Genomic DNA, 144,179 nt, shown 5'->3' with positions numbered 1-144,179 from the left:
TAAAAAAAAATGTTGGATGTGATAGGCATACATGCATTGATGAGCTATGTGATGCTGTGCATATTCTTATATGCACAGAATATAAAAGTTCCTTGGCTTTGTTTAACCCATAATAAATGTTGTTCAAACTTCTAATACATTCTAGTATAGATACTTCGCAATGAAAGCAGCCTTTGCAATTCCTTTGCTCAAGGATGATATTAGTGGCAGAATGTCCTGAGCAGTTTTGATAAATCTTTGCTCAAGATTTCCAGTTTAAGTCCATATAATAAAGATGACACCTGTATATGCCAGTTAAAAGAAAAAGTAGGAGCTGAGGAAGTGATGTTATGACTATAAAGATAGTGTGAAGACACTGCCATATTTTGATGGCATTTATAATCTAATAGAACTCCAATATCTGGAGCCAAAAATTGTTGGTAAGTCTCATGTAATGAATTTGATAAGATTTGATATTAGGAATGAAGGTTAATAAAATTGGATCAAGAAGAAATACTGGATATTGTTTCTGAGTTATTTTATAATATGTTCCATAGATACAACCAAATGACAGACACTTACTTCCTCTCAATTATTCTTATCTAAAATAACACCAATGTTACATTTAATGAAGAGAGAAAATAGAGACAAACATCTTACAATGATGAAACCTGCATCAATTGATCAAAAATTCAATGTGAGTTGATTGTGGCTGTTCAATTATCACTTATCTACCACAATCAGAAATATCCCCAGAACCTAATAAATGAGAATAAATATAAAATAAATCTCTATTTTCCCACCTACCTCCTCTTAAGGGCTGTGAGTATATCATGCATTTTGTTCTAATTGACATTAAACTTCTTTATGTCGATGCACTACTAGTTTCGATCCAACGTTTAAAGGCCATGAAGAAAAGTCATTAAAACACTTGGGTGTCCCTGTGAATTCAACTTTTGAATTCAAAATTGTGTAAAAGAAATCTTTAAGGAGATATAATATCTTTAAGCTAACATTTTATAATACTAAGGACACTGCCTGGAAGAATAAAGAAATAAAATATTACATGCCTTAAAATATGGTGTAGGGTGTGGTGTATGGTTTCCTGCCTAAATAGGGGGTTGGACTAGAAGACCTCCAAGGTCCCTTCCAACTCTGTTATTCTACTCTATTCTGTTCTGTTCTGTTCTGTTCTGTTCTGTTCTGTTCTGTTCTAGGAACTTTCTTTCTCTAAAATACTGAAAGAACCACTTTCAGGGGAAACATATTTTTGTATAGTTATTTCAGTGACATATTGGACTGTGTAGGAAATCCAGGATGTTTTATGAAAAACAGTCCAAAGAGACTGCTTTATTGAACAGCATTTATCTGTGGATAAATGTTTGTATACCTTGAATTTTTCATGACAGATAGTGAGCAGAACAGCATCCATGCTGAAATAGTTAATACTCTTCTATGTAATTTCTTTTTAATTACCTGATATTTTCACTGACAAAGTAGTAAGTTAGGTTTAGGTACTTTTGAGCATGCAAGACATTTTGGGAAAGCCAGTTTGGTCTAATGATCAAGTTACCAGGCTAGAAACTGAGAGATTGTGAGTTCTAGTTCTACCTTAGGAGTGAAACCAGCTGAGCTACCCACTCTCTTTCAGTCCTGGGAAAAAGATAGGAATAAACCATATCCATATTGCCAAGAATACTACAGGGATTTATCCAAGCAGCTCCCAGGAGCCAAGAGTGACTTGAAGAAATAAGAAAAAAAAAAACATTTTGGACTTCAACTCTCATGGGACTCAATCAGCCTGGTTGATATTAAGGAGCTGTGGGAGAGGCAGTCTAAAATAACAGGAAAATGTCAGAATGCCTCTTTCTGTTGGAGCTTTTTAAATGCATTTGTACCAAATGTTTAATTTGCACTTCAGATTTCTGAAAGTTATAGATCTAAGGGATTAATGTATATATAGTTATGAAAAGTGAGTCCTGAACGTTGTTGATATTTCCAAGTTCTCACTACCTTTTCTCATATAGTAAGGGTGTCAAACTCGCATCATCACGGTGGCGTCATGTGATGTATCGGGACTTTTTTCTCCTTTGCTAAACTGTGTGGGCATGGCCAGCGCATGATGTATCCAGCCCGCAGGCCACGGGTTTGACAGCCCTGTCATATAGACTGCGCTAAAAGGTTTATATTTGTTTCCTATGACTGCAAGCTTGAACAGGCATAACAATGTAGTCATGGTTTAAACAAAAGTGTAATTCTGCCTGAGATTCTTTCAGAATTCAGAAGACAGACTAGATGAAATTCCACTACTGACATATAAAGCTAAAGGTATTTCTGCATGCAGCTTTAGGAGCTGAGCTGTCTGTAAATAACCTGGGAAAGATTTCAGGACTATGATGGATAGTTCAATGAAGATACTGACTTACTGTGCTGTGTTCTGTCCCCGTCTCACACATGCACACCAGCAGTTGACCAAGAGTTAAAATAAACCAGCAGACAAGAATTTCCTTTGATAACAGAATTGGCAGCAACTCAGTGGCTGCTTGCCAATAGTTTTTACTTACAAAGGGAGGTTTATCTCCTCTGACCGAAAACATCAAAGTCCACAAAAGCCAAAGAATAGTCAAGTCCAGTCCAAAAAATCAGTCCAAGCAGAGCATATAACAAAGTTCCAGAAATGCAGAATGACTTGCTAGCTTTCAGTTTTGTCCGTCACAAAGCCTGAATGGCCACCACACCCCCTTTTATCCCCTGTGGGGTGTGGTCCAGTGACTCAGCTTAATCTCTGGCATGCCTCCTTCTCTGCTGTGTGAGCTTGTCTTTCCGACGCTGTCGGGGACCCAGCCAAAACTTATCTCCGTCACTGTCTAACTGCGGCTGCTCGAAAATGCCTGGCTCCTGGCCTATCTCTTCTCCTTTGGAAGATACCTGAGGCATTGCCAGAGAGGAGGGTCCTGGAGAAGGAGGCCTTGCCAACTCCTCTCCTTCACTTTCGGAGTCTTCTCCCTCCAATAAGACGGGCTTGGGGGTCAGAGTCACAACATGCTGGAAGCATTTTAAAAAGACAAATTTCATGCTAGGAAGCATTAGGACAGAAAGTAAAACTCCTGATGTTGTAAAGCCCTTATGCAAATGTACATCCACATCTGGAAAAACTCTGTATCATTCTAGTCACCAAATTTGAAAAAGGATATTACAGAATGGAAAAACACACAGGAGCAGGCAACCAAATACCTTTCTTACAAGAGAAGGCTAAAACATTTGGGACTCTTTAGCCTAGGAAAAAAAAAAGATGACTGAATGAAGACAGGATTGCAGTGTATAGAAATCAGACGATTGAGCAAGGCTACGATTGTAACATATAAAAATCACTCTCAGCATGGAGGAAGTGGGCAGAGAGAAGCTTTTCTCTTTTGCTTAAAATGCAAAGGGCCAGGGTCATCCATGAAAGCTGTTTGGAAGGAGATAAGCATGCTGTATATGATTAATAATAGAAATTCATTATCCGAAGTGAGTTGGGTGAAGACCACTAAAGAGCCAGTTTAACATAATGGTTAAGGCATCAGGCTAGAAACTGGGAGACTGCGAGTTCTAGTCCTGTAATATGAAGCCTAAGCTAGGTGACTTTGGGCCAATAACTCACTTTCTCACCCCTACGAAGGAGACAGTGGCAAACTACTTCTGAAATCTGAAAACAAAAACTCGCAAGGGACTCTTCCAGGCGGTCACCAGAAGTCAGTACTGATTGACTTGTAAGTGCAAAAACAAAGAAACAAAACTTGAATGACTTTAAAAGAGGGTTGGATAGATTCCTGGTGGGTTAAGGGCTATTTATTTTAAGAACACTTCTGAGATGGGGCCAGATATCATGTTTGGAAATAATAAGAGAAAGGGAGTAACAGTAATTTGAAAAACTCCTGCTTGTTTCTGATTGGCCATTGTGAGAAACCAAATTTTGGACTAAGAATTTGGCCTAATCGAGCAGAGCTATGCTTACGGAGCTCATGGAGAAGAACATTAGTGATTTAGAGCCTTTCAAAAAATCAAATTATAAGTTATAAGCCAAAGTTAGTCTAAAAGGGTGTGGATGGACTCACTCTAATTTTTGGCTACCATAGCCTCTCCTCCTACAATATCTGATTTGGGCCATCCACTACCTGTCAGCCAAATTACAAACCTCACAAGCTTTTTATGACAGTGAAGTGGAGATCTTCCTGCAGATCTCAAAGGATCAGTGAATGGCAAATAGTATTAATGAAACTGAAGAAGGGCTATTCCTAAAGTTGCAGGATCCAATCTGAATCAGTCACCGGAATCAGAGTCCTAAAGGTGCTTTTTCAGGAGGCAACTGGACTTCCTTGGTTTTCTCTTTGAAGAAAAGAGAAGCTTTTCAGAAGCTTTCCAAGAAGCTTCTTCAGCTCTGGCAGGATAGTGGATAGACAGGATAGATCCCATCAGAGCTGAAGAAGCTTCTTGGATGAGAAGTGAAATGTCTTCAAAGAAAAAAACAAGAAAGTCTAGTTGCCTCCTGGGACAACCATGACCTGGATGACTGAGAATCTCTACAGACTGGGACCAGAGATTTTGTCTTCTGAGCTTTCCAACTCATGCTGGAGCCCATCTTCGGGAAACTTCTCTCTAGCAGAATAGGTGTTGTTCTGTGTGTGGTATTTATATAGTGCCTGTTGTGTGTAGCTTTTTAGATGTAGGTTGGGGAGTTGATGGCTAGCTATTAGGTTGTTGGTGGGCTGGACTACATGATCTCCAAAGTCCCTTCCAGCTCTATTATGATTGTTTCCTTGTGCTGCCAAGCTCTCGCCTCCTAAGTAATTGATAAACTGGGGGTAAATTCCTAAAGTCGCCTAAGTAGACCTACATAGAGCCAGCATAGTCGTACTGCACTCAGTATCAAGGATGCAGCTGTAGAGGTGGACAACAGTACAAAGTATCTGGGGGGTGCAGATAACTAACAATCTGAACTGGTCCCTCCACACGTCATCTTTAGTGAAGCGTGCAAACCAGAATCTGCATTTCCTGTGTCAGATGAGGGGAGCACATCTTTCTCCTTCTGACCTGGCTACTTTCTACAGAGGAACAATTGAGAACATTTTAATAAACTGCATCGCTGTTTGGTTTGGTGGCTGCAGTGCCTCAGAGAGAAAGTCCATTCAGAGAGCGGTAAGAACAGCCTAGAATATTATAGGTAGCTTGCTTCCTGCCAATCAGGATACTGCTTATAAGTGCTATGTGCTTAGAGCTCAAAGCATTGTTAGAGACCCCACACACCCACTTCACGACCTGTTTCTGTCGCTCCCCTCTGGGAGGAGGTTTCGAAGTATATCTAGCAGGACTACCAGTTTCTGTAACCGCTTTGTTCCCTATGTCATCTGTCTGGTAAACTCACAAGATTTGTTTTTCTCACCATGTACAGGTATACATCCGAACTAGACTGTGTTGTTTCTTTGTGTCATATAATATATGTGGGTAGATGCATTGTTTATTTATTTATTTATTTATTTATTTATTTATTTATTTATTTATTTATTTATTTATTTAATTAATTTTATTTTATTTATTCATTCTTCTTTCTTTCTTTCTTTCTTTCTTTCTTTCTTTCTTTCTTTCTTTCTTTCTTTCTTTCTTTCTTTCTTTCTTTCTTTCTTTCTTTCTTTCTTTCTTTCTGCCATGGTTGTGTAATGCATATTGGAGGTTGGTGACCCTTTGAAAGCTCCATGCAACGAAAATTCATTTTTAATATATGCCAAATTAGTGTACATTCAAAGTGTACAATAAAGTTGGTCAAAGTTTTCCCCTCCGAGATTAGTTGCTTTCCAACTAGGAAGCAGCAACTCAGCCCCATAAAACATGCAGAAGACAATCCCACGAATCCAAATGCCCTTCCCATGAGCGCAAGTGCCGTTCTCGACTACTTGAGTAGCTTTTACTCAACTCCGACCGCCAAGCCGCTGAAGAAGAAGAAGAAGAAGCCCGGTCCCAGGAGGCTGCTCAAGCAGCCGCAGCCGCCGAGCTCGGGGCAGGCAAGACTCGGGAACGGAGCCAGCCAGTGGCCGCCTGGAGCCCTGCCGGGAGAACGTGAGGCGGTGGCCACCGCGCGGCAAGTTGTGGCGGGGGGGGAAGGCGGCTGCTGTTTCCCGCCCCCCCCCTCCCCCAGCGCTCGAAATGGAGCGCAACTTGAGCGTGGGGCTTGGCAACGAGTCTTCTCGGGCAGCAGCGGGGGGGACCAGCGGGGAAGCGGCGGCGACTTGGGTTTTCGGCGCGGTCCTCTCCGTCATGTGTGTGGCTGGCGTGACGGGCAACGTGTACACCTTGGCGCTGCTCTGGCGCTCGGGCCGGGGCGCCCGGAGCGCGCCTTTATCCGGCTCCATTGCCAGCCTGGCTCTGGCCGACCTGCTCTACCTGTGCTCCATCCCGTTCATCGTGGGCACGTCGCTGGCCCAAGACTGGTACTTCGGCGAGCTGGGCTGCCGCTTCCTGCTCAGCCTGGATCTGCTCACCATGCACGCCAGCATCTTCACCCTGACCGTCATGTGCACCGAGCGCTACCTGGCCGTCACCCGGCCGCTGGCCGTGAGGTACCGGGCGCCGCGCTTCCGCAGGATCACCGCCGGCGCCGTCTGGGGGATCTCGCTGCTGCTGACCCTGCCTATGATGCTGATGGTCACCCTGAGCCAGAGCGGCGACGGCAAGCATATCTGCGCCCCGACCTGGAGCCCCGCCGCCTTTCGGCTCTACCTGACGGTTCTTTTCAGCACCAGCATCCTGGCCCCCGGACTGCTCATTGGCTGCCTCTACGCCCGCCTGGCCGCCACTTACTTGGAGTCTCAGAAGAACCCGCCGCGCAAAACAGGGCCCAAGCGCTCTCCCCGCCAGAAAGTTCTCATCCTGGTCTTCACCATCGTGCTGGTCTTCTGGGCCTGCTTCTTGCCCTTCTGGATCTGGCAGCTGGTGTCCCTCTACCACGGCCCCCTGGGCCTGCCGCTCCACATCCAGAAGTATATCAACTACCTGGTCACCTGCCTGACCTACAGCAATAGTTGCATCAACCCTTTCCTTTATATCTTGCTGACCAGGAACTACCGCGAGTATCTTCGGAACCAGCATAGGAAGTTCTACCGCTTCACCTCTTCCTTTCGCAAGAAGGGCTCCAACTTGCACTGTTCTTGGAGGCGGTCATCCTCTTCGGGCACCCAGTATGAGTCTGGGACAGAAGGCCTGGGGATGGCTGCCCTAAAGGACTGCAAGTGAACGTCGTCTCCCTTCCCTTGTTGGGAACGGTTTCTAAAGACCATCCAGGTGGGGCCCCCGAGCAAGGTGAGATTGGCCATGTGGGTGGTCTGTTTGGAAATTTGCCCAGGGTGAACCAAAAGAGCAATTTTATTTTCTCAATAGCAAACTTCTTTCAAGTGAAACTTACTTCCGTGTTAAGCATACACAGAATTGTGTTTTATTCAAAATCAGAAGTACATGTTAACCTTAAAAGTGACACAAATTTACTCCAAGTCTTTGGAGTAAATTTAAGCAATATAAATCAAGAAAATTTTATTTTATTCATTAAGATAATTCTTAGTAAGTCTTACCCTGTGTAGTAAGCTCTGGGATTGTAGAAAATTGGAGAGAACAGCTGTTATAATACCTTAATTCAGGCAGAGGTGTTTTTTAAAAAACTTTGGAGTTATATGAAAAGGCACAAATCTTTGCAAATAGATATATAAATATTACTCTTATCTATTCACAGATGTTATTAAGGTTATATCCCATAAGTATTGATTTTGTTGTTTTCTTATACATGAATGTTTTAATATAGTAGCTGATTTTAAGGGTCATAAGTTAATAATAAATATCCACAATTTAAATTGCAACATTATAGTTACTTGGGATTAAGTACTTTGAATTCAGTGCAGTTTACTCCTAAGTATGTATCATTCAGTTTTATGGCAGGGCTTAATATTTTACATGTTTGTTGATTTGTTCTATAATGTTTCTGAATGTTATTTTTTTTTACTTTTTTTGTCAATATATTGAAACTAATAGCTATATTAACTTTAATGATGCAGTGATAATGGGCTAGGCAAAGGTTATTGCAGGGTAAATTATTTTGCTAATCTTTTAAAAGAGTAATATTTCAAGAACTCAATATCTTTGATAAACATTCTACCAAGATACACATGTTTCACTTTGTTCTGGTTTTACACCATTTATATATCTTGCAACAGTTCTATTCTCCTGTAAAAAACAAATCCTTTGGCCTTGGATGCATTAATTTTCAGATCCATACTCCTTGTTTCATACAATTTAGCTAACATTTATTCCAATCATTTTGGTTCTCAGCCAGCTGAATATCAGCTGAATATGAAAATATATGCATATTCATGTCCCCAAACAACAAAAAATGACATTAGAGTGTCATTGCAGGCAATATTAGTAGTATTGTCCTAAACCAGTTCATTGCAAGATGAATCCCTTCTCAGTTGACCGTACTAGAACAAATCACATAATTTAATAGTTTAAGAGGCATGGCTACCCTTCTGCAGAGAGGAAGGTAGGCAAGAGCAGCTCCAACTGAATGGCCCAGTTTCATGAACAGGACCTGTCATCTGGCTCTATCTGACAACATCCCTAAGAGTCACCAAAGACTACCAGATAAACTACAGCCACATACCCATTCCTACCCTGAAATCACTATTGGTGCCACACCTGAAATCTGGAAAGGTACATCTTCAAGAGGGGGAGGGGGTCCCCACCCAGCCAGATTTCAGTAAAGCATGTCAGGTTGACCCTTTCATTCACAGTCAAGCTATGGATGAGATAAGCTTTATTATACAAACTGACATAGCATTCATTGAGCTATGATGGTGAAACAAAGATTATCTCAAAAAAAGGGCTCAACTTTTTAAAAAGTTAAGGCCTATCTTTGTTCTTTAAGCAGCCTGCAAGGGCTAAATTTGATTTTTAATTACATCTGGAACAAATATAATTAAAAGGTAAAGTGTCCCCCAAGCTGAGCTCTCCTCTTTGGTGATTTCATGGATAGATCCATATAGTTCCTTGGCAACAGTACAGAGCTGGCTTGCCTCCTGTCTCATAAGTTTTTCCCCCCTGCAGTTTTAACTCATAGACTTGGTATTTTTTAATCCCTTCCATCCATCCAGGACCAACCTACTTAGCTCCCCAGCCTAGACAAGATTAAGCAAGTGCTGCCATGTGCTGAGGTTAATGCTGTTTTTCTCCTCACACTTACTTTTCTGTTACATTAATAATTACAGCCTGGTGGCAGCTTTTAAAAGATTGTTTATAGCTGTGTCCAAGGCTTTTAGACTGTATCTGGCCCTGCTGATTCTAAGCTTGTCCATCCTCACCTTAAAGGAACAGAAAGCTAACAATCCTTTCACTCCTTTGCTGCCTGGCTAAGGTGTCCAAGCCTTGCCTGTTACATCTTTTCTCCCTCTCACCCAACTTCATCTTTTTCATTCTCAGCTAACCCTTCCCTCCCCAGTTTTTTAATCTTTTTCCTACTTCTGAAATTTTGCATGCTGAATTTTTTTCCTGCCATACCCCTGTGACTTGTAACATGTTCATAGACCTTTTCCCCCCATTGCAATTCTCTCTGCATTTTTCTATCCTGCTTTTATTCAGCCCCAAGGCCTCTGAATTATTTATTTCCCTACTTCCCAAGTTTCCTTCATAGTAAATCCAAAGTTGTCCCCATTACCAATAAAGATCTTTTGAACTTTTAACAACAAATCTCTTTGTTCTGATTAAAAGATGGTAGTTCATCTTTTAAATATTAGTCATCATTCATTTTCACTGATTCTCCTAAATCAAATTTTAAATCTTCACAGATTTCAGGAACACTTGAACTATTAAGAAAGTGTTGCTGGCTTCTCCTTATTCATTATTCTCTGCTTTGCTCTTCTTCTTTGGACCTGTTCCTTATAGAACAATCACAGGAGAAAGTCCCAATAAAATCAAATACTGTAGGTGAAGGTCTCATTCCTTGTTACCAAGTCCCTATGGCTTCTACTGTCCATCATCAACCAAGAGACCGCCAGGTTGAAGGGCCCATCTGGATCCTTCATACATATTCTTGGACATGACACCCATTTTCCTGTTTCCTTCTATTCTTATCCTGCCACTGCTCTGTCTGTCACACTACTTTTTTTCCCCCTCCAGTACCCTTATCAGTTAAGATTGCTGATAACTTTTCTTCTTTGTTGAGTTATACTTTCAGAATCAGAATCAGAATAGAGCTGGAAGGGACCTTGGACCTTCTAGCCCAGTCCCCTGCTCAAGAAGGAGATCCTATACCATTTCAGACAATTGACAGTCCAGTCTAGTCTTAAAAATCTCCCATGATGAAGCACTCACAACGTCTGAAGGCAAGCTGTTCCATTGGTTAATTGTCTTGACTGTTAGGAAGTTTCTCCTCAATTCCAGGTTGCTTCTATCCTTGAGTAGTTTCCATCCATTGTTTCTTGTCCTGCCTTCTGGTGCTTTGGAAAATAAATTGACCCCCCTCTTCTTTGTGGCAGCCTCATGTCCTTTAATGGTTTGTGTTCTGTGCAGTTATAGATGTGCTACATAGCTTGTTTTTTTCTGGAGACTCTACAACACTGAGAGGATCAAAGACAATAAAAAGGAAGAAAGTTAGTAAAATACAGATTTTAGGAAAGAGGGAAATTGATAAGTGACTGATATCAAGTTCCTGAAATTAGACATAATGATGCAAATTGGTTTCTGACATAGCAGTTCCGAATAATTTTAAATCACTGAGTCATAGCAGTATTTCTTTTAAAGCCTGCTTAGTACTAACTTATTTCACAAATAAATTCTGGAGAGTTATATTTATAAGTCTTTGGACATGTTCTTATGTGTTTATCTTTAATAATCCATCATGTGTTTGTTTTTATTATTTTAATTATGTAATGATCCGTTTGGAAAGGGTATAAATTTTCATCTATTCCCTTCCCCTTTTTTTGCCACCAGCCAGCAGCTGTCCAGTGACTTAAGCTGGCCATTTCCAACTTGCCCCATGCTGCTAAGCTTCTCTCTTACTGGAAATCAAGAAGAAGCAATTTAGATTTTTCCTTCCTGATGGAAGACCACAGCAGTCAAATGCCTGATCACCTGCTGATCTTCTTATACTGAAATATAGAGCTGCATGGAGCTAGATGGGAAGTGGCAAAGCTGGCTGTGATGATATGTGTTGTTTACTCTGGAGTCTACATAGAGACAATTTTAAAGATAATTTTGTCTGTCTGTGATAACATTGACCTTTGTGGTGAGCAGTTTTCAAAGTGTCTTACCAAGAAGAATCATGTCAAAACAATCCTTGTGAAAGGGTGTATCCCTGTAGAGTGCTGACTGTAGGGTGACACCATAACATAAAGCTGCTATATTATATTTTCCAGGTGATGGCGACGTCTTTGAGGTTGTGCTGACGAACTGTGACATAGTCAAGTATTTGATAGATCACAGGCTGGTCTGGTCAATCCTCAACCTGCATGTAGCCCTTTACACAGTATGCCACGAAGGACTGGCAGTACATCATCAACTTCAGACTGCAGGACCCAGGTCAAGACCAATGTTTTCAAGATGTATTTAATAATAATAATAATAATAAAAACTCTCTGACAATTTATCACCTGTAGGAACCTGCTACAACCTGAAAAGTGGATGCAGTTTAAAAATGTCATCACTCAGACTGCAACAATGGTAGTTGTACTGAATACCTGGGTGCACCAAGATTGCTTTTGATGAAATCCATGAGACCATTTCAGCAGCCCTCCGGGCCAAAACAAAAGCTATGCAAGCTGGCATTTATCATCTATCTCAAAGATACACAGTTTAAAATATCTGCAGTCCAAAGTACAGGAGAAACTGCAAGAAATGCAGGCTGAGCGGTAGCTGAGAAAGCCTGCTAAGCAGGCTGAGCAGATGGAATGCTATGCAGATATGCATGCCACCGGAGAGTTCTTCAGCACCATAAAAACCATTTATGGTGCTTCTAAATTGGGATGTTCCCACTTGCTGTCATCTCCTGGAGTTGAACTAGATCAACTGACCAGGAAGAACTGAGAACTATTGGGCTGAGCACTTTTCCAAATTACTGAATAGTTGATCCTGATGTCTTACAACAGAAATCCTGACATTCCTCTGCTGCCAGTCTTGGGTGCCTAGGTCTGCCTCCTTCTACTGATGAGATCAGGAAAGTGATTTACCAAAGGTGGGTTTCAGCAAGTTCTGACCAGTTCTGGAGAACTGGTAGCAGAAATTTTGAGTAGGTAGGAGAACCGGTAAATACCACCTCTGACTGGCCCCGTCCCCATCTATTCTCTGCCTCCCGAGTCCCAGCTGATTGGGAGGAAATGGGGATTTTGCAATATCCTTCTCCTGGAGTGGGATGGGAATGGAGATTTTACAGTATCCTTCCCCTGGAGTAGGGAGCGAATGGAGATTTTACAGTATCCTTCCCCTTGAGTGAGGTAGGAATGGAGATTTTACAGTATTCTTCCCCTGCCATGCCCACCATGCCATGCCCACCAAGCCACACCCACAGAACTGGTAGTAAAATCCACTGGATTTTACATATGAACTCAAATAGAGCAACAGGGCAGGGTAGCATTCTACTGCTGAGATCTACAAAGCCCTCAAACTCTTTACAGATATTCCAGTACATCTTGGCAGATACTTGGCTCATAGAAGAGATGCCTGAAGATTCTGTGATGCCTTCATTGTGGCTTTCTATAAAACTAAGAGAAGAAAATCAGACTATGAAAAGTACAGGGTATCTCACTGCTGTCCATCACAGACAAGATTTTTGCCTGCATTCTCTCTTCAAACTTGTCACTTCTTGGAAAGGAACCTCTCAGGGACACAGTGATGGGCTAGAACAAAGTACAGCAGATGTAATATTTACCATGAAACAAATCCATCAAAAATGCATTGAACAAACAAACTTCTTGACTGTCTTTATTGACCTGACAAAGGCATTTGACACTGTAAACAGGAAGTCTCTTTGACTTTACTTCTTGAACCCACAAATGAAGTGCCTCCATACAGTCATTCAAGAAACCCTTTTTGCTGATGAATGTGCTCCTAGTGCACAAAGACAGTGGCTGGCAGTTGATACTGAACAAATTATCAGATACTGCTATGCTCTTTGGCCTGACTTATCTGCCTGAAAAAGAGATGGTAGTTCTATTAACCTGTGCCAAATACCAACCACATTGGTATTTGATCCCAAAATCACTGTTGATGATACCCAGCTGACAAAGGTAAGAAGTTTCAAATACTTGGGAAGCAAGTGATGGGTCTTTGGAAGAAGAAATTGACTCCAAAGGCCAACCAGACTCTGTACTAAGGTTCTCAATCAACACAATACCCTTATCTCCCCAAATCTGAAAGTCTACAGAGCTGTGGTTATCCATGTTCTCTTATAGGGATATGAATCCAGGATTCTGCATTGATGACAGATCAAACATCTGGAGAAATTTGTTGGAAGGCATGTCTCCAGCCTGGAGGTTTTGGATCACGGAATCCACCAGCATTGACTCGATATGGTAGGTGAGATATGTCATCAGAATAGACATCTGCTATATATCCTGCTAGTTGCTCTCTAGTGTACTGGAGACCGGAAAGAAACCTCAGGGTCATTACACATATGCTACGAAGATGCTGTGTGAAAGAAACCCTATACCGCTGTCACATCCAGCTAAGGCAACTAGAAGTTATGGCTGCTGACACAACTTGCTGGCGAGCTCTGTGTTATGAAGCCTCCACTGGGTTTGAATAGACAACCATTAGTAGCATCAAAGAATAATATTCATAGCTATTATAATGGACTTACAATGCCCCTTTTATGCTATATTCTGTGCTGCCAGACTGCAGAGCAATCTCTAAGTTCACAGATGAACTGCACAACAGTATGTCTTTTTCGACTCTGAAGATCTCTCTCTTTCCATCCCTCCATCATCTATCTATCTATCTATCTATCTATCTATCTATCTATCTATCTATCATCATCATCTATCTAATTTACCCATCTTCCAAGTCACTTTCATGATACTCTGAAGCAGTCTTTCGTAAATGATATAATTGGTTTGCTTATAAGCGCCAATGTATGTGACAGTTCACCAAACTATGTTAAAATGGTATTGGAAAGAAAATGGGAACATCTGTGTTTGCTGTCAGGCATGAAGATTGTGGAATATGACTTGGAATCAATTGCTTCAGGGATATGACTTGGGATCCATTGATGACTAAACATAATTTGTTTTGCAGATTTATAAAGTATAAAGATACATATCTTTCAGCACAACTTGTCAGTCCAGCTGCCACATTTTGCACCAATAACAGTTTCTGGAAATGTTTCAAGAGTAGCTTCATATCAAACATATTGCAATCACCAAGGAGAGGCTGATCCTAGGTGTTAAAAAAAAAACACCTCTTGCCAAATTTAACAGCTCCAGAAGGGTTGCAGCTGGTCTATCTGAGGTACTTCTGCAAAAGTGCTTCTTGACATACAGCACTGCCTGCAAATCCACTCACAGCTTAGACTCAAGGAGTTCTCCCAGGTTGCACTGGGTCATTCAGGAGAAGTGGTCTCAATCCCCAAGTCCTCCAGTGGTGGAGCGAGGGAGTTGTGATATCTGTATGCCTGCAATCATTTTATTCATCCGTATTTGTGCATGCAGGCGAAACATAATGAATTCCTTATTTCTTAGGTGTGAAGTAATAACTAGCTATAGGAATATCTGCTTCATTTTTAAAAATAAATGATTTGGGTAGGCTTTTTGAATATTCACTCCATTTCTTCCTGTATGATTCTTTGTTGGTTGAAACTTCTTCTTCATTACCAACTCCACTGATTTGTCCCCTGTTCCATCTGAAAAGAGAACACAACATGTTTAAAGTACATGTTGATCTGCAAAGGAGCACCTTTTAATTTACTGCATTTCTCCTGATACTTTAACAAAAAAAAAAAAGAAAAATAGGGAGGTACTTTGAATTCTCTTTCCTGCTTATTTAACGTAAAATATTTTATCCATAACTGATTATAGAAAGAATGCATTTTTTAAAAAATTTTATTAACATAGACAAACGTAAAACACAAATACATGTAAACACTTATACATTAACAAAAAGTCAATCGACTAACTTCTAGAAAACCTTCGCATCGGTGATTAATGTCCATTTAACCAATTTTCCTTAATCATACTATTTACAAATTTACTTGCTTATACCTTAATACATTCATAAAAGTTCAGCAGTATCTTTCTACAATCATATTAACCATTTATTTATACAATCCTACGGCTCATCTCATGTATCTATTTCTGCAATTCTTGAGTTATGTTCTCCTAGTGTCCTATGTTGTTGGCCCTATCCTTCCTTCTAACCATGTGTACCATTTTTGCCAAACTAAATAAAAGTCAGTGTTCTCTTTATCTTGGAGCTCTTTTGTGAGCCTATCCATCTCTGCGCATTCATTTATTTTTGTTATTATTTTTTCTTCTGTTGGTATTATCTCGGATTTCCAATTCTGAGCGTACACTATACGTGCCGCTGTCAATATGTGGATGGTAAGATATTTTATCTCCTTGGTACACTGTGTTGTAGTCATTCCAAATAGAAAGAATTCTGGTTTCATTTCTACACTTTGCCTCGTTGTTTCTTCAATTATTCTCTTAATCTCTTGCCAGTAGTGTTGTGCCTTCCTCAAAACCACCAGAGATGGTAATATGTCCCAATTTGTGTCTTGCACTTCCAACACATTGGTGATGTGTTTGGAAACATTTTAGCCAAACATGCCGGAGGAAGGTGCCATCTATAAAATATCTTGTATAAATTTTCTTTGTATGGAATTGACAGTGTCATCTTATAATTTTCTGCCCATAGCTTGTCCCATCTGTCCAACTCTATATTGTGACCTATATTTCTTGCCCAGCTTACCATGTTTTCTTTCACTGTTTCCTCCTCTAATTTATACCTTATTAAATATCCATAAATTTTAGATATTATTTTCTCATCTGTGCCTTTTAAAATTTTATCTAGTTCACTTGGTTGGCTTTGAAAATCATAATGTCTCCGGTCTCCTGTATATTTTGACTCAATTTGAAGGTATGGCCACCAATCAATCAATGCCGTCTTTCTAGTTCTTGTCTTGTAAGTAGGTCTCCCTCACTACTCAACAATTCTTGATATTTCTGCATCAGAAAGAATGCATTTTCAATGATTGCATGATATTTTAGAATGTATTGATTGAATGTATATGGTTGCCCATCTCACCAGAAGAGACTTTTGAAATGTAGAAAGTTAGCACCCACCCCTCTCCTAGAAGAATGAAATATTTTAGGAAATATTAAAAAGGCAGAATATTTTATTTCCCTAAAGAGAGAAATGGAGAAACATGATCTTGGAAAGCAGCACCCACCTCTCTTAATAGCCCTCAGCAGATGTCAGCACTTAAGAGATAAAGAGATAGATAGCTCTATTCATAAGCAAATTCTGTGCAGCAAGATCTGAACAAAGATAGGATTAGCCCTCAGCCATAATAGGAATTACCCAACAAGCCTCTTCATTGCATCATCCCTAACAAACTTAGCTCAGACAAATTTCTAGAATTTGTACATGGCATCATGGGAGTCTGACAACAGCCAATAGAATACATGTTCCTGCACAGGAACAGGAAGTTCAAGTGCAAAACCCAAGAGAAGCCCCCACTCTCAACTCCATGTGGTCAGCTGCACCAGAACCACAACCCATGTGGTCCTGTTCATCAATAAATTGACCTCCTTTCCAGTCAGCCTCCAGCCTCCATTTTGTCTCCAGTGCCTTTCTCACAGCTTGGAACTGAACCAGATGGATATTTCTTCCCACAGAAAGAAAGCATTATGTTCATGAAGTTCTCTTGATCTGCTTGAGCCAGCTGTGGCCCAGATAAAACAACCCTTCCTTATGATTTCCTATTCTGTGTTTAACCAAAATAAACCTCCAAACAGTTGGTGGGGGGGTGGGTGTTTTGGATAGGGATCTGCAAGATTCAAGCCTGCTGGAAAACAAAACTCTGGATGCCCACTAGATGGCAGCAGAGAAACACCCCAAACTCTAACATCTTGTGTCCAAAACTGTGTTATCAGTTTTGGCCTGTTTTAATACCTGCAGGCCAAAACTGATAACCCTATCCTTAAGATTTCCTTGAAAAGTGAATGAATGAAACAAAAATATGGGCGTAAATCCTAAAATAGAGTGAATATAATTTACAAAAAAGAAGGGAAAAAATAACTTGTACCCAACCAAAGCAAAAAAACCACAACATTTTTTCATACATTTTGCGTCATCAACCCAGCTGCTCCATTAATATTTTTAATCTAGCTTTGTAAATGAAACTAAAAAATTATAGGAACACCAGTGTTTATGGTAATCCACTCAATAAGAGTGAGCGGCCATGTTTATAATTAATAGCACATGAACCATCTGGTAAAGACATTTTCTGAGTTTACCATTGCTTCTCTGTTAGCTCTCCCTGTAGTCTTTGTTTTCCTGCCTTGCATATTAATTGCTCCTCTCCTCCCTTTTAAATGCTCATTGTTAATTTGATATTTGAAATTCCTCAAGACTGCAGCTGTGTAATTTTCCAACAAAATATATTCTGTTCCATTGTCTTTATTATTTATTCATATATTTATTTGAAATATGTATATGCTGTTTTTTAATGATGTAAGTTCTACAAAAGAATTTTAGGAGAATTTCAGCAAGAATGAAAACAAAGACAAAAATATTTGGAGAAAAACATTTGAAAAATCTCCAAAAATTTAACCTCCCAGGACAGTCAGTAGCAATGGCTTTTGGAGGGTAGAGAAGTGTCTAAGTAAACAGGCTTCTATTTGGTTGTTTGGTTATTGGTTGTTTTTTGCTTGGATTATACCCACAATAAATAGAGTGAATGGAGCCCCAGATAGTGGTTTCCTTATTGTACTTACATTGGCATCCTTCAGTCTCAAGAGACTATGGTATCGTGCTCTGAAAAGAGGTCCTAAAACAGCATCTAGTGTGACTAAAAAGGCCAATTCGAGAGTGGCAATCCCTTCCACACTGAGGGCAGGAGTCACACCTTACGCACGGCAGGAAAGAAAGTTGAACACCTTTCATATGCACTGTCTCCGACGAATTCTTGGCATCACCTGGCAGGACAAAGTTCCAAATAGCACAGTCTTGGAACGTGCTGGAATTTCTAGCATGTATACACTATTGAAACAGCGACATCTACATTGACAGGGGCATGTCGTGAGAATGGCTGATGTTCGGATTCCGAAAGATCTCCTGTATGGAGAATTAGTGCAGGGAAAGTGCCTCAGAGGGAGACCACAGCTGCGATATAAGGATATCTACAAGAGGGACCTAAAGGCCCTGGGAATGGACATCAACAATTGGGAAACCTTGACCTCCGATCGTTCAGCTTGGAGGCTAAAGATGCAGCATGGCCTTCTCCAATTCAAAGAGACACTTGTTCGACAGGCTGAGGCAAAGAGGCAGTTCCGGAACCAGTGAAATCTGGGGGCTGGGCAGGGGACAGAATGTATCTGCCCTTATTGTACTGCTGTACGGAAAAATAGGAGGGATGCTGCCTAAAGTTCACAAATAAAAGATGGGTTATAAATCCAATATATAAATAAAGCAGAAAACTATAAAGCTTTCTAGTACAATCCAGTCAACATGAAATCCCACTGACTTTAGCAAAATTTATTTTCCGATAACTGTATGCCAGATTTCACTTTTATTTAACACACAGCAGAATTTTCCCACTGCTGTTATCTTGAATCTACCTCAGATTTACATGGAAATGTCCAATAAGAGCTTTACTTTCATAGCTGCAAACCCAAGCATTAAAATTCATAAAGCAAAAACTATCTTCTGGAATTATTGTTCATTAATACATGAAGCAGGATGTTCTAAGGAACAGGTGTTTAATCTTTACTTCCATCAGGACATGAACAATAAAGAGAAGCAGAGTTAGGATGAGATTTATTTCCAGTGTTTCTCAATTTTAGCCATTTTCAAATGTGTGGACTTCAACCCCCAGAAATCTCCAGCCAGCCTTGTTGGTTGGGAAAAATTCTGGGAATTGAGGTCCACACACCGAAAAGTGGCCAAGCTGAGAAATACTAATATTCTTGCACACAATACGTTACAAGGTATGTTTTTTATCTGAAGCCATTTTACTTGCATTCTTAAATTGGAAGTCTGAGAATTCTTATGGTTTAACACTTAATAGAAGAACTAGGCAGTGTGAGGTCAGGATGACAACATTGAATGGCTGAAAGCCTTTCTATCTTGCAGCAGTCAAGACAGTGCCATCCCAAGGCGTGATTTTTCTGTGGTTTGGGAAGATACTTGATTTTTCATCCTTAAATAAAGCCTTCACTTTTTACATTTTTTTGCTCAAAATAATGGAAAATTGAATTCTGATGCCATTAGCCTTTGAAATGGATACATTAGGGGAAGAGGAGGATGGAAGGAGAAGGAAGGGGACAGGGAAGGATGAGGAGGAGGAGGAGGGGGAAGGGGGAGTTGTTGAGAGCCATTTACAGTTTGCTAGTCTCAAGATAGCCACACTTTCATTTAATAACTATATTGTCATTGTACGTATATACACAGTATACCCATACAACGAAATTCACTTAACACCCAAAGATCAGGTCCAATACACATAACAATCCCCCAAACCCCCCCCCCCCACCTACCACAAATTCCCCACCCCTAAACCACCCAAACATCCACACAACAGACCAAGTAATGCTGTCCAACAGATTACTAATGGTGGCCCTTTAGTTCATTGTTGAGTGCAGATATAGCTCTGTGGTCCGAGTTTTAATTGTTCCGTATCTTCTGCCAGAAGGCAACAATCCAAAAAGATTCTAAGCAGGATGGGAAGAGTCTCTGAGAATGTTATACAACTTTCTCAAACAGCGAGATTTGAAGATGTTGTCCAGGGCTGGTAGCTGGAGCTGGATGATATTCCGGGCAGTTTTAATGATTCTCTGTAGAGCTTTTTTGTCCGCTACAGAGCTGCTCCTATACCATGCAAGAATGCCATATGTCAGGACACTCTAAATGGTCCTGCAAGAGTAGGACAGAAGTAGATGCTGAGATAGATTTATCTTTCTGAGGATTCTCAGGAAGTACAGCCACTTCTGTGCCTTCTTCACAAGCATGTTAGCATTCATAGTCCATGAGAGGTCCTTCGAGATATAAATGGCCAGAAATTTAAAACTACCAACCCTCTCCACTTCCACATAATTAAGGATAAACAAAACGTTTTCACCTTAAGAAATTTTGTCTTGTGCTAATGTCCAGCACTTTCAGTACCAAACCAACAAAGTATTACAAAAGCAGTTTAGCCTTGCCTGAAAAGAAATAGCTTAGCATAAGAACCAAAACTAACACTGACTGTTTTAAAAGGGAAAATAAAAAGAATAGAACAGATCCATTGATTAGTCCATTGTGGCATTTATATTTGTGCTGGATTCTCACCATATTGTAATCTGCTAGGAGCATTATATTTTCTTTTTCTTTTGGAGGTATTTTGGATATTTAAAATGTAAAAAGCTCCAGTGCAGGATGACTCCTGCTGAATTGTTAGATACCATTTTTTCAGCCCCTACAAGGATAGCAGCATCAACTTCTCTGGCAAGCTGCTGTAGTTACACATTGAAAAAGGCTGCAGGGTTTGGTTCAGGACAATATGAAACTGAAGCCATATTGATTGATAAATTGGTTTCTCTTGCTGGGTTTCTCTCTCTCTCTCTCCTTCCCTCCTTCCCCCCCCCTTCCTCTCCTCTCTCCTCTCTCTCTCTCTCTCTCTCTCTCTCTCTCTCTCTCTCTCTCTCTCTCTCTCTCTCTCTCTCTCTCTCTCTCTCCTGCATTAATGGCATAGCAAATGGGAAAAATGTTACCATTTGTTGAAAAAAATACAACAGTGTCCTCTTTCTCTCTGTAGATTAAATTCAGAGATTTATGCTTGTTAATTTTCTGGCCAGGAAATGTCTTGTTTTGGTTCCTATGCATACATAGACAGAATTCTTTGGTTTTGGTTTAGATAAGTTGCCAATATTTTTTTTTAACTTTTGTGGTGTGAAATTGACTGTAGCGTGGTTCATGTCTGCCAAGATAATATCAAAATAACAAATTGGACAAATGCTGCATAGCTGCTCCAGTTTCGCTGCCTGGTAAATAAGGATGAGATATGTGGTGTCTTCTCAAGCAGCTGGTTGCCTCTAAAATAACGGACAACCATATGGAAAGGAAATGCATTCCAGTGACTGCCATACCTAGAAGCAGCATGAAGAAGGCGTGTGAAATGGATAGGACAGCCAATCTGGACAGAAGTGTACTTGCAACGCCACATCTCTGATTTGGAAATCTTGTGGTTTGCCCAATGTCCAGAAAGAATGAGCTTCTTTATGCTGAGAGACTTGATATACTAAGCAAGAAAAGGGGTACTGCTCAAAGGAAGTCCTAATTTATAACTCTGTAAAGATAATGGTGGTATGTTGGTTAAAATACAGTATTGCAGGCAAACTCTGCCCACAGCCAGGAGTTTGATCATGACTGGCTCAAAGTTGATCCTCCTTCCATCCTTCTGGTTGGTAAAATGAGGACTCAGATTGATGGGGGCAATGTGCAAATAATGGTTCTACATTGTAAACAGACCAGAGAGTGCTGTAAAGTCCTGTGGGATAATATAGAAGCCTAAATGCTATTGGTATAATGAAAAATAATGCACACTTCAATATAATGTAAGTATTTTCGGCAATATAAATGTGTGGCCTTGTAGCATAGATGTGTGCTACTAGAGGTTTCAGCCTTTATTTCTGCCCTAAAGAAGATAAACCAGATCAAAAAATTTTTTAAAAAAATAAACTATAAAAAAACCTTTTAAAATTTAAATATCCAAAATACCTATATTCAAAGCAAAAAGAAAATATAACACTCCAAGCAGATTACAGTAAGGTGCTAGTCTGTTAAAACACAACTTTTTGTAGCAGAACCTTTTGTTGCAGGATTTCAGTTTGCTACAAATCACCATAACATTATGATGACAAACAATATCCTCAGGTTCATCCTGAAAAATAGCTAAAGGTTGAAATTATACAGAATTAATTAGCTTCTACAGAGAATTTTTTTTTAAAAAACTGACCTAGTACCATGGTAAAACATAAAACAATCTAAATGCCAATCCTCTTCAGAACATTGTTCTGCAGAAAACTCATTTTTCTTAAAGGAAAAACTCTTTGATTCCTTTTAACTATTCTTCCCCTTTTTCCTGAAAATTCAGAACTTTCTGAATTCCTAGTTCAGAACTGAAAACAGTAGAGGAAGCTGTGCTTTTCCCACCTTCCATTTAGAGTATCAAGATTTAAAGCAACCAAACTTTTTCTATTGTCTCCCAGAGGGATGATGGCGGTGAGGACATTTGGGTAGTGTATAAACAAAGGATATATCTGGTTCTTGTGAATGTATATTGAAGATTTGAGCCTGTCCAGCAAACAGGCAACCTTCATTCACAATAGGTACCCTTGCCTTCAGTCTTTTCATGTTTGAAGCTCTTGGATTTGAATTTTCCCCATTTCTTAGAGAGAAAAGTGGATTGCTGTACAGAGTCTTTTGATAAGGAACTTTGCCAAGGAGCTGTCTGTTTAGAAAAAACCCAAATTTCAGTGCTTAGCTTGTGCAAGCTTTCCCCCCACTTCCTTTTAGTCTTGTTACCGGACAGGTAGGTTAACTTGCTCCTGTGACACATACCAAGGCCCTGAGTGCAGATTCTGCCTCTTAGGTACCAAGAAGGATAAAGACTGTATTCTAATTATCTGGGAAAAGACCCAGTAGAAACCATGGCTAAGTATGGTAACCTCCTACAAATAAAGCTAGAATTAAAATGTTTATTATACTATTAGTTTTGGCTCAACGCAAAACATTTTCAAGCTTTCGGAATGCATCAAAACATTGTGAGGGACGCAGAAAGTTCCTTCTTCCTTATCTTTTCCACTTGTTTTGGCTATTATTGACACTGAGACATTGCACTGTCGGCTTACATCCAAATGAAATTCTGAACTGATTAGACTCTGTGCCAAAGGGTTATGCCAGAATCAACAAGTGATTATACTAAAATAGCAAAGAAAATTTACATGATTAGCTTGAGTGGCATTAGAGTTTCGCTGTTATTGTGCTGATCAAAAAGACACAATTCACTCTATTAAGTCTTTTAATACTTAAAATTGTAATTATAAAAGGGTCCTATTTGACCCCATTAAAGAGAGATTATACTAATAGGTGATTATTACTTTTCTACCATTTCAAATGGATTATATGCCGAATGAGGTTTAAAATAACCTTGAGATGTTTTTTGTATGGACCTAGATGTAAAAACCATGTGTCTATTTTATCACAGTTACACAGATAAAATAGGCCTGATCTTAGGTAGCGTGACAGGAGAGATATATGGCATTTCTGAGAGCATGAACAAATAAAAAAAAACAAACATCCAAAATGGGTTGTGTAATTTGAACTATCTTGTTAACGTTTTCATAGTGACGTAAATCAGCATTAGGTATTTAAGCAGCAAATTATCAGTGGGTACCAAATTGCTACAGGGAATAGAATGCCTTAACTTTAATTTCCTCTGGGTTGTAATGAGCATGGTCAAATAAAGAGCTTCAGTATGGTTCCATCATAAAACACACAAACCACCCTCTTTTTTCATATGTTTTGGTAATTGCCTGATAATACGGCTTTTTATATAAAGAGATGCATAGCTCATCTGTGAGTAGGAGGCTAATTTTGATCTGTGCAACTGATTCTAGTTTTAACTCAAACCATCAAATTAGAACCCTACCTTTAATACAATACACATTATTCTTCCCAACCACAAAACAGAAAGGGTGCTCATCGACTGAGGTCTGGTTTTCCACAGGAGAGTGACCTTCTCCATGAGCTTTAAAAATGAACATACTTTCAACCTTGCAAATATCTAGTGTGGTAACCCCTGTATTTTTATTCTGCTTGTTCTTGGGGATGTGTGCTGGGGAACAGTGGGCATATACCACTGTTTCCTTGAAAACAAAACCGGGTCTTATATTAATTTGTGCTCCAAAAGTTGCATTAGGGCAGTGATGGTTAACCTTTTCAGTACTGCATGCCGAAACTGCAGTATGCGCATGCCCTGGAGCCCAGAAGAGAGCAGCTGGCCAGTGCGAATGCGTGCGGCAGCTAGCTGCTCTTCCGGGTTCTGTTGCACGCATGCACACCGGCCAGCTGGTCTGTGCGCAAAGACCAGTTGGGTGGTGCACATGCACACACCAGAACCTGTAAGAGAACAAGCAGCTGGCTGGAGCACATGTGCCCCGGACCAGCTGTCCAGCGCACATGCGACCGACGCTCTGCTTGCCACTTCTAGCACACGTGTCATAGGTTTGCCATCATGGCAGTAGGCCTTATTTTCCGGTTAGGTCTTATTTTGGGGAAAATACAAATCTTAATTGGGGCTTATTTTGGAGGTAGGGCTTATATTACGAGCATCCTGAAAAATCATGCTAGGGCTTATTTTCTTGTTGGGTCTTATTTTCAGGGAAACAGGTATGAACAGTTGATATGTTAGGGTAAGATCTAACTGATAATGCAGCCTTTCCAAACAGTTGGACTAAGCTTGTAGATTTCCCCACCACCATGCCTCTTCTTTTTGCAATAATTTTGTTAAATATTATGTTATACAAATAAAAGTAATACACTCTACGTAGAGTTAAAATATATTTTAAAAGAAGAAAAAATATAAAGGTCCATTAAAAGAAGAATCCTCCTTCCTCCCCTGCAAGTATGATCAATTTTAACATCTTATTATAATCTCTTATTAAAAAAATAATCTTCTCCAACCTACTGTAAATAGCAAGAGTCCATTAAGAAATAACAACATACTATAAAAGTTACATTAATAAACCCACTTTGAATCCTTCATTTTAAGTTTATGTCTCATTTTCTATTTAAACAAATCCGCCATCTCATTTTAAAATAAACAAAATTATTAAAGTATCACATCCAATCATTAACAACCACCTTCATGACAATTAAAACATCATCCTTGTATTAATCAGTTAAAATCCATTAAACGTCACTGAAACTAGCAGTTCACTTATATTAATCCTGACCAAATAAACCAATGTTGAATTCTTTTTTTTTCTTCCTTTAACTCCCTCAAAGTCAAAACATTTAATTTTTCATACTCTCTGTATCTTTTCTCTCAGAAGTGTTGGCATCCTTTTCATGATTCTTTTGTGATTCCAATGAACAAAAATTATCCTTGTCACTCTTCATGTTCTGTCACTTCTCACAAAATCTTTGACAGTTCCAACTAGTCCTTTTTGTAAAACCATTATAGAGAAGTCATCCACATCACTCTTCTGGTTTGATATTTGTTAAGTCTTTTGTAATTATAATAAATTAGCATCCAGTTCCATTTGTAAATCCATTATTTCATCTCTTTGTTATCAGCTATCATTTAAAAATCCCATATTCAAATCCATTTGGGTTTTATTCTATGGAATGTTCTCATCAGTATCATCTTCCAATTTGATAACAGATAGCTTTATAATTACAGCTTTAGACCATTCATCAAAAATTTCCTTTACAAGGCCATTGATACATTTAATTTCCTTCTAGTGCCCTCTAGTGTGCCTTCAAAGTCATCTTATGAGCGGTTTAAAAAAATTCCCATGAGAAAGGATTATTTTAATTAACTTCAAAATCTTTCTTTAATTCAGATCCATCTGAATCCTTAATCTGTTTAAAACTTTCTAAGATTGGCACTCTAATCATTCTTCTGCTGTATATTCTGGAAAAAAATTCTTACAAAACTTTAAACTCATAATTTTCTTTTACCTAGCAAATACAATCCAACTTGCAGTTCTGAAGGTTTTCAGTCTTAATAAGCAGTTTTTTTTAAAAAAAAAAAGAATAAATGTTAAAGAATTTTCAATTTTAACAAGCAGTAAAGGGTGAGGAAGGGGGGGGGGAAGGAAATGCAAAAGTAATTTAAAAAGTGAGGTTTGATCAAACCTTGACTCCGTATAAGGCTACATTTATGGCTCTGAGCTTAATAGAGTCCCAGTTGTTTGCAAGAGACTGCAAAAACATCCGTTTCTGTCCTCTGTTCACAAAACAACCCCATCTGTCTGGAGTACTTATGGGTGATTTCAAATACATCTCCCCTTCCTCCAGAGAAAATTTGGCAGTCTGGATGCAGCATCCAACTGCCTGTGGGCTGTAAGGCAGGGGTGAAATCTAGCAGGTTCTGACAGGTTTTGGAGAACCCATAGTGGAAATTTTGAGCAGTTTGGAGAACTGGCAAATACCACCTCTGGCTGGCCCCAGAGTGGGGTGGGAATGGAGATTCTGCAATATCCTTCCCCCAGGAGTGGGGAGGGAATGGGGATTTTGCAGTATCCTTTCCCTGGAGTGGGGTGGGAATAGAGATTTTGCAATATCCTTCCCGTCACGCCCACCAAGCCACGCCCACAGAACTGGTGAGTAAAAAAATCTGGATTTCACCACAGCTGTAAGGTCTCCTCGTGTTCAGTGGGGAGTCAATTTGCCATTCCTCACTGGAAGCTTCTCTCCTCTTGTATTAAGGACAGTAGGTTGGAGAACATAACTTCACATAAATGCCAGCATGAACAGGAAAAGGACCTGCAGATATCCCAGAGCCAAAGTAGACATGAACAGGGCAGTCAGTTTTGGGAGTACGGCCTGTCACATAAAATTAATGCTCTCACTTTCACAGTGTTTTGGCATAGCAGAAGAAAGACAGTAACAGATAAAAGAAACAGAGTGGAAAATGCAGAGTGGAAGATGCAGAGCCAATAGTATGTATGAAGAGGAAGACAAGGCAACTGATAAAGGGGGCAGTTTTTCTCCCTACTGATTAAAAGTGACTGGAGTGGAAGGCAGTGGTGGGATTCAAGTAATTTAACAACCGGTTCTCTGCCCTAATGATTTCTTCTAAAAACCAGTTTGCCAAACTGCTCAGAAAATTAGCAACTGGTTCTCACGAAGTGGTGCGAACTGGCTGAATCCCACCACTGGTGGAAGGGCTTCTCCCCTAGGTAGGTAGTACCATCTCTGTCCATCTGGTTTCCAATGCAAGGAAAGAGAGATTGCTTCATTATCATTACTCACTCTAGCATTTGACTCAAGCCATTAACATATACTCGTATTCTGCATATGTATCAATGACATTGTCAGACCTCACAATAGAATTGCAGAAGACTGAGCAAATCACCCAATTGAGTGTACTTTCAAATATCAACATTTTACCATTAAAAGAATTGTAGCATGTGAAAATAAAACCCTTCAAGTCAGCAACATGCATTTTGTATTTATTTATATCACACCTTATTTTTACGAATAACTTGAAGGGGTGAGAACATATCCAACACATCTTCCTCTTCTTATTTTCCCCCACAATAACCATCCTGTGAGGAGAATTGGGCTGAGAGACTGACCCAAAATCACTCAACTGGCTTTCATGGCTAAGTGGGATTTGAACTCACAGTCTCCCACTTTCTAGCCTAGTGTCTTAACCACTAGACCAAACTGGCTCCCAAACTGGATGGTGAATGAAAATAAACATTTTTGCTTTCTTTACTAAATGTATTCTCTAGATGCATTCAATTAAATAGTATGAGAATCACCTAAATTATACATAGATCTTCGAATAAGTTCATGGTGGTTTGCATATGCCAAAGGAATTTATGTCAATCAGACATGGATGCTTGTAATGATAATTATGAGACAATTTAATTCTTCTCTGGAAAGCAAATTAAATTCTGTTTAGAAAACAATTTTCTCATTAAGTGCTTGAGTGGAAGATCTGTAGTGAAATACAAAGCCCTAATCTTGTCAGAAAATGAGAGAGCATTCAGAATATATAATCTAGATTTGATATTTGGATGCTTTGCTGCAGGCAGAAAAAAACTGGACAAGGCAATAAAAGCTGTGAAAAACAAAGTGGGAAGAAAATCTTAAGTGCCAGTATTTTTTTTCCTCAATTGCTTTTTGACAAGATCTTTATCAAAGGATTCTGCATTTGCTGACTGAAACGTGTTGATTAGAAATCATTGTCCCCAACAATTACAAATTTTGTTTGAAGGAGGCAACTATAAGCCTATTCTCAAGCAGCTGCAAGGTGAAAGTACTTTTCTCCTGAATTCTCATTGACTAAAACTGTTGAAAGGTTGAACTGATCTAGCAAATGTGAAGGTATTTCTTGAATAATCTGAATACAGATAGTCCTTGATGCATGACCACAGTTGGGATGGAACTTCTGCCATTAAGCAATATGGTCATTAAATAAATCACACCTGATTTTACAACCTTTTATTGCCACAGTCATTAAGGAAAGAACTGCCATTATTAAAGTCAATCCAGCTTCCCTCATTGACTCTTGGGAACATTGTAAATAATGATCACGTGACCCTGGAATGCTGCAACCACAGTAAATAGATGGTTGCCAGTTGTCGGGATTCTGGTCATGTGACTGTAGGGATGCCACAATGGTTCTAAGGACAAGGACTAGTCAGCATTGTTCTAATTTTGAACAAACACAAATGAATGGATATAAGTAATTTAACTTTGAATCTTGACCTAAAAACTAGAAGCCTGTGAGTTCTAATCCCATTTTAGGTATGAAAGCCAGCTGGATGACTTGGGATAACAACTTTCTTTCAGCCCAACCAATCCACCTCATAGAGTTGTTTTTATAGAAAAAATAGGAGAAAGAATATTAGGTATGTTTTGCCACCTGGAATTACTTATAAAGTAACCAAGGTGGGATAAAAATCTAATAAAAATAATAAACTTAGTCAGAGATGGGATAGAGAGAGAATAAAATAGCTAATATTGAAAATAAACAAATAAAAACTCTTAGAATCTACTTTCAAAGGAAGACAGCTTTCTTGTAGCCAATGGAAATCAAATCAGGCAGCTTTTGCTATAATAAAAATGTTAGTTGGTGGGCTAGATAGAGTTTGTTAAAAAGGCACATTGTGTGTTTGGCTTTCTCATAGAATGTATGTACTAGAGATGATTTTACAGATTGTCTAATGCAACTCCTGTTGTTCATTCAGAAATTCACCAAACCATTCTTGGCAGAGACCATCCAGAATTCTTTGGATCAGATCATGCCATATTCATTAAATTTTAAAACTGATGAGTATTCAAACATCTAATATTTAAGAACTGTTGTGTAAAAGATATCTCAAAGGAGTAGGTAAACGTTGTAAATACAAAAAAAGTTAAAATATCACTCATAAATATGACAGAATGCAAAGTAATAATTTTAACTCACAGTACTTTCCTATATAACAGGGGTGTAAAACTCGATTTCATTGAGGGCCGCATCAAAGTTGTGTTTGACCTCGGGGAGCTAGGGTGGGTGTGGGCAGCTCAACATCACTTGTGTCAGGGGTGCCTGTGGTGGTCCGAGTGCTTTGCCAGCGAAAATGGGCTCCATTTCCGGTTGTGACAGCCTCCTGCAACCCTCTGCCAGTTAAAACGGAGCTCTGGAGGACCGCATACACCTGTTTTCACCAGCAGAGGCACTGCGGGCTGGTCCTTTGCTGTTTCCAAGGTAGCCCCGAGGGCCTGATCTAAGCACCTTGTGGGCCGAGTCTGGCCTGTGGGCCTTGAGTTTGATACTCTTGCTATGTAACTTGCTTGGAAAAATTTTTTCCCACAATTAAAGAATATACAGTTAAAGCAGGTTCTTCTTAAATTTTCCTTTGGTAGAAGAATGCCACTGAAGAATTTATTCTAATAATCGCAGTGGAATTTGCATGAATCAAACCTATTGTTTCCATTTCTAATACATTTTATGTTCTGTCAATTTTACTTAAAGGACTTTGAAGTTATTTTACACTTACTCAACAATTGAATAAGTGAGGCAGCCAAGATCAAGTTTATTCCAAAGCAAACTTTGATGGATTTGCAAATCACTTGAATATTTATAATCTAAGATTGTAAGATTAAACAAGCTAATGAATCTGTTTCCCCTAACAAATAGAGAAACTGAACCGCTATCAAACACATTATTTAGTAGTTTTATTTTATTCTAAGAAGCTTCCTCTTAGCTGATTATATGAAATCATGGCTGAGATCATATACAACTGGTTTCTACAGAGAAAATTCAATCATCATAACTCATGTCTTCTTCCAAGGAAGAACATATTGAAATAAGGATATAAAACAAAAACCTGATACACTTGTGTAAAATTGCAAATGATTAAAGCCATATATCAGTTGGCTCACAAGTGTTCCAGGTTTTTATTTTCCAAAATATAAACAACTCTATGGGGTCTGGAACAAGGTACGATGAAACTCCTTCCTTGCAATATATTCCAGAGTCCATGAACATATTTCATGGGACATCACTAATTATAATTTTGAGAACAACTGATGAAAAGGAATATTTGAAGAGATTACATGATGGAATGATGCTGTTTCACAGGCCTATTGTGCAGTACCCAAAAGAGCTGAAAAAGAAAAGCCAAACCATTTTAATTACTATCTTATAAAAGCAATGTTATAAGAAACTTAGAAATATGGACCTTAAGGCACTGTTTTTGCAACACTTAGAAGGAAACAAAGTAAAAAAAAAACTACACACACACAATTTACTTTAGATAAAATTCAGTGGAATTTATATGGTAATTTAAAAGTTTTTTTCCTCCTCTCCCATACAGAGTTTCTCTTGCCAATCCATCTGGCTGCCGCCTGTCATGTTAAAACAGGATCCCTGATACCATGGTCAGGATTGCAGGTAAAGGAAATGGTGATGGCATAGCGTGTGCCCCAGTCGACCTTCTCAACATGATGGAGGTTTTCCGAGCCAGATGTGAAAAACGAAACCCGTCCTGCAAAACAAGAATCTACAGTCAGGAGCAGAGCAAAATACACATCATTTACCTGATTGCTGATACCTAGGATTCTGTAATTAGCTCCTCAGCTTCAATCATCCAAGATTTGATTGTTATCTAATGGTAAAGATAACCTGTTCCCAGATCAAAATATCATTATGCAATTAACAAGATTTGAGAAAGCCTGGTTTTTTTAAAAAATATGTACATTCTTAGTTCCAGAATTATTAAAAGAAAGGCTTCAGCAGGGGAGCAAAGAAGAAAGAAAGAAAATCTTTGAACATAATCAATCTTAAGTGAAGAAGGCTTCTGATTGTTTTGAAGAGGAAAAAGTAACCCCTATCAACAACTCCTTAAACCAAGTAAAGTCTTATCCTGGGATCAACCACTATAGATGGTGATTCTGGAAAAACACCAAACTCTTTTAAAAAGGTGCAAATTAGTGGTAAACAGAACATCCCAAGCATTTTTTTTTCATATGAATGAAGGCAAATATATGTGTCCCAGGATAATGTTGCAGGATCCAATTTGGGCCAGTCACCAGGACCAGAGGTTTTATCTTACAAGCTTTCAGACTCATCCTGGAGCCCATCTTCAGGTAACTTCTCTCTAGCAGAGTGTGTGCTGTTCTGTAGGTGGTATTTACAGTGCTTGTTGTAAGTGGCTTTTTAGATGTTAATTGGGGTGTGTTGATGGCTGTCTTTTAAGTCATTAGCTGTCATCTGTTTGTGCTGCCCAGCCCTCGCCTTCTAAGTACCTGATAGGCTGGTGGTAAATCAGTACTCCTGTTGGCTGACAAGCGGCCTGTTTCTGAGGCTTCCCTGGCTGTTTTTGTGCCTGCCAACAATCTTAGTAGCTGCAAAATTGAATGTGTGTCCTTGGTAATTGCAGTGTGAGGCTACCAATAAGTTCAGGTCTCCTTGTCTGACTGCTTGTTTGTATTCTTGCAATCTCGTGGTTAGTTTCTTCCACCAGATGGGTTCCAGCAGGACTCTGAAAGCTCGGAAGACAAACCTCTGATCCAGGTGACTGACCCAAATTGGATCCTGCATTTTTTTTTCATGTACAATCTGAAGAGCTGCATAACTTTCCCTTGATTAAGTTGTGTGCTTTTTCTAGAATAAAACCATCTGGAAGAGATTTGGTTTATCTATTTTCTTACATTCTGCACTAAAACTACCCAATAGCTACTTTAGCATATAAAGAAGATTTTAACATCTCATATTAAAATGGATTACTAGACTATTTGTGTGGGCTATGTGACATGCTTGGATTGCTTACTTATGTATTGAGTACTACACTGGTACAATCAAACAATTCAGGTGTGTCCAGTCTTTAGTAGTTTTGTGAGAGTGCAAGCATACAAGAGAGACAACAATGATAAAAAGACTACTGCACCAACTGTAAACAGACGGGCCAGTACCGGTAGATAGATAAATGGTGTATCACTTTGTGAAGATAAATAGAAGCTTGCTTTGTATACATGATTAGGAATAAGCACTAAAGTGTTTAGACAAAGAGACACAAACCATATTGTCATAGTACAGTTTTCCTAAATAAAATATACTGTAAGGAATGAATTTCCTATAAAAAGCATGAGGTTATATGACAAACAACTTGGGTACTGTACATGGTTCAACAGGGTAGTCTCTCATTATTCAACATATAACTTAATTGTAATAAACATTTTTCCCACTTGCTAAAAAATATTCAGCAAGCACAAAATAAAATTAAATATTTAAAATAAATATTTAAATTTTGTATGTTATTTTAGCTCATAATATTAATCACATTAAACAAATTGGCTGTAATATACAACAATGTGTGTAAAACATTTTGGGGTAGGAAAATGCTAGCAACGACAGCTCTGTCTTTCTGGCCACCACCCTTTTAACTCCCAACCATCTCCTACTCTTATAAAATCATCACATTATGAAAAGGAAATGCAATTTCAGTTACCAGAATAGAAATCAGAATTCCAATCACTTAAATTTCTGATGGTGCAACTTCTCAATGATTGGAGTGAATGTGATACTGAAAAGCAGTTTTACACCGCAATATTGAATTGGACTTACAGGTAAACATTATATTCTGCTTTAGTTGCCCAACTGTCACAAGTAGTCTTTCCAGAATAGAAGAAACAGTGATTATTTGCAAGGTTCAATGAATGGCTTTCAAGAAACCATACAGATTTACAATGCAAAAGAAAAAAGAAAAAAGGCAGAGGCATTGTAAGTGAGCCTCCTCAATGAAGATGTACAACTTCTGCCAGCTCAAAGGTTGCACTTCAAAAGTGATGGGGTCACTTTTATTTATTGTATCATTGTGGGAAGACTTATAACAACAAAACTATAACCACAGTAATGTGGTTATATTCATGGTTTTTATTCATGAAAAGCCTGCTTTAAAAAAAAAAATAAAGAGGGAGAAATAAGATAATTCTGCCTGGTTTTTTTCCCCCATTTCCATTAGCAAAAAAAGAAGTCTCCATATCATAGTTCTCCCTACTAAAGAACTTATAGCTATCTTTTCTTTAGGAAGACAGTGTAGGGAAGTTGGATTGGAAGGGTTGGGAAGGATGGACAGAGGTAGGCAAAGCATGTGAGGAAGGCTAGAAAAGAAGCAGAAAGGTAATAAGTAGATGAAATGGCTGGGAAAACAGGGGAAGGAACAGCTACATACGGACTGAGATGGCTGGGAGGAACAGAAGTGCAATCCTCCTCCTCATCATCTTCATCAACATCATTAAAGGATTTTTATTGCTTTAAATTAACAACTACTTAAACTGATGAACAATTGAAGGAATTAGGTGTGTCTAATGAAGAGAAGGACTAGGGGTGACATGATAGCAATCTTCCAATATTTGAGGGGCTGACACAGAGAAGAGGAGGGTCAACTTATTCTCCAAAGCACCTGAGAAAAAGACAAGAAGTAATGGATGGCAACCTTTCAAAGAAAGATCCAACCTAGCATTAAGAAGAAATTTCCTTTTAGAGAGAACTAATTAATCAGTGGAATGGCTTCCTTCCAGAAGTTGTGGGTGCTCCATCACTGGAGGTTTTCAGGAACAGACTGGACAGCCATTTGTCTGGAATGGTACAAGGTCTCTTGAGCAGGGGACTAGACGACCTCCAAGGTTCTTCTAACCCTACTGTTCTATGTTCTAAATTAACTACCTGTGAGAAGTAACACCCCTGCAGTGCAAAATTTTTCAGATGTTGCCATCTCTAAAAGTATAGTTTCCTAAAACGACAAACTACAGACAGAACCAAGAAGGGATCTTATTTTCTGATTTGCTGAGAAAATGTCACTAGTATGAGAACTCCTTGGAAAAGAGGTATGTATTAACAAAGCCTCTTCTGAAAATCACCTGTCCATTATGATTTCACTCGTAGGGGGTTTCAAGGATTGGATATACAGGTAGTCCTTGATTTACGACCACAATGGAGCCCAATTTTGTTGTTGCTCTAAGAAAGACATTTCTTAAGTGAACTTTGCCCCATTTTACAACCTTTCTTGCCACAGATGTTAAGTGAATCACTGCAGTTGTTAAGTTAATAACACAGTTGTTAGTTGAATCTGGCTCTCCAATTGCCTTTGCTTGTCAGAAGGTTACAAAAGGTGAGCACATGATTCCGGGACACTGCAACCGTCATAAATATGAGTCAATTGCCAAGCATCCACATTTTGATCACATGAGCATGAAGATGCAGCAACGGTCGTAAGTGTGAAAAAACACCACAAGTCACTTTTTTCAGTGCCGTTGTAACTTCAAATGGTCACTAAATGAGCTGTTGTAATTCGAGGAGCCCCTGTACTGAGAGTCTGGAATGAGCCTAAAAGGCAAAGAGGCATCCTGTCTCTTGATGAGAAAAGCTCACTCTCTTGATACAAAGGTCTGGAGAAGAAAAACCTATTAAATAATGAAGATTACTTTGCCAGATCTGCTATCACCAACTCCCCTTCCAACTTAATTACACATAATCTTTCTAGGTAACTTAAGGCACACCTCTTCTACCCTGTTTGAACTATTTGTTGGTTCTCCAAAAGGAGTTCCTTTACAATGGTGGAATTATTTCCTGTTGCTACAGAACCAAGCTAGTAGTAAAAAAATAATTTGGAAGCAAGTGCCTAACAAGACTGAGGAAGCTATATCTTTGCCTATAATATTGCACCAGTAAGTTAGTAATGAATATACTGCTATCTCAGCACTGTTTGTCTTTTCTTGTCATCTAAGCAGAAAAGCTGAGTATGGGAATTGCTAAAATATGAATATTAGTGCCTACAAATTCTAGTCCATCAAGGTCATTTTCGTTTTTTTCTACAGGGACTGCATTTTGAGCAATTTAATATAACATGATGATTAGTAGGATTAAGAATCAAGTCCAGGAACTGTCACACTTATGCATCTAAATACATCAATACATCAAGTTGAGAATTTTGCTAAAATTGTTGTCTTGATGAATGATCACTAGTAGAAGGTATAGGCAGGAGTTTGTGCTATGATACATACATTTGCCAGTGATGGGAAGAACATTGAGAAAACTGGTGAGAAATTTCAGAGGCGCCACTTGGTAGGAATGAGCAGCCACGGTTGAGGGCTTTTAATCTTACCTGATTCTAGTATCTGAATCTGTAAACTATTTTTAATGTATCTCTTCTTCTAAAACAGTTTAAGATATATTAAAATGAGTTTTAAAAAATACAAATGCTTTTATGTAACTGATGCCCATAAAGAAACAAAACTGCTCTTATTGTGCAAAACTACTAATTAAAATTACTGAATAGTTCATTTCTTGCCAACTTTGTAATTAGTATAAGCTTTTAAATATATATTATTAACTTTCTAATAATCTACCCCAGTTGGAAGACAAAGAACAAGATTTTTCCTAAGCCGAAGCTGAGTAGATGAAACCAGAAAGTCCCTTTCTATGCATGCCACCCCAGTGGTGGAATTCAAATTTTTTTACTACTGGTTCTGTGGGAGTGGCTTGGTAGGCATGGTATGGCTTGGTGGGTGTAGCTTGGTGGGCATGGCAGGGGAAGGATACTGGAAAATCTACATTCCCACCCCACTCTGGGGCCAGCCAGAGGTGATATTTGCCGGTTCTCCGAACTACTCAAAATTTCCGCTAATGGTTCTCCAGAACCTGTTGAATTTCACCTATGCCCCCCAAATAAGATGCAGCCTTCTTTCTCTTCCACCACCCAGAAAGCTGTAAAAACTTTGGATTTGTGATGGATAAACTGTGAATACTAATTTTTTAAAAATGCCAGTGTAATACATGCCTTATACCTACGAAGGGTTCCCCAATAATTTAAACAATGTAGTTATTTGGCTCTCTATATATGTTCCTTTAGCATTTATAGCATACAGATATGAACAGATTCTCATCTCAACCCAACATGAGAAATATACAGCAGTAAAGTTATTAATTGTTAACCTATGCAGAAAGTTTAAATATAGAGATTAGTGATGGTGGAGGTCTGCTTTATCAGGTCTGCTCCTAAATATAATATAGATCCATTCAATTTTCTGGAGTTCAACAGAAGGCCGAGTCATTTAATTATGTAAAAACTCTCTTTTATTTCAAAGTACACATACTATGTGTTGAGACTTCACTAATAAAAACAGTTTCAAATTGCCGCATTACTAAGATGTAAATGTACTGTAGATATGACAGAATACGTCAGGCTTTTCTCCAAAAATGGATAACTTTAAATAATACTTTTTCTACTCAGTTGGCAGTAAAAAAAATAAAGTTTCAAGAGCTATGAAAAGAAAGCATATGATTAGATATGACATTTGATGTTAGGTCACGTCTGACTTGTATTTGCTTGGAAGGATATGTTAAAATTCTAGCTTATCAAAGAATGAACATCATAGCATTCACTTGTCAGTAAGAATGGCTATCAAACCTAGCCAGTTCTGGGTATGGTTCATTGCCCCATCAAAACCAAGAACATTAGTTCCACTTAGAGTAAGCAAGAGCAAAACCCGGACTTCTGACTCTCATTCCAAAGTCCCTAGTTTATATAACAAGTAACCCAGAAATAAAAATGCCCGAATCCCTTAGCCAGATCTTGCAACTGGGAATAATAGGAGAGCATGTGCTAGCCTATAGCTCCTTCTCTGGGAAGACAGAAGGCTGAGGAAATCTAAATGCCCCAGAATTAGAAAGCAACTATAAATTCCAATGATAAGATACAAGCCTATGCTACAAACCTATTATTCAGGTCACATGGGGGGAGGGTAAGGGGAGAACCCCAACATTGTAAGTCACTCCTCAAAAAAAACACATTATTTCAAATGAGTTTGACTAATGCTTGTTCAAATGCAAAAAGTTTCAGAATCTGAAATGAGAACTTTGCACCATAAGAGCATTGTATTTTCTATGTACTTCTATAAGGGTATTTAAAAACCTTATTTTTTAAAAAAAAAGATCTAGGCATCTCACAAAAACAAGCTACAGTAACAGTACTTTACCTATAAATCTGAGGAAATCTGATGGATTTGACCTGGACATAAGTTTTGGGAGTTCAACTGTGCTGACTGGAAATGGAAATTCACTTTGAAGTGGTCCACAACCGACCTCCGGGTTTATATGCTGCTCTGAAGGCTGCCCTTGGAGAACTACTCTTGCAGAATGAGTCAATCTCATGCCTAAGACTCTACTTTAAAGGCAGAGGACTTTGTTCCCTTAGTCTTATTTTCTTTCAAAACAAATGCCCAAACAAAATAAAGAAGAAAGGGCTCTGCTTTGAAGGGATACCCCTGGGAAATGTCACAAAATCAGACTGGTGTAGAAGTAAGCCAAGCTATTTCCTATTCTTTGGCACTTTAGGTAATTTTTGCCTCAAGACAGTATTTATTAAGCAATACAGAGATCTATGATGTTAAATATGTGGAGTTTCTCCCCTGACTGAGAATCACTTAATGAGTAAAAACCTGTGGTAAAAAGTTCATTACATCCTCCCTAAGATCACTGGATGTTTTATCATTAATCTTGGGTAAGAAAAAACGGCAACAAAATACATCTTTGTCATCGAAGACTTATAGCAGAGATTTTTAAGAAAAGTTTAAGAGGGATGAAATGAGTTTGGCAGAAAAGTAAGACCTTCTACCTGAGTGCCTCCAATTCAAGCAAAGTGGCCCTTTCCTCTTGGATAAGACCTTTTCAGAATCCGATATTGTCTATGGTGATTGCTTGAGCCAAAATGGTAATAGTTTACAAGGTTTCCCAGGCTCTCTGTTTCATGTGATTCAATGAAAAATAAGTATTTGTTTGCATTTATTCCTTCTTTATGAAGTATAAGCAATAATATAACCATGAACATATGCTTTAAAAGTACCTCAAATAACAAAGTCATGCATTGATACATAAATATCTTCCAATTTTTGTTGAATTATAGTTTCATCCCTCTTAAATTTTTTTTTATTTTAAAATAAACTTTATTAAATTATCAATTATAAAAACAATTAAAACCATAATAAGATATTCATATACATAGATCATATCATATATTTGACATTTCATTTCTATTGTTTTACATATCTATATATATTTTTCTTCTCTACACATTATATATTTCATAACTTAGTCCCATATTCATTCTCCTGATGGTGAAGTCATTGTTGGTATTTATATGAAATAAGCATGGAAACACACTCTCAATTATCAGTTCTTAGTTTAAAATTCACTATTAAAGAAAGGTAAAATTTAGTACTCATCAAGATTATCTATATGCTTTACTACACATATCCTTATCCACTTTCTTTTCGCTTAATCCAATCATACCACTTATCCCATACCTTAAAATACTTTGAGCTTTCCTTATCCTTTAATTTCAGTGTTAGTTGATCTGATTCCACACATGCATATATTTTTTGTATTATCTGCTGGTCAGTTGGCAAATGATCCGTCTTCCAAACTTGTGCAATTGCTATTCTGGCCATCCCTCTTAAATTTTACAGGATTTAATTTAGTTGCATTTTTGGAATGCAAAAAAGATAATGATTGTTCTAGTCTTGCCTTCACAAATAGTTCAGAAACATGAACTATTCAGCAAACTTTTGTTGTTGTTGAACTAAAATAAAAATATATATTTCTCCAGCTAATTTTTGTTGTTGTTCTTTATTCCTGCATAGTCACAGAAATGGAGCATAACTTGATTCCTAAAGGTACATCCAAAGGGCATTTGTTGAAGGGTTAACCTCTTTAAAATTTCACTTAAGCTTAGTGTGCTCATCTTCAAAATAAAAAGTAATAATAAAATATATTTAATCAAGCTTTAAATAAAAGGACATGCCAATTAATAGTTTCCAACATGGGTTATAATAGAGAGATTATGAACTTCTTCCAGGTATCACCTGAGAAAGAAGATCCCTTGCTGAGTCTGAGTCTTCCTAAGGACTTGTTTTAAAGTGACAGAATAAGCAGCTTCAGATCATTAGGAAGGGGCCCCTAGGCCTGACCTCTCAAGTGTAATGTTCTGTATGTCATCCCTTCAGCACAAAACTCTTTCCCATGAAATCTCAGAAAGATTTTACTTTATTAAAATCATGTTCAAGGGGGAAAAAGGATCGGATTAATCAGAAACTTGTTCATAAAGAAAATGCATACATGGAGAAAAGCAATTATATCCAGCAAAAGACACAGTTTCCAGAGACCAAGCAATCAAATTATTAAAATTCCTTCTGTAGGAAAATTATGAAGTTATTTAACTGCACATTGTTAACACGGAACATGATTATGATGATTTAAGGATTTTACTCTCCACCTACTTCCTTCCCTGTGTCTTCCTTTTTTCTATTTCATTTCCCTCCAACAGTTATAAATAACATCATTTTTCTGGACAGAGTCTTCTGTTTAACCTACTACCAGTATGCCAATTTTTTAAAGTTATTAATGCTTTTAGGTATTGCCACAATACATTACACCTCCTTTTGTTTAAAAAAAATATTGTTAAAAGTTAACATTATAGAGCTAATTGAAATGGCAAAATATACACATTAGAATGACTGCTTGGGAAGTGTGATTGTGCTAAAAAGGCAACACATGAAGCTACACAAATGTCGACATAATTATAACACTGATGCCTCAGTGATTTAGATTCTCAAGAATCCCTTGGAAATTTTGGCCATAATTTACCACAAAATTAATCATACTTAAATTTAGATGTTCACAATTAAGAGCTAGAAGAACCCCAGGGGCTAAATGGGCTCCTAAGGGAAAGTTTGAAGACATTTTTGTTACATATATTCAAGAAAAAAAAAACAGTCCTTTTCTGGAACCTTCCTCAAAAAAGAGGCTGGTAGTAGGGAAAAAACTGGAACTCTTTAGAGAAAGATAATTATTTTTCTTGCTTGGTTTGGTTAAAATATATATATTGAAGAACAGCAGAACCGTTCCAGGTATTTCTTGGCATGTAATTAAAGAAACACATGCATTCCTATTCCTCCGTATTTAACTTTAAACATTTTGGGAATTTTTTCTCCCATGAAATGTTTTTCAAATAAACTGTATATTAAGCCCTAAGTAATGATGAAATGATGATGGAGAGGGGGTAATCATTTGATTCTTGGCAAAGACCTCAATTAGCCTCTGCAGTTTTCTTGGCAAGATTTCAGAAGTGGTTTGCCAATGCAAACCCTCTTAGGGATGAGAAAGCGTGACTGCTCCCAGGTCACCCAGAGGTGTGAAATAATTCAGATTATCTTTTTGTAACTCAAGATCTTTCAGATATCTTGGGACCACAACTGCCAAAATTCCAATCCAGCGTGGCCAATGGAATGTATCTAAAGGGCTCCAGGCTGGGGAAGGATAGACTAGGTGACTCTTTGTAGCATGACATTGTTATAAAGTTTCAATAGGATAGTGAAACCTCTATGTAGGCCATCCACTGAGTCATTTTGGCTGTCTCTTTGACTTGGTCATTCAGATTGTGAAGTCAAAATAGATAGAGGTTTATCTATCTGAACATTCAGACTAAATATTTCATTTGCAATAATCTAGATTATTAGCTGAGTATCACCCTTTATATTTTAGGCTCTTTTTTTACCATCAACAAAATACTTTGAAAATTAACAATTCACAAATTGTGCTTATATTTTTTTTAAAAAATAATGTTTTCAAAACCATGTTTCCTCATATAACATCATCAAGTTACAATACATATTTACCTCTCATTTATCCTTTAATAGAAGGGAGCTAGAAATCACAATTCTTACTTGTATAACATTTGAACGATGAAAGGTGTAATACTGCCAAAATCAATGTAAAATAAATGCAAATATTAGATAACTCTTAAGACAAACTCTTAAGTTTTATTTGCACTTATTTCGACTGACTTTCTAATTCATTTATTTCTATCCTGACATCATGGATACACAAATTAGAGAACTGTGTTCAAAGGAAGACATTAAAAACAGAGCATGAACTAGTAAGATTTGTAAAGCAAAGAAAGTTCTACCTGCTCGAGGTTCTACAGTCCTATTTGCACCTTCATCCATAAAGACAAACCGCCCGCCACCAAAGTCTTCTGCATAGTCTGATAGATAGAGCAGTGATGTGTAATCAAAGGAGCCATAGGTCACCTACAAAGGAAAGATAAAGTACTGAATATCAAAAGAAAGCTTGGGAATTGTATTGGGTCTGCAGATGCATAGGCCCTAAAAGAAGTTGGTTATCTGGATCCAGGGTGGATAAAAATCAATGATTTTTTTAAAAAAATTTAAAAAATCAGATTTTTTTGATTTAAATCAGATTTTTTTGATTTAAATCGGATTTTTTTGATTTTTATCGAATTTATTTTAATAAAAAACTTTTGGAGTAAAAATCTATCGTAAGATAGTTTTCTATTTAAGATACATAAATAATTTAGTTTATTCAGCATGAAATGGAGCTTAGTTATGTAGCACAAGGCTGTATATTCTGCAACACTGGGACTATTGGTGAGTCAACAGTGAGTCAAAGGAGTAGCAGAGATGACAGTTGCTCTTTAAAAAATATGATTTAAATCGAGTTGATTTAAATCAAGCCTTTTTACTAGTGATTTAAATCATGATTTAAATTGTGATTTAAATCAACTCGATTTGAATCAAATCCACCCTGTCTGGATCCCTTTCACTTGGGCTCCAAGTCCAAGTATGGCAATGAAATTTTATTGATTTCATTTGTATTTGACCTCTGGTGAGACAAGGAATGTATCCCTCCTGGTACTGAATGATATTTCAGTGGCTTTTGATACTATCAAACATAGTATCTTCCTGGACTACTCCCAAGAAAAGAGTGGGGCACATTGCTTTGCAGTGTTCTCCTCAATCTGAATTTGCTTCTTTTGCAGCCACATCACGCTACAGCTTCCATCTGCAATCATGTATTTGTCACATTTTATTCATAAACACTATTACTAAGCTAGGTATCTCTGTCCTATATCTCTGTATCTGATGTTTTTTTCACTTTATGAAACACTTGTATCTGTCTCTAATAAATTTCCTTCTGCAGCTTTTTTTTAAAAATGGGATCCTTGATCAAATGGTTTGCTGAAATCTAGATGGCTGCAGCATTTTCACAATCTAATGAAGTTACTGAACAAAAAAAAAGGTTATTCTAATAGGGCCTATCCTTACACATATATGCTTATGTTTACTAACTATTACATTCTTTTCAAGGTAATAGAAATCAGAGATATAATCACTGATTGGTGGATAGTTTCTTGGATGGTCTCTTTCTCCTTTTCAAAGATAGGAATCATATGACATTCCACCTGTTCTCCATGATTTCTTAAAAATAACACATAAAGGTTTGCCAAACCATCAGCTACGTCTTTCAGTATCCAAGGATGCAATTCCTCAGAGACTTAAGATTCATTTAAAGAAGTATCGTCACACCATGTTTTATTAAACTGTAGCTCTGTGCTTTCATCTTGGTCATCATAATTCCCTTAGACAGCACATAAATTCTTGTTGAAGAAGACCAAACCAAACAGCAGGTAAAAAAAAGGCTACTTCCTGTTTGCCTTCTCCCATTTTTGTTAAGCAGTTGGTATACCAATTTGTGTTTTTTTCCCTTTTATGTTGAACATATATAAATAATTTTTTCTTCTACTTGTTCCACTAACAGTAAATAGATTTTCTCCATTTGTTTCTTTTTTAAAAAGAATACAGTGTATACTACACTTATGTCATGTACAATCTCTAGTCAGAAACAAAATTGATAGGTGGTGCATGTTCCAAACAAAAATAATTTTCTTCCAAAAATTAATATCCTTCATCAGTTTAAGAATGAAAGAAAATGATGAGGCAGTAGCATATGCAAGAGAAAATATCTTTGCCGAGTTGATCAATTAGTTTGCATAATTTCCTAATCATTTACTGAAAGACCCAAGTGAGCCTTTTGCTATGTTTTTATACCAGATGCTGCCATCATAAATTAATTTGTGTAGTAAAGTGAATAGGACTGGCTTCGAATATGAGGTTTGAGATATCTGTCTTAAAAGTGTTTTATAAAAAAAGCTAAAATGATGTCAATAACTTGCAATATTTTCAGCACCACTTAACCTCTGCTGACAAGTGCAAATGTATTCCAACAATACAGGAAAAATCCATACAAATGTTTATGTCAGCAATCTACAATTTCCTCAATCAATAATATAGAGTGAAATATCCATATGGCGTTTCAAACCCATTTTTCCATAAGTTACTGAATAGTCAGTATTTCTAATCTTACAGCTTTGAGAAAAAAAAATATTTTCACTAGAATGAAAGCTTTGAAGGTCACAAATGTAATCTTTGTGGAACCTTTATGACTCAGAAAAGGTGGTTTTTCATCCCGTTTTCCTTATCTACCACAGTTCAGTTTTACAGATCAGTGTAATCTCAGTTGCAAAATGTGTTGCAGAATGCTGAGCTAAATATTTAAGTGCCACATTATCACTCACATTTGGTTGAGTGGAAAGTAATAAATTACTCTCTTCCAATCACCAGAAAGGTTCAGAAAAAAGATCTTGGCTAGATTAAGGACAGAACTGCCCAGTTTCCTCCTGATGAATATAACTTCAGGATCTCTGGGGAAGTCATGATAGACTGAGGACCACAGGATAAAAAACAGGCAAGTAGACTGGCTTTTTGATAATTCTTCTCCAGACAAGGAGTAGTCTTAAAATTACAAGTGCTCCAGGCAGCTGCCACTCATGAGATGACTGCAAGATAGCAGTCTCCAGCATGATTACAGCTCTGGGTGATGAGGAAACAGCCATCTTGTTCAAACTGCAGTCAGAGCCTTTGAAATTGTCATGGCCCAGGCTTAGGACTCACGTACTGAGTCTGAATCTGACACTGAACAACCTGCAGCTGTACCGGTGGTATGTCAAGAGGAATCACATGAGGCCGATCAAACACAGGCACCACCTGACTGAAAAATCAGAAAATGACATACGACCTCCCAGCCCGCACATATGACAAGTAGAGAGCAGAAGAGGTCTATAAGACTCCTTGCCAAGTAAAGAAGAAAACCTTTTAATTGGTGACAGCTGGCTGCAACTTATCAAAGAATCTACTTTGCCTGTTTTCTTTGCTGGAAATGTCTGCCATCTAGCTCATGTACAACATTTGTATGTGATTTTGGTTCTTGGGCCTTTAAACTTTGGACTGGCTGATAACCTTGACCTGACCTTGAAACACTGAACTGATTCTGGATGATTCTTTGGCATGCTCCAGTTTTCAAAACAAACCTTGCAGGCAAGCTTTGGCTTTGCTTACGTTCCTTGTTTCTCTGTAACTTTTTCAGCCTAGTAAACTGATAATCACCCAAGATAGTGTGCACACGTGTGTGGCTGAAGCCTGCAGCATGGCACAAAGGATACTAAGTTCACAAATTTCCTTTTCTAATCACTTTCAGAAATTACTTGCTAACTTCTTTTCAGCTACTATGAACCTTTAGCTTGACAAGTTTTACAGTACCTTCAATCCTTAGCCAAATAAGTTTTAACTAAAAGTTTAAAAATTTAAACACTTTTTTAAAAACAACAAAAGGGCAATTAAAAGTTTGATTTTAGAAGGTTACAAATGAACTAAGGGTTCAGATAAATATAAAATAAGATTTTGGAATTAATTATAAAGAATCCTTCCTGTGGGAAAATGCTTTTGTTTAATTTTTCTTTTCTTTCTTTCTTTAAGGTAACAAGACTTTAAAAATTAGGTACTAAAATGAACTAAACATTACAAATAAAAGTGATGCAAACTCATAATTACAGAATTAAGCAAAGTATTTTAACATTAGACAATAACTAAAGATATTTTTGAACAATGGATTCAGAAGTTCATTTTAAGAGTATCTGCCTCTATAGATAGACTATTTAAAAGATGTTATGGAAAAGGAACAAATTCTATCTGACAATATCAATACTAATTTGACAGTCGATGTAAAAATGATAGGATACAAAAACAACATGGAAAAAGATGTTACCCTAGTCATACAAAGGAAACAATTTTTAGAACCTAAAAATTAAACAGGAATCTCCATACAAGGGTTGGAAATCTATATTAAAGATTTGCAATTTTTCCTCAAAGGGAAAAAAACCCCACAATGACTTATTTTATCACAGTTTTAAGAGAATCATTAAGTTTAATCTGTTAAATGTGAAAGCATATTGATACAAAGAGGCACTGATAAAAAAAAAACCCCAACTATACATATCATTCTGAGTTCCTTCTAAAAGTAAGGAAGAGAATATAATGAAACAGACTACACTCCATGTGAAATCTCAAATGACGGGAAACCCTATCCATTTAAATTATTTTCATTCCTTTCATTTTTCCAGAGTGTGTGTATAATGCAAATTATTACTATTTATTACTGTACTAATAATTATTACTAATTACTAAATCCCTCAAAAACCGTTGTTTACTAAGATTAGTCTTAAAAGATGTTAATCTTTTATCTTTTTATTTTATGTTTTATTGATTTTATTGTAATGTCTTTGATTGTTGTGAAATGCCCAGAGTCGCTGAATGCTGGAAAATATACAAGTTTCAAAAATATGATTTGTTGCACAGCCAGCCAGACCTTTAGACTGGATTTAGCATTTTTATCCATCTATGCAATTATTCATTACAAGAGCTATGTTCAATTCAATAAAATAAGATGGATGAAATGCTTTTTTAAAAATAAGATGGATGAATTAAAAAAAAAACACTTTTGGAACTGCCAAGATAGCAACAAATCTGGAAGAGATTAGAAAAACAATTTGCTCAACTAAAATTAAGCAAGATAATATCTGAAAAAAATAAACATTTTTGTGGAACACTGTAATGCAACTTTTTATGAAATGATATGATTTACTGGAACAAATCATACTGAATCAAATCAAACTATTCCTATCATATTATTTGAAGAGGAATGACAATTTGCAAAGAAAAGCAGCAAAAAGTGTTACAGTGATTTTGTTTATTGTATGAATAGATGGAGGAAAATGTCGAAGGTACTCTCAATAGCCTCATTCAAACAGTAAAAAATAAATTGGAATGTTATAGTCTTTGAACTTACATTGGGTAAAACATTTCTACTACTAACTTCCTTAATACTTTTCTGAGCAGAAAAGCAGAATGTAAACTTTATAAATAATGGATTACATAGTACAAATATAAAAGGCAATAGAAAGCCAACATGATGAAAGAAAATTCTAAAAAATAAGAAACTAAAAATATCCCAAAATAAGATCCTCAAAGTCATACACTAAAAATATTTTAGCTTTAGCAAGATAAGAAAATCCTCCTAATGAACAAAGTTCTACACATGCTGATACTCTATTCCTACATTTTCATAAACATAATAGCAAAACATAATAAGAATCAACAGAATAGCCAGACTGATTATGTAACTTAATAGGAAACAACCTTAGGTTTTTAATTTCTAAATTTTGACTCATCAAAAAGGGGAGCACTACAAATTTAAAAGTCATTCTATATCCATTTACTCATTAATACGTTTCATTAAGCTCAGCAGGGGTTACTTCCGAGAAGGCACACATGGTACTTACATGCTAAAATTATATCAGAGCATCGTGACTCTTTAATTAGAGTGCTAGCACTTATACATGCAGGACACCAATGCCAAAGATAGATATTTGGAAGAATAGTAAGGAAAATATTATTTAAATATCTCATTACCTTGTCAATATGAGGATGCCAATATTCATCATGGGTTGTCTTTGCTTCTGAGTTATTTATTCTAGAGAAGAAAGTTGGTTTCGTCAAATACATGGAAGATGAGCTGATGCCAAAAGCAAGAGCTACTTTTTGTTGAATTCTTAGTCTTACATCACTACAAACAAGAAAAGAGCACCAGAACTGAGTAAAACTCTGCACAAAACATCAGATTTATTTTAAATATATTCTTTTACTTCACAATATCTAACATACACAGAATATTAAAAGAACTCCATGCATATTGTCTCAAGAATTCTACCACATATGTGTAGCACAATTAATTATAATACATCATGGATAGCAGCCTTAGTGATAACAGATTGCATTAATTTGTTCATAGTTCAGTTCAGTTCAGTTCAGTTCAGTTCTAAAGCTTCCAATGATACAAATACTGTATAGGACTTGCACTTTATACTCTACTACTATAACCTCCAATCTGAAAAAAAAAGTGTAATTTGTTATTTTTTCTTTCTAACTGTGCTCGGTTTCACACATCACATAAGTCATAAATCAGATTTATAAATCACAGCAGGTGAATTCAATCTTGCCATGGAAAAGCTTTTCACCCAACAAACACTTTTGTTAATGGAAGTGGAGGTCAAGAGAAATTCTGTCACTTTTGGGTGGAAGACCTGAAGCAGGCAGAGTAGGAACCGGTGACAGAACTATTACCTAAAAACCAGGCAGTTATTTCCCGCTTTCAAGGCTCAGAAGAGAATCGGCCAATATTCAAACAGGTGGAAAGAAAAGACTTAGAATTTAAGCAAATGCTGTAAAACTCTAAGTAGTCTTCGAGTTACTACTCTTGGTTCAGAAACCATTCAAAGTTACAGCCGCACTGAGAACGAATGGTACTTAAGTCCCATCACCAAATTTACAGCCAATGCAGCATCCCTGAAGTCATGTAATCAAAATGTGGGTGCTTGGCAACCACCTGCACTTAAAAACCACAGATGCATTTCACCTCCCCACAACATCTCGGCCCTTTTGGCCCCCTGTATTCTTTAGCCCTTGCTGTCCTGCAATGCTACTCCCCCCTCCCCCCCTCCCTTCACTGCCTTCTTACTCTCCCCGTTGAGCATAATACATTTGAATGTTTTTCCATATCCAGTGTCCATATTCTCAATTTTTATCAACACTGGAAGATTTAGAAGAAAAGAAATTCTCTATCTAACACTGTGCTTCCCAGCCTTTTTCTTCATAACTCAAAACTGCTTATCAGAAAGTCTTACTGAACTTTGAGTAGTAACTTTGAACGGTTGCTGAACCAAATGGTAATAATTCAAGGACTACTTGTGTTATAAAAACATTTTTATATCATCTCAACAATCATTTCAGTGTCAATTTTATTGATTTTCATCTTAACAGGGATACTTTGGGTGATTTCTGAATATATTTCAATAAACATGGCAATCTTTAAATCAATTTAAAAGCCCTTGTTATGATGGGTAATGGGTTTGTGTGTCATTACTCAAAGAAAAATCACTTTACCCAATTTTGGATAATTTACCCAGGTTTGGGAAGCACTGATCTAACAGCACAAACTTGCACATAACACAAATGCTGTATTCTTTCATTATCCGCACATTATCCATATTTCAGATCTATCTTTAAAAAAAAAGGTTTATTCAAAAAAGTTTATTCAGGAAACTTATTTTACCAAAGCAAATCAATTTGAAAGTCTTGTCTATTTTTTTCAGTAAACTTTGTCCATCATTTAAAAATCTTCCTCAATAACTAGTTTCTATTCACACAGTCTATTTAACAAAAATCAATTCAGGCACTCTAAGTAGACAATAAGGCTTTTCTTTAGCTATTCCCTTGATCTGCCACTCTGAAAGCTATCCACATGCTGAATTGTACTGAAAAATCCTTTAAGAATTTCTTCTGTGCTCTCTGACACAATAGCTGTGATTATATCGAAAAGACATCAGATGCTCTTTAATGCACAGCCATGCTCAGAGATGATAATCCAAAATGAAAGGTTATTTTTATATCAACCCACCATTTAGACTTGTGTTTATCTGTCTTTTCAGAATGAATCTTCTACCTATAACTAGCTATATTAGAGGCAGTATCCAGTAAAAGAAGCAGATACACAATGTAAACTGAATTGTGACCATAACATCTATACAGTTAGAATTCATTCATGAATCAGATTAATATAATTAAGACTATCTCATCTTTTTCTGGTTCAAAATACCACATCGCAATACAATTAATCATTCCCAAAACAATCAGACTGACAAAGATTCCCCTGACAATGACAGGTCCAGAATGCTCTCACTGAGCACCCCCCCTCCGAGTTTCTATTCAAATATCATCGCAGAGTCCTTTTCTAGACCTCTCCAATGGCAATGAACAACTGATGCCAACCAAGGCTAATGTGGTGTAGTGGTTAAAATGCTGGATCAGGAATAGGGACATACAGTTCTAGTCCATCGTCAGCCACAGAAGCCCACAGGTTGATTTTGAAACAATAACTCTCTCTAAAACAGGATGGCATCTTCATATCAACTTTACTAAACAAGTATTTCCAAACTTTAAAAAGAAAGCTGCACAAGAGACTCTCTCCTTTTGCCATTTAAGTAGTGGACTGTACCAAAATCAAATGGTGGGATTAAATAAAGTCTAGGATGCCTCAAGCTACATTTTACCAATTTCTTTCTGTACTCTACCCCTTCATTCTTTAGTGGTAAAACAACAATAATATCATGAAGATTCTTCCCTTCAAGCTATTAAAATGTTTCCTGAACTAATATTTCTACAATGCAAAATGTTTCATCTTTCTTTGCTACATAACAAGTTAAGACACAGACCAATTCAAAAAATATGCTGCAATAAAAATTTTCTCAAATACAGTAATAAATAATGGGTATCCAGCTGACAGGAGAAAGCAAAAATAAAATTTTATAATACCTGGATTTTCTTACCGGTATAACTGAAAATCCTCTTTTGTGAAGATGTCATGGATTTTATCATTAAAGTATCTGGAGGGAAAAGAAATAAATGACTCATGAAACCAATTCACAGATAATGTAGATTAAATCTTTGTACTAACCAATTACTTTCAATATTCTTTCAATTAAATTGTTTACTCAGATCACAATTTTAATACACAATTAGTTTAAAGTTTCAGAACAATACTTATTAAATCTAACACACAAGATCAATTCCAGTAAATACCAATTGCTATGGAAAACTGACAGCTTGTTTTAAAAAATATTCTAAAATGAACAAGAGCCTATTTCTACATCCAATATCCCCAAAACTGTTATCACATATTCTTTGCTAAATGAAGAGAAACTGCTGAAAATAGAGTAACTTGTTTAATAGACTGAGAGCTAAAGAACAAAGATCAACCATTCTAAAGGTGGATATATTAAAATGCAATTCTAAATTTACCTGTACATATTAACAAAATGCTTCCCCATAGAAAGGGCTCCAGAGTGCAAATCTAGAATTGAGGCCTGAAATAGAAATAAATAAATTCATTCAGCATGTAAATACAGACAATGGAAAATATTTAAGGCATGTTGCTTTCTTTAAAAAGAAGACAGATTACTCTGTTTGGAACTCACATTCCTATTCTACAATGTTCTGAGAACTTAATGTAAAAGTGTGTTGATTGTAAATATTTCCCAAGAATCAAGAAAAGTGATTCAAACTTACTCTGAACTATTTCCCAAGAATTCTTTATCTATACATGTCAAGCTTTGATATCATAATTCATACACAATGGTTACCAATTATGAATATAGTGAGCCTTACTACTATTTCTGGAGGGGAAAAAGTTATGAACTTTCAAATGGAGTGGATTTGATTTAAATTGTGATTTAAACTATGATAGAAATCACTATTAAGAAACAATGATTTAAATCAAAATTTCTTCAATAACTAAAAATATTTAATAACAATTAACCCTTCAAGACTTAGCCAATTCAGTTGGTTCTAGATTATTGTTTATTCCTCTGCTTCTTCTGTCTGGGTAAAATGAACAAGCAAACTAAATTCTATAGCAGGAATGGGCAACTTTTCCACATACCCTGACTTTTTACTGAATTGTAATTTTGAATGTGGCAAATGGGAAGAGATCGTAAGAATTATAATTAGGCAGGCCTGAATTTTTCCCTGACCTTTTTTTTTTTTTTTTTTCAGAATAAGCCTCCAGACAGAAAATGAGCAGTCCTCTGAAGTTACAATAAAGAGCAGTACATCAGCATCTTGCAGAAGGGATCCAAAAATAATCCTACTTAAGTATTCATGACCAATAAAAATTGCTTGACAATATATTTGTATTTAAGTTGAATTTATATATGAAATAAAATGCAAACAAAGGTTATTTGTTTAGTGAGGTAAAGCCATGGTATATTTTTATTCAGTAGTTAGTTTTTTATGTTCTCCATAGAACATTTTATTTATTTATTTATTAAATTAACATTAGGAGCAACAGCAGTAATATTCTCTTTCATGACCTTGGTCAGATTACATAGGATCAATCTTAGCTGTACAATATGCTGACAAAGTAAGTAGCTTTTAAAACAAAGTTTTCAAGTTTCTACAAAAACTTGCTCAGTGATTCTCTTTACAAAGGGCATTAATAGAAACAAAATGTCAGGAAAGTCATTCATTCATGAGAATCTGCTCACCAGCGTAAATAGAAACACAGTGTCTCACAAGATTAGAACGCTGGGCTGATGATTCGCGTTTGAGACCCGTTGCTGCCACAGGGTAGAATGAGCTCCTGTCACATGCTCTGGCTCCTGCCAATCCAGTGGTTCAAAAGCGGGTGACCGCGAGCAGATAAATGGGTACTACTTCAGCAGGAAACTTCATGGGGACCCAAAAGGATCCCCCAACTGGGTGTCCCCTGGGCAACGGTAATGTCACTGGCAAATCCTTTTACCATGGAAGCACTTTGGTGCTTCCGATACAGAAAAATTAGTATATATCAGTGTAAATAAAAAATAGGGAAAGCATCTGTATGAAAGGTAGACATTCTTATGTCATAGCAGATGAATAATCCTTAATCTGAGGATTCCTAGGTGCTCTCTGAGCTTGAGCACTGATTATGTTACATAGTTTGGGTAATGAAATATCTGCAAGAAAATAACCAAGCTCATAGAGTACCAAGGACCTCCCATTTCAATCCTAAACTAAAATATTCTCCTTTATTGATCCTTAATCTTCCGGAATGGCAAAGCAGTTTGTAAGTGATGCAGATCACATATGCAAGTAAAATTATCTTAAACTCATACTACCAATTTTAGAGCAGCAAACAATCATCCTTCATCTAGAAATAAGATCTTATTTGTGATAACATCTGACTATAGAAATCTTCACTTGGGCAAGTAGGACTAGCCCCTATGTGCCTTTAACTAATATATGAGAGACTAATAATTTCAAGCATTTATGAAAAGGTTGTCCATCTCTCTTGCATCAAATAGAAGGAAAGCCATGCAAAAGTAGAGATTTCTTGCTGAATGATCTGAAAGAACTGAAAAGAAGTCATACATTCAATTTAGGATTTAGAGAAAAAGATAAAAGCAATACTGAATCAACATGATTTATTGGAGGTACCGTATTTTCCGGCGTATAAGACGACTTTTTAATATATGAAAATCTTCTCAAAAGTCGGGTGTCGTCTTATACGCCGGGTGTCATTCTCCTGTAACCAGGCAGACAGCCCGAAAGGCTCTGATGAGCCTTAAATGGCTCTCATGAGCCAAGCTCTGACTATCCCAGCTGAGTTGCCTGCTAATCAGGCAACTCAGCTGGGATTGCCAGAGCCATGTAAAAGGAAAAAAGTTTTTTCCTTTTACATGGCTCTCATGATCCAAACTGTGATGATCCTAGCTGAGTTGCCTGCTAATCAGGCAACTCAGCTTGGATCGCCAGAGCCATGTAAAAGAAAAAAAGTTTTCCCTCTCCAGCTTGCTTACCTTAGCTGCTAGTCGCAACGCTTGCCTTGCTTCGCTTGCCTGCAATCCATTCCATCAGCAAGCAATTCCCAGAATTCCTCAGCCAGCAAAGCAAAGCTGGCTGAGGAATTCTGGGAGTTGAAGTCTACAAGTCTTAAAGTTGCCAAGGTTGGAGACCCCTGTTCTATTGGGTAAGTTTTTTCCCCCTTTGGGAGCTTTAAAAAAAAATAGTTAATTGGGGTTTTTTTAGTTGTTCTTTTTTAGACCTAGCCATTTAAAGTTTAGGAAGTTTTAAATTTAGCTTTCATATAAAAATAAAAATAAGATAAAATAATATTTGTGCAGCTTTCTGAGATTTCGTGTGTTTCTGTAGTGATTCACTCTAACTACACAAACACACAAAATCTCACAAAGCTATATGTGAAATTTTGTGTGTGTAAAGTGTGAAAGTTGGGTTTTTGGGCTTTTTGTGGCTGTGTGAGGTTCCTGCTTGTTTCAGGGGCCATTTGGGGTCTAGCACAGCTATTTTTACATTATGGGTGAGCCAGTTGTGTTGTGTTGTGTTGTGTGTGTGTAAAATGTGAAAGTTGGTTTTTTGGGCTTTTAGTGGCTGTGTGAGGTTCCTGCTTGTTGCAGGGGCCATTTTGGGTCTAGCACAGCTGGTTTTACATTGTGGGTGAGCCAGCTGATGTTTTTTAATTTTTATTTGGTGTGTGTTGGAAAAGGGGTAGTCTTATACGGCGAGTATAGCCCAAACCCTATATTTTAACAGGAAAAGTCGGGGGTCGTCTTATATGCCCAGTCGTCTTATACGCCGGAAAATACGGTATATGAAATGTATAAAAATCATCCTGGACAGAAATACTATGAAAAAGTTATAAACAACAGACATATTGTTATCTTCGAGACCGCCTTCTGCCGCATAGCTCCCAGCGACCGGTAAGATCCCACAGAGTTGGTCTCCTCTGGGTCCCGTCAGCTAAACAATATCGGCTGGCGGGCCTGCGGGGGAGGGCCTTCTCTGTGGCTGCCCCAGTTCTCTGGAACCAGTTACCTCCTGAGGTCCGGACCATCCCCACCCTATTGGCCTTCCAAAAAGTGGTGAAGACCTGCTTTTCCGGCAGGCCTGGGGCCGTTGATCTCGCTCTTGTGATCTGGCGAGATCCGGCCATGAATGGTGTGAATGAGTTTTTAATGTTTTTAATGTTTTTTTAATTTTTCAATGTCTTTTTATAATGATTTTTTAAATGTATTGTGAGCCGCCCTGAGTCTTCAGAGAGGGGTGGCATATAAATTAAATAAATTAAATTAAATTAAATTAAATTAAATTAATTTTAGAAGAACGGAATAAAAGAAAGATAAATTCTATTTGGGACAGAACCCAATACATCTCTACAACAAATTACATTATTCAGTAATTCATCAATTATTTTTGGAATTGTATAGCAAACAGCCACTTGACCTAGCAAAAATTGAATATTTGAATGGCATATTATTTTAAATATTACTAATCAACAAAAAGCTCTTAACCCATAACAGAAGTCAAAACTAAAGAATCAATTAAAAAGTTAAAAATGAATAAAACTCCAGGACCTGATGATAATTCAACAATATGTAAGATTTTGTCCAGCAAGCAGCCATTTGAAAGACAGCACAGTTCGCATGTGCAAAATGGGTGGGCAAAGATTCAGACCCATCTAGCTTTTGGGGCTGTAAAACAGACAGTGGGAGAATCCTATTTTCAGAACCGTAAGATTGAGGTAAACCATTCCAGCTGAACGAGACAGGGCAGGAAATATGACCCGATAAACTAATCCTATTTTATTGTAAAGCTACATTACCAGTATCTGGAGTGTTCCAGAAAATTGAACTTAAGTTACTCAACTAACAGACTTCCTACATTCAATCAGAAAGATATAGTACACTATGGTTTGGTATTAGGATATCAGATTAATCAGAATAAGACACAAAGAATTATATGAAATCTATCAGAAAAAAAGGCGTAGTAATACTGTTAAGCCAATTAGTACCTGGGAATTTTACTTAGCAAAATATAAAAAGATTTATTGAAGAATAATTATTCACATATTTGGAAAAAAAACATAAGAGCAGATATTTTAATAGCAGAGAATGTTAAACTTGTCCTGATCAGAAAGGATATGTGCAGTAAAAATGAATATTTTACCAAGAATTAACTTTCGGTTTCAAATAATTCCAATAAGAATTGAAGAAAAGGTACTAAATATGTATCAGAAATGAATAATTAATTCTATTTGATCAAATAAAACACTGGCAATAAAATTTAAGATTTTTCAAGATGTGAAAGAGATAGATTAGTAGTACTGAACTGTAAATTATATTATTACACCAGTTGTTTAATCCAAATCCCTTGCTTCAATATTAAGTATTTATTTTCCTAAAGGTAAATATATAAAAAAATTGACTAATGGAGATTCATATGGAGAAAATAAAGATGAAGTCTTTTGAGATTCTCTCCTTAGAATGGTTAGAATTGTCTGATTTTAGTTTCAGTATCTCCAAATAGGTAGTATAGATCAAACAAGGGAGAATATTCAAGAGACTTGACTGAATTTTAAACACTTGTTAACTCAAAACATTTGTTGGGGCTTGTTTCTAAGTTGTTACTGAAATATGAACCAGAAAATGAACAAGCTAAGGATTATAATGCTGGAACCCAAAATCAGTAACATTAGCAGATATAATCAAAGTTATGTTTTTACTGTGCAATAAAATAGCTAGAAGCCATCATAATAGTAGATGAGGTACCGTACCTTTTGCACTATAAGACCCTCTGGACCATAAGATGCATCTAGCTTTTGGGGAGGGGGAAAAAAATCTGCCTTTGCCTCCCAGCATCCATTGGTATTCATCTGGTTAGTGCCCTTGCAGCAAACAGCAAACAGCCTGGTTAGCTTCAGCACACCACTGCAGCCTGATTTAGCACAAGTAGCTGATTGGCGGTTGGATCAGCCTCCCGGAATACTGCCAATCATCTGTTCCAGGCTGCGGGGATTGCCGCCGCCTATTGCCACCTCCAAGCGCCCCACTTTCGGCCTCCGTGTGTCCCAGGTGATGGGGATTCCTGCCGCCGCTCACCACTGCCGCTGGCAATTGACAGCAGTGATCAGCCGCAGCGATCGGCAGCAATCCCTGCCACCTGGAATGGGCTGAAAATGGGGCGTACGGAGGCTGAAAATGGGATGCACAGAGGCCAAAAATGGGGTGCGTGGAGGCTGAAAATGGGGCATGCAGAGGCTGAAAATGGGTGGGGGGGCGCAGCAGGTAGGTGGGGCTTCAGCAACATTCATTCTATAAGACGCACAGATATTTCCACCCACTTTGGGGGGGGGAGCGCATCTTATAGACCGAAAAATACGATAGATAAAAAAAGACTTAGCGAACTAAGTTGTGGATTATACATCAATGTCAAAATAATTTTGACTTTAATTTGAAAATTTTTCTGAACTGTTATTCTGTACATGGACTTGTACTATATGCAAAATTTGGGTCTCTTTTAAGGTACAGTTTAAAATACTAAACCTTGCCTCTTTTGTCTAACAAAGACAAATCATCTAAATTTGGTAAAAAGTTATGCACTTTATTCTAATTAACAGTTCTTATTTTTATTAATTACTGATATGTGATTTGATTTCAGTAATTAAGATTACTATAATATTAACCCAATATTATTTTGAAATGCTTTATTCAATATTATACTGTGCGGATTTTTTTAAAAAAAATCAGATTTATTCTTTTTTTTCTTTATTATGATTGTGCTATTAAAGTATTACAATGTAAGCATACCAATGACATTGTTTATGGAAGAAAACTCCTAAGCCAATCAGTCAAGTTCAATCACATGATCATTAGTGCTGTCACGGTTCCAAACTAAGCCAGCAAAAGAAGAGGACACACTGTGAGCAGAACAGGTCTCTTTACTGGCATCTCAGCTTGGCACGTGGTGAGCAATACAAGTAAAGGGTTTCTAGCCAACATTACTGGTTTCTGCTAGCCAGGTTGCTACATGGACTCAGCACGCCCCGCCCTCTGTTCCTGGTTGCTCCCGGTCAGCTCTAGCAAGTACTTTTTGGGCCCAACTCCAGCAAGTACTCTTCAAGCCCGGTTGCTCCCTGGCCAGCTCCAGCAAGTACTCTTCAGGCCTGGATGGCCTCTGAAATGGCTGCAGCTGGCTTGCCTTCCTGGCTCCTCTCCCAGCATGAGTCCCATCACCCGACACCCATCTGTGCTCCCCATGCACCCCCCTCCCCCAGTGAGTGTGGGGCAACTCTGCAATGGCACGTTGTGGCAACTTTGAACGGTGTGCTGTCTTGGACGTTGACAGGTGTGTTTAAAATTCTGTGATTGAGCACATTTTGCATAATGGAAAATGAGCACATTGATGTAAGTAACTAATATATCCTAATGGAAATTTATTTGACAGACAGTGGGGGCAAGCGAAGAATAGGCAATGTACAGTTCTAACAGAACAGAAAGGCAGACTGAAAGAGGGTCCTTCTCACTCATCCAGATGAAGAGACTTTGTGGCTTTCAAACAATAGCAAGGATATATTGATTCCTTATTGAATAGGCTATACATTTCCTAATAAAAAAGACACTAAGATCAAATGGCAAAATCTAGAATTTAATGTTACTGGATCACAGACAATTGAGGTTCCTACCAGTAACTAAAATGAATATTTTGATAAATGAAGATGAGAATGGACTCCCAATTCTGTCCAACTGGTGCTTCTCCCCGAAAGACAGCATAAAACATAATCTGAAGAATCTTGCCTGAATACCAGAATAACGTAAGAAAGTAACAGGACACTGCTCACCCCTCCATCCGATCCTCCCAGGGACAGTCCCCTCTCTGCTATTCTGTGGACGAAACAACAATCTCAAAACATAGCTTTTTCCCCAGTTGTTTACAGATGCTTTTGAAATACGACTTGCCATGGTTGATAGAGAAGAAACAGAAAAGAAACAGCCCCCTTGGATTCATAGCAGGTAAATCAGCATAACAGGTGGCCCTCATTATCTGTGGAGCTTCATTCTCAAGGGTTCAAACTGCGGATTAAAAAAACTGTAGCTGTGACCTTAAAAAGAGGTAATTTATGCATAGACAAAAGCTATCCAGAATATTGTGCTCATGTAAAGGGGGGGGGGGAGCTCCAAGCTACAATTACATATACTTTTCTGCATGATCTGGACTCCGTTTAACAATTAGAGAAATAAAATACTGCAGATGATGAGGAGCACCTGTGCCACACACATTACTCAGAAAGAGGCAAAGCATTTGCTAGTAAAAATTGCAAAATCCAAGAGCTCAGCGCTTACCCAGTCATTTCCAGGTAGGATTACTCCAAAGGTCAGCAACAAGTTTTGAATTACAAGTGAGCAAAGGATAGAAGAATCTAGTTCATTATCAATGAAATAATGTTCTGTGGGGAAAATGGGAATCTATAGGCTGAATAGAGGAGTTTAAAGATGCAGTGGAGAGAATGAAAAAGGAGTGGCTGAAGTACCTTCTGTGATGAAAAAAGCTGCTCATCTTTATTGAAAAAAGTGATAAAGCCCCAATTAAAGCTTTCAGTGCTTACCGCTGAACACTAACCTTAGGGCTGGTCAAGGTGTACTTTTCCAGCTAAAGTTTAGAGCAGCTGAATATGGGAAGAATAACAATTTAGGCTATCCAGGAAATAGGGCTGGCAAGGGAGAAAATACCGTTTCCCCGAAAATAAGTACCTGTCTTATATTTTTTTGAACCCTGAAATAAGTGCTTGGCCTTATTGCCATGTGCTCAAAAGCCCGATTGGGCTTATTATCAGGGGATGTCTTATTTTGGGGGAAAAAGGGTAGTATATGCGACTCATATTCCTAACAGCATACTATCTAACAAGGCCAAAACATACATTCATGCTGAGCTAATCAACATCTCATAGGAATATCACATGCTGAAACAGAAGCATATAGTGCAGAGTATAAAACTGCATATGCTTGAAATAAATATTGTGTTTATGTACACAAATACACATACTCATTAATAGAGATACAGTATGTGTCCATGGGAGGTGTATCTAGATCAGGGCTGTCAAATTCCCGTCAAATGGGCCAGATGCGTCACATGCTGGCACGCCCACACCCAGTTTAGCAAAGGGGGAAAAAGTCCCGATATGTCATGTGACGCCGCCGTGACAACATGAGTTTGACACCCCTGATCTAGATAGAGCAAACTATTCTAGATAGGCTTTCTGGATTTCCGGATCCAAATTCCAAAATATGAAAATACAACAGAGACAATCTGGAAACCTGGTTTTAAATTATGGCCAGTAATTTATTTATTGTTAATAAACAAGTTAATACAGTTAGAGAGGAGGTATAATCTCATGTTTTAAAAGGAAACATTTGACCCTTAGGCCTTCCCAACCTTAATTTCATACCTGTTAAATGAAATAATAATGGCGGCCTATGTCACAAGCATGTTTTGAATGTAAATAGAATGCAGACCAAAAGGTATGTTTCATGTTATATCAGGGGAAAGGATGTAAGACACTTTAGATGTTATAGAACAAGAATTCCTAGATGTTTCACTAAAAGTCCTCTTGACCAGGACTGGGAAAATTAGTGGAATGTGGAGTTTTTGGTGCTCTCTTGGCTGTTTTCTTATAGACATTTCATTACCTACCTAGGTAGAATCATCAGTATAAGTGAGCATGGAGTTTGCTCCCAGTTTATATACAATAGCTTGCCCTGTCAATATTACTGGGGATGGTATTTCCTTGATTAGGGATTGTTTTCTCCTTGATCCTTTGCCTGATGCTCATTCCAGTTTATCTGGTTATTGGCTGTTGTAGAGCATATATTCTGGTTTTTTTTGTTTCCTTCTTAGCTTTTTTTATTGTCTCTTTTGAATGATGTGTAAATAATGTTTAATAATGTATACTGGAAGTCCTCGTTTAACAATGTGATTATGACTGGTGACTCTGTTGTTAAGTAAAATGGTCATAAACTGAAAAATCATGTGACTGCATCACTTTGTCCCATCTTAGTGATGACTCTCGTGGATGCCACTGTAAAAAAGAACTGCACAGGTTGTTAAACAAGTATGTCACATGACTGCAACTTCTAACTTCCTGCCAATATCCCCGCTGACTTTGCTTGTGGGAAGCCAAGGGAAAGTTGTAAATTATGATCACATGACTGTGGGGATGTTGCACCATCCATAAGTATAAGGTCCAGTCATAACTACCACTTGTTCAGAGTCATTGTAAGTTCAAACAATCACTCAACAAGGGGGTATCTGTATACTGTTTATAAAACAAACAGAAAACACCACCACTGCTCTATTCTAAAGTTTTTAACAAGGACATTCTGTGTCTGGGAAAAAAAAATATTTACCTACGGATTTGCTCAGCTTCTTCCCTGTTAATTATGGCATCTGTTATTCCTCTTCCACACTTCCGAGGGGTACAGCCTAGATAATGCATAAGAAAAAAGAAGACAGTAATTAAATATTTTTCGCTGTTGTACCTGTCTTTAAAGGTATTACAGACAGTCAGGATGGATAAAAATCGATGATTTTTTTTTTAAATAAAAAAAAATGGATTTAAATTTATTTTTTTTATTTAAATCAGATTTTTTTTAATTTTTATCAAACTTATTTTAATAAAATGCTTTTGGAGTAAAAATCTATCTAAAGATAGTTTTCTATTTAAGATACATTAATAATTTAATTTATTCAGCATGAAGTGGAGTTTAGTTGTGTAGCATGAGGCTGTATGTTCTGCTATATTGGGACTGTTGGTGAGCCAACAGGTCAGAAGAGGAACTGCTGTGGGACAGAGATGACAGTTGCTCTTTAAAAATTATGATTTAAACCGAGTTGATTTAAATCAAGTCTTTTTACTAGTGATTTAAATAGACTTGATTTAAATCAAATCCACCCTGTAGACAGCTGTATTGCTTGAACTGGTTGATCCATCAGTAGTAAGAATCTGAGAACTTATACATTGCTATCATTATACCTCATAGTTTTATTTAATTCTCACAATAATTATTGTACCTTATGAAAAAACAACTATCCATTTCAATTTCCTCTGCCATTTTTCTTGGTCTTATGCAGTAGCTAAAGAATCTGTCATTCTAATTCTAAAATTATATAAATTATTGTTAAAAAGTCTGTATTTCTTTTCTCCCCACAAATGATCCTGCTATAATAATAAACATTGTAACAAATCTAAGTAATGTTTTTTGCCTAATTCATCAAAAGAATTTTGATCTGTTTGGAAGAATCCACTGATGCCAATTTTTAATGTCTTTTGATGTCACTAAAATGTAAAAGACAGTTATCTCTAACTTTGCAAAATCTTTATATTTTTGTTATGAGCTTCAAGTAACTGAAGTTAATATTCTATTCCATTGGTTTTACTTCTTGGACATTTACAAAACTATCACATTTCAAGGAGCATCTGGGGAACAACTATTGACTCAACTTCTTCAAGTGAAATAAACAAATACTGAGTTACAAGCTTGATCTTTCAGAATAAATTAGACTCTGGAGGCCAACTTTTCCTGTACTCTTAAAGAGTAAAAATGACAGCAGAAAACAAATGATCTGTCTTCAGTGGACACTTCAATCATGGTATTTGAAGAAAAAATATATTGAAACATATACTAGAGAACTCGGCAGCATTTTATATTTGATTCTAAAAAGATGTTGGCGGTACCAATCTACAATCTAGGCAGTTTATATACTGTAAGATTAAAAACCAAACAGAAAAATATCAGCAAGATAAAACAATAGAAAACCACAATACAACAAGGATGAAATCATAGCCATAAGTTGAACTTATCTACTTCCATGATCTAATGCCTGGGGACGAACCAGGTTTTCAAGGCTTTATGAAAGGACAGCAGGCTTGGGACCATCTGAATCAGGGAGTGAGTGGGCAGCTGCTCCATACAGCAGGCATTGTGACAGCGAAAGCACAATTCCTACTAGATAGTATTACTTCATTCAGTTCATGAAGGGGATCCAAAGCAAGTCCATCCTGTCGTATCTTGTCAGACAGGCAGAAAGAACTGAAGACAGGAAATCTAATCTATAATTTGAATCTGTACCATAAAGAGGTTTATAAGTAGTAACCTGTAATTTGAAGTATTTAGAAGTCTACTGGAAGCAAGTGCATTTTGCATACTATGACTACCTATGCTGCCACATTCTGGATCAGATGTAACTTCCTCATAGCCTCCAAGGGCAGCCCTATGCACAGCATATTACAATAGTCCAAACTGAAAGTGATCAAGGCATAAGTGACCATGAACAAACCAATCCAGGAAGAAGCCCAACTAGTACACAAGACAGTTTTATGCAAAAGCCCTTCTCACCATAGCTGCCATCTGCTCTCCAAAGTCCAAGAGACACCAAAAATCTACACCAGTTCTGTCTGAAGAAATGCAACCCCAACACCCCAAATAGAGGTCCCAGGACCCAGAGACCATTGCCACTCAATTTAGTTTCTTTTCAGATCTGTTCTTCCCCATCCAGGCTCCCATGGCCTCCAGATATGAGTACAAAAAACATCACTGAATGGCCCTGAGTTGAGATTCATACATGAGTATCATCAGTATATTGGTGATACTTAGCCGCACGACAACAGGTGAGCCCACCTGGTGAGTCCATATAGATGTTAACTAGGAACAAATAGTACGGTATACAGATCTCTGAGGAATCCTGGACAGAGTTTTAGAATTCTCAAAACTAAAGCAGATAAAGCAAAGCAGCATTACACAAGTTTAGGAAGGAATAGTATTGCAGTAAATTACCAAGCAATAGATAAATCCTGAAAAAGACTAGAGATAAATTACAGCTCCCAGGATTTTCATCAAGGGTACAATTAAATGTGATTTAGGCAAACTGAATTTTGATATATTTAAGAAACATTGCTGTCAGGTTACAGAATAGGGAACCCTGTCAAATGCATCTCACGGGTGCCCCCAAGTGGAAACTTGGTAATACAAAAATTGCAACAGAAATTCAAAAAAAGAAGCAGCCATTCAGGAACAGACTGAATTGATCCAGCAGAGTATGATCAGAATATATTCATTAAAGAATATGTATTTGAATAGGTCAAAATAAAATATTTTAAAAAGTTAAAATACTTCAAAATTAAATTCATTTTTAGTATTGAAAATGCAAACCTCCCCTTTGAAAGCATGTTAAAACTGTAATTTCAAAAACCAATTGTCAATAAAAATTAGAGCCCTCCCAAAAAAATGAACCTAAAAACATTATCCCCTAAACTGAGCATGCATTCAACAAGCCCAAAAACACAAATGAGAGACATATATCCTATATATTCTTTTATTCTGTATGAAATCAAATATCTAGCTCCACAGTTATAAGCACTATTTTTGATTCTGATTTTTAATTCTAATTTCAATTTAGTGATTCTGAAGGTACAAAATCACAATTATGAGTAATGAACCGTTACGAAAACTCATGTTTTTACAGAAAGTGAACTTTTGAATCAGATTATATTGCCACAAGCAGGAAACTACAGTATAAGAATCATGGGACCTGAATTTTAGAGAGGAATCATATAAAAAATATGGCTCTAAGACATAGGTTGCTATGAAGTTTTAAATTTTATATGCTTATTTTATGGGAAAGTTTCCCCATGCACCCATAAAATCCCATCTGACTCCAGAGACTCAACAGAACTGGCAAGTAACATGATCAGCATGGTGTAAAACCATGGCTATTTGGGATAAATTCAAGTTTGCTTTATACATTTCCCATTTTATGCCATAGCATCACTGACTGCATAGTTTTCTTCTTTTTCTGCATCCTTTAGGTATAGATGTAGTCTGTGAGGGGTGCCACTCCTTTAGGGGTATTTTTTGTAAAATCCCCCCCTCCCCCAAAAATATAAGGCTATAATGAAATCCAGGTTTTTGCACTTACGTATTGCTAATAGTACATGATTTTTATTATAACATCTCTCTACATGAATATATCCTATGATTCTCCAAAGGGAACACTAAGAAGTCATAGAAAGCCTTCTCCCAGATTCTAGAAAAAAAAGCCTTTGAACTCCTATGAACAACCAGAAGAGCCATAGTTTGAATTAGTAACACTGACAATTGATCTTTAGTTTTTTGTACATATCAAGACGTTCCATGTGATGGCACAGCATGTAGTCCATGTTTTCCTAATGGACGTACAATTTTCTGCCGTATTTGCAATGTACAATATATACTGTGTAATTTTTTTTAAAACTTGGTTTAATTATATGAATCATACTAGGTGATTTGTCCAGGCTGGAGAGGATCCTATATAAGATTTGTGAACATCAGTGAATCAGAGTTATGCTTTTGCCTCATTGCAGCATATATTACATAAATGATCTGTAATTTAAAGGATAGTTTGATTGAAATCTTCTGTAAAAATATAAAGGGTCCATGCTTCATGCCAGTAGTTTGTAACAATAGATCAGCAATTTTTTCTGTGTGGTTTATAGACAGAAATGTACCTAATGATTTGGTTTGCAGTCAATCTCATACCTAAATCCAGAGTACTAGCATTGATCCATGCTCAACAGCATCATAATAATAAATTTTGTGATTCTTATAGTTCTGCCCATGTATGTGCATTCTTAATTCGGTTGATGGAAATCCCATCTAAAGATGTTTTAGACTCTAGCTTTGGACTTAGGTGGTACCTAGAAACCTTGTCACTGACTTTTAGAAATCTCTAAACCTGAACATAAATTCTGGACATAAGGTAGGATATTATGTACAAATCATGAAAAATTACATGTATCTTATTTTATAAAAATATTTTTGTGCCATTGTAAAATACTGAATTATACAGTAATCCTTGATTTACAACTATAATTGAGCCTGGCAATTATGGTTATAAATCATGATGGTTGTAAAGTGGATCATCATGAGACCAGACCAGGAGTGGGTTCTACTTACTTTTACTACTGGTTCGCAACGGGATCGCGCATGCACGCACGCTCGCTTCGCTTACACATGGGCCTTGCTTCTGCGCATGCGCAGATCGCCGATGACGACATCCGGGGCAATGGGCAAGGCTTCCTGCCGGTTTTACTACCAGTTCTTGCAAACCAGTCCAAACCAGGGGCAACCCACCACTGGACTAGACCTGTTTTAATGATCTTTTTTACACTGCTTGTTAAGCAAAGCTATTATTTGCTAAGGCTGTTTTTTGCAATAAACAAAGCAAACACTGGTTTCCAGTAAAAATCACATAACATAAATCAAAATCATAAATCACAGTCACGTAACCATGGGGTGCTGCAAACAGTTGTCAAAGATTGTTAGAAATGAAGAAAGAAAATAGACTTGGTCTATTGCATCAAGGTTAAAATAGAACTGTTATTTCTAGTAACCTCTTAATGGAGTTTTGCTGACATCAGGACTGGAATGACACGGTTTTAAGGATTTGTTTATAGATAAGAGATGGAATACAGGAAGAAAAGATCATTTGTTGTATTTTAAGAGAAGGTTATAAGTTACAATTGTTTATAATTGTGATGAATGGGGAGTACGTGTGTGTGTGTGTGTGTGTGTGTATATATATATAGAGAGAGAGAGAAAGAGAGACAGAGGGAGGGGGAGAGATAGAGAGAGAGTGTGTCAGGGTATGTAGATTTAATAGCTGTAAGCTGATGGAAGGTTGTAAGTGGAAGCAACTGTAAACTGATGCAATGGGAATGAGGCAGCAGGGTTACTGCCACTTTAAGAAGCTGAGTAAGAAGCTGTCTATATAAAGGAAGCCATTAGAGGGCATCTCCCTTCTCCTCATGTTCTCTCTTGTCGTGTATCTCATTGCTCTTTTTGTGTCCGTTTACCACATATAAGTCTGTATATATTTAGCTGTAGATAAAACCACTGTTAATTATCTAAAGGCTCTGTGTGCTGTGTTTTGCTCCTGGGTTCATCTCATAATACTAGTCACGCTGCCTAAACTCTGACATATATATACATATATACGTGTGTGTGTGTGTGTGTGTGTGTGTGTGTGTGTGTGTGTATATATATATATATATATATATATATATATATATATATATATATATGTATGTAGGTCTTTGGTTATTCGGGTCTTCTCCCACGTAAAATTGGAAGTGTCTTGGCGACGTTTCGACGAAGTCTCATTCGTCATCTTCAGGCTGGTGTTCTCGGCTTCGTGCTTCCAGGAGCAATGTGAGGTCGCAGCTGTCTCTTCCTTTTAACTGCTAGTGGAGGTGTGAGCTGATTGGGTGGGAACTTGGCTGTGTTCTGATTGGGTGGAGGTGTGTTCTGATTGGTTAGGGGCTTGGCTGTGCTCTGATTGGCTGGGGTTGTGTTCTGTTTGGGGGGGGCTTGGTTGTGCTCAGCTTAGTCTGAGTTGCAGGGGGATTTGAGCTGGTGAGCTGCGTTGTTGTTGTTTGGCTTCGTGTTTGTGGCCGTGCGAGCTCTTCATGGTGGGTGTCAGTCTGCTTCATGTATGGATTGGAGGGGTTTAAAGTGGCTAATGATGCAGCTGCGGTCTGGCTTCTGGTCCTTGGTCGTGGCTCATTATCAGTGTGGGTTTGAGTCTGCTTTCTGCGTGGATGTGTGGTGGTGACATCAGGTGTGGCACTCGTGAGTGTGGGTCTGGTGTCATTCGTCGTGTTAGGGACTCGTTTGTCAATAAGGGCGGGTTTCCAAATGGCTGGTAGGCGGGAGGTATCGTCTCGTTTGTTCATGCTGTGTGGGCGTTTTTCTATCTCAATGGCTTCTCTGATTATTCTGTTGTTAAAGTGTTCAGTTTTGGCGATAGTTCTGGTCTTTTTAAAGTCAATATCATGTCCTGTGGCTTTAAGGTGTTGGACCAGGGAAGAAGTTGGTTCCTCTTTTCTGACTGAGTTCTTGTGTTCTTCTATGCGTGCACTTATTCGTCTGTTGGTTTGTCCGATGTATGTGGTGGGGCAGGCGGTGCATGGGATTTCATATACTCCTTGATTTTCTAACTCAATTTTGTCTTTGGGGTTCCTTAGGATGGTGGATATTTTTCGGTTTGTGCAGAATGCTGTCTTGATGTTATGTTTGTGGAGGATTTTGCTTATTTTGTCTGTGGTGCCTTTTATGTATGGGAGGAGGGCCTTGCCGTTTTCTTGTTCTCTGTCTTGGATTTTAGTGGGGGTTTCTTTTTGGATTAGGTTGGTGATCTTATTTCTTTGGAATCCATTGGATGTGAGTACGTTAGTGAGGGTGTGTAGTTCGGTTTTTAGGTGTTGTTCGTCAGCTAATCGTTTTGTTCTGGAAATGAGTGTCTTGGCTACAGAGTTGATCTGGGCAGGGTGGTGGTGTGAGAGTGCGTGCAGATAGCGGTTTGTGTGTGTTTTCTTCTGGTATATAGTGTGTCCTAGGGAGCCATTGGATTTTCTGTAGACTAAGACATCCAGGAAGGGAAGTTGGTTGTTCACTTCTGTTTCCATGGTGAACTGTATTTTGGGGTGTAGGCTGTTGAGATGTGTGAGGAAGTTGTCCAGTTTTTCTTTCCCATGTGGCCAGATTATGAAGGTGTCGTCCACATATCTGAGCCAGAGTTTGGGTTTGTGATCGGATTTTTCTAGAGCTTGGGTTTCAAAGTATTCCATATAGAGGTTGGCAATGACAGGTGAGAGGGGTGATCCCATGGGTGCTCCTTCTGTTTGTTTGTATTTCTGTCCATTATAGATGAAGTATGTGTTGGATAGGCAGTGGTTGGTCAGATCTAAGATGTGCTTGGGGGGGTTATATTTGTTTTGGATAACTGTCAAGGCTTCTTTGATTGGTACTTGGGTGAAGAGGGATATGCCCCACCACATACATCGGACAAACCAACAGACGAATAAGTGCACGCATAGAAGAACACAAGAACTCAGTCAGAAAAGAGGAACCAACTTCTTCCCTGGTCCAACACCTTAAAGCCACAGGACATGATATTGACTTTAAAAAGACCAGAACTATCGCCAAAACTGAACACTTTAACAACAGAATAATCAGAGAAGCCATTGAGATAGAAAAACGCCCACACAGCATGAACAAACGAGACGATACCTCCCGCCTACCAGCCATTTGGAAACCCGCCCTTATTGACAAACGAGTCCCTAACACGACGAATGACACCAGACCCACACTCACGAGTGCCACACCTGATGTCACCACCACACATCCACGCAGAAAGCAGACTCAAACCCACACTGATAATGAGCCACGACCAAGGACCAGAAGCCAGACCGCAGCTGCATCATTAGCCACTTTAAACCCCTCCAATCCATACATGAAGCAGACTGACACCCACCATGAAGAGCTCGCACGGCCACAAACACGAAGCCAAACAACAACAACGCAGCTCACCAGCTCAAATCCCCCTGCAACTCAGACTAAGCTGAGCACAACCAAGCCCCCCCCCAAACAGAACACAACCCCAGCCAATCAGAGCACAGCCAAGCCCCTAACCAATCAGAACACACCTCCACCCAATCAGAACACAGCCAAGTTCCCACCCAATCAGCTCACACCTCCACTAGCAGTTAAAAGGAAGAGACAGCTGCGACCTCACATTGCTCCTGGAAGCACGAAGCCGAGAACACCAGCCTGAAGATGACGAATGAGACTTCGTCGAAACGTCGCCAAGACACTTCCAATTTTACGTGGGAGAAGACCCGAATAACCAAAGACCTACATACAAACACCCGCGAAAACCTGAGAAAACAAATATATATATATATATATATATATTTGTTTTCTCAGGTTTTTGCGGGTGTTTGTATGTAAGTCTTTGGTTATTCGGGTTTTCTCCAAGTGCCAATCAAAGAAGCCTTGACAGCTATCCAAAACAAATATAACCCCCCCCCCCAAGCACATCCTAGATCTGACCAACCACTGCCTATCCAACACATACTTCATCTATACAAACAAACAGAAGGAGCACCCATGGAATCACCCCTCTCACCTGTCATTGCTAACCTCTACATGGAACACTTTGAAACCCAAGCTCTAGAAAAATCTGATCACAAACCCAAACTCTGGCTCAGATACATAGACGACACCTTCATAATCTGGCCACATGGGAAAAAAAAACTGGACAACTTCCTCACACACCTCAACAGCCTACACCCCAAAATACAGTTCACCATGGAAAAAGAAGCGAACAACCAACTTCCCTTCCTGGATGTCTTAGTCTACAAAAAATCCAATGGCTCCCTAGGATACACCATCTACCAGAAGAAAACACACACAAACCGCTATCTGCACGCACTCTCACACCACCACCCAGCACAGATCAACTCCGTAGCCAAGACACTCATCTCCAGAACAAAACGCTTAGGGGACGAACAACACCTAAAAACCGAACTACACACTCTCACTAATGTACTAACATCCAATGGATTCCAAAGAAATAAGATTACCAACCTAATCCAAAAAGAAACCCCCACTAAAATCCAAGACAGAGAACAAGAAAACGGCAAAGCCCTCCTCCCATACATAAAAGGCACCACAGACAAAATCAGCAAGATCCTCCACAAACACAACATCAAGACAGCATTCTGCACAAACCGAAAAATATCCACCATCCTAAGAAACCCCAAAGACAAAATTGAGTTAGAAAATCAAAGAGTATATGAAATCCCATGCACCGCCTGCCTCACCACATACATCGGACAAACCAACAGAAGAATAAGTGCATGCATTGAAGAACACAAGAACTCAGTCAGAAAAGAGGAACCAACTTCTTCCCTGGTCCAACACCTCAAAGCCACAGGACATGATATTGACTTTAAAAAGACCAGAACTATTGCCAAAACTGAACACTTTAACAACAGAATAATCAGAGAAGCCATCGAGATAGAAAAACGTCCACACAGCATGAATAAACGAGATGATACCTCCCGCTTACCAGCCATTTGGAAACCCGCCCTTATTGACAAACGAGTCCCTAACACAAAGAATGACACCAGACCCACACTCACGAGAGCCACACAGGATGTCACCACCACACATCCACACAGAAAGCAGATTCAAACCCACACTGATGATGAGGCATGACCACGGACCAGAAGCCAGACCACAGCTGCATCATTAGCCACTTTAAACCCCTCCAATCCATACATGAAGCAGACTGACACCCACCATGAAGAGGTGGCATGGCCACGAACACGAAGCCAAACAACAGCAACACAGCTCACCAGCTCAAATCCCCCTGCTACTCAGACTAACCTGAGCACAACCAAGCCCCCACCTAAACAGAACACACATCCATCCAATCAGAGCACAGCCAAGCTCCCACCCAATCAGTTCACACCCCCACTGGCAGTTAAAAGGAAGGAACAGCTGCGATCACACACATGGTTCCTAGAAGCACGAAGCCAAAAACACCAGCCTGAAGATGACGAATGAGACTTCGTCGAAACGTTGCCAAGACACCTTCAATTTTACGCGGGAGAAAACCCGAATAACCAAAGACAGACAGACAGACAGACAGACAGACAGACATATATATATATATACATACATACACATACACACATACACTTTACTATATTCTTATTTTTCTTTTATTTTTCTACTTTTTTTTTTTTAGTTTGCATTAATATTTTTATCATTGTAATTGTAATTTTTAATAAAATTACTATTAAAAAAGCATCAATGCAAATCAAATTATTCAATACCTTCAAACCGTTTATGGCTGTCATAATCCTCTGAGCAGGGTACTTCAATGAATTTGTCTGGGATGCTATCACCATGATGAGCCAATACTTCTGTAACTCCATCTTCACTGAACAAGTAGCTTCTACTCAAAAGATAGCCCAGCATGGCAGATGAGAGAAGGAAAGCTGCTGTTAACCATTTTCGCCGTGAATCTTTCTGAATATTATCTTTCACGCCACTGAAAACAAAACAAGATGCTTTTATTCTCTTCTTTAATACATATTTTGACTTTGGATTTTACAATGAAGTTTTAAAACCTATGTCTGGCCCTCATACTTTTACTGTGCATTATTTTTTCATCATTATTTTAAGTTTAAAATGTCTGTCTTTTGATTATAGTTCACTATAGAGAGCTAGAACAATGTGGGGTTTAGAATTTGGATTTGCACTGGACAGACCCAGGTTCAAGGTTTCACACAAAGATAATTCACTGTTTGACTTGGGAAACAATTCAGTCTCTCTTAGTCAACCTACCTCAAAGAATTGTTGTGAAGACAAAATGTGCAGATATCCCCATATAAACTGCCTTGACAGTTTACAGAAAAAGCAGAATTCTATAATTATTGTACTTAATATAGAATAGGAATAGAATAGAATAGAATAGAATAGAATAGAATAGAATAGAATAGAATAGAATAGAATAGAATAGAATAGAATAGAATAGAATAACAGAGTTGGAAGGAGGTCTTCTAGTCCAAACCCTACACCACTTCAGACAAATGGTTATCCAACATCTTTTTAAAAATTTCCAGTGTTGGAGCATTCACAACTTCTGCAGGCAAGTTGTTCCACTTATTAATTGTTCTAACCTCAGGAAATTTCTCCCTAGTTCTAAATTGCTTCTCTCCTTGATTAGTTTCCACCCATTGCTTCTTGTTCTACCCACAGGTGCTTTGAAGAATAGTTTGACTAGATTTGAGCTAGATTTTTATCTAGCTCTTCCCCCATGGCCTTTCCTATTTATATCCTCACAAGGACTTGCAAAGATTAAGTTGCCCACATATAAGTAATTCAAGAGTATCCAAAAAAAGGTCTGTGGTTGGGTGAGGGAATAAAGTTAGGGTATTTCTGGCCTAAATCCAATGCTCTGGTAATACAGTACGGTTACTAGCCAGAGGTAATTAAGTCAATTCATTAGGAAAGAGGAACACCATGATCCAGAAGAAACATAAAGGTTACATAATACTGGCCAAGTAACAACACAAGCATCAAAAGGAAGCTGAACTTAACGAACTGTTCCATAAAGAGTTCTTTATTTATTCAGCTACCCATGTCATGAATATGATTCATAAATATTTATCTGCACTGCTGAAATATTATAATTTCCCCTACTTTTCCTGCAGCATAGATATTCTCAACATGGGAACTCATACATGTAGTCCTTGACTTACAACAGTTCATTTAGTGACCAAAGTTACAACGGCACTGAAAAAAGTGACTTAGGACCATTTTTCACGCTTAAATTGTTGCAGGATCCCCGTGGTCACATGATCAAAATTCAGACCTTGGCAACTGACACATATTTATGATGGTTGCAATGTCCCGGGATCATGTGATTCCCTTTTGCGACCTTCTGACAAGCCAATGGGGAGGCCAGATTCATTTAACAAATTTATTTATTCGTTGAATTTATATTGCCGCCTATTCGCCCATGACGACTCAAGGCGGCTTACAGAATATAAAAATATAAACAATATTACTAACTTAACAATTGCACCAATTCACTTAACAAGAAAGGTTGTAAAATGGGAGGAGGGGGAGAAACTTGCTTAACGCCTTGCACAAATTTTGGGTTCAATTGCGGTTGCAAATTGTGTAAGGTCGTGTTGTAAAATCCAGCTATCAATACCTCCCTTAAATAAAGGAGGAAGGAAGAAACCGTCTTTCTTACAAGCAGATTCCAACCTGCCACGTTAGTGCAAGGATCCAAGTCGGTCCAATTAGAGATTATTAAGAGCTGCTTTATGATTATATTCTAGATTTATCATGCCGGTAGAAGCCCTGAGCCTCGCCACACAAAATACCCCAAACTGACCCCTCTGGGATATGTGTGACTTTACTGCAGCCTCCAATCCGGCCCCCAAGGACTTCTAAATACAGCCAACTCTGTCCCTGGGTGCATATATTCTGGAAAGGCTTGTCCACTTGGAGAGAGAGAGAGACAGGCTGGGCAAAAGCCCTGCAGGAGGAGTGAAAGAAGCCAGGCGGGATGGGGAAGATGAAGTTGCAAAGAGCTCCCTTCTTCTCACATGCGCAATACCGAGCCGTAATGGGCAGCTATTAGCAACCCGACGTCGCTGCTGCAACCTTCGTACCTGCTGCAGTGACGACGCTCTTCCGCTCGAACCGCCGCACCTGCACCGCCACTCTCCGGAGCCCTTCCGGCCGGCCGCCGCTGTGGAGCCATTGTTTCAATGAAAGTGGCTCTACCTGGATTTTAGGATGCTACCTACGAGGATGGAGGGGGTGGGGGCGGGGGCGGGGGCGGAGGGAGCATCGGCCAATAGGCTTTCACAGCACCCGACCCGGAAGCTCAGGGAGGCGCCATTGATCTCGGAGAACGCGAGCGGTCAGGCATGCTCAATCCAGCCTAGAGTAGCCGAACACAAGCCAGACGAGGTGGAAAGGTGAGCAGTTGCTGGAGAGGTGCGTCCGCTGCGATAAGGTTACTCGGAAGCAGGTGCAGAGCTTAAAAAAAAAAAAGAGAGAGAGCGATCTCAGGGTAGGGGGTGGGGCTTGAGCCATTAACAATATATCTAAGAGGTTGCATTTACTCTGGTTATTTTTCCTGTGCCTTCTGCTGTTTTGTCTGTAAGGAGATGGGACCCTGCGAAGGGACTGAATTCAGGACGCCAGTTTGCACTTGGAGAAGGGCGTGGGAGGTTTGGCTAGTCCGAGTTGCAGCTGTCTCAGAATTGAAAGTCACCAGCTGCAATTCTGTAAAATATACCCATTTCACGCTGTTACCTTAACACGGGTAACGTGTGACGTCCTCGGGGATAAATTTATTGTTGTATTTATTATTCCCATTTGTGACCTGCTCTTAATTTTTAACAACTTCTAAAGATCCTTAAGTCGTTGTAGAAAGTCTTCAGAATGTGGTTATTCTCCTAGGCCTTGTGGGAAGCGTTTGATGTGCAGATGGTCTGGATGTTTAGGCTTTTTCTTTAATTGTTTTTCTATTTTAAAGGTAAGTTGCCCAGAGTCATTCTGGCATTGGATGGCTTGTAAATCTAATAAATAAATGAATGTAAATATGTTCTAAAGCATGCAGAAATGGATTTATTAAATAGGATTTTCCCCCAATATGTCCCAATAATTTGGCATGCATTGCATATTATATAACTGCAGGGTATATGATACACTTTGCATGCAGAAGATCTCAGGTTGCAGCCCTGGCATCTCTAGATAGGGCTGAGAGAACAGCAAGCTAGTTCAGTTAACGTGGTACCTTCCAGATATGTTGAGCCTTTTGTTCATGGCCAGGTTCTTGACTGGTTCTCAAAACATTAAGTGCTTGAATGGGAGACCATAAAGAAACATTAGGCTTGGGAATTTGAAAACACCCTAGAAAAAGTTCATAGCAAACTAGGTCAATAATGCTACAAAAAATTATATGAATGTGTCTGTGAAGTCACCAGGATTTTAACTCAGAAGAGACTTTGAGTTGACATGCTGAGCTATTAATATTCTGAATTTGCCATAAAGCAGTTTACTATGTCAAATATCCTCCTTTATTGACAGCTGTATATTGTAAAATGTCGTGAAGCTTTTAGATTTAGCAATATGTCAGATTTTAAAATACTAGTGCAACTGTTTCCCTAATATCTATTTTCTGCTAAATTATTATAAAGTGGCTCAGTAACATTTAAACTTTCACGGAATGCTAATAAATAAAATTAAGCTATAAGGCAGCAACCTTTACTTGGAGAGAAGACTCTCTGAACGTGATGTGGCTTTTTTCAAAGAAACATGCACAGACATTTCAGTCTTAATGGAAAATTTATATCATCCTATACTGACCTAAGTGACAAATTTGCTCTTTGAGATGAATGAGGCTTATGGATTGAAGATGAGAAGGAAATAGGAATACAGATAGTTCTTGACTTATGACTACAATTAGGCCCAAAAATTCTGTTATTAAGTGAGACATCTGTCAAGTGAGTTTTCCCCTTTTTATGACTTTTCTTGACACAGTTATTTAGTTAATCAAGCTAAGTTAATCACTGCAGGTGATAAGTTAGTAATACAGTTGTTAAGTGACTCTGGTTTAACATTGACTTTGCTTATCAGAAGTTTGCAAAAGGGGATCAAATGATCCCGGGACACTGCAACTGTCTTAAAAATGAGTCAGTTGCCAAGCGTCTGAATGTTGATTATGTGACCATGGGAATGCTGCCATAGTCATAAGTGTGAAAAATGGCCATAAATATTTTTTTTCAGTGCCATTGGAGCTTTGAAGTCACTAAATGAACTGTTGTAAGTTGAGGACTACCTGTATGTGGGAAAGTTAGGCATATAACAGGAGGTTGAACTATATCTTTCAGAAAGGACAGCTTCAAAACATCAGTCTCTTATAGGAACAAACATCATCCTTGGAGTGAAGAGCTTTATGTAACTAAATGACCCTGTAATTATGAGGCAGGATAATCAGTGTGATAACACTCTCAGGCTACTAGCATCAGGCTTCTCCCAAACCATTACTGAAAAAAGAATGCAGGTAGAGATTCAGAGGCATAAAATATTATAAGGTTTTTAAAAGAAAACAAAAAGTTAGCAATTGTCAACAATAAGACTCAGACCATATATACTGAAGATCCAAGGTTTAATTTAACTTTTTTTTTCTGACCCATGTTGTAAGGGTTAAGTAATTGAAAGTTTGCTTCCACTTATATAATAGGATGGTCATCTATGGTATTTGCTTTGTAAAAGCCATGAAGAAAATATGAGTGTTGCTTATTTTAACATTGTGCCCTCCTGTAAGAATAAAGACTCAAAAAATGTTGTTTTGTAGCAATTTTCTATTATCCTATTTAATGATGGGGCAAATGAGGCAAGTGGTAATGCTACTGCTCTTTTCCAGTATATCATGTGGTGTACCGCTGACAACAAAGACAGAACAAAATATAACGATGGTTTCATCTCCATTTGAATTGCACCTGGTGCATCTGGATCTCAAGGGGGCTCCACCCAGAGTCTCATACCTGGCAGAGGTAACACAGTCTTTATGTGTATAATCGGGGAACTGATTTCTAGCTCCACCCAGCTCAAAAAAGTAGTCTTCAATCTATAAATTCTATAATTGCTGAGGAGAGTTCAATAGGAGTCTGGTGGCAGATAAATGTAATCAATCAGTCAATCAATTACAGTAACATTCCTATATCTATTTTGTATAGAGTAGCTGCAGTGCTACTACAATTCAGTTAACTCTGCAATTAAGAAGAACAATGGCCTGGAAAATAATACTTTAGAAATAATGGCTTCTAAATCAGCTATAACTGGCTTTGAAATGTGACATCAGGAAGAACTCAAGGGTTGTGCTGAATTAGGCTAGCCATATTTCTAGTACCACACTAAATAAGTAAATGTCTCTGGCAGCATAGGAGCATTTCCCACCTGTTTTCCCCAGCGATTTATTGTCTCGAATGCTGGTAGTACAATAATCCTTGAGTTATGATCGTAGTGGGGCCTGCCCATCATGCTGTACTTCACAACAGTTGTAACGTGAGTCAACCATGTGACTAACCAGATTTTTCGGCTGTGATCACTAAGTGAATGCTGCAATCATTAAGCAAATCAATACCGTGTTTCCCTGAAAATAAGACCCTGTCTTCTATTTTTTTGAACCCTGAAAAAAGTGCTTGGCCTTATTGCCATGCCCTCAAAAGCCCGATTGGCCTTATTATCAGGGGATGTCTTATTTGGGGGGAAACGGTAGTTTGCTGTGGACGTGGTTTTGCCAAAAACCTGAAATAAATGCCAGTTTTTGGCAAAATATGTTATAGAATGTGGTCAAATGTTTTATAACATTTTCAAATGTTATGAGATTGCAAATGGCCATAAATGCATTCCAGTTGCTGAGCTCTTGAAGTCCAGTGAAGTAATACGGTGGGATCAGTGATGGGTTTCAAAAATTTTTACTACCGGTTCTGTGGGCGTGGCTTGGTGGGCATGGCGTGGCTTGGTGGGCGTGGCAGGGGAAAGATACTATAAAATCTCAATTCCCATCCCATTCCAGGGAAAGGTTACTGCAAAATCCCCATTTCCTCCCGATCAGCTGGGACTCGGGAGGCAGAGAATAGATGGGGGTGGGGCCAGATAGAGGTGGTATTTACCAGTTCTCCAAACTACTCAAAATTTCCGCTACCGGTTCTCCAGAACTGGTCAGAACCTGCTGAAACCCACCTCTGGGCGGGATGACCGTCAGAACTGGGTATCTGGTTTATAAGTAATCCCCAGAGAGATCTGTCATAACTTTGAACAGTCACTGAGCAAATGGTCATAAATCAAGGACTGCCTGTATTATGTAACCATCATGACTATTAGCCATTATCTTCTGTGAATTTATCTAATCCCTCCTACCTTGAGATCATATTTTCCAGCCATCATCTTTCCATTGCATCCATTAAATACGTGCTATGTGTTGTTCCTATTAGTTGTTCTGAATCTCCCACATTCACTTGAAATCTATGAACCTGGGTTCTAGCATTTTGAGAGAAGAAAGCTGATTCTTCCCCAATTTTGTACTGTATTATTATTATTATTATTATTATTATTATTATTATTATTATTATTATTATTATTATTAATTATTATTATTATTATTATTATTTATTGAATTTATATACCGCCCTTCTCCCCGAAGGGACTCAGGGCGGTGAACAGCCGAAAATTAAAATAACATACAATATAAAAGTTAAGATAACTAAAAATAAATTAAATTAATCAGCCTCCCAATTTAAAACCCCAAGCTATACAATTAAAAACTAATCCATAAAACCTATTCAGGCCAGGCCGTATGCATGCATATTGTATGCATACAGTTTATAGTTTCTCTATAAGAAAGGAGAATACTGAAGTAGATTCCGCTCTATGTTTGTCTATTTTTTAAACAGGGAAAAAAAGTTTAAAATGCTATCTCACAAGATCTAAGGCTAGGGATCAATATATCCGGGAGGCATTTTCTAAGGCCATTGTTTTCTTATAAAATTAAATGTAGCAATTCACCATTGACTAGAGATTTGAGATGTTTTATGCAACCAACAGATCTTCCCATTGCTCAATGTCCTGGGTGCAAATGGTATTCTCCTTGAATATGAGGATATGTACCCTTATGATGGAGAACTGAAGCCACTCCGAGCAAATGATGCATACAGGTATGTTAGCCAGGTGGTCATCTCAGAAGAGCCAACATTGAGACATAGTCTCTGGTTCTCTTGTCTCTCTGAAATTCAGATTTTATAGAGCTGTACCAAGTAATTGGAACTGATATAAATTTACTACTGAGGGGCAAACAACTTTTTAAATATCCCACAAAACCAATTCCATTTAGTGCTAATGTCTTCTCTTTGCTCTGTACTGGGTAGTGGTTTAGAATCTAGAGCAGGGGTGTCAAACTGACATCACGGAGGCATCACAAGACGTATTGGGACTTTTTTCCCCTTCGCTAAACCGGGCATGGGCGTAGGCAGCGCATGACACATCTGGTCCATGGGCAGGGAGTTTGACAGCCCTGAACTAGAGTATTTAATATTTAGTTTAAATTTGCTGCAGGTATGGACATATAAAGTAGATGCAATCTGTCCACTATGCAAAGGAAACACATCCATGTAAGATGGAATTCTAAACAAAAAAAAACTGGCATTAAATGTATAATTTATTAATAAATGTCTCTCCTTCTAGTCCCGCTGAGGTTAAAGAGATTTTAAAGCTGGCAAAGTCGCATGATTTAGAAGTTATCCCCTTAATACAGACGTTTGGACATATGGAGGTAAGTGCCAGCTCCTAGTTAGGGACGATTCACCACTGTTTGTTTTATTTTTTGCAATTCTGAGTTGTTTTATTGATAGGTTTACTTAAACAGACTTGCATTTGTAGGTATGCAATTTTCTGGATTTGCTTTGGTTTATGGATTATTGCCTCTGGTTCTTGCTTCCCCTGCAGTTTGTTTTGAAGCACAAAGAATTCTGCCACCTCCGGGAAGTGGCAATGTTCCCCAACACAGTGAACCCCCATAAAGAGGATTCCTTGAAATTGGTTATTGCAATGATAGAGCAAGTAATGGCATTACATGACGATCTCCGATGGTTTCACATTGGCTGTGATGAGGTAATGCTTGGAAACATGAGCTGAATTTGATCAGGGAAGACAGGGCCATTTAGCAGTGGTCATAGCCGTTCGGCACATTAATATGTTTCCTTGTAGGATTTTTTTTTTTGGTTAAATTATTTATTTGTTAAATTTATTTGTCGCCTATCTTGCCCTGGGGCTACTTGAGGCTATTTTAATGTTTCCCTTCATGCCAACTTCCCTAGGATCATTCTGATCAGCTTTTGTTATGCATCAAAACTTACACTTTTGTATCTTTTATTTTAGCCACTTGCATTAACTTTTCTGTTACTTTGATTGTACCCTGGTGCAAGGAAGTTTAGGAAACCTCCTTGCAAGACAAGGTTGAAAACACAAAAAACATATATTTCAGTTAGCTGCTTTCCTGAAACAAAATATCTGTGTTTCAGTTGTTTTGGTCTACACAAAACACAAAAGCTGCTTTGTTCTAGATACTGACTAAAACGTGTTTTTCTGAGCACAAGTGGGGGTGGGGTCAGTGGAAAAGTGAGCAACAGCTCAAGGAAAGCGTAGGCTGGTGGAATAGGCCAAATTGGGACATTGGCAGTAGAGGTAGCTGAAAGGAAAAAGGAAAGGGGAGACAGTACAAAGATGGACAAGCAGGTCATCACAAAGTCCATGCAGAGAGATGAGACGACACACTAACATTGTTCTAGTCACCCTGTAAAACAACATAATTCCATTGGATTTTGTTTCAGTCAACACCCAGAGTAATTTCATGGTTTATTTCATATTTGCAAGAAAATGTATTTTCCATCATGTGCACACCTATACTTAGATTAATAATAACAATTCTGCCTATCCATCCTTGCTACTATCTGCAATCTGATATCATGAGATATTTTCTTATAAACAACACAGTATAGTTTAACTTTACTATTTCATAAACATTGGGATACAATTAATAATGCCTGCAGGATTTTGTCAGGTTTCTCAGTGAGGGAAATCACAGATCTCTAAACACTTAAAAGTTGAGCCTGACTCCTCACTGTGACATGGCTAAAGATTCCCAGATGCGGCTTTGCTAAATTAGAATCTTTATTTCTGACAAGAATGAACCCACACAGAGTGGTTGATTGCCTGCTGTTAGTGCAAAATAGTACAATAATTTTATACTTGAGGTGTGTGTTAAAACCAGATTTCTTTTGATTTCTGCCTTGTCCACATCAATTTTTCAGATGTAGAATTTTGGGTTTTGCTGGTTTTCACATTCATTAGTCCATTTTAACATGACCTGACAGAAGGAATAGCAGTAATAAATGAAATTTTCCCTTCTTTCTTTTCATGGTAAAGATAATCATTCTGAATGCGAAAAGCAGCTCTTTGATCATTTGGGAAAGCCTGTTTCCAAATGACATAGCAATATAGAAGGTACCCTAAAGAAAAAATATCACTGAACAAAAATTTTGATTTTATATCTTCAGGTGTATTACCTTGGTGAAGGAGAAGAATCCAAGGAATGGCTGCAGCAAGAAGAAAATACTATTGAAAAGTTGTGCCTAGCCCATATGAAAGCAGTGGCCAGTCATGTAGTCTCAACCCATCCCGCAGTGAAACCAATTGTGTGGGATGACATGCTGAGGAAAACGAGCAAAGAAACTCTGAGAGGTAGGTAGTCAGTTCAGGAGAATTCCAGCTGCAGTTTTGGAATATTGGAGCAAACTCAATGATTTCTGAGAGGTCACTTTTCATTAGTCACATTTGCACTAAATAATAAGCCATTAGGCTTGCTTAATATGAAAGTCCCTGCTGACCAGAATAGCCTGACTACCAGATCTCCTACCTGTATTTGTTTGGGGTCTCTCACACACACTATCTCCTTTTGAAATTATCTGTATGAAATAGTCATAAATAAATTATGGCTAGTATCTATAGCTAAATTGAGCAGGAAGGAACATGCATTTGGGTAAGATTAGCTGTTTAAAAACCATACTGTATGGACATTTGGTAATTGTGTTGCTTGAAAACGAGCCAGTGGGCACACAAATATCAACCAAACCTCCTTTTGTGCACCGTATTGGGAATATAAGCATTATAATCCCATAATCTCTCAAGGATTTTGAGGTACTTTTGCAGAAGAAAGACCAATTATAATAACTATAAAGGAAAATTTCCTTTCTTTCTTTTCATAGTGGAGATAGTTATTCTAAATGCATAATGAAACTCTTTGACCATTTGGAAAAGCCTTTTGCATTTTTCATACAAAAAGTATGTTTGTTTAGTAACTATTTCTACCAACTATTTTGGAGTCTGAACATCATAAAAAAAAGTAAACACTTGAACCTAGTAATTTTTTAAAAAGATGGATAAAGTCAGATTGCTAAACTGTTTGAAGTGAAGTTCTTTTGGGAACACTAAAGACATACACACAAAAAATACACAATTAAGGCATTTAAACTTATAATTATTATAATTAGCACTGACAAGGATGTCTATTGTGAACAGGGAAAAACAGTTTAAAAATAAAAATCCCAAAACTATATAAATGCTCCTGCTTCAAATAATAGGAAATGATTTCAAAATGTAGAAATACCTTAAAGAAATGAATTGGAATAATACTAAAGATACTGTTGAATTAGCGGTAAATGAAGTTCTGATTTGATACAGAACTGAGAAATTGCCGGAGGATTGTATCTTCTTCAGTTTTGCCCTCACAAACCATTTTTGGGGTTGGGACCAAGAATTTGACGTATACCTCCACATTCTCCATAATTATCCAGAACTGGTATAAAATTAAAATAATTTGAAACAGTAAGAAAGGAAAAACATTGTTAAATCACCATATCTTCCACTATTTCACGACTGCATGCTAAAATCCCTTGTTTTGCTAAAATCACTTTATTCCTGGCTTTATTAATCCATTCTGAGAGAGGCAGGAACTTTCTTTTCAGAATCTGTTTTCTAAATTACAGAAAGAAGAATTGTTCATACAAAACAGAGAGCAAACATCACAAAGGTTTGATCTTCACAATCATTTACATTTCTGCTTCTTTCCAGATTCTGGGTTAGCACAACTGATAGAGCTGATGATTTGGGATTATTCTCCTGATCTTGAGGTGGAGACTAAAGGTTTGTACTTGGATGTTTTCACTTGAAAAAATGTAACTAAAACACACAGTCCTGATGATCAGAGTAAATACAGCTTCCCAAAGCCCTGCATTCAGCAGATAGTATGTTACGCTAAAATTGGGATTAAATCTCCATTTAGGCAGGAAGGTCATTGGATGTTGCCAGAATATGCTTGTTTAGCAACAGTCCCCTTTTGCTCACACAGAAACATACACATCATCTAGAATTAAACCAAGGTGGAAGCAGCAGAAATATTGCTACAGAAACAACCCATTTGCTGGTGTTTCTGCCCTTTTTGCTCTTTTCCCAAAAGATTAATGGCTTCTAATTATAAGCTAGCCATTTATTTGATTGGGATAAGATATGGATCGAGTCATGATTACAGATTTTGATTAAGGTCTGACAGTCTGAATTTGCATAGTGTGCTAAACCAATGGACTGTATGGCTTAGCATGTATGAACCACATCCATTCTATCATCTTAACAAAATTTACAATTATTCTCATGGACAAGATATATAAGCAAGAAATGAAAGCTTATTTCATTTGTTGACATATGTTAAAGTAAAGAAATAATTAGCTCTTTGCTTCTAAGTCTTTTTTACAGTTTCATTTCAACAGGTACAATTTGTGCAATTATTCTTAAAAAGATATTGGAAAGAGAAAGTAGGCATGTTTTAATAATAAACCTATCAGTGCAAAGAAAAGAATCTCTGTGGGAAAGTCCCACTCATTTCAAAAGTTTTAAAATTATTACCTAGGTGAAATAATAATCATAATCATAAGTAGTAGTGTTTAGAGGTATGTTTTTGAAAAAAGAAGTTAATATTAGGCAAATTCAGATCCTACATTTTAACTGAGTTTATCAGCTCTGTAGACAGAGCCATAGAATCACTATCTTTTAATACTTTATTACTAATCTGAATTTAGGTTTGTACTTGTTGCAAATCAGCTGTAAGAACAGGGCCTTAACACCCCAAATTTTTCATAAATTTTGCCCATAAATTTTCCCTTGCCTTTTAATAGTTCATGCAACCCGTGTCATTGCTGTCTCTTTTTTATGCAGCCAATCTCATTGAAAAGTACCAGAAGTGTAACTTCTCAAAATTCTGGTTTGCTAGTGCCTTTAAAGGAGCCACTGGAGTAAACCAGTGCTTGACACTCATTGGACATCATCTTAAAAACCACGAGCAATGGCTGAAAGTGGCTAAGAGCTGTCCTGCTGGTATCATAAGAGGAATCACTCTGACTGGCTGGCAAAGGTAACTACATGGTATACAGATCAGTAGACATTATAGCATTATTAGTATATTGAAAATTGGAAGAGCATTCTTAAAATTGGTTTGGGCCAATTTTTCATATTAAATTATCATACATAATTATGAAGTCCTAGTTTAAAAAAAAAAAGCTTTAAATTCCTGATCGTGTTGAGATTATTGTGTTGGGACTTGAGACAAAATTTCCACTTTCTCCATTTAATTTAATGATTGTCTCCAACTGAGTCCAAACTTCTTTGGCATCTTCTGTTTGTATCATTTTCACAACTATCCTTAGTTCCAGATTTCCTAAGACCCAAGATTTCCTTTCATATTGCATCTCCTAATAATTGTATTACATAAAGGTGTTCAGACACACTGGAAAAGCACATTCAGATGTGTTACTTGTGTTAACTGAAGAAGTGTGTTTTCCTAAAGTTCTTGCAATCTGAAGTGCTACTGCTATACTGCCTCACTAGGCCTGCATTTTCTTCTTTAGGTATGATCACTTCTCCGTTTTGTGTGAACTTCTGCCTGTGGGAATTCCATCCTTAGCCATATGTCTCCAAGCATTAAAGAATGGTACAGTATGGTTCTTTCTTCAGTCAGTTAAACACATGCTTAGGATCTATCAGTTCTTTGAGGTAATCCAAACAAGAACTCACAACCATGAGTACTAACACTAACTTTATTGTAACATTATAGTAACAGAATCTTGCAAGTCTAATAACACTTCTCCCCTCTCTGCTTTTATTTTAAAGAGAACTAGGAAGAGTCCCTTCACTCTATTTCCTCTGTGTTCCTCCTGTCTCCCAAAGTTATTCTCACAGCCATTTAACAGCATCACAATAAAAACACAAAAAATATTTTATTACAAGTTTAATAAAGCATACACTCAAAACTAAAAAAAAAAAATACGCCAACAAACTATAAAAAATACAAAAATAAGCAAAAATAAAAACACAATAAACAACAAAAATTATGAACAATCTAGGCATACCGTCTGTATCAAGTTTTAAACAATGTATCAACATTTCAAATAAAAAAACCTTGTAAAATGTCTTGAAATATGTGCCAATAGAAAATTTTTTTACTAGTAGAATGCTTTTTCAAAAATAGATACATTACACATCTTGACTCCAGTACTTACTATTCAGAATAGTATTGCTTTTCTAATATCTCAAAATAAGGCTCTTAACAGTTCCTCATGCCTGATAACCAAATTTCCTAAAAACAGTAAATTTCCACATTTTTGGAATGATACGTGTATTAAAATATTGTTCCCAAAAATTCCAATAACTCACAAGATTAAACCATGCCAGCATTGCAAGGAAATTTTGGGATTACTAATATCAAAAAATCTGGATTCCTTTGAAATACCTTTTTCACATCTAATTTAACCCATATTTTTTTTAGGTTTTAAGTTATAATAGGTAGCTGTGTTCTTTCACTACATTTAGTACTTTATATGGCTAATTGTTTTATATCAATATGTGAGATAACAAACAGGAACTTGAGGCAGTGATAAAGTGGTTTGTAACTCCCTTAGTTCCCTTAAATATTTTAGCCCTATCTTAGATATTCCCTATATGGCATCAAATAGAAAAGATTATCAGATAATTTTAAGCTATTTACATATTTATTTAGAACTTCAGAGACAGATATAATCTGAAGGAGATTACAGATGCCACATGTTAAAAGTGTTTATAGGATCAACATCTTTTCAGCAACAGGAGCGGGATGGGCAAGGTGTATCCAGAGAACTGATATAACTGAGGAACATCTGAACAGGACCTTTACTGCAATTATCACCAACATGAAATGAGGTAGCAGGAGCATGTCTGAACACTAATGACACATTTTTGGCATTCCTCAACTTTCCATTACTATTGTAATAAATTGCTGTACAAGATAATTATTCAATTTTGTTTCCTTTTCCAAATTTTATGCTTAAAAAAGCTCTTCTTTGGATCTTTAAGGTGGCTATTCAGAAAAAGTGAGAGAAGATGTAGAAAAATTACTGGGGCTCTCCCATTTGGAAATAGACAGCTTCATGAGGTAAAAGTACCAAGTTTTTCATTATTATTGAATTATTATTACAAATTAAATCTACTCCTACTCATCTTCAAAATAAGGATTTCAGAGTGCAACATTAGAGAATTACAACATTTTGTTTTGCCTTAAAATTGTGCCAAAATCCCTTTACTGTGGCATTTCAGGAACAGTTCAGCTCTTTCTGGAAGTAATCCTCCAAAAGCAGAAGTGGTTTGAGATATCACAACTCATAAAACTGTTGAACCACACCCAAAATGGCATAGTTTGAAGGGGAGATGTTCCAGATTTCTCTGAAACATTCCATTATCAAGTTAGTGAGTTTTGCACATCCTTTCTCCTAAATTAGAAGTAAGCAAAGCTGCATAATACATTTTTTAACTTACATGGAAGGGATTTCCAAGGATAATAATATCTTGGAGGGATAGTGAGGCCATTGAAAAAGGAGGTATAAGACCACAAGTTGACATCCTTGTCTTAAATATTTAGCAATCCAATCAAGGTTAATTAAATTACAGGTAGTCCTTGAGTTATGTTAATTTGTGTAGTAACCATTCAAAGATATAATAGTGCTGAACAAATGGTACTGACCATGGGTCCTTGTAATTTTGTCCATTACAGCATTCCCATGGTCATTTGACTGTGATCTGGGCACTCAGCAACTGGCTTGAATTTCCAACCATTGCTGTACCCATGGTCATGTGAATATAATTTGTGACCTTTCCTGCTGACTTTCCATATCAGTGAGGAAGCCAGCAGGAAGACAAAGATATGTCTTCCATTTCTGAAGATTTGATAAAATCTGTTCATTGTCATTGGATAGAAAACTGCCATCCATTTCTGCTTTAACAACTCATTTAGCACTCATTCATTCTTCCTCTAATGACATCTAATGACATCTAATATACTAATGACATCTTATTAAGAGAGACATAAGCAAATATGGCAAGGACATCTGTGCCAAGTGAGATTTTTGTTATTGAAGTTCTTTATTGTGAGGAAGTCAACAACTATACATTTTTTTCCTGCAGTAGATTGATCTTTCTACTGATTAGAGAAGACCAAGGCTTATCCTCTTCCCTCATTTAATAGGTACCTGAATAGGGTTCAGGCATCATCCATAAAGGCCTAAATGATCAGGAAGCTCATTCTTTCCCAATATTCCCGTCTGGACTATTGTAATGCTCTCTACATGGGGCTCCCTTTGAGAAGCACCCGGAGGCTCCAACTGGTCCAGAATGCGGCTGCGCGAGTGATAATGGGGGCGACTCGTCGCTCCCATGTAACACCTCTCTTGCGCGAGCTGCAGTGGCTCCCGGTGGTCTTCCGGGTGCGTTTCAAGGTGTTGGTTACCACCTTTAAAGCGCTCCATGGCTTAGGGCCTGGATATTTACAGGACCGCCTGCTGCCACTGATTGCCTCCTACCGACCGATACGCTCCCACAGAGAGGGCCTCCTCAGCGTGCCATCGGCCAAACAATGTCGACTGGCGACTCCCAGAGAGAAAGCCTTCTCTGTGGGGGCTCCTGCCCTATGGAACGAATTGCCCCCGGATATACGAAGGATCCCCGACCTCCATGCCTTCTGTCGTGCACTGAAGACCCTGTTATTCCAACAAGCCGGTCTGATGGGACAATAATTTTAATTGGGTTTTAAATATGGGTTTTAATATGGTTTTATAAGGATTTTAGAATGGGAATTTTAAATTTGGCCAAAATTGAATTATTTTAATATGGTTTTTAAATTTGTCTTGTATATTGTTTTATTATGGCTGTTCACCACCCTGAGTCCTTCGGGAGAAGGGCAGTATATAAATATAATAAAATAAATAAATAAATAAATTTTATTAATATTTTTTTAAAAAATTCCCTTTTAAAAAGGCTGTCCAGAGTAATTCACAATCAAATGAACAATATAATATTTAGTCACTTACAATGAATAAAATGTTTTTTTCTAGCCACTTATTATGAAAGCTGATGCAGATTCTCTTTTTGAACAGTGATATCACAGGGACTTTCCCAGGAAATGAAATTCTCTCATTTGTGACTCAAATTGCGTTTTACCTCAAATCTTCAGTAGATGAACTTTTGGAAAATAACAGGTGAGAAATTATCCCCCCCCCAAAAAAAAAGTTGATTCTTAGATATTCTTATATATAATTTAATTTGCATTTGTATAAAATACAGTATCATTTTGTTATGTATTAAATTACCCAATAAATACATCATGGTTACATGGCATTTAAAGAGTATCAATATTGTGTTAAATGGTCCTGAATAAATGCCTTCTAAATTTTAAATAGAATAAATGGACTTATGTGATGTCTCTCAACTCATTGTTTTTGTTCATTCATATCAGTCTGAATTTTTAGATATGTTACAGGTTGGTTTAGTCCCTACCACAGAAAAAGAAAGAAGATCCATCCTATAATGATTCATCACTTTCAGCCAGATGCCATAAGGTAATTCAAGATCTGTGATCTCACTCAAAGTCTGCATTTTTAAAGCTTAATTTGGGACAGACAGATGGCTATAAGTCTACACTCTTGTTCAAACCCATCAATACAGGCAGTCCTGTAGGCTGAGACTTAAGTGATGTTCTTTATGGATTCAAACCACATTCAATCTGGTTTAGAGCCATAATTAATGGAACTTACATTATTAGTCATAACAGATATATCTCATTGATTTCGGTGCATCAGCTCAGATATAGTTATGTATGTTATTGTAAATTTTGGTCAGCTGACAGTCTATAACTTAATCAAATTCAGAAATAGCAAAATATTTCCCTTATTACCTTATTAATAAAAGTAAATTATTCACTGATTCACTTGTATGTGGTTGTATGTGTATGTATCAAATAAGTAACACACTTAAAAGCAGAGAGATGAATAAAAACAAATATATCTATCCCCTATTTTTGAATTTCCTCAAACTACAGGACTGTTGGAAATCATGAATTATTTGTGGAAATTTAAATTGCCAGCTTAAAAGGCTTTAAAAAAGAACGTTGACAAAGTACTGGTCGTTCATGGGACGTGAAAGGTGAATTTAGCTAGGCAGAAATGTTAATATCTAGAGACGAGAATTAGTAGAAGGATGGGCTGAGACATAACTAAAAATATGAAATGGAACTGGATATTAGGTGTCAGAAAATGATAAAAGAAATTGAATTGTGGAGAAAGAAACACATAGGATCTGAAGAAAGAAACAGGCTGAGAAGCAGAATCTCTTCAGATCTCAGAATCTTGAATACACAGGAGAGAAAATAGGATTATACAAAAATTAGAAACATGAGTGACTTCAGAGATGGGAAACATGGTGAAATAGATTGTATTTAATCAGATTGTTGGGCCCTCAAGGCAGTATTATCTATATTGACTGCAGTAACGCTCAACAGGCTCTTTAGAGCCAGGTAGAGAGAAATAGAGATCAGCAAATCTTGCACAGTACAAAGGAGAACAAGGTTGCATAATTGAAGAAATAGAGTTGACAAGAAGGAAGCTTAAATAAGAAGGGAACACATTGAATTGAAAAGTAATGGGGAAAGTAATGTTTTAATGTCCTATTTAATGCTGACTATCAACTAGAGAATGAATACTTCTGCCACATCATACTCCTCTTGCATCTTCTCCTATGTGCATCTTCTTTGTAGCACAAGGTATTTTATTTAACATATGGCATCACTTTTTTTGCTTAGGCTTCTGACCAAATGGACTGTTCTAACAGAAGAATTGCAAACAGCCATGAAAAAGATCTTCTACAGCACTGCTATAGAAGAATGGATAGAAGAAAATGTCCAACCAAGCCTTCAAAGACTTCAAGGAACAGTAGATGATCTGAACTGTGCAGTACAGGAACTGTCTTAGCATTTTGATACATGACTTTGCTAATTGGAAACTCAACTTTCAGCTAGAATCAAGCAAATAAATAATAGGGTATGTCCAGATGAATTTTAATACACTTGGCATTATGATGAAAGTCTGAGGTTATAAGAGATATGAGTCTTCTTTCTATCATGCTTCTACATATTTGGTGGAAAGGTATACACTGTAAAATTTCCAAATTTAAAAATCATGCAGACACTTTAAATAAATATTATTAGTATGCTTAAAATATTTCCTCTGAAGTGTGAGAAAAGTTAAGTTTTTTTTCTCAAAGTACTACAATAGTTAGGAACTTCTAATTAAACAGTGGTGGGACATTCAGGATATAGCAAGCGGATTATCTTCATGCAATCAAAAATTTTAAGGAATTCATAAAAACAAGTGAGGATTAGCATACAGACAATTTAAAAATGGGCTTGTACAAATTAACAGGACTTTACACGAGATTGTAATGTGTGAGAGAAAGCACGCAAGAGAATCTCTTCCATTTAACTAAGTCTGTTTATAAATTGATAAGTAATCTTGCATTTGTTACACAATTTCTTGAAGCTGTGCATTTGAACATATAGTGATTTCAGCTATTAAAGCACCAACTGTTCCTCTGCCAGATATTTAATACAGGAAAAATATGCAATTTTGTTAAAGCAACTCTACTTTTAACTTCAGATAGGCACCTTTCCATTTTAAATATTAAGGTTCATCCAGGCAAGAACTTTAATTAAATAGTATTTTCCAATAAATCAAACTGCCTGGCTAAGATTAGTTTACAACCCAAATGTTTATAAATAAATGTTGAACTTAAGACTTTTTTCAGAATTATATAAAAGAGTGCCTGTCTTATCCTAGTCAGAGATACCAATCACATTTCCAAGAAGTTGTCAGATTGCTTCCAATAGAATATCTTAATATTGACCCCAAATAACCATCTGTAATAAGTTCTGAGATGAGCAGTGAGCATTAGATTCCATGTACCAGAACAGGTGCCTAAATTTCCTTATGCAGCTCAGGTTCTCTGACCATCTCAAAGACACAAGTCTGTTAAATTCAATTTGATATAGAATCATTTATTTTAATGTTCTAATTATAATCTCATTTAGATGGATATTTCTTCTACTGTATCAATTTCAGCGAATTTTTGTCCAGTTTTTAAAAATGCATACATTTGTAGACACAGTTCTATTGCTTAATTATGCAAGAAAAAACTTTTACTTTCTAATGCCCTATTGCCAGGAAACAAATATAGAATGGAGTTTATAACTTTTCTTAAACCATTGTTATTTTTTTAAAAGCAAGTTGTTTTAAAAAGGAAGCATTAAAATGTTACAATAGTATTTGAATATCTGACAAGAAATATTAATACTGAGTATGAAACAGTGCAATAATTTTTAAATTATACAACTGAAAAACCACTTTATAAAGCACATCCACTTTCCAATTAACATCTTAACACTTTTCAAAAAACCCGACATATCTGAACAAAAATGTCCTTTTGACAATTATTGTTCAACAAGGTTCTACTCTAAGACACTTAGAAAATGACTAAAGTAATAATTGTCAAGACAATCAATATATTTTGAGAATTTCTAGAATGGGAGGTATTTACTTTTTATATCTGGAAACCAATGACCCTAACGACTTTTTAGTTTAATAAAATATACTGGATAAGCCTTTTTGATATTTTTTTTCTTTTTTTTTAAAAAAAACCCTCTAAACAGGAATATCTGACATATACTATTTTCCCCATTTTTAAAATAAAAATCCATCATTGAATTATCTATTAGACTGGATGTTTCCTTTGAACTGCAGTAAATTTAACAAAGACATTATTGGTACTTGGCCCAGTAGAAAATATAATCGCCATCAAACTAATATTAGAAAAATGGATATAATAATGTGAATCATGAGTTGAAAACAAACACACAAGCATGTGCACACACATACAAACTTTCTTTGTGCTTATCAATTTTAAGGATGCAATATCAAATGTGGTTCCTGTGGAAAAGCTAACAGTAATGTACCGCAAAGGAACAAGCCAAAGATGCATCTTTTTGAAAAGCTGCATTCAAAACAATCAATTTCAGCTCTTTACCTTTAAGAATTTATTATAGTCACTATTTATTATAGTTTACCCTTACAGACTCGTATCACCTCTGTGGGCCGTGATTAGAGAGCTAGCCTTTGATTGGAATCCCATTTATGTCCTTTTTTAGATAGGGAGAACTTAACTACCGTTGATCACAGACTGGTAACCACAAGTTTACAGCCTGCCAATTAACTACAAGCAGAAGTCAAGTTTTGTTTAAAACAACCTGGGATCAGGACAAATTCTATGTGTAATTACAGATCTTAATTGCTAAGACAATTAGAAGAGTTTCTGCGCTATGTAACATGTCTATGGCTTGCCAACTGGTAATGACTTGCAGGTGGGTCTTCTCTGGGGTTGTACCTGCTTTCTGAATGTTCTTTCCCTTTTGTTTAGGAAAAAAACAACAACCCAGAATCTGGGTGTAGTGCCAAACTGGTTTGCTCTGAAGCAAAAGCTTTTACATTGCTCCTCCTAGAGAAGTGCAGTTGTTGAGAAATAGCACGCCCCACATTCGAAGTCTATGGCCTCATGATACTCTCGCTGGAGGATTTTATTGAAATTTAAAATAATCACAAGGAGTGCAGAAGGGGAAAGAAATAGGTTCAAGACTTATCAGGAATTAGGTAATCATCTAAATTATGTCCAAATGGTATCCCCATCTGAAAATCTTTCGGTTAAAAGATCCATAGGTCTAGGCTCTAGAAAATATGGAAGACTTTTAAATTCCTTTCTGATTGTTGCAAATCTCTATGCTTAACATTATACACAGGAAGTTAACAATTAAAACGTTGTTTCTAGAACTTAAGAATGTAACATTCAAGTTTTATACCATTCAGAAAATGTTTGGTTTCCACATATCAGAGTTCATGTAACTATTTGTCCTTTGCTTGATCTTCGTCACTAACATCTGTTCCACTACTCGTTTCAAGGCCTTCATCAATCTGTAACTCGTTCAGTTCAAGGAAACCAACAATGACGTTGGCCACAGCCTCAACATCACTGAGGAAGAAAAAAATAATAGGCAAGATTTAATGAATCCAATGCCTACTTGAGCTGGTCACAAAAGTATGAAACTGCATCCATCTAGTAAAGGTAAAATGTTTACTAAAACATATAGCAAAATCTCTGGCCTTTATTGTTCCCATGTCTGTCTGAAAGAATATCACAGGGTTTTAATGTTAACTTTTATAACAGGGTTATAATGTTAACTTAAATTAAGTTTCAGTCTGATAAAAAAATATTTAAACAAAATTAATTAATTTTAAGGGTTTTCAAATGCCAATTCACTTCGTGATATATAATTAAGAAGTATTACATTAATTTACCTGAAGCACTATGCCTTTCCTGCTAACCTACTGATCTAATGGCTAACTGACAGGAAACAAGATACATAGAATGTATGGAAAAATTGTTAAAACACTTTCATTACAATAAATGTGTAGCTTTATTTCTTCTGAAGATGTATATAACATTTTTAAAAAGGGCCTTAAAAATCAGCTATATGTTCTATAACAGATATAATTAAAAACCTAAACTCATTTTAATTGGAGAAGAGAAAGGTTAACATTTCTGACATCTACACTTCAAAATTTCAAATTAAAATACATTTAAATTCATTCTGGAATAGATTGCAGTCATGAAAATGCCATAACTTTAAATGAGCCGTGGTGGCACAATGGTTAGAATGCAGTACTGCAAGCTAACTCACTGCTCGTTTCACGAGTTTGATCCTGACCTGCTCAAGGCTGACTCAGTCTTCCATCCTTCTGAGGTCATAAATGAGGACCCAGATTGGGTCAATAGGCTGACTCTGAAACCGCTTAGAGGGAGCTGAAAAGCACTGGGAAGTGGAATATAAGTCTAAGTACTATTGCTATTACTATAACTTTATAACTTTAACTGGAAAATGTAAGTTAATGCACAACCGAAGAATTTGAAAAGAACAATAGTAACAAAAGGACAATTGGGTTGTTGAAAATGTGATTGCCAATCTCAGGTTAAATGATACCTCCTAAGATACTCCAAATAATGACAAAGGAGAAAGTTCATACATACCTTCTGCAGCCCATCACTGCATTCTGTGTTAGAGGGTGTGAAAATCCAGTGCCAAATCGCAGTACAATTACGTACCCCTTCCCAAAGTAACGAACCTTCTCTTCTTCTACATTCACAGCCTGTATTTCATCCAACGGAACAACCACTATTTGCAAGGAGCAAACACTGAATTGTTAGTAAAATAATGTCAAGCAATGCTACGTACAATTCACACAAAAAAGTAGTAAAAACTATCTGGATCTCCTTGCATGCCCTCAACTGCCTCCTATTAATTTTAGGGCCAACAGAGCTAACAAGCATCGACCCTAGATAGGAGACTTTATGAATTCTTCTTTAGAAAATACTAGCATGAGCTCTTTTTTCCCTCCTGCAATTTAGGTTTCTCCTCCCAGCACTTTTGAATGATGATTTGTACATTTCAAGGCAAGAATGGAGTTCATCATTCATGTAGTGAATTTTTTTAAAAAACAACAGACTCCAAGAATCTCTCAAACGCTAATCATAAATTTAGTTTGTGTAGTGAAGAGTGTGGTGGCTATGTGATTAGGATGCTGGATTGGAGGGTAGCAAGCCCATGTTCACCAGAGTGCTGCTGTATGAAGGGATGAGCTCCCATCATTCACTCCAGCTCCTACTGACCTAGCAGTTAAAAACATGCAATCGCAAGTAGATAGATAGGTACCATTTTGGTGGCCACATTAATGGGATATGAAAGGAACTTCTATCTGGACATTCCCCAGTCAATAGTGATGTCACCAGCTAATCCTTTCAACCAGGAAGTGCCTTGGTATTTTCAACATGAACAAAAGCAAGTTTCTTAGTTGCCCTTTCATAACAAAATGATTACTAGCTTACAGACATGTCATTTTGATGTTAATACTTATTTTTTAGGAAAGATGAGTGTATGGTTTTTTTAGAGATTTAAGACGAGGATTTGCTGACAACTTTTCAAACAGTATGAAAGAGTTGTCCACTTTCAACTGTTACACAGCGAATTCTGTGTTTTAAAGAATTAAATATGTATCTTCAAAATCCTATGATAAATCAATCTACACTGTTGCATCGTAAAATTGTACTGCTTTCTTGTGCGCAGATTAATGGAATATGAAGCAAATATGGTCTTAGTCGCTATAAGCAAACTCTTGGTGGAAAATGGAGAAGTTTACTTGTTCATTGTCCAACCATTCTGGTATTCTTGCAATTACAGCATAAAATAAAAAATGGTTTCAAGTAGAGTTGAATTACGGGTATTTACAAGGATAGTGCCTTCTAGGATGTTTCTTTTACATTCTCATGTAGCTGATAACTGTAATGTTTCCTAGGGATCCCCTTTGAAGTACTAACTTGATCTAATTCTGCTAAGTTTTTTTTCAAAATCAACCAAGGTGATCCAAGTGCTGCCGCATCATGTAAGGACAAAATGAATAGAAGTTGCAAAACTCTAACTCTGAAGTCTCAGCAACCATTGGAAACAATCAACCTACTAGTTATTGTGAAAACAAAAATATTTATTCTCAAAACCAAAGACAACATTGAACAGAAATTTGTAGCAACATGGATTTGGCCTCTGCAGGGTTCTGAAGAAATTGTCATTTTCTTCAGGTTTTTGCAGAGGCAAAACGTTAATCTGCCTAAGCAAGCAGGTTAAAGAATCATTATGATCACAGCTAAATATACCTTACTACAATGTGTACACTGTCTGGCCGCTCTCAGAGGGTCAGATTAGGTAATCGTATCTCTTCAGCCCTTATTCTTAGCACTGGTACACCACAGGATTGCATGTTGAGTCCCTTACTCTATACTGTTATCACAACATATACTCTTTATGTGCATGACTGCATTTCTAGGCCCGCTAGTAATACTATTACTAAATTTGCAGATGATACAACAGTGGTGGGAATGGATGTTAAAGAGCCTTGGTGGCGCAGCAGACAAAGTGCTGTTAAGTAGCACCAGCTGCCTGCAATTACTGCAAGTTCAAATCTCGCCAGGCTCAAGGTTGACTCAGCCTTCCATCCTTTCGAGGTAGGTAAAATGAGGACCCAGATTGTGGGGGCAATAAGCTGACTTTGTATAAAAAAGAACACCGCTTGGAGTGGCTGAAAGCCCTACTAAGCAGGTATATACAAAAGTATGAAGGCTATTGCTTAACGCATTGTAAGCCGCCCTGAGTCTCCGGAGAAGGGCGGCATATAAATCCAACCAATAAATAAATAAATAAATCTCCGGGGGTGGGGGGGAGGATGAGTCTGCCTATTGAGTTGAGGTGGAATGGTTGCTTTCATGGTGTGGAGACAATAACTTGGTCTTTAACACAAGTAAGACCAAGGAGCTTATAGTGGACTATATAAGGAATAGATCAGACATCCAGCCCTTGCTTATCAATAGAGACCAAGTGGAGCAAGTGGCCAGTTTTAAGTTTCTGGGTGTTATCATAAAAGAGGACCTGACCTGGGGCACTCACATTGCAGCACTGGTCAAAAGGGCCCAGCAGAGTTTATACTACCTGAGACTTCTCAGGAAACAACTGAATGAAAAACTGCTGGTGACCTTCTACTGCTGCATCATAGAGAGCATTTTAATTTACTGCATCTGTATATGGTTTGCCGATTGCACAGTGGCAGATAGGACAGCACTCCAGAGGGTCAACATCATTGCCCAGAGAATCATTGGTTGCCCTCTCCCCTCTTTGGAAGAGCTCTATAGCTCCCACTGCCTTAAGAAAGTTCAAAACATTCTTAAACATCCATCTCATCCTGGGCACCCTTTTTTGGAACTATTACCATCTGGCAGACGGTACAGGATAATAAAAACAAGGACAAATAGGCTGAAAAACAGCTTCTATCCCAGGGTAATAACCATACTGAATTCTACAGTATAGTGCAATATTGGGTTTTCAATTTCAATTATAAAGAATGTAAAGGATTTATGTGTTTTTATTTTTATAGTTATAATGTACACTGAAGATGGCATTTAATTTCGTTGTACCATGCGCAATGACAATAAACTAAACTACATATGTCAGGGTGAAGTAAACATCTTACTTCTTTCTGTACAGCATGCACATGTTGCTTTACCTTGTTCGTGGCCAGCTCTTGAAAAGGTCAACAGCTTTTTGTAAAGGCTGAATGACTTTAAGTAAACCTTTCCTGCATCTTTCTCAAATATAGCTTCCTGTGTGAAATAAATAAATAAATCATCTTATGAAGCCATTTATTGGATGAGAAGAAAATAATCATAGTTGTCAGACAAGTATAAACATTCTTTTCTGTAACAATGTCAATAATTAAAAGAGTCAATATACAATGACTATTACTCCAAACCTCTGGATCATGTAAATAAATTTAGTCTCAGATTCTCCTTAAAAAGTAAAATCTAGAATTTCATATTTCCCATCAAACTCTTTATCTCTCAGTTTCAGAAAAAATTTAAAGTCTGAATCTCAAACTGGGTTGTTCCAATTTTGGAATGAGCTATTTCTTACTTGTTTTGACTCTGAAACAAACCTTTCTAATTTGTTGAATCACTTCCAGAACAACTGAAATTTCCAAACCAAAGTAGTTTTTTGATCAGAAAAGTTTGAGAAAAATCTATTCTGGATTCAACACATTCCATAATTGAATATTTTGTCTTTCCCCAATTTATTATCTGGCCAATAAAACTAACTTTTTTTGTAAGACATTACAGTACTTACTTCCCACTCTTCTAGGTTTTGTGCAGCTACAAAGAGACAGCCAACAAGATAAAAGAGTTTCCATCCCAGGGTATCTGAATAACAAAATAATATTTCAAATTATGAATACATTTCTAATTTACACTTTGTTTAAATTATTTGTAGGCATTAAAATGTGACTGAAGATAAAAAAATTAACAATCACATCAAAACTAAAAGGAGAGTGAATAGAAGTAAAGGCTAATTTAAGGCCAGCTAGTGTTAATTACAAATGCTTTCAACAGCTCACAAAATGTTAATACAAAAATGATAGAAACTGATACATTCCAACTGGTAATAATGTTTAAAACTGGCAATATACAGAACTAAAAGAAGACAGTGGAGAAACTCGTGCAGAGCCTATTGAAGCAAATACTGTGAGCTACCATGTAAGAGAGAAGAGGAAGGCCAAGACACCATCAACACTTGCTACTGCACTAACAAAAAATTGGCCATTTTGCCTCTTATATTTTTATTAGAAAATTAGTCATTCTACATAAGGGGGGGCGGCTGTTCATTGAATCAACATTTCTTAATAGTTTCACACTTCCTCTCTTCCTTGTGAGGTGTCTAGGAAAAATGGAAATATATACACTACAGAGTTCAGAACTGCAACTAATTCCTCTTGAGCCCACTAGATAAGGCACAGCACAAATCAGAACATAATGAATTTAAAGAATGGCAGAGAGAAATGTGAGCGTGTTTTTTAAAAAAATATATTAACAAATAACTAAACTTTTCTAGTGGATTTACCTTCACTATAATAAGCAGCAGCTATGCCAATGGAGGATATCCCTATAGAGAAAAAAAGAGAGGAATTAATTTGCAATTTAATTCTGCTATTTAAATATCTAATTAAACTGTATAAAAATACAAGGTAATGTTTGCACTTAGAGGCCTTTTAAAGATTAACTTCCAAAGAATCTTTTTACAAAATCTGATTCTAGCTAGTTTCTTGAACTCAATACAATGTCTGTTTATCTTAAAAACACCCTGGAAATTGTGTATCTGGTACTTTAGAGCTAGTTAGCATAAAATATAACCATCACTTTCAGAATTTGCCCACTTCCATCAATTTGATAATATATCTGATCCATTGTAATATTTCAGAGAGTAGTGAAATCTTTATTACACCTGTTCTAGAAGAAAAAAACATTAAAATTCTCTCTGACCTGATTCTCCCACTATTTTCTCTGCTGAGTTAAGAGGATTTTGCAAAGGATTAACATATAGTAATGAAAGGACAGTTAGAAATAGCATAGTGCCAACTATTATCTTGTTGAATTATACAGTAAGGACTTCCTGAATCAACTCAGATAACTGTTTGCAATAATAGAATGATTCTGTAGAAGTTGTATTAGAATAACTGAGGGATACTCTCAATAAATACATCCCAGGTCAACGACTTGAAAGTCAAAATTCTGATTACAATCAACATGCAAAATCCATCCATATATTCAAATCCATCCATATATTCAAATCATTGCCTAGAATATGGGAACAAGCAGTCTTGTTCTTATACAGTATTTGCTGCAATCTCCAGCCCTGAAGAGACAGCAAAAAATTGTCAAAATTGACACTCTTTTTTTTTTTTTAATGGACATGTCATTTGAGTTTTATTTTAGAAATTTGGGAGAAACAGGCTTACCTACAAGGATAGACCAAGATCTGATGCCCGGGGATCTCTTCAAGTGAAGGCGTGTGTTTGAATGACTTTCGACCTGCATATACATCTTTGGCAGCGGATAGGAAGCTACAGTGCCACAAAGCACTCACAAAACCTAAAGAACAACAAGGCAGGAAACCAACGTAAGCTGTTGTTTTCAAGCAAACTGCAGTTTGGCAGGAACTGTCCCCCCCATACAATTGTCCACCTTTCCAGCATTTTCCGCTATCCGAACCAAATGCATTCCCTCCCCCCAATATGAACAACACCAAAGCTCTCGTTTTCCACTCTCCAAACCAACAGCAAATGGATAAACTTCGTTATATTATTTTAATATTTAATATAATAAAATATATTTTAATATTTAAGGGTGCAATTAGCAAACGGGAAGTAAGGACGAATGGTTTACTTCCTCCCTTCTCCCTTCCCTGCACCGCCAGCAATCCATTCTAAGTAGTACAATCCTGAATAGACGAAACGGTCCACCGCACTTCTCTCACTCTCTAGAGCCCTTCAGACGTTACTCTTCCGGACACGTGCTAGCCCCTTAGTTTAGTCCCGGGAGCTTCCCTTTCTTGGTCCTCCCGACCCTTCAGAGAACTGTGCGGCGTCAGGTGTGTCTCCGTCCCGCGGGAGCCGCATCCCCGCCAAGCTCACCTAAGTGACCGCCCGGCGCTTTCCCAAAGTCTTTCGTGCAATCAACGCGATGCCGAAGAACCATAGAACTAAGATAGCTCGCTATACTCAAATGGGCAGCGAGCTTTGAAAAGTAGACCGCGCCTCACGTTCAATAGAAGCATGCAGTCTAGAGTTGCGCACAACGCTCACTTCCTTTTCTGATTTATTTTTCCTCAAAGCGAGGCTCAGGAATGGAAGTTCTTAAAAAACGAAGAGCGTCGAGAAAACACAGGGAACCCTTTGAAGCAAGCGTGAACCTTGCTGCCTAGTTTCCTACACGGCTTCGAGTCTTCTTCCCACGTTAGGCAAACGAGCGAAGAGCGCACGGTGGAGCGGTTTTGTCAAAGCAGACTAATAATTTAAAAATTTGTATTTATGTTTTGTTTGGTTGTTGTTGAATAATATTCTTTGGGTTTTTTTTCTTTTTGATTTATTGTGTGTGTGTGTGTTGTAAGCCGCCGAGAGTAGAACAATCTATATATTGGGCAACCTTGTAAATGTTTAGTAAAATAAATCTTGGCGTATCTGCTATAAATTAGGAGGCATTTACAGCGGATTGTTAAATTAATGTAGCTTGGCTGATTTTCACTTTATGCAGTGCATTAAACATTTGGATAAGTATTATCAACTGTTTTCACCTGTGGGACAGTTTGGACTAATCATTTCAGCTGCCTTTCAGGCAAAAAATTTTTGGACAAGACGTTTTATCATTAGCAGCAGACAAAAACATGGACAAGAGACAAATGCCACATTTTAAAAATGCAAAGTCAAGAATATTCTTTTATTACTGGAACAAAATTCATTTAAAAAAGGTCCCCTGTTGGCAAAAAAAGAAAATAAGTTAACTGAGCAGTGAAAGAATTCCATAATTATTTCTGAATTTGAGTGAAAAATTTGGAGCAATGATTATATAGGAATGACATTAATGGAAGCATGTAAAACCTATGAAATAACATTAAGTAGAATATTGACAGTTATAAAAAATAACTATTTCTTTGATAGTACAGTGGTTTAACGTACCCTGTTATTAACACAGCTGCCTGCAATTTCTGCTGGTTCGAATCTCTCCAAGGCTCAAGGTTGACTCAGCCTTCCATCCTTTCTAAGGTAGGTGAAATGAGGACCCAGTTTGTGGGGGCAATAAGCTGACTTTGTATAAAATATACAAAAGAATGAAGGCTATTGCTTAACACATTGTAAGCCGCCCTGAGTCTCCGGAGAAGGGCGGCATATAAATCAAATTAAAAAAAAAAAAACTATTTCTTTAACAGATTAACATGCACACTATGACCAAAGGTATATCATTCATTCCATTCCAGCCTCAACATTCCCACTGATCTATACAATTCTATCCCTTTGTTCCATCTCTTTGTTCCTAATTACATCACATATATGAAATGTTCAGTCTGACAGATGTAAGTATTGGTACCTTTATTTGTTTATAGATGTAGTTTATTTACTGCCTCAAACCAGATAGTTTTAAGACAGGGTACAAGTACTACTAATAAAATAGTGCAATCATAATAATAATGAATACAATACTGTATACAGTAAAACTATTTGGTGTCAAGGATGCACCATCAATACCCAAAAGCCTTCTAAGAAGCCAGGTCTTGTTCAAGGTCATAAGAGTGGGGGTAATCTTTGATTCATGGAATAGAGTCAGCGGTGTCAAACTGGTGGTCCACGGGCTGGATGCATCACGCGTAGGCCACACCCACCCCAGCTCTGCAAAGGGGAAAAAAGTTGTGAAACATCACGTGACGGCAACGTGACACAGCGAGTTTGATACCTGTGGAATAGACAGTTCAAAAAGACGGCAATCATCAGAGAAAATCCCTGCTAACAAGCCCTCTCCTGACTGCCTTTTGATAGATGGGAACTTTTAGCAGGTATCCTTTAACCATTCATGTGGGGCAGTGGTGGGTTCTACTTACCTTTTGCAACGGGTTCACGTGCGCGTGCTCGCTTCGCTCGTGCACGTGTCTTGCTTCTGTGCATGTGCAGAAGCTTTGCGCATGCGCAGATTGCTTCTGATGACGTCAGGGTCAATGGGCAGAGCCTCCCACCAGTTTTACTACCGGTTCTATAGAACCAGTCTGAACTGGGGGCAACCCACCACTGATGTGGGGCCTATCTGTACACGATGGTCTCTTAGATTCCCAGGTCCAAGCCATATAGGGCTTTATAGGCAGCAATCAGCATGTTGTTGCACTTGGAAACACAGTTGCCAGTGAAGCTCCAGAAACAGCTTTGTAAAAGGGTAGTTTTGTGACTTGATCAGTGAACACATGGACACTGCATTGTGGTACAACTGAAATTTCTTGATGGTATTCAGAGGCTGTCTCACATAGAACAAATGACAGTAATCTAGTCAATAGATGGCAAGGCATGAGTGACTACCCTCAACATGTCCTGTTCCAGACAAGACTGCAACTGACACACCAGCTAGAGCTGAAAAAAGGCTTCCTAACTACAGCATTCACCTGCTCTTTTAACGGTAGCCATGAGTCCAGGAGGATCTACAAAATGCAAGCTTGCTCTCTAAGGGAGCATATACATGACAGCAAACATTTTTTAATTGTAAACTTCCTTAAAGCCGTGGTTTCTGTTTAGAATCTACAAACAATCATTAAATAGGGTCTCGATCAGTGGTGAAATCCAAATTTTTTTACTACCAGTTCTGTGGGCGTGGCTTGGTGCGGCTTGGTGGGCATGGCTTGGTGGGTGTGGCAGGGGAAGGATACTGCAAAATCTACATTCCCACCCCACTCCAGGGGAAGGATACTGCAAAATCTACATTCCCATCCCATTCCAGGGGAAGGATACTGCAAAATCTACATTCCCACCCCACTCCGGGGCCAGCCAGAGGTGGTATTTGCCAGTTCTCCGAACTACTCAAAATTTCCACTACTGGTTCTCCAGAACCTGTCAGAACCTGCTGAATTTCACCCCTGGGTCTGATTCAGTATCTTGCACACCTCAATCCAACTGCTTAGCTATATTTGCCCAATGGAAACATACGCTATATTGTAACACATCATAACACAAATAGTGAGTTCAAAGTATATGCAGATGATGATGGATCAAAGGTTACATTTAAAAGGTCATATATCTAAAATTCTCAAACAAATTAACTTTGAGACATCCTAAAGGCAAAAATAAGGAATGTTCTATCAGTTCAATTTGTGGAGTTTGAATTTCTTTTCAACATTTTTAATAGTTATTATTATTTAGATTTATAGAGCTGCTAAACCAGAAATAATAAGTACAAATTCAGAGGTGTGAATGTTGTAAAATATACATGAGTCAGTACAGAAATGCTAACCTCGTGGAGAAATAAACAAAATTCCAATCACCCATAACTCCAAACAATTTTTTTTATGTTTGTTCCAGATAAATTCAGTAAAGGAAAAGGGAAGAAAACTGTAAGCTTAATGATTGGTAAGTCCCTTAGTCCAATTCCTTATCCTGGACAAGGTTTGGGTACCCATAACCTCCAACATCCAAAGGACACAAAAAGCTTTGGAAATTAGATTGAAGGATTGGTTAGAAGGCACAGGAAAAACACCCCTAAAAGGGGGGTGGGGAAAACCTGGAAATAATAAGCCAGAAGGGAAAAATCAGACTCGATCACTTTTAGGCGCCTCACGGGCTGGGGGAAATGTAATCTTCGGGAGAACCTGTATTTTTCCAGAGCTGCTTCTGGTTCTCCAAGTATATATTTATAATCTTCTCATCGTTCCTATCACCCATCTCCTCTCACTTATGACTGTATGACTGTAACCTTGTTGCTGGTATCCTTAAGATTTATATTGACTGTTTCCCTATGACTATCATTAAGTGTTGTACCTTATGATTCTTGATGAACGTTATCTTTTGTTTTATGTACACTGAGAGCGTTTTGCCCCAAGACAAATTCCTTCTGTGTCCAATCACACTTGGCCAATAAAGAATTCTATTCTATTCTATATTTTTTTTTAAAAAAAATCATCATCATCATCATCATCATTGCGGGACGATTTTCACCTTTCTGACGCAAGGGGGCGCTGATCCTCGCTTGAGCCACGCCAGTGCCCGAGAGTACGTGACAGGTCTCAGGTCTACAATGAACGCCGGCGAGCGGCGGGGGAAGGGGGAAGACCAGCGAGACTACCCCAAAATCAGGAGGAAAAAAAAGAGCGGTTTGCACCGCGTTTACGGTCATTCCAGGACGCCCTCCGCCTCCTGACCCCACCATCCCACCCCTTCTCCGCTGGCCATAGCCGTCCGCAGCTGGGGGCTCGCGCTCAGTCCTCCTCCTAGGCATGCCCTTTGTGACTTAAGGGAATTCACCGCAAGGTACCGTGCCCGCTTTTGTTTCTTTCCCCTTTGGCTGCATGTGGGGATGTCCCTTCCCCGCCCCCCTCCGCCTGCGGCGGGCACGGGCATCGCCTTCTGCTCTTTGCGGGCGAGAAGTAGCGACCGGCGGCGGCGGCGGCACCACCCCTCCCAAAAGGAGATTCCCTCGTTGCGTGGCGTTTGTGGCAGCCAAGAGCGCGGAGGACGCCGCTTCTCCTGCCCGCCTGCCGCGCGCGTCGTGTGTGTCGTCTGTCTCCCAGATAAAATGCACCGCTTGGGTTGGCCCTGTTAACTGGAGAGAGAGAGAGAGAGAGAGAGAGAGAGAGAGAGAGAGAGAGAGAGAGAGACGGAATCTAAAAAAAAAAAAAAACACAACCCAGCAACGCTTCGGCAGGGAAGCCCCTTCACAGAGACCGCAGAAGAAGACAACTATTCTTCTTGGTGTTTGGCCTTAGGAGGAGGGCAGGCGGAAGGAACCCACCAACCCATGCTTTTAAGCCAGCGGAGCGAAACCCCTCTGCACATTCTCGGTAAGGGAACTGGAGACACAATAGTCAGCGTGTCAGTTGTGCAAGCTGAAAGAGTCGTGCCTGTGCACAGTCCCTGCTATTACGCACCCGTGTGGCATTTGCCATTGGAAGGGGTGGATTGATCAAAAGCTATCCTCTTCTGTGGAATCAGGTGTCCTCCGGTCATTGCTATAATAAATCCGTTTATTCTGCTCCTGTAATAAATGCAAATGCTGTGCCTAAATCCTCAGAGGGATGCTGGGCATTTGCTTCTGTGCATCCTTGCTTGGTCGGTTCGTAAGGATTGTGCGCACTGTGAGAGGGGTCACAAATGACAGTAACTACTGTTGTGGTGTTGTTTGGACTTCAGAACTTGAACCTTCTGAAATGAAAGAAATCATCGGGCATGTTTGATGGAGCTGTGACTTGATGTAAAGTGGTTGTGGCAGCGCCTGTGGTCAGATGTTGTCAGATTCTGGCTTCTCTCAGAGCCATCCAGAAAGCAAGATTGTTGAGGATTGTGGTCCACCATCATGAATGGTATGGGCACAGGCCCCACACCCATAGCATAAACAAAAGTATTGGGGCCTTAAGGGCATCAGGGATGAGAAGTTATCCTGTGCACCTGTTGGCCAGCATTAGGGATATCTTGAAGTACTTTTCTTCCATGAGTAGCAGAATTGTCTCGATGTTCACAAAGTGCTGAGAAGAAATTGACAGTCTTGTAGTTTGGTCTCTTGGAGGAGAATCCCACTGCTGTGCCACATTCAAGAATGACTTGCAGGCATTTTCTATGTTCAATACTGTTTTCATATCTGAGATTTGAAAGGCACTCATTCCCATTCTTGAGAAGAAAGGTTTGCTGAACTCCTTCTAGACTATGAGTAAAGCATGAAAATAACCTGATAGATTTAGTTTACACTCATGCACACAGCTTCATGTTTCATCTCATGGTTATTCATGATATATACTATTAAATAAAAGATGCGGGGGGAATCTCCCTTTTTGCCTTTTGCTCTCTCCTCTCTGGGCTTGAAAAATGCATCTGGCTGTAAAAACAACCATTTGCTTGGGTTCCCATAGCAAAGAAGCAAAATGCTTCTATATACGGAGCAATAAATTGTGTATCCTGGAGCTAATCATTGACAGGAAATAAAAAGTATTTTTGTTCGACAGATTTTCCACATCACGAGAGTTGAGAAGGCAATTGCTGTTTTTGTTAGTTCTGCAAAGTGAGAGGATTAAAAACTTCCACTTTTCAGCAGAAATGGGACTGGCAGCTGAGCAGTCAGGTGGTTCCCTCCTTCAGAGTTCCTTATTGGCCCTAGAAAGTCGTCATTCAAAAGAAAGTGCAGAATAGGGCTGAAAAACTGGAATAATAATGAGGGGAATCTGCTACAGCTTTTCTGCTGTTTTTTATTATTCCAGACAGGTGGAAAGCAGAAACACTGGCTCCTTTTTCTGAGCACACCTGGCAGCCACTCAAAAGAGACCCAATTTTGCCAAAATAAAAAGTACCAAAGACAGACCTACCAATGAAGTGTGAAAATTGCACCAAAAAGGTGAGTCTTATTTTTATTATTTATATTGTGCAACAGTCCCAATGCACAGGTACTGGGCAAAATACCTTTCACCAAGCTCTCTCTCTCTCAGCCTTCTCAAGGTGGTTATGCTGGGGAAAATACAGGAGAGAACACTAAGTATGTTCTTTTGAGCTCCTGAAAGAATGCTACAATGTAAATCTACTACATTCATACATAAACAAACAAACAAACAAACCTGTGTACCTTTTGAAAACAAGTCCAATGGAATTTACTAAAATATATTTACAGATAAACATGAAGCTTTCTGCTCTTGTGGTGGTTGTTCCTCCTATCCAGAAAGAAGTGGGTTCTGATAATTAAAAGTAATCTATCTGGACAGAAAATACTTGCTTTTAATCTCCAAAACTTGGCTTATGAATTGGAGAAAAGAATATAATTGATGGCTGGGATGAGAATAATTTTAAACCAACACACTTATGGAATCTTTTACTGATCATTACTATGGTGTTCAAAGTGGTGCAAAGGTATAAATGTGCATTTATAGCATGAAATGATAAAAAATAGATTGCATTTCTACTCTGTTCAGTTGTCTTCCCTATGCTGCACCTTCCAAGAATCTTAGACTTCAACTTACATAGTTTTTGGCTGGTATAGTCATACTGGCTGGAAATTATAGAAAGATTTGGGAGATAACAGCTTAGGGGAAGTTGCTGTATATTTATGGTTTCTGCATACACTGTAAATAAGAAATAAATAGCATCAATGCTTTAGCTGTTTAATCTGAGAATTTCCATGAATTTCATGAGTTAACTTCTTCATTTCTATAATGTTCAGTATTGTAATTGACCAGAACAGTACACGGTCCTTTTTGATGTTAGGACCATATAGTCAATAGTTAATACTATTTGGAGAAATTTGGAGAGTTTTTTCTTATTGAGTAGGGGGGGGGGAACAAGCTCAGATTCTATGTGTATATTGTATTCTGACCTTGCTTTTTGTACCCTGTTTTCCCCAAAATAAGACATCCCCTGATAATAAGCCCAATTGGGTTTTTGAGCGCATGGCAATAAGGCCAAGCGCTTATTTCAGGGTTCAAAAAAATATAAGACAGGGCCTTATTTTTGGGGAAACAGGGTAGTTCTAACTAAGCTAAATAGCTTATCACAAATGCTGTTCCTTCAGTCTCACCACTTGTGTGGATGGGGTCTTATCATTTTGTCCAGATTGTTAAGAAAATCCCTTCTTTTCTCCCTGCCTTTCTTAAACCTCTTTTTGCCTTATGTGAGTGGGACATATTATTAGAAATAGTTAATGTGTACTATGTTTTATTTATCAGGATGAAAGTGGAAAAGTTACATTAACCAACTGATCAAATTTGAAAGTTGGTTTCTGTATCATTAAAAATACCGTAGAAAACAACTAGCACACAGACTGTTTTTGTTCCTTTCTTTAAAAAGAATTAGTGCTGCATCAAATGTAGATTTTCAGTTCAATTAATATTATAAATCCATAATGTTAATATAAATTTAATATATTAAAATACAGAAGGATGATACATTCCAGTAACTGACATGTTTTTTAAAGAACTATATGTACATTAATCGAACTAGAATCAAGAGCAACAGGAAGTGCATATCTTTTTCAGACTTCTGTTGTACTCAGTATTGTTATTTGCTCTAAATTTAATTTGACTAGAGTGAGGGTTTATTCAGAAAAATAATGGAGGCGAGTAGTAATTAAAACAAAATACTGACAATATGACCTTATTCCAGGAGGTACACATTTTTATTCTACTTCTTGCAGAAAATGGAGGTTGCCAAAGTTCATTGACTTTAACTACTTTAGGCATCTTTTTTATGTGGTGGATATATTAGGTAAAGGTAAAGATTCCCCTCGCACATATGTGCTAGTCATTCCCGACTCTAGAGGGTGGTGCTCATCTCCGTTTCAAAGCCGAAGAGCCAGCACTGTCCAAAGATGTCTCCGTGGTCATGACTAAATGCCAAAGGCACACGGAACACTGTTACCTTCCCACCAAAGGTGGTCCCTATTTTTCTACTTGCATTTTTTAAGTGCTTTCAAACTGCTAAGTTGGGAGAAGCTGGGACAAGTAACTGGAGCTCACCCCATTACACAGCACTAGGGATTCAAACCGCTGACCTGCCGACCTTTCGATTGACAAGCTCAGCATCTTAGCCACTGAGCCACCGCATCCCTTTTGGTGGATATATTATACATGCAGTTTTTGTAGAGGTTTCAGAACAAATACATCTGTGCTCCCTTTCAATTATGCTGGTCCTTTGTTGTTGTTGTTGTTTTGTAACGAGTTATTTAATTGTTTAGATTTCGGGATATAATTTATACTTCAAGAATAATCATCATTTTTGACATGTACTGTATGTTTTTTAAATTTTACCTTTGTGACAGTCCTGAGAGCTAATTAATGATTTGGCAAAGGCAGGAACTAAGGAGTTTCATGTTTGAAATCAGCAAGTTGTCCACCTCCCAAAGACCTTAAGAGTTTTATTATAGTGGCTGTTAACTGGCAATCTTGTACATTGGAGTTACTGGATCTAGACCTCAGTTTTCATGTTTACTGCCATTGGAGACAGAAAAATATTTAGTCTATTTCCTATCATCTGGATTTTTTCCCTTTTATTTTTTTCTTTCTGTTATCCCTTTTGAGATGGCAGCAAGTCCTTTATTTTATTCCAGTGGATTGCTCTGAAGCTAAGTATGGTCAAGTCTGGTTAGTACTTAGACGAGAGACTTCTATTAAATTCCAGACCTGTAGAAAACATTCCAGAAGAAGGCAGCAATAACCCATGATATTGCCAGGAAAAGTGCAAGGTTGCATCTGCGTATGTATCAGAATTCAAGTTCAAAGATGGTATCTTTGCCTTAAGTGCACCTTGCCTTATCAGTAGTATTATATAAATTATTAGCCACATATGTTGTTTGGTTAAGTTTTGCTAGATATATACAGTTCCCATTGGGTGATCCCATGGACATTTTTTTCCACCCTCTTTTATTCTACCTCAGGTGGGTTTGATCAGTGATTGTGTTGCTTCTGAACAAGTGATATTTTATGCTATGTTTCAGGAATGTAGTAAAAAACAGAAGAATGATGATCCACAAAATGCAACAGTTGATGTTCTCAATTCAAATGATGAAAACAAAGAGGTAAATCCCTTTTAGATGAATCTCTGAATTGCATTGCTCCCCAGACAGTTTAAATTAATCCTGACTAGGCATTTCTGAAGGTGGCTGAAATGAAGATAACCCCCTTCCACCATTAATTTCAGCATTTAGTTGCAACATATTCTTGTGATTTGCAGCCAGCATGCTGCCAGCAGTTTAATAAATTCTAGTGCAGCAGTTAGATTTCTGAATGCCAGACTATTGAAACGATTATAATTCTGAAGAATTCCCACCATGCTACGATCCTGATTTTCCTAATCATATATTTCACTCTAATGGCTTGCTAAAGATTAATGAAATTATTCTGCATTTAAAGGAAGCTTTTTGGAAAAAAGCATACCCAGAATCCAATGGTAATATTTAATGCAGTACAAATAATCTTTCTTAATTACTTCACTTAATTCTCAATGTAAATGAATCTTTAAAGTCACAGGAATTAGTCTCAGCTCACTGTTAAGATCCTTCATAATCTAAATATCATTCACAGAACTATTTGCTGTTGTGGAGAAATATGTGACCAGGTGGCCTAAGTAAATGTTTTCTTGCTGCCTTTGCCCACTTGCCTCTCTCAGTGCCCCAAATTTATGCCAACTACAGTTTTTGCCTCCCTTTGCTCGGGCATGTGGCCTTGATCTTCTCCTTAGCCTAGTGTGAGATAATGTTAAATCCTCCTTTGCTGTATCAGGGTTAAAGTGGTCTTTTCCAAGGTCAGCTTCAAAATGTGTAACTTGGCAGCTTTGGAAGGAAGTCCAGTGGGAACATAAGCCATAGAGACAGGATAGGGATTGGTAACAGAGATAGCCAATTGCATACCAGTGGAGTATGAATTGATTGAATTGAACTGAACTGAACTGAACTGAATAAATGAATTTAAGGTTTCTAACCATTCAAGGATTGGGGGAAGAGAATCTTTCAAATTGTCATTGGAGAAACGTTGCTAGGATTTTATTCAAAACAGACATTGATTATGCAGTAAAGAAAGAGGATTACTTCGAAAAAGAAACTAACCTTACTAAGATAGGATCTTAGCCTTCATCTGAATAATAGCATTCAAATTATAGAGGTGAAACTAGGATGAAAACTTTCCACTTTGCTTTTCACTCAACCAGCCAGTTTTTTTTCCAAAAGCTGAGGGGAACCTAAATTTGATTAAAGTGGAGGGAGTAAAATTAGAGAACCTACAGTTTTAATTAAGGGCTGTACCTGCTTCCCCATAATTCAAGTGTTACAGACAGAGCACTTACCTATTGTGTGGTACTTAATTGTGCATTACTTCTTATTTCAAGAATAACTGCACTATTTTCTTTTTTTATTTCATCGTTACATTTTCTTGATGGATTTTTAAAAAATTTATTCATTTCCAGAAAAGTGAATTCCATAAGTTGGCTAATGCTAAAATATTCCTTAGTGACTGCCTAGCTTGTGACAGTTGCATTACAGCAGAAGAAGCAGTCAAAGTTTACCAGCAGAATCCAAATGAGTTCTTCCGTGTACTGAACCTTAATAAGGTAAAGGGGATGATGTTTATATGCTTATACATGCCCAGGAAGTTTTCTGCCCTAACATGTCACTCTAAAACATAGTGGTACACCCAACTTCTTGTTTTATCCTCCGAGATCTTTCCTTAAAAGCTGTTCTCAATTTTTTGGTACTTCTTTCCATACTCATATTATAGCCAAACATCTGTTACTCCTTATATTCAAAACTCTTCAAATCCATTGCTTCTAATTAGTGACTTCTTAGTGCTAAAAAGAACAATGTTGCTAATGACAATCATCGTTTTCCCAGGCATACGATTTGGATGGTATTTTTAAAATTCCCTTCTTTTTTTTATCCATCCAGTTTATCACTAAATCTTCTGGCATCAAATTTTGAATAATTCTAAAGTCTACCTTTTTATTTCAATGCCAAAATTCTGCTTCTCTTATTTCTTTCTGTGTTATTGGACAGACGAACAATTGATCTCATTTGAAATCTTTTCCTCTCTTTCTGCTTGTTACTGCACAACAGTTTGCTTTCCTTTTTAGCCTTTACCCTGCATCCTTTTTTCTTCCTGCATGCAATGTGGAGGGCCTTACCCAATCAAATCCTTTCATTTGTTTACTCTGCCCTACCTTCTTTCATTCAGCACACCCAGGCTTAAGTACTTCTATTAATCTACCTCCTACTCCCTCTTTCCTTTTCTAATCCAAAAAAATCCTTTCCTCCCCTACATTGGATATATTTTTTCTTTGGCCCTACCTCTATTCAGAAAGCTCATTTGATTAATCTTGTTAAATTATTGTTTATTTAAGATTGAAGGGGGGGGGACTATTCTCACTTTACTTTTTGATTCCCCACCCCATTTTTTTCTGCTCTCTTTGGTATAGTTTCCTCTCTTTAAATGTGAATTTGTGAGCAGGTTTTTAATTGTGAATGTATGTTCTGAATGTTTTATTATGCACACCTTCCAATGCTGGGATTTTATTTGTTTTCTATTATTATTTTTCTTATATGTTATATTGTCCTGATTTGGCTATTTATTATTATGGGGATGTTTTGTTTTTGTCTCATTCTAACTCAGAGGTTTAATTGCTTTAGTAAGAATTGGCACCAGATGTAAAAAAAACCCAAATTAATTTCTATATGAAGCAACATTGCCTGATGTAAGAAAGCCGTGTCTTGTATAAGCTACACTCTAAATGTTTGCACTTAATACACCCGTGTGTTTTATTTTGCTTTCCAGAAGTGTGATACCTCAAAACACAAAGTATTGGCAGTGTCTATATGTCCTCAGTCCTTGCCTTATTTTGCTGCTAAATTCAATCTCTCAGTAACAGAAGCAGCTAGGAGGCTTTGTGGCTTCCTCAAAAGTCTTGGTAAGTTTTTCTATTAGATGAAAAAAGAAAGGAAAGCTGAAGACAGCATTAAAAACGGTTGTTTCTTAAAAAAAAACATTGTTGCTTCCTTAGACATTTTTTATAGCATGTGTGTCAGAGTACAGGCAAGGATTGCAAAATGGTTAAGATAAGTGAGCTGTTTATGGATATGACCACAAGTGTTATAAATGGGGATATAATTAGGCAGTTAAGGCAGTAGAGACAAGGCAAGAACACATACAAATCTTTTCAATGTGTTTTTGTTCATAATCAAGGCATCTAAAAGTTTGTACAGAATAAAAATGTCTAGTATAGAGTTTTAAATCTTTTCAAGAATTGCATATCCCTGGAGATAGTCAACTGCCATGGAGAGGATTAAAGGAAAAAACCAGGATTGTATCTACTTGCCGTCTTTATCCAAAGTTCTAGGCATTTGGGCTGACACCTGGGAAGAGATGCTTCCACCTTGATTGTATAGACCTTGCCCACTGTATTTGTCTGGGGAGAGATGATATAGTTACAACCTATATTCCAGGGGTGTCAAACTTGCGGCATCACCAGTAGTGGGTTTCACTTACCTTTGCTACTGGTTTACAAATGTGAGCGCATGAGCATGCTCAGAGTGTCCATGATGATGTCCGGGCGGGTGGGTGGAGTTACCCGCCGCTGCCGCTATTGGTTCACCCAAACTAGGTAGAACCGGTAGAAACCCACCACTGGGCATCATGTTGTTGTCACATGACCTATCGCAACTTTCCCCCCCTTAGCTAAACTGGGGGTGGGCGTGGCCAGGACGTGACGCATCCAGCCCACAGACTGCGAGTTTGACACTCCTGTTCTATTCAGTATGGAAGGGGACATCATTCGAATGCAAGAACAAAAGTGATCCTGATGTCATACACAGACATTCTTTTACATAAATGAATAGTCTCCTCAGCTTTAAAAAATATTTAGTATACTGCTTGAAGGAAAAGAGGCAAAAGCTACCGTTAATTTGCCAAACTGGCCTGGTGCACCAGTTGCGCCGCTATTTGGACCTAGATGCCCTATGCACGGTTACTCATGCGCTTGTCACCTCCCGCATTGACTACTGCAATGCCCTCTACATGGGGATGCCCTTGAAGACCACTCGGAGGCTTCAACTGGTGCAGAATGTGGCCGCGCAGGTTGTGATGGGAGTATCTCAATAATCCCATGTTACATCTCTCCTACGTGACTTGCATTGGTTGCCGGTTGCCCTCCGAGTGAGAGTCAAGGTGCTGGTGATTACCTATAAGGCCCTATATGGCTTAGGCCCGGGATATTTGGGGAGCCATCTGCAGCCAGCAACAGCTGCCCATCGCCCGGTGCATTCCCACAGAGCGGGCCTCCTCATTAGATATTTTTTACTGTTGTGAGCCGCCCTGAGTCCGGCTGGAGATAGGGCGGCATATAAATCTGATAAATAAATAAATAAATAAATAAATAAATAAATAAATAAATAAATAATAAACAAACAAACAAACAAACAAACATTCAGCTATAAGTTGGTATCCTAGAAAGCTGTGGCACAGGAAAAGAGGAAATTGTTATGAAACTGAAGATGTGTTGAAAGCTTGTGTTCTTTTTACATTTTACCCAGTGGATGAATCACTATTTTTTTTAAAAAAAAATCTTGCCAGTGAACTTACAAGATCCCAAATTCCCTGCCCTAGCTGCAGATGACTAAAAGTCATACAGACTTGACCTGGGTTTTCAGCATCCAAAAATGGGCATCAGCTTCCCATACAACATGATTTCCGTTTTCTTCAGAATTTAAACTGAGAAGATACAACACAGCAACAAGCACATCTCCATTTAAAAGGATATTGGGAGATAATTGGAAACTTTTGCTCAAGAGCTGCTGTCAGGCAAAACATAATACTAGGCATGAAAGGAATAATATATGGTGTATACTTTGTCTTAGAGCAGCTTCGAAATGTTTCCTGCAGTTTTGTCTTTCGGAGCATAGCATCTCTTTAGAAAAACGCTTTATTTGTGGTCCTCCACAATAGTTGCCCATGCCCTTTACTTCTGAAAGTTGATCTCGTGACTATGTATATTCTCCATCTTTGAGTCTTTTTCATCTTCCATTGCCCTAATGAATAATGAAGAATCCACATAGGGAATGAATCAGTGGTGGGTTGCCCCCGGTTCTATAGAACTGGTAGTAAAACCAGTGGGAGGCTCCGCCCACTGACCCCGACGTAATTGAAACGCTTCTGCGCTTGCGCAGAGAGCTTCTGCGCTTGCGCACAAGAGCGCGCACGCACATGAGCAAAGCAAGCGCGCGTGCGCGACCCCGCTGTGAACCGGTAGTAAAGGTAAGTAGAACCCACTCCTGGAATGAATGGTAGGAAGGAGAGTAGAACAGCAGGAAGTGGGATAGGCTACAGGAACAACGTATTTAAAGGTTTGATCAAATTTCTCAGTGGGAAGGAAGGTCTGTTAATATATTCTGTAGACTTAAAGATTATCTTTTAGGCTGCTTCTTGGATGGGTGGATGGAGAGGTTCCATTTAAATCTTTTCCATGTGAAAATAAAGGTTCCACGTGAAATGCAGAAGACACATGCCAAAAACCAGCATTGCCTAGAGAAAAAAATAATAATTCAGTTCTGTCATTGATCTGTTCTCTAGGAGTGCATTATGTCTTTGACACCACCATAGCTGCTGATTTCAGTCTTCTGGAGAGCCAGAAGGAATTTGTGCAACGGTACCGCCAACAGAATCAGGAACAACACGTTTTGCCAATGTTTTCTTCTGCCTGTCCAGGTGAGAAATCTAAATCCAGACAGCAATCTTTGCTGTAATGGGAGATGAGTTCATTCAATAATGATGGAGACAGTGGATTTCCTGAAGTGTGATTCTCTCAATTGCTTTAGTGTTGCATCTATGTATTGGGAAATTAATTTCTATTTTAAAAACATAGCAACAAAGAAACTTCTGTTTTTCCATTAGGAAGATTGGTATCAGTTTCAGTTCTGTAATAGTGCTTGTCAGCTGGTAGCAAATAGTAATAGCAAATTCTGACAGAGGGGACATCCTGTTTGGTTCGTTTTTTCCCATTCTTTTCTCTCTGTAATTAACGTTACTCTTTCATGCTACTATAATATTGTTTATAGCACGTCAACATTCCCTAGCTTTCTTGTAATGGAGCATTTAATGAATGTGGTTACAAAAGTAGGCTGATTTCCTGCCACTTCCCTATGGTTTTCTTCCCTTTTTTTTTTTTTTTAAAAAAGCATTGTTTTTCAATCCTTTGCATTACATTTGTGTCTAAGATCACTGATGTTGCCAAAGCAATTCAAACAAAAAATAGAACAGTACAGAATAGAATACAGAATTGTTATCTAGAATAACAATACAGAAATATTTTAGCAGGTGGACAGAAACCAAATGTAGACGAACTACTATATACTAATTTTCAGGAATGTGTCTTTGGATATCATAAGCAGTAAGAGGAAGGGGAGGGAGGGAGGGAGGGAGGGAGGGAGGGAGGGAGGAAGGAAGGAAGGAAGGAAGGAAGGAAGGAAGGAAGGAAGGAAGGAAGGAAGGAAGGAGCTACCGTAAATTCTAGGTAAATTTTGAACCAAGACAGAATGGACAAAAATGATCAAAGAGGGCCAAACAATTTTATGAGATATATATGGCAATAACACTCAAATTCATAGACCATTCCACATTTGTTTTATTTTAGTATAGAACTTTATAAGGCCACACAATCCTAGAAAGACTGGGTGGTGCATTGAATAGAAAGAACAACCATCACATGCAATTAGTTGCAAAATACAATTAGTATTCCCCCTTACATTTTGGCTGGCAAGTAAATAGTTGCTAAGCTTGGAACGGGTGAACATGGATGCTTCAGGCATTACTACTGCAAAGTGTCTTGCAATTTCAGCTGGATATATGTAAAACATTTGCTCAAAACATTCAGCTTTTTGACATTCTACAGAATCAAATTGTGATTGTTATCAGTTTGTCCAACAGACATTTCAGCTGAATTTTGCACCTTAGCTGTAAGACTGTTACCAGAATAGCTGAAGTCTCTATGTCTATGCCTTTCCTCCTCTCCCACTCTTAAGTTAGCACTGGGAGTCCTCATCTCTTTCTCAGTCAACTCTTCTCCACTCCAGTTGGACTGAGGCACAGCTCTGGCTGGGAAGAATGGCAGCTTTGGTTGAAAGCACACAGGACATCCGGTTGTGAATGGCAAACATTGACTTTGAACAGCAGAAGTGCTGTATTTCTATACGGTAACCAGGAAGTGCTCTGGGTCCGGTCTTCAGCTTTTCCATAACTTTCTTTAATTCCATAACTTTCTGGAGTTCTGCCTTGGAGCTGACTCTGCAGAAAAGGTCTGGGTGCTTGTTTCAATAAAGATAAACACCTTCTGGAGCCTGTTCCTTATACACCAAGGCAGTCTGTGTGATCATGCAATGGCAAATGTGTGAAATTGCAAGGCTAGACTTAATACCCTGAACTCTGCTTTTCTTCTTATCAAAACAGATACTTGGAGGTCACTCAATTTACAGAGTGACTCATGCTATAAACTGGTTCTCGTCTCGGCTCATTAAACTTTGCTGAGACTTGTCTGATCAGAAATTATGTGACTTGGAGGCTCTGGAAGCTCACCTTTGATCAGATGAATTATTATAAATGATTTTGGGGACCACCATCTTTGTTTCAAGGAGCCACCGCTGCATTACACATTATATTTTATTTACATAACTTGTTAACATGTATGTGTTTCAAAATAGTACCAGTGTATTACAACAAAGTCATTATACATAATACATTTTTTTTCACTCTCTGCTAAGAAGCGTTCTATCTGAGAATGTGAAAGGACCAGGAATTCATGTATGTGTAGATATGAGGGGGTGAAGCCAAAAAAAGACAAGACAGGATAAGGAAAAGCAAGTGCATGTTCAGATAAGTTTGGACAGAGGTGTCAACCGGTTGCTGTGGCTTACCCTAGGCTTTCAGAAGGGAACTAAGAAGATTTGCATATAGGGAAGAATAAAGTGACATTAGTTTTTCCAGATGGATTGAAAGTATCTTCGTGGCTTCTTCTGACCCAAACCTTAAGTAGAGCCTTTACTGAAGAAAGAATCACATCCTCTAAGAATCTTATTTGGTTGTGGTGACTGGGGGTGGGGAAAGACGATTGAAATTTTGCTTCCTGGGAACTGAACCAGTTTGCAATATAGTTTTTCCTACATCTCTTGCCCTAACTGGAATTCTAAGTGGAATGACATTCAGTGCAGTGGAGAATACTTGCCCCTCCGGCAGTTTGTTGCTTTTGCCCACCCCCCATACTCCCACCCTGCTCCTTTTTAAAAAGAATTGTTAAAATGTGATCCTTCAGTCCTGACCAAGATCTGACAAGTATATTGGCTTTCCTACAGGGCCTTGTATATTTTTATTTGCTTATTTATTTCTGCATTCTAGGCAGTTTACAGAATAGGATTAAAACTTCTATTAAAAATAACAAAATACCATCATTCTAAATCTAGAACATTATGGAGGAAATAATGATTGCTATTGCAAAAGACTGTTAAAAGTGTTATTCTTAATGTTAAAGAGGGCCTAATACAGACCCTTTCTGGGACTTTTCAGGTCAAAGATTTGCTTGATTAACTTAGAATTTTAGCAGCTGTTTATGCTGTTGCTTATTCAAAACAATTTCTCATTGAAAGAAACCCCGAAGGAATCTAAAATCAAACACTGCAATAGTTTTTTAATTAAAAAATTTGAATCAAACAAATGTTAAGATATATTAACATTAAATGCCCAAATTCTGTTTCATTGATTTTAATAATCAATGGGGAGAGCCTTCTCTGTGGGGGCACCTACGATCTGGAACGAGCTCCCCCCGGAGATACGGAGGATTCCGGATCTGCGTACCTTCCGTCGCGCGCTTAAGACGTTTTTATTCCATCAAGCTGGCCTGACCTAAACTTTTCCTCTTTTTAAATGGAATTTTAAATTTGGTTTTAATTTATTGGGGTTTTAAAATGTCTCAGCCAAATTTATTTAATTAGTTTTATCTCTATTTTAAATTTTGTATCTATATGTTTTATTTTATGGCTGTTCACCGCCCTGAGTCCTTCGGGAGTAGGGCGGTATACAAATTTAATAAAATGAAAAAATAATAAAATGAAATAATAATAATAATAATAACTTTATTGTCATTGTACGTGTATACACAGTATACTCATACAACGAAATTCACTTAACACCCAAAGACCAGGTCCAACACACATAACAATCCCCAAACACTCCCCCACCCACCACAAATTCCCCACCCCAAACCACCCAAACATCCACGCAACAGACCAAGTAATGCTGTTCAACAGCTCACTGATGGTGGCCCTTTAGTTCAAGGTGGCAAGGCAGTGAGTTCAATCCAATCACTTTATCTCAGTGACTTTACCTAGTCACGCAGTAGCCAATGTTCACTCCCTATGAAGTCATAAGATAGTCAAATGTGATTGGAAACATAGTTTCCTCACATTATTTCATTATATAGTCCCTTAATGGATAGTGTTATGTAGGAAGAGAAAAAGAAATCTAAAAATGGTGTTGCAGAAGTTTCAGATCTGGGCTATAAAAAGACTTGAAAAAAATTGGAAAAACCACATTTCTGGGAAATACTATTGTATGTCTTGAAAATATTCTTGCAGCCCTGAAATATTTGCAGAAAACATTTGGTACTGCAGAAGCAAAAGATGATAGCCTCGCTGATAGCAACAGCCTGCCTTCTACCTATTTTCCTTTCTCATACATGCATAGCTTTGTGTGTGGCCTTGTATAGTTGAGGCTGCTAAATCCAGGCATCAAGCTTGGTACACTCTGCCCTATAATTTCAGGCACTGCAGGATGCTAATTACTGGCACTGAAGACGAAGAAAGTATCTTTGCTGAAAACCTAGGGCAATAATTTGGATTTTTCTAAACATCAAGCCTGGAAATAATATTGCAAATGTAAGATTTGAATCTGGCATTCATCGTTTCTATAGCTGATAGTTCTCTGGAGCAAACACATTAGTCCAATTCTCATGTAACAATCCAAGTCTGGAAAAATTTCCCCAAATTCATACTTTCTTCAGCCTGGTGATCCTTCGATGATGTGATGTTGAGATGTCAGAGAACAAAACTAACTACACCCACATGGCTTGCTGGAATAATTTCTTTATTATCAATTCATCATGATAGTGATATAGTATTTTTGAAAGATGGCTTTGGGTTCGTTTTTTTAATTTAATTAAATTTTAACTTCTTTGGTTAGGAATATTCCACCCACTTCAGACCCTCTTTTACTAATTTTGCTTGTGCTTTCTAGGCTGGATCCAGTATGCAGAGAGAGTCCTGCCCAGCATGGTAATCCCACATATTTGCACTGCAAAGTCACCACAGCAGATCATGGGTTCCCTTGTGAAGAATTATTTTGCCAGACAGCAGGTATGGGTTTGCAGTTTCTGATTTGGGGGCTTCAAACAGTTTTGAGAGCAAAGTGTTCTTTTCTCATTCTGGTCTTAGATCCTCGTTCCTGGTATCATTTTACAAAGGGTTTTATCCATTTAGTGAAGAGAGTCTGGCTCTAGTAAATACTGTATGAGCGTTTGAAAAGCCTTCAGCCAACTTGGAATCGTTCTCTAACATCAGCTTGTACTGCTAAGCAAGTGGGCTTCTGTTAGCACTCATCCCTTACTACTAAGTCATCTTGACATTAAATGAAACGTTAGAGTGTGCATGTGAAATCTTCCTGATAAAGGGCAGCACAGTAAGTTTATTCACTGAATTTACTTATCTGCTCTATTTTGGCTCCTTGGAAGATTTTGGTGCCAGCATTCCAGAATCGCCACATCCCATATAAGCAAAGACCTATATATAAAGAACCCTGGTGGTGGAGTGGTTAGAATGCAGTATTATATGCTGACTCTGCCCACAGCCAGGAGATCGATCCTCACCAGCTCAAGGTTGACTCAGCCTTCCATCCTTCCAAGGGTGGTAAAATGAGTACCCAGATTGTTGGGGTCATATAAATTTAATAAATGCCTAAAAGTACAAGCCATAAATTGTTCTGGATCACAAAAGCTGCAGTCCAGTACACCAGCCACTGCAGGAAGGGTTTTCATTTATTCACTTTTCCATATATACTCTGCCCCTTCAAAGTAGATAATTCTCCAAGCAAGCTATAGATTGAGCACGAGGAAACATATATGGAGGCCAACCAGGATTAATGGAGTCTAATTTCCAATCTAACAAAATCCATATTCCAATAGAAGAGAATATCTATAGCTCAAGATTGAACTGTGGACTGCTTGGTGCTCTCTGAGCTCATTTATTTGCTTGCCAATGTTTCATGACCCAACTAGGTATCAGTGCAGACTAGTAATATTGCATAATTAGGCCCTGTAACATCTGTAAGCAAACAGTCAAGCTCACAGATGCCCACAGATCCAAATTCTGTAAAAAACGCTTTCTGAAAAAATGTTGCCCTGTATATGTGTGTGTGTAATGTATTTTCTTTTTTTTTTCTCTTTTCCCATTAGAATCTATCCCCTGATAAAATTTTCCATATCGTGGTGGCCCCTTGCTATGACAAAAAGTTAGAAGCATTACGAGAAGACTTTTATACCCATTTGTATAACTCTCAAGATGTAGATTGCGTTTTAACATCAGGTAATATCTTCTTTACAATATACTGCATTTTCTTTTACTCAGATTTCTTTTAACAAGGACATTGTATGAGGACCTACAATCATGTAACAGTAAGGTTGGCTGGGTAGATATGATTGGGCATTTTAAGAGAAGAGGAGAAAGATTGGCAGCCAGGGTAGTTTACATTTTGAAATGTTGCGATAACAGTCATATTTTTCGTCTTTGCTATTACATTGTGTTATTTTGGTGTCCGCTAGACATATATGGTTATAGAAAATATTTCTGGTAAGATCTGCCCTGATTATATATAAAACAGACAACGGGGGAATGCACTTGTAATACCAAAAGGATACATAGATGCTGAATTTGCTCTCCCATCCTCTCACTCTCCCCTGGGAACATAACTTCCTAGAATCTTCATGGGCCACTTTTCCATGACCCCAAACTGAGACTGGCTGGGACAAATGTATCACTGTGAAGTAAGCTGTGATTGAGAAGACTGTCATATTTCTATGCTTCATATTCTTTACATTGAAACATGATAAAGTCAGCCCTATCATTGTTTGGCTATCTCACTTGAGGGAAGAATCAGTTAGAAGCCAACTAAGTTTAGACTTAGCTAATATTTGGATGGAAGCCCTCTAAGGACCTTGAAACCTGTTTTCCAGATGGGAGAGTATAAAAAAAAAAAACTGTTCTAGAAAAAGAAGAGAATTCTCTTGAGAATTCATGTTTAGTAACCTTGTTACATATTTAAGAAAGTTTTTTCCCCCCCCGTACAGGTGAAGTCTTCCAAATGATGGAGCAAAGAAAAATATCATTGAAAGAAATAAGTGAGGTGTCCTTTGATACCTTGTAAGTAGCTTTGATGAGCTTTTTATTTCATGATTTCTTTAAAAACTATCACCTTATGCATCTCCATCAGATGAAAGCATTTCAGAACCACAAATATGAATTATTATGGCCTTTGTATTATGCTACATAAAGTGATGATACTGTTAAAATTGGTTTGTTTCAGCATGCCATCCTTGTAAAAATTATTTGCCTATCCAGAGTTCCTAGTTATATTTGGGTAAATGGACTGAACTGTCCCCCATCCCCATTGCTTTTCTTGCTGGCTGTCCTGTAGCTCTCCATTGCAGAACCAAAGTATTAGCCAGCTTCTTTGTTCCCTTTGTCTTATTTACCAGCAGACACAAGAAGAAAACGATGAAGCAGCCAGCAGCTCCTCCCTCCCTCCCTCCCTCCTTCCCTCCCTCCAACATATGAGTAGATGACATGAGCCAGATGGGAGTTCAACAGTTCCCATCCAAATGAAATATTGATGTTGCCAGATAGGTTGACTTCTGCTAATGTGAGAGTCTACAACCCCTGACAGTAACACTACCATATGCCCTGAATTGTAGTGCAGAAGCGAGAGTTATTGTTGTGCTATTTGCAGAGATGATGGAGTGGCATGCCCAGCATGCAGTATTGGGACACATAAGCTTTGCTTTGTGGGGTTGACACTGGGCCTACATGCCTGTCCTGAGATGCACTTGCTGTGGAAGCATAGAATGTTTATCAAAGCACATAAGTGGGAAGCCTCCACACTGTCAAACATTGAATGTCTTGCAAGCAGTAAAAACTGTTCTTTCAGAAGACAACCTGCTAGAAGTGGCATTTTTAAAACATCTTAAGTATTGCTTTAAAATCTAAGAATTGTATTATGGTGGAAGCCTTTTAGGTGTTAAAAGACTTCCACCGTAATGTAATTCTTACATTTTAAAGCTATACTTAAGTGTTTTTAAAATGCCACTTTTACCCTTTTGTCTTTTGAAAGAGAAGTTGTTACCCATTTTATTAGAAATGACAAATATGTCATTTAGTCTACAGGAAACCAAACAACTAGGAAAGAAACGATATGCTTACAAGATCAAATGGAAGATAAATTACAAACACCATTCACAGCTGCAGTTATCTGTTACTTTTATCATTTGTATGCTATTCTTCCAAACTAGGATTTGTCATGCATATATAACAATTGTTTATTCCATTCCAAGGGCTAAAGAAATGCATATATCCACATAACATGACTATGGGTGGCAGAAGTTTTTGATTCTCTTATTGTGTTAAGTGGGGGCAGGATGGCTCAGCAGGTAAACACACTGAGCTTGCCAGCTGGAAAGCTGACAGCCCGGCTTTGAGAATCTGAGTGCCCCGCAACAGGATGAGCTCAATGGTTACTTGCCCCATTTCCTGCCCACCTAACAGTTAAAAACCAGGTATATGTGAATAGATAAGTAGGTACCATCTCAGTGGGAAAGTAACAGTGTTCTGTATGCCTCAACATATAATCATATTGGCCACATGACCATGGAAAGGGTTTTTGGACAACGCTGGCTTCCTTGGCTAGGAAATAGAGATGAACATCACCCCTTAGAGTCAGATACAACTGGACAAGGGAAACCTTTACCTTTTTATGGTTAGGTAGTATATTGTAACTGTTGATGCACAGATATGCACTAAAGTCTACAGTGCATCCTTCCCCAATCTAGATACACTGCACTATAGCTCCCATAACTCTCAGCCAGCATCAGCTTTTTGCCTGGGAATGATAGCATAGTCAGGCAGGTTTAAGGGGTCAAGGTTGCCTTTTATACAAAGTGACCTTGGTTTTCCACCTCTTCACTCTCCCCTTATTGCTTAACAGGTTTGGTGGCATAAAAGAAGAACTAAATCGGCATGATGGAAGATCAGATGGTTACCTACAGCACATCTTTAAACATGCTGCCAAGGAGCTATTCAACACTGAAGTGAAAGAGCTTACCTACAAAATATTAAAGTAAGTTGCTTAACTAAAAGTTAAGCAGAAAGAGAAAATAACTGCTTTTCAAGCCACACATACAGGTAGTCCTTAACTTATAATAATCAGGAGCAGAATGGCCATTGTAAGTCATTGTGATCATAAAGCAAGATGTCATGTGAGCACACCAATTTCAGCATTCATTCCCTGTTGTGGTCATTAACTGAGAATCGTGGGTCATTAAGTATTCACTCCAAGACTTTCTGGGCTTGGTCCCTCCCAGCTGTGAGCCTCAGTAAGTTAGGGAACTGCTTCCAACTTCCCCCACCCGCCTATCTCCCCAATGCATCTGTGCTCTTTTGGCCACCCTGCATCCTGTCTTACAGGGCGGCAAACAGCCCCAGAACCTCAGGGTTCTGGGCCTGCTTACCACACCCCAGGAAACCTCAAGCCATTCAGCCTATCCCGGCAACCACCAGCAAGCATTCATTCACCCAGCTGCCTTCTCTCCCAGTTCCCCACGCCGACTTTTGCTTTTTCCACCCAACTGCCTCAACCAAAGCCGGAGAGCTTCACTCTCTTTGCTGCCTCCTTTTTGGTCCCAGTTTCTCTGGCGAACTTTGCCTTCATGGGACTCCTGAGCCTTCGTAAAGCTGAGCTCTGTTTGTAGAGCTGCGCAATCTTCAGAATACCTGTGGAAACACAGCATGCAGTGCAACTTTACAAAGGCAGCATAGATTTATGAAGGCTAGGCTATTTTGTTGGCTATAATATTTATTTAAGGCCTTGATCCAACCTTATTTACATATTTGTTTTGTATTCAAGCCTTCACTTCATGGGTCAGTATTAGATTTGTTTCTGAAACACTGTACATAAAGCATGCAATTGCTTAACAGCCGTTGTTTATTTTTGGGTTTTTCTTTTTAAATCAATGTTTAAGAAATCTGATAAGCTTTGGAAAGCTGTGACCCCTGAGTTACAGTTGCTTTCAGGCACAAGAATTCCAAAAGGGAAGTCTGTCCACTTTCTGTACCTTCAGAGCCTGGCCCCTTTGCCTGCAGGGTAAAATTGTTCTGAATTAGAGAGGCAAAGACTGTGCCTTGCTATAAAAGTCCAAGACCTAAACTCTTTAAGATCAGTTATTAGCCTTTCTTTATGAAGACTAGATTGATACAAATAAAATTAATCATAGTACAATCAGTCATAATAAAACCACAGTCAAAAATATTTGTGTGGAGGGGGGCAGAATAGTACAGTATTTCATTTACCTAAGAAAGTGTATAAAACAACATGTTGGATTAAGTTTAAAAGAACACAAAGAACCAATGCAGGGCCAGACAGTAAAGAATTGATATTGTCATGCTGCCAGCATTCCCCCCCCCCTTCTTTTTTTTTTTTACAGAGAGGAACTACTCATTATTTTACCTGCTGAGCTACTAAGGCATATGAGAGCTACTAAGGGCATATGTCATCATTATGTAGTCCTAAATCAATACACACACGCCTATACCAAATATGTATAAGTTTATTACATTTTCAGTCACTTTTAGAAAAAAATATTGAAACAGTTTGGAGGGAGTGATCATATTCCTTCCAAAAATGAGTAACAAAAGGTGGCAGCAGATAGAATTAAGCATTTCTGGTCATCAGATATAGAGACCGAAATAGAAAATCTTATCTATATTCCTTCACTTGTTTGCTTTGTTTGGGAAATCTTTTTTCCCTGTCTTTTCAGAAATAAAGACTTTCAAGAAGTTACCCTAGAAAAGGATGGCGAGACAGTGCTACGTTTTGCAGCGGCCTATGGCTTTCGAAATATCCAGAATATGATTCTGAAGTTGAAAAAGGGGAAATGTTCCTACCATTTTGTTGAAGTTTTAGCCTGCCCTGGAGGTAATCACCCAACCTGAGACTTCTGCATTACCCTATATGTTAAAAAAAAGTCCTGCACACAGGGGTGAAATGCTCCCGGTTCGGACCGGATCAGGCGATCCGATAGCGATCGTTGTGGTGGGTTCAGCGATCCGGTAGCAATGGTGGAGCAAAGCTCCACCCACCCGTCCAGGTGTCGTTACTTCCTGGTTTTAACCAGGAAGTAATGTGCTTTTTACCTTCTGCATATGCGCAGAAGGTTTTGTGCATACGCAGAAGGTCTGCATGTGCATGTGACGTGCACGTGCACGAGCGAAGCGAGTGCGTCTGTGCAGCGCATGCACTTCCGAACCAGTAAGGAAGGTAAGTAGATTTCACCCCTGCCTGCATACATACAGTAATTAAACTCTTTAATGTTGCTGATGCTGGTTCTAGTTAAGACAGTACTGTCTGAAACTGCACCTAGCAGATTTTAGGTGGGGAGGCTGTATTTGTCCAAGATATTTATGTGAACATCGGGGGATGTCATAGGCAGGGAAAATGAATATGGAGATGTAAAGATCACATGAAAATAGGCTATACAGAATCATGGTGGATAAACCCACTCAGTGTTTTTGAGTAAACTAATTTTTCCTCTTATTTTGGTCATTGGTGTGTAGGTTGTTTAAATGGGAATGGCCAGGCCCAGACTGAAGACGGAAAACCGGATAAAGCCCTTCTCAAGCAGATGGAGGATGTGTATGCCACAGTTCCTGTTCAGATTCCTGAAACCAACGGGCATGTGCAGAAGCTTTATCAGGAATGGCTGGAAGGGATGGAGTCCAACAAAGCCCAGGAATCTCTGCATACTAAATACAACATGGAAAAACCAGCTGCCAACAGTTATGACATCAAATGGTGACCAATCCAACTATAAGACATGCATCAGGGTTGATGGACCTGCAGCTCTGTCACAACTATGCTATGCAACTGAGATCGGAGGCACAAACATGTAAAGCATGCTCAGAACTGGAACTGCATTTGTTTCCTCATTGGGGTTGTGCAGAGTCAAAATGCAGCTGGTCTCAGTGTAAATGTGGTGCATCTTTATTTAACCAGAACTCTAGCCCAATCATCAATATACCTGATAAGGTATATTGGAAGGAAAATCAGGGCCTGCTACAAAGTGCTTCAATGCTGACCTCTTCGGTACTCAAGGCCTGTGTGCCAAGAATCTATTACCATGAATGTGTGCTCAGAATGATTTCAGGTTAAAGTTTATCACTTATTTAAGATATCATATTATTACCAAACATAATAAGATGCCAAAATATGATAAAAACTGCCCACTACTAACGTAGTGTCCAGAAAGTAAGACCTATTTTCTTAATTATGGCAAAAAGAATGTCTGTGTTTACACTAGTCTGAGAGAATAGTAGGAACATTGACCTCTGCTAGAAATGAATGTTCATTTGGTCATTTATTGACGGTAGCTGCTTCAACTCCCCTGAGAACAGGGTCCTTTGCTCCTTCTCACTGGCATTGATTTCTTCTTGAGAATATTGGGATCCTGATGTCTTAAGACAAACCTGGTAAATTCCTCAATATCCAAAACTATATTTGGGAGATCTGTGTCGTCATCAACAGTGCTGGATGGATTGGGGAATCCTGAGTAGGCAAAGAGTACTGTAAGTGCAGATCATTAAATCAAATGGGCAAAGTCAAGCTAGAATAGGCAAACATCATAAAGCCAGAATATTTGAAACAAAGGGCACACTTGATTTAAGATGTACTATAATTCTTTTCAGCTTGCCTAATGCTGAAGTTCTAAGTGATGTTTTAAGAAAAGATGGTTCAGTGACTTCTTCCTAGAAACGCTAATTAGTTTTTAGGATTTTCTGGGACTTGTTAAAATTTTAATTGTGATAGCAGTATCCATGCAGATCAGTCACTGATAATCTCTCTAAAGAAGGTAGTTATGAAGAGAGATGCTTTAATATGTGGAGGAAGGTTGTAGTTCTATTCATCACTTATGGACTGTTCCATTCACAACTGGTCACTCTGTGCACAAGCAGGCAAAACCTGAACGTTCATTTTACCCCGGCATCACATTGCCAATGTCATTGGGATAAATTAACACTTTGGAGCAGAATTGCTAAAAGGAGAACAAAAATAAGACTTCTTTCCATGGATCATATGCTGAATATATAAATACTGTTTATTAGCATGTGATGTCACACCCTCAAAGTTCATGCAGCACTTGACCAAGAAGATTGCTCTTCCTGGGAGATGTCCCAGTAAACCCAGATTTTTTTTTTAGTAGACATGATAGGTTTATATTTTACGAGCTGCCTATACAATACTGAGATGCAGTTTCAAGTACCTGCTCACTGAAAGGAATGATCAGCAGTTCTTATGCTTCAAAATTGTAATGTGAATCCATTTTTCCCTATTCTGAATCACATCTCTCAAACAAATATAGAGAGTTACCCACTTGAGTGCTCTGCTCAGGAAGAAAAAAAATGCTACAAAGATTGATGATTCTTTTGTTCCATTTCTGTTGTTCTTTTGTTTTGTCAGATCCTTTGAAACTCTGCTGCCTTTGGCCTGTCCCATGTTTTTTTTTTTTCATTAGATGTTCTTACCTCAAGATGCATAAGCTTGGGTGTGATTTCACTGGGAATCCCAAATTCTTGGATGTTCTTAAATTGCCAGTTTATAAATTCAAAAATTAGGGATATTACGACTTTTATGTTGTGAAAATGTGAGGTGATTCAGTGGTAGTCAGTTCCCAACAAAGGCATTTGATTTTTACCCAGGACTAACTGAAGAGGAAAGACACACAGGAAATCAAGTAATCATAAAGTGATTTGCTTTTTGGCATAGAAGTTGGGAAGAAGAGGTGGATTTTATGTACTAACTATACGTATGAATGGGCTATAAAAGTGCGTGCCTGTATTCATAATATCCTTGTAACAAGAAAACAGTAACATACAATAAATACCAGAGTAAAAATACATATTACAATTTATATGCATGGAGGAAAGGAATTTAAAATAGCCGAAGTATGTGTAGGCATAGTGCTACATTAAAATATAAAAGGATATTCTCATGCTACTTTTTCACAGTATTTGGTGTTCAAGTACATCAGCCCATTAAGGTTTCAAAGATGGGCCCGCATATTACACACATAGATTCCTTTTTATCACAAGAATGTTTTTCTAGGGCTGAAATATACTGGTCTTTTCTAAGAATACTTTCAACACTTACCAGTTATGCAATTGAAAAGGAATTTTGGATGAATGTACCCAAGGTTGCCTAAATTTCTGAAGCAAGGCAAAAGCATAGAAGCACAGTTTTTAATACCTTCAGGTTATGGTGGCAATGTAATTTATTTTTAATTGTGGGCGGGGGAGTTGTTCATTAAGTTAACCTGGATGTTTCCCCTCCCCCAATTCTGGCTTTTTTATTCCGTTCTAATGTGTTTGTATATACAAATGGGCCACATCTTATGTTAAATACGAGGGCTTATACACTCTGACAATAGTTCAGAAGAAATGTGTGAAAATGCACCATTTCTGGTGTTCATTAAAGTAGCCATATCACTAATGCGAAAGACAAGAATTTTGTGGGTCTTCAGTTGGTTTAATTCAACTTTTTGCAGATTCATATAGAAACCTGAATAAAGACAGGCTGCTTTAATGAATAGCAAAGAGGTGCTACATTCATAGCAGGTCTTCTGGATCATTTTCAAAGGATATGCAGCCTCTTTTATATAATTTAACTTGATGTTATACATATTTTAAGTGCTTGTAATGTATGTGCATGGTAGGCTTTGGAAAATATGGATATCAGTAAAAATTTTTTAAATAAACAGGTCCAGTGTTCAAAATACTCTGCGAGCATAAATTCCCATATATTGTGGTTGGGGAAAAAATGCCTTTTTTTTGTGCCAAAAATGGAAACTGCTCAATGTAAATCAAGGGTTATGGAAAAGTCCTATCACTGATCCAAGCAAATTCTTATTACATGTCACATCCATAGTACTACAGTTTCCCAGGTTTACCCCTGCTCAGGTTAATGAGGCACAACATGAAACAACAGATGTTTTTATAAACTGCTCGCCTCTTAGGGTTATTTGGATTTTTTTTATCCTAATAGTAGGGTCTCTAGTTACCCAACGAAAAACAATACAGAGTAACTCCTAACAATTCGTGTTTTTTCCTGATAGGAAAACTGGATGGTCTATAGTATGTTGGACATTGATTCTTTCCATGATGGAAAACTGGATGGTGTCATCCTTTTTGCATCTCAGAAAGATATCAACACTCATGAAAAAGTAAAAGCCAGAGGTATGAAATGTTGTCAATATGCTGGCTGTGCAAAATATGAGCTGCAGGAGGTCATCATTACAAAATCTGTTACACCATAAACCTATTAATCATAACATTCTATGAAACTTTCAGCAAGTACCCTTAAAGGGAGAGCTTCTTACATTAAGCATCTAGAGTGGAAGCATCAGAATAATATTCCTCTTTTTAGATTGGATTTATGGACTTACTTGACTCTAGCTCTTTTATTGATAATTGCATTATAACAAAATATTTTTAAGTTCAAGGTTATAGAAATCTTAATCATTTGTCAACTGTGCATCTGATCCATTAGGTCCACTGTCTTAATTTGTTGCAATGACACCTTTGTGGAAGGCAGTGAACATACCCAACACACCTTTCTCCTACTTTCCCCACAACTACAACCCTGTGAGATGAGTTGGGCTAAGAGTGAGTGACTGGCCCTAAAGTCAACCTGCTGGTTTTCATGGCCAAGGCTGAACTTGAACTCACAGCCTGGTGTTTTAATCACTTTCATTTTGGAATAAATTCTGGGAATTTGGGGAGTTGCAGTCTGCAAGTCTTAAAAGTTGCCATGGTTGGGCACAGTGGTGGGTTTCCATTTTGTTTTACTACGGGTTCTGTGGGCGTGGCTTGGTAGGTGTGGCAGGGGAAGGATACTGTAAAATCTCCATTCCCTCCCCAATCCAGGGGAAGGACTGCAAAATCCCAATTTCCTCCCAATCAGCTGGGACTTGGGAGGCAGAGAATAGATGGGGGCGGGGCCAGTCAGAATTTTTACTACCAGTTCTCCGAACTACTCAAAATTTCCGCTACCAGTTCTCCAGAACTGGTCAGAGCCTGCTGAAACCCACCTCTAGTTGGACACCCCCAAACTAAAAGAACCTGGACTGCATTCTGGGCCCGTTTGGACTGCTACAATGCATATTTGTGGTGCTCTTGATAAGTAAGCAAGTAGTATGAGTAAGTAACTACCACAGATTTTGGTAGCTAAAGGCAGAAGCTTAGTCAGGCTTCCCAATTGCAGAAGCTTTAATTAAATTCAAATACATGGATTGCCTCTAGAGAAAGTTACAGAGACCAGTTTCTCTGCTTCCGGGTGGTCTCTGCTCAGTCATCACTTTTGCAGAGTGAGAATGTTTCTCCTTGCATTAAAGAAACATTTAAAAAAGAAAACATGTTTTCAAAAAAAAAAATCCACTCTAATCCTGCTGATAATTACAGTTATACCAGAAGATTCCCAAATCTCTCTTAATAACATACACACTTTTACTTCCCAGCCGCAGGTTTCATCCTGAGGATTAGTGTGGTGAGAGCAGCCACCCACCCACCACCCACCCACTCACTGTCTCCCTCACACACCCAGAGTTAAGGCATACAGGTCCAGGTCCTCAACTTACAACAGTTTGTGTAGTGACCGTTTGAAGCTACAAAAGCACTGAAAAAAGTGACTTATGACTGTTTTTCACACTTATGACCAATGTGGCATCCCCATGGTCACGTGATCAAAATTCAAACACTTGGCAACTGACTCATACTTACGACCATTGCAGTATCCTGGGGTCATGTGATCACTTTTTGGACCTTTGGATACGCAAAATCAATGGGGAAGCCAGATTCACTTAACAATCGCGTTACTAAACAACTGCAGTGATTCACTTAACAACTGCCGCAAGAAAGGTCGTAAAATGAGGCAAAACTCACTTAACAAATGTTTCGCTTAGCAGCAGAAGTTTTGGGCTCAATTGTGGTCCTAAGTCGAGGACTACCTGAAATTTGTTTTTTAGGCACCGCTACGCAGCCAGAAGATCCTTGTTTGTATTATGAAAAACCCTGTCCTGTAAAAATTAAGCAGCCAAGAACTGTGGAGGAAATCCTTCAGATTCTTGTCTGCTGAAAATCTTTCTGAATCAATATCACAGCAAAATTTCCCAGCTGGATAGTTTTCATAAACGATAGCAAGTCACAGTTTATACATTTTGCACCCAAGCAATTCATTTTGTCTTTAATTTGGTAAGGTTAGCGGTGGCTAGCAAATAAGCAAAGCTTATAAGATAGTACGTTTATTGCAAACATCTTTTCGAATAAAGGGCACACTTTCACATTCAGCAAGAAATTGTTGTTATCTAAAAACAAAACCGCCTCTTTAAAACGTTGTGCTACAAGTTAAGGTTCTACCGAGATTTGAACTCGGATCGCTGGATTCAAAGTCCAGAGTGCTAACCATTACACCATAGAACCACGAGACGAACATCTATTTGGAAAAGTCCTCCATTAGCACGTCCTATTCGTTTCCCTTTGCAATCTGAATTGCTTTTCTACGTGTAACATTTGTACAATAAAGCTTTTCTCAGATTGACAATCCTCTGTTGAGCAATACACATTTGAAATACTACAGTGAAAACTATTCCCTGTTCTTTTAAAAAGCATAACTCAAAAGCCCTTTTAACCAAACGACCGGATTGCAACATGGTTTTTCGATTATTATCCATAAAGTCAAAATGAAAGAATATTGACCTTTAGGACTACTCTTAGTTTTCAGATATATTTTTCTTAATTCTTCCTTTTTTTTTCTCCCAATCCGTCCATAAAATGGAATCGGGAATTATCGTAAAAAGATTTACGCGACAGGTTCCACCGAGATTTGAACTCGGATCGCTGGATTCAGAGTCCAGAGTGCTAACCATTACACCATGGAACCACGATGCAAATGTTTTCGATTCTCTATTACTTACTCCGGTCCCAAACTAGCCTACAGTATCTTTCCTTTCTCAGTCTTCAGACTAGATTGTAGTTCTCGTTTCAAATTAAAAACGTCGAATTTATTACTTATATCAAACTTCTCTCGTCCTAAAACCAGCCTCTCCACTTCAGCGCCTCCCAAATCCACCAAGTGAAAAGTGAGCTGAGAAACAACCCGAGGAATCTAATGCAATTCATAAATAGAGCAGAAGACAGTTGCAAATGCAACCTAAGGGAAATGACTTTGTTGTGGTTGATTGCACGGTCAACCAAATGTATTATTATTATGGTTCGTTGCACTGACAAGTCAGATGTTGAGATTGGTTATGGCGCTTTTATTCACCTAGAATATATTAATGTAATTAGTATATAGTTATGTAATATTTATGTAACTAGTAATATTTATTTAAATAAGTATTTAAATAATTTAATATTATTTAACGTGTTATTATTTTTTTTACGCAATGGTATTACAAGTTTTTAGGAGGAAGATAAAACGAATACAAGCTAATATAATGTTAAAAGAAGAAAAGAAAGAAATCAGAAAGAAAGCTAAAAGCGCAGGAAAGGAAAAAAGGTTTCAAAAAAGAAAAGAAAGAAAAAATACACAGCGATGACTTCTGAACTTCTTTACAGCAGTTTATAAGTACAATTATAAATTTACCTCTTATTTTAAGGTTATAGCATTATTCTTTTCTTTCTAATAATATAGCTTGTCTCATCATCAAAACCATAAATTATAAGTTCACCTTTTATTTATTTATATCGTGCTTTATTGTTATTATAACTCAAGGTGGCAAATACCCATTCCTCCTCCTGTTTTCTTCACCACAACAACCCTAAGAAGTGGGTTAAGCTGAGAGAAGAGTGACTGGCCCAAAGTCATAGAGCCACTTTCATGCCTGCAACGAGACTAGTACTCACTGTCTCCTGGCTTCAAACCTGGTACTTCAACACTAGACCAATCTGTCTCTGGTTTTTTTTTTTTTTGCAAAAATCTTCAGTCACAGTGAGGGAGAAAGGTGGATGGTACCTAATAAAGAGGCCTGCTTTTTGGCTTAGCCCAGGCTTTGGCTCTCTCCCAATCACCCTTTGCTTCATAGAACACATAATTGGGAATCCTTTCTGTTAGTTGGGAAATAAAAAAGAAGGTTTAATAAAAGAATGAGCCGATAAACTTGTAAAAGAAACAATTGGTGGGAGATAGCCTTTTAGCAACTTTCCCAGCCCAAGGTGGCTGCAGGGTTGAATTTTTTTTGTCAAGACGACAATGTCTTTTTTTATATGTGTGATGTCACAATACATGTGCAAAAAGAGCAAAATTGAGTTCTTAAACTCAGAACCAAGATGAGCAGCATATAAAATAAAATAATAAAATATGAATGAATGAATGAATGAATGTCCCATTACTCTTTTTACTCTTTTTCCATCTCAAATAATGTCATTATTCTCATAAACAACAACACACCTAAGTGTCTCAGCTGCAGCAAACCCAAAATGAATGCTTGACTCAAGAAGCAAGCAGTTACAAATTGCTCCATTAACCCCAGGTTATGCCAAAACTTAAGAACTACTGGCTTTAACAGTATTAACATGCTGTTCATTATATATATATATATATATATATATATATATATATATATATATATATATATATATATATATATATATATATATATATATATAATAATGCTTTCATTATTATATTGTTCTATTTATCTACCCAACCTCTGAGGTATTGTTCATCTATTCAGCTGTCTTTAGGTGACAAGTTTAAGGTGACATGAGGATGGGCAGTTTAAAGATTGGAGACTCAACCTTCTGAAGGATTATGAAAGCCCATTCAGTTATGCTATGATACCACCATAAGGTTTATTTGGGAGTTGATTTTTTTTCTTCTCAAGAATTTTAAGAGGGGATTGGAATGGTTGTCTTTCTGATCTTAAAACCACTCTGAAACTGATATTCTACCATTTTGCCATCACACTTCTGCAGGAATTTCACCAAATTTCAAACAAAATCACCTGGGTGTGCAGATATATTGCTGACAGCTGATTGGGAACGAGTTGATTAAAAAGAGTTTGAAAGTTGCTGTTTGTGATAAAAATAGTACCTTTTTAGATGTATGAGAACTAGAAGAAATACGATAAAGTTATCTTTTTTTCTTCTTTGAATTTCTTTTGCGTTGCTTTTTGGAAAGCAATGTTATTTCAGTTTTATTCTATTTACTTTTAAAGAATAATCTTTGTTTTTGGCACAGATCTTTTTAGAGCAGATGATGAGACATATAAACAAATTCAGTGACGTAAGTAACCTTTTTTTTTCATTTTGCTTTTTGTTTAAACATACACACTCTCTGCTTATTTGTTGCACTGTCTCTTAGGTTTCCTAGCATTTGAATTCTTTACCAAGGACTCTACCTAAAAGGCATTAGAATTTATGAGAAATTCATTACAAATTTTTCAAATTTATGCCTGACATCATCTTGAAGGAGTATATATAGTACTGTATATCTATATATAGAACATAGATTTGACTTGTCTCTACATTTAGTGATTCAAAAAATAGCTCAGTTCACCATGGATTACTTGGAACTCTTCCCTTCTTCAACTTGTGGACCAAATTACAATCTTGGTTTGGATGTTGTTCCAATAAAATGAAAAGGAGAACATTTGTCATGCTTGACATAATTGGATAAAAGTACATATTATAAAACTCCAATGTTATGACAGAAACAAAAATTATTTTTATCCTCTGTTCCCACACCATCTTAATCATGTTTTCTTTCAACATAGTTCAGGCATTATTTCCTCAAATCACTAATTTTGTCTACTAACCACACCCTGGAGGCCTGCCAACAGATAGGAAGTTTGCAAAAATCTACTTAATTCTCCCCAGGACAGAGAGGGCAATTTTTTCATCTTGTATCTATGCATGTTTCACATAAACTAAGAGGCTTCCAATGCATTCATCTTTTGCCTTAGAAAATTGGCCTCTTCCTTTTTCTGCAAACTTTCAGGTATTGCAGTATAGTTTTTGAGATGGAACAGCTAAAACTTTCGACATTATTAGAATATGGATTTGGACATTTATTTGAATAGGGTGTATTATCTGAATTGATGATTAAACATAACTCAGGCACTTATATGCTGACTCTCAGGATCAGTTTATACATTGTTCTTTTAAATTCTTTAGGGATTTTGTTAGATGTATTTTGTCACATATTTAATAGCAGACAAAAATCCTAGTATCACCAGGACTATATGATAGGAAAGGGGATGTTGGCTTGATAGTTGTTTCCCTGTGAGTGCTACAGGGGTTGGTCTTCTCCCCACTACTATTTAATATCTACATAAAGTAACTGGAAGAGATCACCTGTCACTTTAAGGTTCAATACCATCAGTATGCTGATGATACTCAGTTTTACATCTTTACTTGAGTCATATAGTTATACTCTTCAGGTCTTGGTGTCTAGAAGCTGTGAAGGTTTGAATGTAAAAATACAATCTAAAATTAAATATTAGCAAGATGGTGTTATAGTTTCCCCATTGGGGCTCTGGGGGAGCTAAATATGGTAGCACAACCCATGGACCAGAAGCTCTATGGTTTGGGGATTATCTGAATTGTAGCTCTTGCTGAAATAACAGGCAGAAGGCATGGCTAATAGGGCCTTTACCTGACACCAGTTGAGGCCCTAACTACAGTGAATCAGGTTTTCTTTACACCTTATTCAGACTGCTGCAATGCATTCAACATGGGCTTACCTTTAAAAATCACTTGGAAGCTTCAATTGGTTCAAAATGCAGCAGCCTATGTACAATCCAGGGCTCACCAGTGGAAATATATTACAACTATGGGCACCGCATTGGCTTTCTGTAGGCTTAACCTATAAAGCTTTTTATTGCTTGGCTCAAGTTACTTTCAGGACTCTCTTTTCCCATTAAAATTAGCCTAGCTAATTTGATCTTGCAGCTGATGGTTCTCCATGTTTAGGAATTGGAGGGGGCGAGTTGGGTTTCAGAGACTAATTTTCTTTGGCAGAGCTCATAATCTAAGCTCTATTATGGCAGCCTTTTGGCACTTCAGTCTTAACTATTTTTTTTTCTATGTTGGACCCACTCGGTTTAAAAAAGGAAAAGTAAATGAAAACACCCCTGAGACATTGTACTAGCAACAGCTAAATTTGCATGACAATAGCAGAAATGCAACTCTGAGCAGAGGACAAGAAAGAGGAACTCACAGACATTATTCAAACAGGAGTTTTATTTATATCACCCCAAGGCAAGATTGTTGGCCCTGAAATGTGGAAGAAAAGGGATCACAACTTTAAGTATGCTAATCCACTGTTTCCCTCATGGCTGTTTCTAAATCAGTGAATGTGTTTTCAATTGCTTTTATTGATGAGAATAACAAAATGTCAAGTGGTGATGGGGAGAGAAATAAACAGGCAGTGGAACAGAGAAAGATTGAAGATTGAACACATCTCCCGAAGGCACACTCTTCAGGAGCCAACATTACAAGACATTGCACCAAATAAAAGCCTAACAGCAGCCATCTTTCAGTTCGGCGCCCCCTTCTCTCATTCAGGCAACATATGCAGCACTTTCACAAAGAGTAAATTTTCTCCCACTTACTTCCCATTCCTTTTCACTAACAATGGACATCCTCATACTCGCAGTAATGTGCATAGTCTTTCTACAAACCATATTCAGATAGTAAGAATATAAACATTCTCATTTCTGTGGTGAATAGATCACTTTTCCCAACCTGGTGACTCCCATAGATTTGCTATATAAAATAGCTGAACCAAGCTAGGGACATTTTTCTCCATTTTTTTTTTAAACGTAGTCTCTGTCTATAAATCTCTTGATTAACTTCACTCATCTACCTTCACTTTTTACTGTTCTTATCTCAGTCTCAAGCTTCCCCTAATTTAAGCTCCTGCATGATCACCTTTATCATCCCCCGTTGGTGCTACTATGGGCCATGCTGCCTGGGAATGACAAGAGTTGTTGTTTGACTGGTGTGTGTGTGTATGTGTGGGGCGGGCAGAAGGGGAAATAGCAAGGTTACGTGGGGAACAATTATTTTGAGGGAAAAATGCAAGTCAAGCCAGACCCAGAACACATTGTACGCTGCAAGAGAATTCAAATTGGGCTCCAAAAATTCTAATGACCACTAGATGGCAACAAAGACATATAGCAAACACTAATACTTTGTGGATTTCTAGTGTTCATTTTGATTTTATTTATTAGATTTTTTAAAATCCCATCTTTATTACTTTATAAGTAACTCAAGAAGGTGAACATACACAATATTCCTTCATCTTCCTATTTTCCCCACTACAATAACCCTGAGAGGTGGTTGAGCTGAGAGAGAGTGGCTGGACCAAAGTCAGCTTTCATGGCTCAGGCCAGAGTAGAATTCACCATTTCCTTGTATCTAGCCTGGTGCCTTTTACTTTTTTCCAGTCCAGATGTGGGGGCCTGACTGAAGATGAATCACAACAAATATCACTTGAGAATTTAAATCCCAAGAAACTGCATAGTTGGATCATCTGATCGATAAAAGTTCATACCACCTCGTAGCCATAACTAATGAATTGGAGGTTTAGCAATGTACTGAATTTATAACTAGCCTCATCAGAATATCCAGTCACAATCTATTCTAGTTTGAAACATTAGAGAAGACTTGGAATTTGTGATGCCTGTACCTAATTCCAAATTTAAAGTGGAGTACCTTTCTGAGATAATTTGAGTGTTGCTGCTGCCTTTGTACTATTACTATAATGGCACAGCAAAGATAAAAATGTTAAGGAAAGATATACTTTTTGTGTTTAGAGCTATAATATCTTTACATTTTGAGATTTCTGTGAACCTGTAGCATTGCATGAGGAGAAGGAGGCAGAGTGAGAAGATCCGTGCCAATATTCATCAAAGACATGAATCTACCAGTGGTGGTTGGTTGCTTTGTCTGCAACAAGTCAGGGTTGTGTAAAATTGACAACACATGCATGCTGACATTATGATACATAATCTGTTCTTATACATTTGTGTTCTGGTGTCTTACCTGACACCAGCAGGTAAATCATAAAGATGTGTGTCATGTAACATTGTGATACGCATTTCATCATATGCTCCCCACTACTATCTTGAGGATATGTATTTTTAAAAAAGTGATGCAGTTGCCCCAAACTGGACATATCTACCCATGTGGAATGAAAGCAATGCAACATTTTGAAACATGGAATGTTTCATCCCCACACCAGGCATTTGCTTAATTTTTTAGAACTAAAAGCTATAAAAACCAAGCATTACTGCAGATTTGAAAGGTTCAGTTAATCACACCAAAAAGGCAAATGCTATGAAACCTTTTTCTGTTTCCTGTGAGAATTTCCTAAATGTCAAACCAATCTGCTTTCTAAGATCCATGCACTCTGATGTGAAACCAGAACCTCATATACTTCCTATACTCTCTATTTCTTTTCCACACGTCCATCGCTCATATTCTCCCCAATTCCTGAAATTCCTCATTTTTCCAATATTAGTTTTACCTTTTGACCTTCACACCTGCTCTGAACACTTTACCCAACACGCAGACAATTCATGCTTTCTATTAACTCTCTTGAAATAGCAAATTGTCCAGGAAACTAGTGGCCCCATTTCAGATGACTCACTTGGCACCCTGAAAAAATGTCCTTTGCTCTCTTTCATAGCCCAGCAGTGCACTTTTAATGATAGATGAAAAAGCCATATCCTATTCCACTGCCTCCAGATCCTTAAACACAACTTTGGGATTTTTTTGTTTTTGTTTTTGTTTCATTTGGATTTATACAACATTCTTCCAAGATGCCTATCTCTAGCCTCTGCAAGAGAGAATTGGCATAACTCTTTTACCAAGGGAGATGAACTTGTTGCAATCAGTTTTCAACTTCAATTTTCTGTTTTTCTTTCACTCCAGCAGCAACCACAGCAAAAAATATCTCTGGGAGGAAAGTGCGAATATAAACAGCTGCCTTTGCAATGGGGTTTGCCATGAACACTTCCTGCTTCTTCCTGTTCACTGTCCGTAGAATTTCTTCTGCTACCTCTGATGGGCGGACACCATAAGCTGACTTTCGGAAGAAGTCTGAGAATTGGGCAAACAAGAAAGTATTAAAAGAGATAACTAGCTGCTATGTGTCATGGTCTTGTCTCATTTCAAAGACAATATGAAGGTCATTGTGGGGACAGGGAAGGAAAGAAATTTGTAGGAATGAAGGGAAGACACTACATCAAAGATAAAGAATAAATAAAAATGCTGAAAGGAATCTTAAAATGGTGAAATATTGTTCCAGAAGAACAGGCAGACAGGTTAATGTTTGTTGCGTTTAATAGACTACACAATAAAAAGAAGACTCAAAACTTTTAAACAAAATGTTAAAACCTGCTCCAGTATGTCAAAATGAAGGATGCATTCTCCCTTACTTTTAACTCTACATTTTAAAGGCAGAGAAAAGTCATTTTTTTCTTTAAAAGGCCAGTGGCCATGTTAGGAGGGGAATTGCATTATTTATCACAAGGATGTCAAAAACACTCATTTTTTGTTACTTATGATACAGTAGTGGTTCATGGCCAATGTATTGTTTTCTGTGCAGGGAACAAGCAATAATGTCTTTTCTAAGTATTTTACAACTGGTTTGCCCGTATTTATTAATTGGACAGAAAAATATGTATGAATGCCAAGAGTTAACACTAGCATTCCCTACTTTTGAAAGCAAAAATTTATGCTTCTAGTTAATGGACTGCCTTATATTCCAACTACAAATCATCACTCATGGTTCTGAAATATCAAAGCTTGATGACAGTAGGTTCTTTAGAAGGAATGTATTGTAAGTCTTTGTCTCCAAAGACTGGTGATTTTGAATTTTGTCAGCAAGTTATTTGCCTAAATCATCTTTGTCATCTTAGGTATTTTTATCTTTTAGTTCTGCATGTGTTCTGGTCCCCATCCCTGTGTGAAGGACTTACTTTTCCATGAGGCGCCTTCCCAGTTCTTAGGCTGCAGCTGATTATGAACAGAACATATAAAACTTGGAGACACAGTACTGACACAAACACCAAATTCCTGCAGTTCTGCTCTCAGACAATCAAAGAATCCTAGAGCAGCATGCTTTGAAGCAGAATCTAAGAGAAAGGGAGAGATTCATGCAAGAAACATACTAATTATAATATACCAAATACCCATCCATCCAAAAATCCATCCATCCATCCATCCATCCACATTAGCTCATCTGATTTCCTATACCAAGAAAAGAATAAAATAAAAGCCATATTTGTTACAAAACATGCTTATTCTAAGTGCTTCCTCATTTTCCTCATGCCATGAACATACCTTGGTAATTGCTTTTTTTCTCTTTCCTTTTATCTCCAGCCCATAACTGAGGTAGTTTAATGTTGTCCTTAACTGTACAAGTTTTCAAAATCATGTTTTCTTCTGTCTTCCTAAACAGTTTTTGTCCTGCCACAGTTCACTGGCGAGATGGCTGTTGATGTGGTAAGCAGGTGGGATCTGCCTGGTTCTTACTGGCTTCTTTGTGCTGCTTCAAGCAGCCCCCCACCCCCACCCCTCTCCAGGAAACTACCCTCCGTGTCCCTTTTGGCTTATGCTGCTGAAGAGGCTAGAAGCCTGGCTTCCACAAAACATTCTGACTCCATAAGGCTGACCCAAGGCTTGCTGCAGCACTTGTCAAATCTTATGCTGGCTCCTTACAACACAGGTTTAGGGCTTCCTGAAAGAACGCTCAACCTGTGTCTTGGAAGTATAGAAAAAGTGCCCTAAAAAGGTGCTAGCCTTCTGCCACATAGTCAGTGTAAAGCAGGTTACAGACAGGCTTCTGTCATCTGGATATTGGTGATTCACATGGTGTTGTTGTTATTATATTTACTACTTTTATTCCTGAGGACCTATACACAACTGCTGTGACTATCATCTGACCATTCAGTGTCTCTAGAACCAGTATTATGCAACTGTATTTGCAGTGTTCATGCAGTTCACCATTGTTATTTGCAATACCTGAGGGGAGTGTGATGGCATTTTTCTGTTCCATTCTATTTGGACAAAGCTAGATGTCAGAGTAACGACTGTTGTTATGTACTGGCCAATCACAATATCTCAATGGCTCCTTCTTTGGGGCTGTCGGCCATAAACTCAATATTGGTCTTCTTGGTTCCTCATCTGATGTTTCTGAGATTTGGAGGAGGAGCTGCTCTTACCAGGAGCTCCATCTAATCTCCCTCCTGTTTCTCTCCATGCCCTTCCCAGAGTCTACCAATTGAGTAATCTGACAGGTGGCTAAACCTGCCATTCCGAACCTCTGTTTACAATAATTTATCCTATCCCATGTTAAGGAGGATAATTCTTTTTCCCATCAGAGGGTGACATTTGGTGGGAGGGAATATAAAACCAAGGGAATCTATTTCCTTATCTTGATTTGTATTAAGTAAGAATAATGCATTTGCCAGCTTTTTGTAAAATTGGATTCATTGGTGGGAGAAGCACATTTTGTACAGCTGGACTTGTGGATAGACTGTCCACAAGTCCCTTAAGTATTTCTTAAACTATCCATTATCCCAAGTAATTTCAGCAAAAAGACAAAAACAAAAAAACCTCCCACCAATCAGACAACCTACACAATCAAAGCTATCAGCAGTTACCAGTTTCACAATTTCTTAAAAGACAGGAACTAGTAGAAGATAATAACAAGGTTCATACATCATGCTGCACTATGTTGTGTATAATCATGACTGAGTAAGCCACAATGACGTGAGTTTGCACTATACCCTAGATTATTGTTTGTACATTTAATCAAAATGAGACAAATTGCGTGTTTGCCTACATCCAAATGGAGTACTCAGATGACTTAAAATATTGTTTGGTGGCATTGTCTGTAATAATATGGATGAATACATGGATTCAGATGATCAAGTCCATTTGTAACTTCTGAAAAATATGGAAGACCACTGAAGATAGCATGTGATAGAATTGAAGCCTATTCTTACTTGGTGAAACCGAAGTTCTTTGTCTTTCTTGTAATAATAGCATAGCATAATAATAGCATAATAGAATAAAAGCTTCAAAGAAACTCAAAAATATTTAAGATTCTCCAGTGGTTTTAGACTCTAATTGGAAGACCTCAAGTTTCATATTGTTCTAATTGCCCAGAAATAAAAAGAAATAACGAGTTAGATTCATAAACTCACAAGCTGTACGAAAGGGAACACCCAATTTCCCCTGGATATTGTTGACTAGGACGATTTGACCAGTTCTCCTGGAGATCATGTTGGGAAGAAAAGCTGGAGAGCAAAATATAAGAGAACATTTTTCCAGATTAACAGAAATGAAAATATTACTTCCTGATCCACTAAACTAATACCAAATGAAAAGATCACAGTATATCAGCTTATACTATATTAAGGTATATAGAAACCATGAAACTTTTTTTTTCTATATATGCATTTTTCAGTGGTAAACACAGGTTTCAGACAATATTTTTTTTCTACCTGTAGCTAGATTCCTCAGGAACGGAAAGCTGAAAAAATGTTTCAGATACTAAAATAGCAATTGATATTGTGCCTGGGATGAATAAAAATGCATTGCTGATCAATGCAGATAAGGCAGAAATGTTTCTGATCCATTAATAAGCAGTTAGGTAATTGTTAATTCCTTGAATGTCATGGGTGGGGATGGAAGGGAGGGCATAAATCTGATGAAGAAATAAATAATTGGTTTGATGAAAGCATCATCATCATCATTGCATTGATGAAAGCAATTGGTTGCTTTCATCAATGCAATGTCAATCTAATTTCTTCTAGGTGATCCACAAGAGATTGAATATGTCCAGTAGAGATCTTTACAATATGAGGCAAGATATTAAGCAGCCACATCTTCAACAAAACTACTCAACACTCAGATTTCCTCAAAGAGAGAAAAGACCCCATTCTAGGAGGTTGGAAAAGAAAATCTGCAACCTTTTAAACACTGACATTTTTTACCCTGACAAATTCTCCAGTTCTTTGTCAATGAACATTGCTGCAGTCTAGTGTGCCAACCATCAGAAAACTAAATAGGTTTGGACCTGGGTTATACTTGGATGGAAAACTATCAATAAATCCTATGATTATAGGCTAGTTTGGGAAATAAATCATAAAAACAGATCAAGGCAACAGCAAATTATTTCCATATAAAGGCTCTAAAAATTATAGCCATGTTGTTGAGTTTGGATTATAGTCATTAACTGAGGCGAGGATGTCAACGTGACATCGGTTTATTTCAGGCAACAGCAAAACATTAGAACACTGAACTGTCAGTCTATCTGACAGCTCGCCTTTTTATACTCAGTAAACAGAACAGCATTAACCAATCAGGAAACGAGTAACCTCCTGCGCTTAGCACAACCCTGTCCCAACCAATCAGGTGCAGGCATTTCCATCGCTATGGTAACGCGCCGACACAACACCTCTTTCCTCCTAGATGGCACATGTGTAGTCCGCAAGGTACGCCGGACGCCTGCGTATTCGCCCCGAACGTCACAATTCGGGGTCAGCGGCCTGTCCTTCAGAATGCGGCTACGCCGGGCATTGGAATGACAGCTCATTT

The 144,179-nt window shown here is 37.9% G+C and overlaps 6 protein-coding genes and 2 non-coding genes across 13 annotated transcripts in view; 3 read left to right on the top strand and 5 right to left on the bottom strand.

Annotated features, from left to right (window-relative positions):
• Positions 1 to 6,159: 6,159 nt before the first annotated feature.
• LOC139310437 (urotensin-2 receptor-like) lies at positions 6,160 to 7,245 on the top strand. Its single transcript, XM_070934594.1, has one exon. The coding sequence runs from the start codon at positions 6,160 to 6,162 to the stop codon at positions 7,243 to 7,245; it is 1,086 nt and encodes a 361-aa protein (XP_070790695.1).
• A 23,497-nt stretch (positions 7,246 to 30,742) lies between these two features.
• On the bottom strand, positions 30,743 to 73,323 carry OGFOD3 (2-oxoglutarate and iron dependent oxygenase domain containing 3). Of its 2 annotated transcripts, none has more exons than XM_070934592.1 (9): positions 73,181 to 73,323; positions 70,826 to 71,043; positions 60,513 to 60,588; positions 57,950 to 57,992; positions 50,578 to 50,642; positions 50,106 to 50,162; positions 47,134 to 47,287; positions 41,436 to 41,559; positions 30,743 to 30,959 (listed from the first exon to the last, which is right to left on the bottom strand). In XM_070934592.1, exons 1-9 carry the CDS (start codon positions 73,270 to 73,272, stop codon positions 30,823 to 30,825), a joined length of 966 nt encoding a protein of 321 aa, XP_070790693.1. In that variant the 5' UTR covers positions 73,273 to 73,323; the 3' UTR covers positions 30,743 to 30,822. The 2 variants fall into 2 exon arrangements, with proteins under 2 accessions (XP_070790693.1, XP_070790694.1); XM_070934593.1 differs by having other exon boundaries at positions 47,134 to 47,194.
• Positions 73,324 to 73,470: 147 nt separating this feature from the next.
• HEXD (hexosaminidase D) lies at positions 73,471 to 94,404 on the top strand. Of its 4 annotated transcripts, XM_070937507.1 has the most exons (15): positions 73,471 to 73,511; positions 75,949 to 76,078; positions 78,132 to 78,241; positions 78,768 to 78,855; positions 79,029 to 79,193; positions 80,639 to 80,822; positions 82,212 to 82,283; positions 83,349 to 83,544; positions 84,038 to 84,120; positions 85,518 to 85,596; positions 87,590 to 87,691; positions 87,962 to 88,051; positions 89,290 to 89,527; positions 92,492 to 92,654; positions 93,736 to 94,404. In XM_070937507.1, the coding sequence occupies exons 2-13, from the start codon at positions 75,998 to 76,000 to the stop codon at positions 89,456 to 89,458; spliced, it is 1,419 nt and encodes a 472-aa protein (XP_070793608.1). In that variant the 5' UTR covers positions 73,471 to 73,511; positions 75,949 to 75,997; the 3' UTR covers positions 89,459 to 89,527; positions 92,492 to 92,654; positions 93,736 to 94,404. The 4 variants fall into 4 exon arrangements, with proteins under 4 accessions (XP_070793608.1, XP_070793605.1, XP_070793606.1 ...); XM_070937504.1 differs by lacking the exon at positions 73,471 to 73,511 and having other exon boundaries at positions 75,866 to 76,078; XM_070937508.1 differs by lacking the exons at positions 73,471 to 73,511; positions 78,132 to 78,241 and having other exon boundaries at positions 76,017 to 76,078.
• CYBC1 (cytochrome b-245 chaperone 1) lies at positions 92,276 to 99,480 on the bottom strand. Its single transcript, XM_070937509.1, has 7 exons — positions 99,405 to 99,480; positions 98,978 to 99,110; positions 98,083 to 98,124; positions 97,312 to 97,385; positions 96,695 to 96,791; positions 93,618 to 93,762; positions 92,276 to 92,561 (listed from the first exon to the last, which is right to left on the bottom strand). Exons 2-7 carry the CDS (start codon positions 99,060 to 99,062, stop codon positions 92,435 to 92,437), a joined length of 570 nt encoding a protein of 189 aa, XP_070793610.1. The 5' UTR covers positions 99,063 to 99,110; positions 99,405 to 99,480; the 3' UTR covers positions 92,276 to 92,434.
• Positions 99,481 to 103,094: 3,614 nt separating this feature from the next.
• Positions 103,095 to 129,342, top strand: NARF (nuclear prelamin A recognition factor). 2 transcript variants are annotated; one of them, XM_070937502.1, is made up of 13 exons: positions 103,095 to 103,117; positions 103,717 to 104,014; positions 105,952 to 106,085; positions 109,170 to 109,250; positions 110,633 to 110,776; positions 111,994 to 112,126; positions 114,784 to 114,918; positions 119,491 to 119,609; positions 120,704 to 120,833; positions 121,595 to 121,667; positions 123,505 to 123,636; positions 125,333 to 125,490; positions 126,129 to 129,342. In XM_070937502.1, exons 3-13 carry the CDS (start codon positions 106,059 to 106,061, stop codon positions 126,368 to 126,370), a joined length of 1,374 nt encoding a protein of 457 aa, XP_070793603.1. In that variant the 5' UTR covers positions 103,095 to 103,117; positions 103,717 to 104,014; positions 105,952 to 106,058; the 3' UTR covers positions 126,371 to 129,342. The 2 variants fall into 2 exon arrangements, with proteins under 2 accessions (XP_070793603.1, XP_070793604.1); XM_070937503.1 differs by lacking the exons at positions 103,095 to 103,117; positions 103,717 to 104,014 and adding an exon at positions 104,296 to 104,544.
• A 2,627-nt stretch (positions 129,343 to 131,969) lies between these two features.
• On the bottom strand, positions 131,970 to 132,041 carry TRNAQ-UUG (transfer RNA glutamine (anticodon UUG)). The gene has a single exon. It is a non-coding gene; the product is annotated as a tRNA-Gln (tRNA).
• Positions 132,042 to 132,429: 388 nt separating this feature from the next.
• On the bottom strand, positions 132,430 to 132,501 carry TRNAQ-CUG (transfer RNA glutamine (anticodon CUG)). The gene has a single exon. It is a non-coding gene; the product is annotated as a tRNA-Gln (tRNA).
• A 4,284-nt stretch (positions 132,502 to 136,785) lies between these two features.
• Positions 136,786 to 144,179, bottom strand: part of DHRS7C (dehydrogenase/reductase 7C) — a 22,259-nt gene continuing 14,865 nt past the window's right edge. The window contains exons 5-7 of the mRNA XM_070937501.1: positions 142,784 to 142,876; positions 140,552 to 140,707; positions 136,786 to 139,670 (exon numbers count right to left, since the gene is read on the bottom strand). Of these exons, the coding sequence (XP_070793602.1) occupies positions 139,462 to 139,670; positions 140,552 to 140,707; positions 142,784 to 142,876 (458 nt within the window). The 3' untranslated portion in view covers positions 136,786 to 139,461. The remainder of the gene's footprint in view (positions 139,671 to 140,551; positions 140,708 to 142,783; positions 142,877 to 144,179) is intronic.

This window comes from Pituophis catenifer, unplaced genomic scaffold, assembly GCF_029215685.1.
Source record: "Pituophis catenifer annectens isolate HBS135680 unplaced genomic scaffold, rPitCat1.0.hap2 SCAF_2, whole genome shotgun sequence".
Taxonomy (NCBI): domain Eukaryota; kingdom Metazoa; phylum Chordata; class Lepidosauria; order Squamata; family Colubridae; genus Pituophis; species Pituophis catenifer.
Note: the sequence above shows the minus strand (reverse complement) of the source record. Positions and strands in the feature narration are given on the sequence as shown.

Excerpts from the sequence above, each read along its gene's own strand:
- CYBC1 (XM_070937509.1), bottom strand. The coding sequence starts at position 99,062 with ATGTATATGCAGGTCGAAAGTCATTCAAACACACGCCTTCACTTGAAG. Across the intron at positions 98,125-98,977 it reads ATCTTGGTCTATCCTTGTAG|GGATATCCTCCATTGGCATA; the intron begins GTAAGCCTGTTT and ends TTTTCTCTATAG. Across the intron at positions 96,792-97,311 it reads AAAACCTAGAAGAGTGGGAA|GAAGCTATATTTGAGAAAGA; the intron begins GTAAGTACTGTA and ends TATTTCACACAG.
- OGFOD3 (XM_070934592.1), bottom strand. The coding sequence starts at position 73,272 with ATGGCTCCACAGCGGCGGCCGGCCGGAAGGGCTCCGGAGAGTGGCGGT. Across the intron at positions 71,044-73,180 it reads GAGCGTCGTCACTGCAGCAG|TGGCGTGAAAGATAATATTC; the intron begins GTACGAAGGTTG and ends TTTTGTTTTCAG. Across the intron at positions 60,589-70,825 it reads CAGCCATAAACGGTTTGAAG|GCTGTACCCCTCGGAAGTGT; the intron begins GTATTGAATAAT and ends TGCATTATCTAG.
- NARF (XM_070937502.1), top strand. The coding sequence starts at position 106,059 with ATGAAGTGTGAAAATTGCACCAAAAAG. Across the intron at positions 106,086-109,169 it reads GTGAAAATTGCACCAAAAAG|GAATGTAGTAAAAAACAGAA; the intron begins GTGAGTCTTATT and ends GCTATGTTTCAG. Across the intron at positions 121,668-123,504 it reads GAGGTGTCCTTTGATACCTT|GTTTGGTGGCATAAAAGAAG; the intron begins GTAAGTAGCTTT and ends ATTGCTTAACAG.
- HEXD (XM_070937504.1), top strand. The coding sequence starts at position 75,866 with ATGTTGTTTTGTAGCAATTTTCTATTATCCTATTTAATGATGGGGCAA. Across the intron at positions 84,121-85,517 it reads TCTCCAAGCATTAAAGAATG|GTGGCTATTCAGAAAAAGTG; the intron begins GTACAGTATGGT and ends TGGATCTTTAAG. Across the intron at positions 88,052-89,289 it reads TTTCAGCCAGATGCCATAAG|GCTTCTGACCAAATGGACTG; the intron begins GTAATTCAAGAT and ends TTTTTTGCTTAG.
- LOC139310437 (XM_070934594.1), top strand. The coding sequence starts at position 6,160 with ATGGAGCGCAACTTGAGCGTGGGGCTTGGCAACGAGTCTTCTCGGGCA.